Here is a 144,179-nt window from a genome sequence, read left to right on the forward strand (position 1 = left end):
GTCTGTCTGTCTCTATTGGCTTCCCTACGCCTGGTCCGGACATAAGCACCATTCTTATTGCCGCCAATGCTGATGCCTGGGCCCAACACTCAAACCATTCTCTATTATTAGCTATTCCTTTGAAGTAGATATGTACTATGTACTGCCTTCAGTGACATATCAAGTGTGGCCGGCCAACGTGAAAGGTTTTGAATTATTTATGATATGCTAATCACAATTTTTTTTACGTTAGCCATACATATTCGTACCCAGGTTATCCCACTGCACACCACATGATTATACATTTATAGTTTTCTTAAAATTTCACCACTGTCCATTGGCTGTCATAATTAACTACTTTTAAATATTAGATATTCGGGTGATGTAAATCCAATAAGATTTTAAAAGATTGTTAATTTGGACCTGCATCGTGTAATAAATTATATTAAAAGTAAATTCGTTGGGAAAGTGGAAAGAAAATAGATAGGAAGGTGGAACATTATTGACCATTCGAAAAGAAGGAATCTTCCATTTTTTGTTGCAGATGCTGTTTCATCTCTCAAACACGCACAATATATATATATATATATATATATATATATATATATATATATATATATATATATGTGTGTGTGTGTGTGTGTGTATGTATGCATGCATATATTCATTTATTTTATATTGTTTGTTTTATTAATTGTCTTTATTATTATGTGCTTCATTCTCGTTAATTATTAATGTCAATTTATCGATATTTACAATTTACCAGTTTGTTTATTAATTAACTATACCTATGCATTTATTTAATTAGTTTATTATTATTTGTATATTTTTATTTAATGATTATAACTTTTTCGCATCCGACCTAGTTATGGACCCAAAGGTCTCCTGTCGGCATGCTCTGCCTTTATAATATATATTCGGCGACATTGTAAACTTTCATTTCATTTCATGTTTTTTCCTGACATTATATTTGTATATATATGTATATATATATATATATATATATATATGTATATATGTATATATATATATTATATATATGTGTAAATACGAGTATATATATGTATATATATATGTGTGTGTGTGTGTGTGTTTATATATATACATATATATATATATATTTATATATATATATATACATATATATATATATATATATATATACATATACATATACGCATATATATATACATATATATATACGCATATATATACATATATATATACGCATATATATATATACAGACGCTCCTCTACTTACGTTCATTCGTTTTACGTTTTTTCGATTTTACGTTTGAACTGACTAAAAAAAAAATGTAAAAAAAAAAAAATAGTGAATTTTTTAGTTTAGCGCGCTCTCCGTAGTTCAAACGATACTTGCGCATGACACTGCGTCCATTGTTTACATTGCACAAACGACAAACTGAACATGCCTTGCCTCCTCCTCCTCCACCATCTCAATTTATGTTGCTTGAATTTAATTTATTTGAAATTAATGTTATTATTTTACAATGTTATGTGTATAATTAATTATTTAGGGGTGTTTTATAAGATACGGTAATAGAATTTACGGATGTATAGTACAGTAACAACTTACGTTCATTTTCAACTTACGTTCGGCCGTTCGGAACGTAACTAAAACGTAAGTTGAGGAGCGTCTTTATATATATATACGTTCGGCCGTTCGGAACGTAACTAAAACGTAAGTTGAGGAGCGTCTTTATATATATATATATATATATATATATATCAAGGACTACTAAAAGCATCAAATGAAGTAATCGTATCATTCTGAAGAAAATACCTTAGTTGCTTGTCTTCGGCCTTCGCCAGGCAAGGTACAGGTCTTGAAGATGGCAGACATGAACCAGGCACATTGAAGACACTGGGAGGGATCGCAGGTCGCGTAGAACCACATGGCAATTTGATAGAAGGAGTGTTAGGACTCAAGTGTTTCTCACAAATGAAAAATCTGTCCGAATCAACAACAAAGTTCTTACGTGGTGACAGCACATCAGTCCACTTCTGTCCTTCATAACGATCTTTTGGCATTCAAAACACTCGGCACCTATTATCCATGTTATAATTACCGTTGCAGTTCACAACACCACACTTATTCAGCATTTTGAATACACAAAACCAGCAAGAACTTATGTAAACAAATACAATCCACTTCTAAATGCAACCACGCGGGAAAGACGGAGTAACACAACCTTTACACCTCCATTGCCAGCAGCACACTTGACCAGTTTTGCCACTCTGGAAAATGAAAAAAACCTAGACAGCTTGCCAAAAACTACTGCATTGAACAAAGAATTAAGTTACACAACATACACATGAAAAAATTTTGAAGTTGGAAAACTGTGTACATCAAACTAATTACCACTGCCTGTAATGGTGCAATAATCCAAACTTTCACAACCAATCACTAGTTAGTCAAGTAGACAACTATGAACTAAACTCGTCACTTATTGTATGCAGGCAAGACTGTTGTTGCATTGCTCTTTACGATTATGCACTTAAAAATATGCACAAACTAATAATTCGGATAACAAACCTCAACCGTCCTGCAACCAGCTATATACTAATGTAACCAAGCAATCGCGCAAACATACTATAAGCAAATAACAAGTGCGCCAATTTGACAATTTCTATGAAGTTCGTATGATATACATTCAATTCATAGTAACTTTACGTGAGAATGTGTTATAGCTATTTTTCAAAATCTCTCAATGACAAATCATGCTTTCATGGAATAATTCGAGAAGTATTAGACAGAAATGAAGCAGAAAAATATTGCGAAAACAGATACAAACTTCGACGCGAGCGCGACAGCCTGCTATATTTTGTACTTTGTAGGATGGTTGCGTGATTAGGCAGGGTTGCCAATTTAGCACTTTTGGTGCCAGATCTGGCATTATTTTTATGTGTTTGGCTCAAACTTTTTCAATCTAGCATTTGGCTCCGTAATACAAAATTAAACGTTTTTATTAGGATCTTCAAAATATACTAGATTCTTGATATCCATGGCGAAAAACCACTAGACTACTAGATTGAGGCAAAAAATAATAGATCTAGTGGGAAAACACTAGGAGTGGCAACCCTGCACTGGACTGGCCTTCGTTAGCGGACCCAGGAATCTGGGTGTGCACGTCCTGTGTAATAGTAGTCCTTGATATATATATATATATATATATATATATATATATATATATATATGTATATAATATGTGTATAAATTATATAAAATATATATATAAATATATATATAAATATATAAATATATATATAAATATATATATATATATATAAATATAAATATATATATATATAAAAATATATATATATAAATATATATATATAAAAATATATATATATAAAAATATATATATATATATATATATATATATATATATATATATATATATATATATATATCTTCTCTCCTTGGGTATATCTTCCCCTCCCTCTTCATCCAATATCGTAGTAGGGTTTGTCAAGGTAACTTCACCTCAAGGATGTTGTTCAAGTTCCATTGGTCCACTGACTTGGAGGTGCAGATAAAGCAGGACCTGTTGAGTTGAAATATTGAAAATAAACTTTATGCATGTATTAAGAATGAAGTCTATGACAGTTTACAAATTGTATGCTTAACATGTATACTTGATAGTTCTTGGTATCATCGGAAAATATTTTTTTTTTTTTTTTTTTTAACTTTTGTAACCTTTTGACAGGTTGGTTCAGTGATGGCTGGCTCACTCATGTACTCGTACAGTGATTACCAGAGATACCCATCTCTCATCACTGACCATTTCAAGCAACGTCTGAGCACAGGCCGGCCCTCTTTGGAGTCTTACAGACCCACAATGTCACAGATACGCGCTCTCGAAGAGGACACCAAGAGCCAGGCCCAAACTTCTTTGTGGTTTGAACACAGAATTGGGCGCATTACAGCGAGCAGAGTCTATGATGTCGTGAACTGGACACCAGATATACTTGGAAAAATCATGAGGAAAGAAGAAAATATTGATTTCTTGCCATCTATCCAATGGGGTCTGGTTAACGAGACAAAGGCCCGGGAAATCTATAAATCCCAACAACGTCTGAAACACACTTTTTTCCAGTGCAATGATAGTGGGCTACTGATTGACTTTGAAAAGCCCTTTCTTGGTGCAAGCAGTGATGGTGAGGTGCACTGTTATTGTTGTGGGAAAGGTTTGGTTGAGATTAAGTGCCCCTACAAGCACAGATTCTCGTCCATACAAGAAGCCATATTAGATCCTGGTTTCAGCCTTGATTACAAGCTGTCCTTAAGAAAGAGTCACCGCTATTATGCTCAAGTCCAGCTGCAGATGCACGTACACAAAGTCACATACTGTGACTTTTTTGTGTACACTACACGTAACACTCACTGCTGTCGGGTGCAATATGATAAGACCTTCTGTCAACAACTTGTCCAGAAGTCTGAGTACTTCTTTAGACATGAAGTCCTTCCTGCAATTCAGAACAAAACATGATTCTATTAGAGGCTGCACATGAGAGGGTTCGAGATCTGATTCAAAGCTGGTGTTGTTCCAAATTTTGAATTGTTAATTTGATTATTGATTTATAGTACAGGTACATTTTTTTTGTAATATATAATCCATATATTGAGTTTTGTATTTTGCTAGTAATAAGGTTTTGTCCAATACCAGTAAAATAAACTGTTGTCATAATTTAGAATTAGTCATTGACATATATATATGAATATATACAGTAGTGGGATTCAGCCGGTTCTTACCTATTCGCTAGAACTGGCTCACGCAAATTTGTCAGTTCGGCGAACCGGCTAACTGGCGAACCGACTAGTTGCTCAGCTGGTCAGTGGTCTTCTGCATCTCATCCGATAAGTACCGGGACGGTATGTTTCGTAACTTTCGTTAGTGATTTATTGCATAGTTTATTTACACATGTGGTTACCAGTTTTTTCATGTATATAGTGCTTGGTTTCTCTGTATATTTGTGTTATTAAACTACATTTTATTATAATTATGGACATACACATACACGCACTCTCATACACACTCCTTAGGCCTACCCACACAAACATGTTTGTTTATAAATAACACAAATGCATTGCACACATGCACACACATACTCATGTACATGTACACATATGCACACGTGTAAGCACATACATAGCCTACACATGCACACACTACCCCCACACAAACATGCGTCCGTAAAAAAATAATTAAACCTGCACTAGGTTGCCCAAATCGAATTTTTTTTTTATCACGAGACTAACTATAGGTTGGCACCCAGGTCTATACCCCATTTTTTTTTCCACCTGACAATTTTTCAGGTTTTTCGTATGTAAATATTTGAATATTTTTTACGTTTGGCAGCCAGAGACGCATTTTAAATATAATATTGTTAGTTTTCCATATTTCTAGTTAGAATATTTAATTGATAACAATAATATAAAGAAAATGTGGCTAAGAAGTGGTTGCAAATTAGTGTCAGAACCGGCTGACGAAAAATTTGAATCCCACTACTGAATATATACACACTGTATCAGATGTTTTTTCATCCAAGGTTTTGGAATGTGACGAAATAAATAAGAGTTCTTCTTGTATATCACACTTGTCTCCATATAAGAAAGTCCTAATCGAATTTGAGTTTACCATCAACATGACTCAATCAAAAATAAATAGAAATAATTACTGGGACACAATATATTCTATTATTTTCTTAAAATGTTATATATATATATACATATATATATATATATATATATATATATATACACATATATATATATATATATATATATATATATATATACACATATATATATATACATATATATATATATATACATATATATATATATATATATTCATATATATCAGATCAATTGCCTCCCAGCATCTACTGTCCAATTTTTCAATCTCGCCATGGGCTTTAGAAAACGGGCCACCGCTACTAACTAGTATGTTGATTAAAAATTATGTAGAGCTGGTTGGAGTGAGTAGAATTATATACTTGTATTTAATATAACATGCAACAGTTCCTTGCTCGTATGGAAAGTTGCTGATAATTATGCCATCAATTGAGAACCAATGAAAGACTAGAACATGTTTTCTGCTAAAATGGTGCACTTTCCAGTATACAAAGCCTTCTCCGAGGTTGTTAATGTAGGAACCAGTGACTTTTGAATGTACAATATATTTTCTTTTCTCTTTTTTTTTCGATTATTAACCTGTCATCATCTTAAGTGGAAGCTGGAGGGACACTTTGTACCAGGCAGATTTTCTACATAAACTTTGAGGTGTCCCAACAGACTGGAGCCACACACACAATGAGTAAAATTTACACGATTAAAGGAATTATACTACTTCTGTAACTACACCTTGCTATCTAATTGATGTTCCCATACAAATGTTCTTTACCACTGGCAGTTTGTGAGAAGAAAGGTGTCGGCACTAAACTAAAGAAGGAGGGAGGGAATGGCTCCAAAGTGAATTTTGGATTTGAGGGAAGTTTCAACATTGTGAAGGCGAAATTAAAAACATTTGGGTTTTTGTAAGTGCACAGGGACCTGGTAATGAGAGAAGTCGAGGCTCGAGTAAACTGAATAATTATTTATGGGAAGAATATGATTTGGTGTAGAGATTAACCAATAGATGACATGAGGAAGGTTTGGGATGCAAGGTAACAACCATATTGAGAAGTTTAGAAAAGTTAGTAAACTGAATAAAACCAGAACCAAGAAGTTGTTCATGGAAAAGGGGTAGTGGATGAAAGTGCATTAACTGAATTTTTGTGTCCAGGGAAATAATAGGAAGAATTCTAGGTGTTTTCATTCTTCTCCTCATTCTTCTCCTCATCCTTCATTTTCTCCTCATTCTTTCAAGGATAGGGAAAAGTGTGAGAAGAAGATAGGTGCCGGAAATGCAAAAAAGTGTATAAGATGAAAATGGAGAAGCTAAGAGAAGTGAAGGGGTGGTAGACTGGAGGTTGAGTGTGTGACTGACGAGGAGGATGGAAAGGAACAAAGAAGTTTAAAATACTGGGTCGAATTGAAGGCAATGGTAAAAGAGAGGAAGTGACTGAATATGGATTGGTTGCAAAGTTGAAAGTGATGGCAAGTTGTGCTCTGATTGTTTTCTTGGGTATTTTACATATGCCAATGTATGGTCTTGTTCTCTTTTGAAAGGATTATGACTTCACTGTAGCTATTTTTGCTAGATCACGACTTCGGGTTCAAGACCCTTCTTCAATAGATTAGATTTTTCTTTCTCTATGATTAGAGTAAAAATGTTTCTGGTGAATGGTGTGACTGTTTCATTTCAAAGAGATGGACGCCACAATCGATGTCTGGAGAGCACTCGCCCACTGTAGCACCTGAAAGCAAGAACACAACAAAACAGCACTCCACCCAGGTGCTAATAAACAATGGTTCCATTGAGAAGGACAACAGCCAAACCAAGAAGATATTGAGCGGTTCTTACAGCGGTAATAATAATAATAATAAGCAAAATAAGGAGAAAATTAACATTATAAATTTACATTTTCATCAGCCTACAGAGAGCACATGGTGAAACGAATTATCAAGAGAAACATTAAGCGAGTCAACACAGAGAAAATACATTTGTGATTTATTATAAAATGAAAACAAGCCACCTCCCACTAAAGAACAGCCCCCACCAAGAGGGAAACTTAGAAATCACATGTCATCAATAGATCCAAATGTACTAAAAAAAAAAACTGTGACACACTCCCTTCTACCTATATTGGCATAACGACAATGAGGTTGTCCCGTTGCCTTTCACCTTACACCAGGAGCCCCCCCCCCTCAAAAAAAAAATAATAATAATAAAAAATAAAATAAATTATATAAATATCATCATCCATCGTCGAAGAACATCAAGATTTTAGAAATATGTACAGGAGACGCCTTTCAATCTTAGATATATTATATATAAGAAAGTGAAGCCCAAAACAAACATGCAAACTGAAGACATCAAAGCCATCCCAAGCATGAGACAAAACGCTATTAACCGAGGTCGGAGGCGCTCCGGTGACCTCCCCAGTGAAGATCAAAGAAGCACAAACTCAACCATATAAAATGAAATACCGTCACACCATTCCCCAGAAACATCCATACCCCAACCTTAGACAAAGGTGTTGCTAAGCTGATGAAGGGGGTCTTCTACCCGAAATCGCGATCTAGCAAAAATTGATAGCTACAGTGAAATCATATGAACCTCCTTTCAAAAGAGAATAAGACCATACTAAGGAATATGGGAAATACCCCAAAGAAAATAAAAGGAGTACAACTAGCCATCACTTCTAACGCAGGGGTAACCACCAGGGAAAGATAGGCTAACAAAGTTGAGCACTTACGTATATTTACATATTTAGTAGTAATAGAAAGAAATTACTTATTTGCACAAGCACTAAAATGTAAATGTACGAAAGCGCTTTCCTGCATTAATCTAGCCTGCCTTATTGAACACGTTTCTAGTGATCTATTGCATATAATATATAGGTAAGTATATAATGTATGTGTGTGTATGTATATGATTATATGAATGTATATATACTAATGTATACTTATATGTGCAAATAAAACGCTGGAGAAAGTAAACCGTAGATGATAATATATATAGTATATCACACATTCAGAGAAATAGTACAGAAAATAGAAAATATAGCGGCTCTTTATACACACTTCAACAAGAGAAAGAAAAGACGTGGGAAGTTGTGATCAAAAAGGTCCACGACTTCACCCTAGCCTACTGTCCCGTTTTCTCGGACAGTCAATCTGGGGGGAAATGTCTCGTGACTAAACCTGTTAACAAATTGTCACGTTATAAATATCCGTAGCTCAAGTACATGTTTTTATCATGTGTACCGGTGATTAAGCATGCTTCAATTACATTTCTAAAAAAAAAAAAAAATTGTGTCAATATCTTGAAACCCTCTCGGTCAATGAGATGGTCGTGATTTGTTTTGTGCAGGAAAAGACCATTGCTTGACTATAAACGCTGTATTTGTGTAGAGAGATCATAGCTTAAACAGCACAGCCAATGGTCTTTTTCTAGCACAAATCCAATTACGACTACTCTTGTTGAAGTGTATCCAAAGTGCTATTCTGTTTTATAATTCCTTACTATTTGTCTGAAGATGTAATACACGGAAAAATGACATCTTTTTATTTTCTCGGGTGGGTTATCTTGCATTTACAGGTATATCCCATGGTGAAATACGTTTTCTGCATGTGTGTGACGTGTATATATATATATATATATATATATGTATATGTACAACACTGAATGGGTCCCAGTGACTAGAGATACATTTTTATCAACCACAGTGCACTTTAATTCTATGCCATCAGGCGCATGCGGAAATTGAAATGTACGCCCGAGGACTCGAACCTCATGCGGCGAGAACAACATTACCAGTGCCAAGTGACAAATAGACCAATACACCATCAAGAGAGATATAAGTTGAGCGTAATTTTTCTTATATATCTGTATACACGAAAGTTTGCGTTCAACCCACCTCCACTATGATAGTACATTGGTAAGTATACGAACGCGGGAAAGTATTTGTACAACACTGAATGGGTCCCAGTGAATAGTGATACATTTTTATCAACCACAATGCACTTTAATTCTAAGCCATCAGGCGCATGCAGAAATTGAAATCTGGTACGCCCGAGGACTCGAATCTCATGCGGCGAGAAAAACATTACCATTGCCGAGTGACTTGACCAATACACCATCAAAAGAGTTGAGCGCAATTTTTCTTTTATATCTGTATACTCGAGTTACATACACGAAAGTTTGCGTTCAACCCATCTCCACTATGATAGTACATTAGTAAGTATACGAACGCGGGAAAGTATTTGTACAGTGAATAGAGATACATTTTTATCAACCACAATGCACTTTAATTCTAATCCATCAGGCGCATGCAGAAATATATACATTAGAATTAAAGTGCACTGTGGTTGATAAAAATGCATATATATATGTATATATGTATATATATACATACATATGTGTGTGTGTTCTTAAAAGTTACTCTATAGCTTTGAAGTTCTGAATACGACAGTTTTTATGACTTGCCCCTGCTGTACCCCCTCCCCCTTCAGAAAGTGAAACTAGGTACAATATTAACTAATTAATAACCAAAATATGCATTTGCATTCAACAATTTTACAGATGATATTCAAGTAATACAGGGAGAAAAAGTAGAACATTACACTTATTCAAGTTACAAACAAGAAATGTTGTCCATTTTTTCATAATATGGTATATTATCCATAGAAGAAATCCTAGACAAATGCAAAAAGGCAACACAAAATATATGAACATTTTACAAAGTGACATGGTCCGCATACAAGCCCAGGATGTCAAAAGTTTGTGTCAATCCCTCGACTATGCCGTCCTGGGCGACTGCTGCCGAGATTTAGCAGTGGTCTTCATCACTTTCTGCCAAAATTACCAGAGCTGGGGAGCAGTCCGTTAACACGTCAATCGTTAATTAACGAAATTGAAAATTTCACTAACGGATTAACTTTTAAGTTAACTTTGAAAATAATTAACGGACTAAACTTTCGTTAAATTCCTGGACAATGGAAGAAGGTGGTGGATGAGGTGGTGTGGGTAACACGTACCTTAAGTGATTGATGAAGGGAGGGGGAAGATAGCTGCAGTTGGGGAACCGAAGTCCAGGAGATTTGTATCACATCTCGGGACCACTCGCCTTCCCTCCAAGGCAAGCGTGAGAGTAGATCAAAGCGGGGGGGGGGGGGGGGGGGGGGGGGGTTGGGTACGATGGGACAACTCATTAAGTGAACCGTCCTAGGCTAATGAAACCCAGAACTCCTATTGTGAGTTTTAATGAATTAAATAATTAAACACTAGAAATATGCTACTTGACATTAAATAAGGGTTTTAACAGTTGGCTTTCACACATACATCCTATCTATTCCCTGCGCGCGTTTCCTAGCTAATGAACTTATGTTAAAGTATCTGTACTTAATATGTGTCTTGCTTGTGGAGACGTCTTCAATTAGCGCGGTCTCCTGCTGAGCTCCGACCGGCGCTGCTCCGCTTTTGGTGGGGGCGGGGGGTGACGGCCTGGGCGGGCGCTGAGATGGGCTTGCAAGTGATACACTTCACCGACGTAGTCTTGGTCAATCGTACTGCACTTTTAGAGTTCTTGCGGGAGGGGTTTGTACCCTAATAAACGACACTCGATCGTCACTCTAGGTTGAAAATCCCCAACAGTCACATGAGGGAGGGACACGATTGGACTTCCGAGAATGAGCGGTCCGACCTCCCTTGTTGAACTCGATGTCTAGACTGACCTCTGTCCCGCGGCATGTGAGGTCAAAATGCCCGCTAGCCGGCTTCCGACGTTGCCAATAGTTCTACGTCTCCGTCCCTAGTTGTGAAGGGTGCTACGAACACTGTTCATGTGGAAGATGACACCGCTCCAATTGTTCCTTGAGGTAGACACTATTCACGAGCGTGTTAGATACTATCCTAATTATTCTAATTGCCTAGCTTAAAACAAATATGTGGCACGCGCAGGGGGGGAGAGGGTGTGTTTGCACTAAGCGGGAGCTGGACAAGGCCGCTTTGTTACTTTGGCCGATGAAAATCCGTTGGCCTAAGTCGTGTGAGAACACTTGCATCTAAAGGGGGGGGGGTTATCTAAATAATTAGAAGTCTCTCACTTCGTTAAGGCACTTTAATTGATTGCTAAAATGGCACAACAGTTGATGAGGATAAGGAGAATGAGAAAGGACAGGATGTAGCTACTGGAAGTCTTAAGGACTCTGGTAATTCCCCCGAGTATAGGGAATGAAGGGCCGAAACGGTGAGAAATCAGACGAGAGAAAATGGGAAGTGGAGACAGCGAGCTGGGTGTCACGATTTCAAAAATTGTGACACAGGTCTTTATAAGAATATTCAATATAATTAATTAAGTCATTGTAACGCGTTTCGACAAAAATACGTATTATTCTGTAGTGAAAAACATAATCTAAGCTTCGATGGATAAGTCACGGGAAATTAATAAACGAGAAGCATAAGACACGTTTCCTTTTTGCTGACAAGCTTACCAGCAATATAAATTGTGGGTCTGACGGTAGCTCTACTATGCTTATTTTACTGCTAAGGAATCCAGAGAGCAAACACGAAGATGGCCCCAACACTATCAAAACTCTCATATGAAGAAAGATTGTCAAAACTAGAATTACCAACTCTGGAACAAAGGAAAGAGATGACTCTGATCATCTACATAATTATGAGATATAGAAGTCCTTGACAGAGAAGGCTTACTAAATTGGGATAAGAGAAACACAAGAGGACATGGAAGGAAGCTCAAAAAAGGGCAGTTATAGAAGAGACCTGAAAAAGAACAGCTTTCCCCACAGAGGTGGATGTATTGAACATACTAGACGAAGCAATAGTGTGTGCAAAAACAATACACAAATTTAAGAGCAAATTAGATATGGCAAGATAGAGACGGGACACTACGAGCGTAGCTCCCCTCCCCGTAAGATACAACTAGGTAAGTGTATGCCCCCTTTCCTCGTCAAAAAAAAAAGAAGAAAGAAAAAAAAAAAAGGAGTCCTTCGCAGTCTCTAGCTTTGTGGTCCATCACTGCATTGACTTTGTAGCTTTGTGATCCATCACTGCATTAACTTGGTTTTCTACGTTTTTTTTTTTTTCTAGTGACACCGAGTTTGTACCCCACTCATGTTTTTTCCCACCCGACAGAGAGAAATTCCATATCTTATTTATGTTGATACTCAGTTGACACATATTTAAGTTCAAAACAAAGAAATGCAATTAGTCCAATTACACCCGTTCAATGTTCACTATTAGGAAACAACAATTCCAACCTGTATTCATTGTAGGCCTTTATACACAAATAATTCAAACCAGAAAATAAAGGTTTACCGTCAATATGGTTTTTATTCTATATTTTTTTTATTTCAGTAATATATCAATTTCAGTCATTTTTGCATGTTACCAAGCTTTGTAAACATGTCTACTTCTTTCTCACGGAAGAGAAGAGGTTGATTTTCAACTGCAAGGTGTGCCTACCCAAGTCTTTTCTAATGGGGCATATTTCAAGTTAGAACAGTGTAACAGCACAAGATGAGAACCCACACCACCAAGTTCGTACAGTTCGAGGAGAGGGTGAAGGCAAGTTCTTTTCGCGGGAAAGCTAGGCTTACGCTTCCTTAGATTCGAGTAGTTGCCTTTCGTCGAGATAATATTTACCGCCATCTCCCAAGAGAGCACGCTAGCATCATTGGGGAGTATTTTAGCGTCACGGTTACGGCCAGTGGTGTGACTGATTAGTGATACCTTCCGTTATGACTTCTTAAATTGACGGAGTAACTATTAACGAAGTTAACTTTTTGGTTAACGAATTAACGAAGTTAATTTTATAGTTAACGGTGCCCACCTCTGAAAATGACCACATCATCTGCAGAGAGTGCGTTGATGTTATCGCTACCCATTTGTGCCCCTCCATTAATCTCCGAGATATTTATGATGGTTTTCTCCAAAACTAGGTTCATGTAAGAGGCTGGTAGACAGGTGGGTAGAAAGGGGAGGTAGATGACGAGTGTTATATTTTTATTGTTTATGTATTTACATAATACCCGAAGGCGGGAAGGCGGAGTTGGACAGCCTCGCTCCCCGCCTAAACATTCATAAACATCTGCCGGGGATCATTAGATTCATGCTAAATTTACCTTAATGTAGTCATATTGGTATAGAAGAATTTAGCAAGGTAGGAAAGGTACCTGTAAAATATCGTGTCCAGCAGCTGAAACTAAACCATGTTTACAATGTCGTTCATAATTCTGCTCCCTCATATGAGCTGTAATTTTACGTTATCTGTTGAGAACCGAACCCGGAACAGTCTAGGGTCTTTTATTGTATCTCATGCAGGTCCCTTCACCAAAAACAGCTTTCACTTCACAGGTGCTCAACTATGAAACTCACTACCTGTGTCCATTAAGAAGTCAAATAGCAAGGTTACCTTCAAGAAAAAAGTCGAGGGTTACTATATGTCTCAGCTATGGACAGAGACAGCCTTGATTTTATGTACTACTAGCTTAGTGGGGATACCTGACTCCATGAGTAATACCATCCAAATCTGCGTTCACTCATAACTGTTCTGACCCCCCCCCCTTTTTTTTTTCCTTTAGAAGTTTAGTTTAGCATAACAATGTTTGACATTACAAATTGGTTTCCACCTTTGTTTTGCTAGTCATAGTATGGTATATGTCTCAGGTAGGGTCCGAGAACAGTTATGATCTGACCATAAAGCCTGGTGAATCAGGGCACCAGGCAACATGGTAATTGGACTTTTTCCTCGTTCTCCTTGTTGTTTTACTCATACGAGTACTGGTCCCCTGTACCCTACTTCTGGTGCTCCAGGTTATAATGTACTACTTCCTAGTGCTCATACTAATTGCCCACTTCGTTCTGAGACACAGGTAAAATTTTAAAATTAATAGGTGACCCTAGCTGCAATGTAGCATTCACTATAACAACATGTTGATACAGCTGTAGAATAATGTAGTATATCAATAATGGTACTACCCTGATTTGGTACTCACTCATACTGTTTTATTACCATTTAACATTATTTTGTTGTTCCTTTGCTTAATGCAATGTTCCTTATTGTGATGGTGCTCAATTTTTTGTCTCAATATGTGTTACAAACATTTTAGTAATATTAGCAAAACTATAACAATGTTTATGTGTCATATGTGTACTGACTGGTATTACTCGTGATTGTCTCTGGTCCCCTTAACCCCCTACGTATGTTGTCTGTATAACTTAGTGTAGAATAACAATCTAATGAGGACAATGGAAATAAGCGTACATGTTTTTTTGTGTTATCCTTGGCAAATTGCAATTATTATTTCTAACTATGTGTTCTTGTCATTAACTGCACTTCATGTATATTGATTCTTTGCCACATAGATTTATTATTATTATTGTTATTATTATTATTATTATTATTATTATTATTATTGTATTATTATTATTATTATTATTATTGTTGTTGTTGTTGTAATAGCATTTCTGATTGGAGAAAAGGTGGAGGTGAACATTCTATTGGTTCACGAGTGTAAAACCACGCCCTTAGGGGAGGATCTTGAATATAGAAGTAAAGATCATTGGACTAAAGAAATCATGACGTCATTGCAGAATTGACCTAGTAACCAAATTCAGGATTCTTAACGGGAGTCCTTTGGTGTAACTTGAAGAACCAAGTGTATTAATATTCGGGAAGAAAAGAAAGAAAAATTGAGCTCCGTTTAATCCCCCTCTCTTAGAGAAATACTAACTGAAACTTCCTACAGGTGAAAATAGTGACTAATTATATGTAACAAAAACAGTGGTGAAAAGAAACTAGAAAGTGAAAGACGTATTATAAGAAAGTAAATGCACAAAAGAAAGACGGAAATAGAGACAATATCACAGTGGTGAAAGAGGACCAGAGAAGGGAACAGTGGTGACAGAGGTAATGGTGGCTGCAGCTAGGGACGAAACGGATGAAACGTAACGCTACTAACGAAGAGGCTGGTGATTAAAATTAGTGCAAAATACTACATCTGCAGGACTTAGTGCAAGATACGGCTACGAGTGTACGGGTACACCAATCTACAGGATTATGCAGTGCACACAACCACTCCGTGCGCGCAACCACAACCATACATTGCATGCTGACTACAAAAGAACGGCTACAAGCAGCAGTAAACGAGGGGACTACAACGACGACGAGCTAGTGAACGAGGGAGCTACAACGACAACGAACTAGTGAACGAGGGGACTACTAGAAAGGCGAGGTTGACGTACGTGTGAGGACGACTACAAAGGAGGCAGTCGATTCAAATCAACTTTTGAAATTTAAAGGTATGACTATATATAATTTTGATGAAATAACTGCAGAAAAGTTGTATAAAGATCTCAAACAATATGATTGCAGCGCAAAAACCTGTGTATAATATAGATAATTACATCTCAAATAGGATTCATACGTTTCAAGCTATACATCAAAGAATCATGGAACACGTGAAAGAGTATACACATGAGATGAAAAAGCAACAACACAAAACTGCACCAAAAATAAAATTACAAATAGGAGATTTGGTCATGGTCAAATTACATACAACCCACTGAGGAATTCAGGTGGAAAAAATGCAAGATCGTAACACTTAGAAACTAGGGAAGTGTCAATTAGACACTTAGACAATTTAGAAAAGACTAGGATAGAATTTGATGGAAAAGATACACAATGTATTAGTGTAGTAAATGAATCCTTAAGTCCAGAGGAATATCAGGAGTATGTTTATAGCATCATTTGCAATCTATGTATAAATCTTGATAATGTTTTACAGATAGACCTGGATTTATAATAATTGTTGGTATGTACGGTGCATGCCTGAGATGGGAGACTGGAACTACTTGGGACTTTTTGTGTATCGACAGATGTGCTACCTGGAGCCTTTGTCAGTCATGAAGGCTTGGAACCTTGCCAATGTATAAGAACAATTAAAATACTTGACTAATTACCCCACCGGACTCCACCGGACCCCATCGGACCGCACCGGACTCCATCGGACCGCACCGGACCTTTATCCAAGCTTATACCTACCCCACCGGAGGTTGAGATTGATCGTAGGTTAGCATGGAATGTGTATTTTGACAGTTTGCACATGACTTGTATTTGTAACACCACTTGACGTTGCATGCCGAGAGGTTCGAGAGAGTTTGTATGGGACCGCACCGGAGGCTTATTTTATTGTACTTCTACCTGAATAAAATGTACATCAATATTTTATACGGAACAATAAACATTTATCTGATTCTGATAGTACCAATACCAATTATTCGTATACGGGCGAATAATAATAGCATCTCCATGATAATAGTGAGGTTGAGATTTCAAACTTATCACGTATCCGTATCCTTATACGGATATTTAACATTAGAATTCAGTGTACTTGTTCACGTGACCTTGTACATTATACGTAGTATTCGTTTTCGTTTACGTAGTGAAATCTCAACCTCTCTAATCATTGTTCTTGGACAACCGTATACTGACGGTGGAATAAAAATAAAAATATGCACTGTTCGACCGTATACGGGCGAATAATCACTTCGTTTTATTTTTATTTGAATTTATTCGGTAAATCATCCTCCATCGCACTTTCATCGCTGAACGTCACTTAACCATTGATTTAATTTGGCCGGTCAGTTAACAGTGACTTTTATCTCAGTTAATATTCAATAAACGGTGCTACATTGCCACTTTCACTGACTTTTACCTCAGAACGTCACTTGCTTGAACTTCATTCAGTCAATTGGTCAATTAACAGCCTGTGACATTGCCCCTTTTACCCCAGAACGTCCTCACTTGAATTTTATTCAGTTAACTGGTCAATTAACAGGCCCTTAATTGAACTTTATTCAGGTAATTTGTCAAAGGCGACCTTCATCTCAAATCGTCACATATTTGAACTTTATTCAGTATTTTGGCATCAGAGCTTGAGCTGTCACTTTACTTTTGCTGTCAAGTATCCAAGCTGAAGTGTCTCAGTCCATGTATATAAAGGCCCGGAAACTGTCTTCTCTCATTCTCACTCTCGATTTCTTCGAAGAAAGACCGATTTTCAGCTTCTCCGATATAAACGACCACTGCTTGGATTGGAATAAGGTTTGATTTGACAGATTTCATTTCCCGAATTTTCCATATTGCTTCTTGGTTTGATTTTGCATGTATAATTTGGTTGCTTTACGTCATACTTTTGCGCCATCCGATTTGCCTTTATCTTTCTTAGTTTCGTTCTTGGTTCATTTGAACTTACCTTGGTGCACTTTACTGAGTTGACTGGACTTTCCGTAAGCCGCTTTTTATTTGAACATTTTGTTTTCGCATAATTGAGTTGTTTTCTGTCAGAAAGTTGAACCATGTCTCGTCGAGGAAGGAAAGTCCAGTACCCGTGTTCCAAATGTAGTTTGACGTGTAACAAGAGACCCTGTATTGCCTGTGACGTTTGTAAATCCTGGACTCACGCCGATTGTGTGCCCATGACGCAGACACTTCTCAAAGAATGGGACAAGACTGATCTCCTTTTTATCTGCCCCACGTGCATCTTTGATGATGGAGATATCGATCTGGATGTTGTGTTGAAATTGCTGCGGACCGGCTACGACCACGCGACGGAATCTGCTCGTTTACTTTTGAAGACGTACGGTGTGGAATTGCCTCGACCGACTTCAGACATAACGATTGGCACCAAAACAGACCAGGTATCTGTCAGAATCCTGGACTTGTTCCATCCAATTGTGCTGCAAGATTATGTACCCAAGGCAGTTGGAGGGGACGGAAATTGTTTGTATCGGACTGTTTCCTTGGCATTGTACGGATGTGAGACCTACCACATTTTGCTACGTTTATTAACAGCACTAGAGATAATGGAGAACCGGGCGACGTATGACAGACAGCATGAGGACTTCAAAGACTTCATTCACGATGACCGGATCTTGACAGGGACGTACGAGGACATATTGGCTGCCGTACGGGAGACAGGATGCTATTCAGAGATGACGCACATTTACGCTTTGAGTTCAGTGATAGGTCATCCCAAGGTCTAAATATACAGGTCAGACCGTTAGAATTCTTCTGCGCAGCTTCTGACGTCATTTGGCTGAGTCCATTTTCTCTTTGTGATACACTGAAGAAAACTGTGAAACGCCAAGGAAGACAGGAACTATAATATTTTATATATTATATATATATATATATATTACATATCATATATATTATATATTCATATATATAGACAGGAACTATAATATTTTGTATATATTTATATATATATTTTATATAATATTTGTCAGAATATAACTAATTGCGTGAAGCGGTGCGAGCGAAGGTAACGTCATTTTCCAACGACGGACTAGCTTCAACTGACAGCTATAGGACCCGCTAACCCCACTTTGAACAGCCAGGTGACGTTCACGGGCCCGCTGCGCCAACTCCCTCGAAATTCGGTCGGAAGTGGTTAGACCTTATATTCTTAGATCTTGGGTCATCCTATAAGGTCTTACTACCCTCCCGTAACCGCGAATGAGTTTCTCGCCGAACCCTTTTCAAGAAAATGCTGCGGAAGAGGAGTTTCAAAGACGAAAGAACCCCGCGTGGTTTTGATGTGGTCACAGTTGCTCACGCCCACCTCGGTCAGGCAGTTTTCTCCAAACCACTTCGTTCCACTTTTCAAACGTTCGCCACCAAGCCCTGTGCCAGAAGTAGTTACTATAGACGACAGCAACTTACCTCATGACGTTAGTGATTCTGGCGGAAAGTCCGAGGACAAAATTGGGGAACCACCCATTTGTTCAAGGCGTAACGCATTCAAAAAACAAGGTTCCATGCATAATACTGTATACCGATGATCAAGTTGAGGACCTGAAGCGCTTCTGTTGTACTGGAGGAAGTGTCCTTGGGGTAGACAGAACTTTTAATTTGGGAGAGGTGTTTGTCACAACTACAACATTTAAGAATCGCGCAGTCATCAGAACAGATACAAAAGACCACCCTATATTTTTTGGACCAATGTTTTTACACGGGACGTCCAGTCTCAAGGACTATCACGAATTCTTTTCTCGGATTCGATGTGAACTAATCAATGTGGACTTGCACAATCTGACCGTTGGAAGTGATGACGAAAAAGCTCTTCGAAATGCCCTGAAATGCGCCTTCCCCGAAGCAAAGATCATTTATTGCACGCGGCACTTGAAAGAGAATCTTTCACATTACACTCAGGACAAAGTTGGCATGGACAAGACAGACAGACAGGATGTTATCAACAAAATATTTGGAGAAAAGGGACTCTTATTCGACGATGTCATCGAGTTTGAGGTGAATGCAGACGCCCTTGTGGATGAAATAAAGGAAAAATCAAGCATACTGGCAAACTACCTTAGCCGACAACTCCTCCCACTTTTAGAAGACCATCGGAAGAACGTCGCCAAAAGCCATTGTGCCGACCTAAAATGGACCAACAACATTCTGAGTCAGGGAACCACATCTTGAAAAATGCAGTAAACTGGAAGGCACAACCGGCAGACAGACTCATAGACACTCGGTATGACATAATCACTGCAATGTACACAGACGTGAAACGGGCACTTGTTGGACGCGGTAATTACAGACTGTCTGAACATTACCAATCTCATGCCATCCCTTACGCCAAATGGGAAGCGATGACCGAGGAACAGAAGGACAGTGCAACCAGGAAATTTCTAAGAGCAAGGATCCCACAGAAGGACGCCCCGGTCACATCGACGAATGGTCTGCTCCAAGTGCCATACACCAAGTGCTGGGAAGAAGCCAGGACAACGGAAGAGGAAAGTCAATGCCAAGACATTCACACCCAAAAGTAAACGTGTTCGCCTCGAACTTTAAGGTGATTCGATCGTGACTTTATTGAACTGATGGACGGAATACATAGAATACGAATCTGGTTGAATATTACATTTTACGATTTTATCCTTTTGTGTTCTAATCTGCTTTTAATGTGATTAACTCCGTGGAGTGGTCAAACTTGCTGATGTGCTGTAATCATCTTAAGAAATAAATATCTTCAAACCCTGTGATTAATGTGAATAAATGGAGTGGTCAAACTTCCTTTTAATTGTTCTTTGTTCTTCCTTTCTTCTACTTCAATGAGTCTGATACCTTGCCGTGGTGAAGTAGCTTGTGTACCTCGTTGACCCAGAGATCTATGCCCGAATTGGAGTTTTATATTAACTCCGGTAGGATCACCCATGTCAGACAGATCATGGAGGTATATAATACCTCCATGGACAGATCATGGAGGTATTATTAAGACCTCCATGGACAGATCAAAGGGTAGAGGTCAGACGAAACTCGGACTCGAATTGACTCATGTTCTCGATCGTTGGGGTTTTAGGCCTACGGTACCTCGAGTGATAGAAACTCGATCCGGTGGGGTAGGTATGAGTCAAACTGTCAAAATACACATTCCATTTGACCAACGATCAATCGCCACCTCCGGTGGGGTAGGTTTTAGCTTGTGTAAAGGTCCGGTGCGGTCCGATGGAGTCCGGTGGGGTAATTAGTCAAACCGCATTTTCTTCTGTGAAGCACTGAAAATTCTATTGTAGCTTCACTGTCTCCTAGACTAAAAGTGAGAGTGTGAAACAAATGTGAAATTATGTAGAGACACTACTATTACTAACATCTTTAATGCTGTGTATATAACTGTTGTAACATACCTCACAGATACACAACTCACCATCTTTGAAAATGTGAAAACATCTTCCATTGAGATCTAACACAAACAACTATTCTAATAATGTCTTATTTTGATTGTTGCTATTCTTGATCAAATTTCACAATCAGAAGGAGGAAGACATTAAATACGGTTTGACAGTTTTTCCTGATTTTATTATAGGTAATTTTTTACATCTTCAGACCTTTGTAGTAGTGAGTGTTGCAAATCAACTTATTACATCCAATTTATATGTTTTTGTTTTGTTTTGTTTTGTTTTTTAAGTCAGTGTGCATTCTGGAGGAGTTGCATATTTCTTTGTTATGTGTGGCATATGTTTTGTTGACAGCAATTATTGAAGGATGGTAATTTTGACCTTGTTTAGCCAGTTTATGCAGAAATAGTTTTAATAGCTCCTTGTATAGGTTTTTCAAGTGTGTATTTCCAACGAGCCCTGTAAGAGCGTAGCAGAAAATGGTTGGTCAGGATGACCAAGTGGTAGCTGCCGAGCCCTGTAGGAGGCTGGTAGACAAGTGGGTAGAAAGAGGAGGTAGATGATGAGTGTTATATTTTTATAGTTTATGTATTTACATAATACCTGAAGGCAAAAAAGCAAAACAATTGCACAACCTTGCTCCCCGCCTAAATGTTTACAAACAGCCCCTAAGGACCTGATTTAATTGCTGTATAATATTAATTTTTATGCTGATGTAACATTATGTAAACTAAGTCAGTGGTGCAATGGTTTCAAGGTTGCTTGAGTAAGCAGTATTGCATACAAGTTTGTAATAGCCTTTCTGATTGGAGAAAGGGTGGAGGAGAACATTCAATTGGTTCACGAGTGTAAAATCACGCCCTTAGAAGTAAAGATCATTGGACCAAAGAAATCATGATGTCATTGCAGAATTGACCTAGTAACCAAATTGAGGATTCTTGATGGGAGACCCTTGACGTAACTTGAAGAACCAAGTGTATTGATATTCGAGAAGAAAAGAAAGAAAAATTGAGCCCCGTTTAATTCCCCTCTCTTAGACAGAGTAATACTAACTGAAACTTCCTACAGGTGAAAATAGTGACTAATCATACGTAACAACGACAGGGGTGAAAAGAAACTAGAAAGTGAAAGACGTATTATAAGAAAGTAAATGCACAAAAAGACGGCACATAGAGACAACAACACAGAGTGGTGAAAGGGGACCAGAGAAGTGAACAGTGGTAACAGTTCAAGAGTATCAGTGATAATACAATATACATTCTTGTCACAGTCCACTTTCTATGCTAAAATATCCTGTTTTTCGTTTACCTACTCTCACAGCACACTTGATGTTAAAGTAGCATGTTTTGATGAGTGAGATGGGTTTATTGGGTATGTTAATTTCTCCCAATATATTCCACAATACTAGTCTATGTATGCTGCCATATGCTTGTCTATGGTCAATAAACAGAAGGTACAGATCTTTACTATACTCCCAGTAGTTTTCCATCAGACTTCTAAGTGTGAAGATATGGTCTGTTGTTGCTCTACCAGTCCTAAGCCCTACTTGTTGTTTCCCAAGAATATTGTCTACGATTGTTTGGAATCTAACTAGCAGTATATTGGTATACACTTTGTATAGGATACACAAGAGGCTAATACCTCTATAGTTGGCGCAGTCATACTTTGAGCCTAGCTTATGAATAGCTACTACATCTGCTTTCTCCCAAAGAAGTGGGATCTGTTCATTCCGCCATACGTCTAGAATTAAATTATATATTTCACTTGCAAGGGCATCTCCATCAGATGTAATGGGCTCTGCGGGTGTATCATCACATCCTGTAGATTTGTTATTCTTCAACTGATTAATTGGTTTCTTTACTTCGGCCAGAGTTGGTGGGGGAGACTTCTTGCTCAGCTTCCACTCCCTGTTGTCCTAATTCTACAATCGGTTTTACTGGTTCTGGTCTATTAAGCAGCTCTTGAAAGCAAGTTTCCCATTGCTCAAGAATCTCCTTTTAATAGTTCATTATAGCTGTCTCGTATCATGTTTGGTCTAACCTGGTATCCTTTCTTTACTTTCATGATTTTCAAGTGGTATGTTCTAAAATTCCCTTCCCGAGCACTTATTTCTATTTCATCGAATAAATTATTGAGTGCTTGACGTTTCTTCCTTGAGAAAGTTTGTTTTGCTAATCTTCTCTTTTTTTTCTCAGCCTTTGAGACAGATTACACAATGTAACACATGTTTTGTTTATTTGTATTTTTTCATGTTTATATATGTATTTCGTGTCACTGAATCCAAATATCACATTAGTTTTGACGTAACATCGATATTTATTTATTCTTGATTTTATATTGTTATATACGCAACCTTTCTCTACAGTAGTTAATTGATTCAATCTACTTTAGCATTCTAAGGATAATTATACAACATCTAGTATTTTTTTTCATAATATGAAGTGTATTTAAGAGCTACAATATTAGTAAGAACAAAATAAACAACACAACTTTGCACTGCAAGTGTTTTGATGACTCTTCTCATGATTAGAAGTGCTTTGACGATCGAGATTTTCTAGAATGCATGCTTTCGTCTTTTCTGACTAGTGACCATATGTAATCTCCCATCATAGCAGTATTCCATCGTCCTTGATATCTTCTTTCCATAGTTGAGATATCCTGATGAAATCTCTCGCCATGCTCCTCACTGACAGCCCCCAAGTTTTCGGGGAAGAAATCTAGGTGAGAATGCAAGAAATGTATCTTCAAGGACATACGACAACCAAGTTTCCTGAAGTTCTCAATAAGCTTTGCCACTATTTGTTTATAATTAGGGTCCTTGTGATTTTCTAGGAATCCACGAACTACATCACGAAATGAACACCAAGCTTCTCTTTCAACTTTCGTCATCGCTCTTTCCAGTTTCTCCGACTTCAACATTTTGTTTACCTGGGGTCCAACAAATATACCACCCTTGAGCTTAGCCTCAGATAGCTTGGGAAACATGAGACAAATTTCTTGGAAAGTTTCGCCTCCAAAATCCAAAGCCTTCACAAACTGTTTAATTAACCCTAGCTTGATATGAAGTGGGGGTAATAAAACTTTTTTCGAATCTACTAGAGGCTGTCTGAGAACATTTAACATTCCTGGCTGCAGTTCAGCTCTTGGGGGCCAATGAACTTTATTATAATGATCATCATCAGCCCTGCTGTTCCATAAACAAAGAAAACAGGAATACTTTGTGTATCCCCCTTGTAAGCCAAGCAAAAAGGCTAGCATCTTGAAATCACCACAAACATCCCATTTGAATTCAGCATAATTGATTTTTTCAAGAAGCTGTTTGACATTATGATAGTTTTCTTTCTTCTGTACTGAGTGTGCAAGAGGCAAAGATGGGTTTTTATTTCCATTGTGGAGCAATACTGCTTTGAGACTTCGTGTTGAGCTATCTATGAACAGTCGCCATTCTGCAGGATCATGTTCGAGTCCAAGGGCTGTAAACAAACCAGTAACATCCTTACAATAACACATATCATCACTAAAGTCATAGTAAATTTTAAATTCTTCATGTCGTTTCCGGTACACAGATGTCCTGCAGTCTTCTCCCAGTAGATTCCATTCTTTCATCCTTGATGTAAGAAGCTCAGCTCCTGACTTAGTAAGACCTAAGTCTCTGATTAAGTCATCTAGCTCACTCTGACTTGGAAAGTGAGGCTCCGAAGTCGTTCTTGGTGCGAAATCTTCGTCTCCCATTTCATGGCTGCTGCTACCTGCTGACCCTTCAGATGAAATTTCCATTGCATCTTCCATCTGGAAAGAAAGAAATAACTAAATATAGCAACTTCAACAAAGACGAATAGCATTAGTATTCCATATATCTTTAGGAAAGTGAATGTATATTAAGTACTTAATATTGAAGTTAATTAAAAGTAAAGAGAGTATGATAAAAATAAACTTGCATTTTCTGATGGTTGTGGTACTGGTAAGCTATCATCATGTGGGACAGTTGCTCTAGATGATGGTATGTCTGGATACTGCAGAGCTTGTCTTCCTTTCACTTTCCTGTACTTCGTCACATCAATCATACAAAAGTAGCAGTCGTCGTGATGGTTCTTCGGCTCTCTCCATATTCTAGGAATGGCAAAAGGCATTGCCCTTCCTGTACCTCTCAGCCATCCTTCTAGAGTAGATCGGCAGCTTCCACATATCACATGAGGTGCCCATGGCTTGTCCTGGTCACCCATGGGCATTCCGAAATAGAGTCTGTACGCTATCCACACTTTAGCACCTCTCACGATCTTATGTAGTACTTGTTTTTTCCCAATATAATAACCACACACATAGCAAAATGTATCAGGAGAATTTCCACATCCTTTAGTAGCCATCTTAACAGGTAAATTGTTCAGTCATTGATCTGAAAGAGAAAATTAGATAAACATTTAGTAGCAGACCACATAACAATTCCAAAATATACATGGTAACATTGAAATTATATGTATTTCTATAACGGTCGATGATACAGAAAAAATAATTGCATATTTGAAATCAGCAGGAAAAATGGATTAATAAACTCTGAAAACAATACAATAAACAAAACTTTTGAAAAAAAAATGTTACGTTGTGTTATATTATCATCCTCTTTACATATCACCCACCTTTCCCATGCTTCTTTACTATCTTTTGCCGGCTCTTTACATTCTTCATCATACTAGTGGTCATTTCTGTTCTAAAGATTCCAAAAAAATTTCTGCTCCTTTCAAGGTAGACTCGATGGTATTGTGCAGCCTTACATTGGACTTTCTTCATCTTCAAGCAGTGGTGGATGGGGGGGGGGGGGCTTAAAAAAATATCTTCTTTCATTACCTCATTGCAGAGGTCGAAAAACCTGCACTGTGCACACCGGTACGGGGCAGAAAGCAGTAATATAGTGGCATTTTTTTCCCCAGCATTTAATAAGACACTCCAATGAGAATAATTAGAGGTATATTCAACATAATGTTGAGGGTGAATATTTAAAAATGTAAGATTATATATTACTTTTGCCCAATATTTCGAAACTAGATCAAGTGGGAAGATATACTTCAATTTTTATTCAAAAGCATCATATTGGTGCTACAGAGTACACCTGCTTAAAAGCATCATCTATATTTACAAAATTCAGGGTAACCCCCACCCCAAAGCATCATCTATATTTACTAAATTCAGGTTAGCCACCCCAATTTTTTATCTTGGATCCACCACTGCCTTCAAGTAGGCTTAGGACATCAAATCAATTTTGTAATTCTAGCTGATATGCTTCCCTAATTTCAAGTGTCTTTAATATTCATGTGCCTTAACTCAGCATACCCACATCTATATAATTATCTGTTCCACATTCTGATCCTTTTTAAGTCTCATAATCTTCGAGAGCCCTTATGTGTTCCCTTTTAATCAGTATGTGATATATTTGGTTGGTAGGGAATATCTTGCGACACTGCTTCTGACCCAGGGCGGTGGGCAGGGTGCAGGGATGACCCGTCATCCAGGAGGTGCTCAGATGAGAGGGGGGTGGGGGGGTGGAGTGTGTTTGGTGATGAAATGGGTGGGAATGTTTTTATGCCTTTCCCTTTTTGGCTACCTCCCTTGGAAGGGGGAAAAAGCCTTGGTATATGTATGTATGTAGGGAATATCCAGGTATGTTTGTGAATATCTTTATGGTGGCATACCCTTCCCCTTATTAAGATACCATTGCATGTGGCAGATGAAGCAAGTGTTAAACCATTATTATTACATTCTTCATGTAGGCTTTCTTCTGCAGGGCCAAAGCTCACCTCCCTGCCAATCTTGACAGTTAAGTCCGAGACTAGAATAATCACATTATGTTTTAAGCATCCATTGTGTCTTGTAGTTCACCATAGAAAAAATATTTGCCTCCGTCATCAGTATCTTCACATGGGGTATAAACTGTTACGAGTGATACATTAAATTATCTTGATCTCAATCGTAAGTTTAGCTATCCTTTCATCGACCGTTGAAAATGACTCTAGGGTACAGTAACATGCACAGACATTGCAAGGGGCAGGAAATTTGGCACTTAACTCTTTTGTATTATTCGTATTTGGCAACTATCCAGTAGGGTGCAACACCATTTTCCACATTATAATTTCTGAATGGTAAGAAAATGGAAAAAGCCTGTGAGAAATAATTTTCATCCATTTTTAGATATGTTTGTGAAGGGCACTTCTGGGGCACAGGGCAAAAGGGCAAGTGCTCGGGCACCCCTGTGGTAAGTGCCAAACACACTGTACTTTCTGGTAGGAGTTTATTGCGTAGGTCTCCACACAAATATGGCAGGAAGTGATCTGTCACCAGCGAATGCTTGGGCCCACCCTTGGCATCATGACGCGCCCGTGCCCTACTTCTTGATACATTGTTGCCAGGCGGAAAAAAGATTAGGCAAAACAATACATACAAACATCTCTAGGTATATACATAAGAATATACAGAAACAAGATAACAATTACATATAATGAGGAATATGCATGCAAAATGGTTAAGGGGAACATATACTAAATACCTTAATGCTATGGCACGTAAAATTGGCATGGACGCATACGCATGTAGCGTACGCCTAATGACGTATATATAGTCGGTTATATAATTGTGTATAGGGCACTTATATAATGTAATGACTACATAGGCTTACTTAAACAATACATTTACAATAAATATATGTTGATATTAAGTACTCATGTATAATAAAGAAGTGTTACATATACAATAAAGGAGATACATATACAATAAATATATACAGTAATTAAGTAAGGAAGGGCTTGCCACAGTACTTCCCCTTTGAGAGAGGATCGTCAGTGAAGAAAGTCTTTAGTAGTAGTAAAAATCAGATTTATCGTGAAACCTAACGGTCCTGCCTGCACGAGTGGTGTATGGAAGAGCAGAAGTATGAGGGTGGGAGGGAGGGGAAGAGGTGATAGGGTGGCCAAGGTCATTGGCATCAGCTGTGGGTGGTATGGGACTCGGTGGGATGACACTGGAAGTGTCCGAAGTGGACGAAGTAGGAACAGGAGTAATGGAAGGTGTTGAGGGTATGCCTGGGGTTACATGGAGACGGGTCTTAGGGCGAGGAGAAGCAGGGAGGAAAGCTGGTTTCAAACGATCAATGGAAACTGAGGTTTCGCCTTGAGGTAAGTTAAGGATAAAGTACTTAGGTTCACGTCGAATGACATCATAAGGACCAAAATACGGAGCCTCCAAACTCTTACGAATTCTGTCGACTCGTATCCAAACTTTAGAGCAAGAGTGAAGGTCGTGAGGGAGATAGGGTTGAGGTGGTGTATGACAGTCACCGGATGTGAGGTCTTGGAAATTGATAGACTGCATTTCCTTGATAAGACGAAGGATGGTTGTGTCTTCCGAGGAGGGGGGGTGTTCCTGAATAATGGCAACAGAAGGGCATAACATATGAGCGCCAGTAACGGCGGTAAATTGGGAAAATTTAGTGACGTGAGGTGTCATGCGATAGCCAAGAAGGACGATAGGTAAGGAGTAAAACCAGCTATCTTCCCTAGCGTGAAGAGCTGATTTCAGAGAACTGTGGAAACGTTCAATCCTGCCGTTAGCTTGGGGGTGATAACTAGTACGCATATGGTAGAAACCAATGATAGATGAAAACTTAGAGAAAAGTTCACTCTCGAACTGGGAACCTCTATCCGTGATGACATGAAGTGGAACACCGAAATGGCATATCCAACCATTCACAAAAGAGATTGCTACAGAAGTGTCAGTATTGCCAATGAAGGGAATTGCTTCAGTCCAACGTATAGCTCGGTCAATGCAAGTCAACAAGTATTTGTAGGGGAGAGGATAAGAATAGTTAGGGAGAGTAACAGGGGACAACGGTCCTACAATATCGATGTGTACTGATTGGAAGCGGTCAGTAGTAGATATAGGGGAAACAGTAGAGGAAGTGTGGCGGGTACTCTTAGACTGCTGACACCTAAGGTATTGTCTTACAAATGTCTTTACATATCTGTCAATGTATGGCCAGAAGTAACGTTGTTTTACCAACTTAGAGGTGGACTGAACACCAGGATGAGAAAGGTTATGCAAAGAAGAGACTACGTCATTACGTAAGGGTAATGGAACAAAAGGTCGAGGAGTCTTAGTAGAGGTATCACACCAGAGTGTCAAATCAGAGGGTAAAGTGAATTTAGAGAGTCTAGGCTTGAAAGTTTCCAGTTCGTCATCTGTTGTCTGACTTTGAGCGATGCCACTTAAGTCAAAAGCGTCGAGTGTAACAGCGCACGACGTGCGAGATAAGCAATCAGCGACGACATTGTTGTCGCCGCGGATATACTCGACTGTGGAAACGTATTCAGAAAGAACAGAGAGTTGTTGTTGTCTGTCAGTTTTAGCAAGAGATTTAGAGTAAAAGGCAGCTACGAGGGGTTTGTGGTCAAGAAATAGGGTAACTGTATGTCCATCAATGAGAGTCCTGAAATGCAAAACTGCGAGGTAAGCAGCTAATAACTCGCGGTCGTAGGTGGAATAGGTACGTTGTGTGTCAGAGAGTTTCTTCGAGTAAAAACCTAGGGGCGTTGGCTCGCCGTCTATAACTTGATAGAGAGCGGCGCCAACGGCTAGGCTTGAACTGTCAGTCACGAGTTGGTAGTTCGTCGGTATTAGGGAAGGGTAAGCTAAGGTTGGAAAGTCCAGTAAGGCTTGCTTCAAATTATTGAAGGAGTACTTTGCTGCGTCAGTCCAAGTGAGACACTGAAGAAGGATGTTGATTAAGAAGCTCAGTAAGGGAATAGGCTACGGTTGCAAAATTAGGAATCATGGGTCGAAAAGAATTGGTCATACCCATGAAACGGCGCAAAGCCTGTGAAGTCTAAGGTAAAGGGAAATCGGAAATGGCCGTGGTACGGTCTCTAGGTGGCTTAACCCTTGTGAGCTAATCTCGTAACCGAGAAAAGTAAGGTTTGACTTGAAGAATTGACATTTGTCGAGAGAAAGTCGCATGTTGTGCTGAGCCAAAATGGAAAGAACAGTTTGAACATCTGAAATATGTTCTTCAAGGGTCTCACTAGCAATCAGTACATCATCAAGGTACGTAAACGTGTTGTTTACGTTAGCTAAGAGAGTATCTATAAAGCGCTCAAATGTGGCTCCGGCCTTTTTCAATCCAAAGGGCTTGCACAAGAATTCAAATAAACCAAAAGGCGTGCATATCGCAGTCTTAGGAATGTCTTGTTCAGCTACAGGAATCTGCAGATATGCACGTTGTAAGTCTAATTGAATATAACCTTATTCTTAAGTGACATGGTGAGAGAGCGCAAGTGTATGGGATATTTGTCATTTACAGTTGCATTGTTTAGACCTCGGTAATCTCCGCAAGGTCTCCAGGAATGTGGTTCTTTCTTGGGAACCAAATGAATTGGGGACGCCCAAGGTGAGTTGGAGCGTCGTATGATCCCTGCATTAAGCAAAAATTGAAACTAATCCTTTGCCGCCTTGAGCTTCTCACCTGTCAATGGCCTTAATTTACAGGATATAGGGGAAGAATCACCTGTATCTATATGGTGGAGGATCAGATAGTTGTCGGGGCGCGGTAAGTACGGGGAATTTTGAAAGAAGAGCAATGGCTCTTGAATCGATATCCCCATATTGTACCGCGTGTGAAGAGATAGGGAGAGGAGAAGCCTTAAGGGGAATGGTGCGTGCAGTGGAGGGATCAGAGAGGAGGCGATTTCTACAATCAACTACTAGTGAGTTATGGATTAAAAAATCAGTACCGAGAATTGGGCGGACGACATCAGCCACGACGAAGGACCATGGAAAAGAACGTCTGATACGTTGAATCCCAAGTTCCACGTCGACTTCGCCGTACGTACGAATACGGGTACCGGAAACAGTAGCAAGTTGTACTACCGTGGAACGGAGCAGTGGGGTTAAACTTGAGTCGTTGGGAATGAGAGAGACTTGATAACCGGTATCTAAAAGGGATTCATAGTTCTTGCAACCTATAGTGGTACTAATAACGAGAGGCAGTCCTGCGGTTGCAAGGGATACTTCTACAGACTGCCCATCGAGTTTCCCGACATGTTAAGCTGAGGACCTGGGGATGAAGGACGTGAATTGGGGCGCGAGCTAGGCAACACGTTAGCACTAGTGGAAGACATTATACACCACTGTTTGCAAGTTCTAGCAAAGTTGCCGTAGAAGAGGTGGTAATGGCACACGTTGCCTTTGACCATCGAAAAAAGGAGTTAATCCGAGTGGAAAGGTAGTGGATGTTGAAACACGTTTAGTGGGGTTACCACTACGAAACACTGGCACACTATCATTCCGCGGAGCCCTTGGCTCAGGCTTGTTCACTGAGGCCGCACTTATCCCTTTGTTTCCGTGGACATGGGCCATGAGAGTATCGGCGACGCGGGCCAATTCATCAAGGGAACCGGCGTGTGTCACAAATAGTGGTCGGATGTCTCTTGGCACTGCACGTAAAAACTTCAGACGGATGAAGTCATCGTCGACACCGAGTTGCTTCCCTATAGTGCGAAGTTCTCGTAGGAAGGTCGTTGGCTTGTTATACATGGTGTTATTCTGGTGGACCAAGGCATCGAAGAGTTCCGGCGGAGACCTGGTAAGGACGTCGATCAGCGCCTTCTTCAAGCGGTCGTAGTCACCGGAAGTAACGACATCGTCGTCGAGCTGGTTGAGCACTGGGATGGTTAAGTTTGCTAGTGCATGGTTGAACTTCGTTTGGGGGACGGTTATGTTGGCTAGTGCAAATTACGCCTCTAGCAACGAAAACCATCTTGCCGGCGATGCTTCGTCGAATGGTGGAGGTCGAACAGCGACGACGGCCGAAGTCGTGGAATGCGTAGAGGAAGAAGTGCTTCCTGCTGCTGCTGCTGTCGTTGAAGTAGCTGCAGTGGTTGTAGGCGGAGAAGGGGGATTCATGTTGTTGACGGATGTTTCCCCAGTATACGTGTTGTGTGTCGTATACGTGTTGCGTGTAGATCAGGGCTGTTAACAATGCCGCACACTCCGATTATTTCTAGTGCACTTTGAAGTTCGTAAATGCGTAGTTACATGCGCGTGGCGAGTCACAGTTTATGAATACACATAAGCACTTAACCACGTAATCTGTATGGCCCTAATCACTTAGGTACGGAGCACTGGGTATTAGGGTCATTGGGCACTGTCACTCCAGGAGGTCACCACTGTGGTAAGTGCCAAACACGCTGTACTTTCTGGTAGGAGTTTATTGGGTAGGTCTGCACACAAATATGGCAGGAAGTGATCTGTCACCAGCGAATGCTTGGGCCCAGCCTTGGCATCATGACGCGCCCGTGCCCTACTTCTTGATACATTGTTGCCAGGCGGGAAAAATATTAGGCAAAACAATACATACAAACATCTCTAGGTATATACATAAGTATATACAGAAACAAGAGAACAATTACATACAATGAGGAATATGCATGCAAAATGGTTAAGGGAAACATATACTAAATACCTTAATGCTATGACACATAAAATTGGCATGGACGCATACGCATGTAGCGTACGCCTAATGACGTATATATAGTCGGTTATATAATTGTGTATAGGGCACTTATTTAATGTAATGACTACATAGGCTTACTTAAACAATACATTTACAATAAATGTATGTTGATATTAAGTACTCATGTATAATAAAGAAGTGCTACATATACAATAAAGGAGATACATATACAATAAATATATACAGTAATTAAGTAAGGAAGGGCTTGCCACACCCCCAGCACCCCCCCCCCCCACCTCTGCACGGCCCTGCTAGGGTATTATAGATTCTATTGCGGATATAAGATGCTACTCCCTGTCGATGTTGTCTATTTTCTCTCCCACTGTATAAAATAATAATTCACATATTCTCTGTTCTCCTTGGCTGAGCCATTGAATTTCTTGAACAACTGTCACATAAATTTTATATTGTGTTAGTTTCTCTGATACTGTCATTGCTGAACCTGTTCTGTGTAGACTTCACCTTCCACGTAGCAATCTGAAGAGGACATTTATAATTCAATTGTCTAATATATTCTGACCTGTCATCGTTCCTCTCATTCCGAGGTTCAATTATGGTTTCAGTGACAAGAAAAGATTTAAGGTATATGGATTCCCTACGAGTATAGTACACAGGATGAGTAAACTTAGTCTAAAAGCAGTTCGTAGATTCTTATCCATCACTTCCTTTTGCTCTCTTTAACTCTCTTTATTAAATGTATAGTGACAATTAAATATAGAGAATTAAAAACTCATGCATAAACAATAATATGCATGGCTTAATCCTGCTTGTACGTATGTATGGTGGCAAGTGCATGTGATTTTTTTTTTTTTTTTTTTTTTTTTTTTTTTTTTTTAGGAATGGATGTGGTTGTGAATGAAATCTGAAATCAGTGTAATTAGCTCAATCGCACTGGTTGTGTGCGAGAATGTAAAGCGACACTGATCTACCTCACCTGTGATACCCACCGTTGTGTAAAGGGGTTGGAAAGCCATGAATGTATCTTTGCACTTACTGGGGATCGAGCTAGGACCTTCCTCGTTCTGAGGCAGGAATATTACCCACTGCTCTACGCAGGCAGAAAAAATATATAAATTTATAAAATCTAACGTCTCTACCTTAAGCATTCTCTTAGGAAATATCTACAATGGGAATAAAGCATCCTTACATCACTATCATTTCCAAGGTATCTGGCTATTGTGGTTGTTATAATGAACACGAACAACAGCATCATATTGAGGGATTTATGTATCCATTTGAAATATCACATTTTCATTAAATTTCCTTTAATATTAAAAAAATCCTTTAAATGGTCCTTGTGGCACCGATTTTTTTGAAAGTGGAAGCACAGATTATTTTGTCAGAGAAGAATGAGTTTCATTTCATCGATGCCTTTAATATCCCATTTTCCTTACCCACGAGTGGAAGTTCCCCTATTGCACCTCTATACTCTTCAAACAAAGTCCCAAGAGCACAACTCTAACCCCGCATACTATAACCAGATTAGGAAATCATTCCCTTTTCTGATCTTCAATGCACTTTTTTGTTACCGACATCTTTACAAGGTAGTTTGATATTTTCAAGAGCTTTCTTTATAGTTATTACTAACGACTGCCCCAACAGTGTCCCAGAATAGATATGGCCATTTAGTGACTCATTTTGTAATTCATCACCAAAACAACTTTTTAAACATGAAGCGTTTCTATACTTGTCGACTTTTGCTCTCGTCTATTTCGGCATCTCTGCAACTGACAAAAAAAATTGCACCGTTTAAATGTAGTGTGGAGATTCCTTGCAAATTTTACAGGTTTTGCCCATGCAAATAAGCCAGATCATGAAAATGATTACCTTATGTCACCTAACATAAGACATAACTGGACTACGAGAGACCGTCTAAAGTTACGTAAAATGGTCCGGAAGGGTACATGCTTACACAGGGACCATATGAGACGATACTTACGGCGTCATCCTCATTCTTCCAATTGGTAAAAAGTGAGTGAGCGTGGGGATAGGAGAGGTAAAAGAAGGGCTCGGTAAAGTATAAGTAGTTTTTTTTTTGTTACAAAACTATTTCGTGGTTTAGTGTTAGAGGAAAGTTACTGAAAATGAACGGATCCTGATACAAGTTGTTATATTAAACAGAGAAGAAACCAGCGTTAGCAAAACCAGAAAATTGTAGTGATAATTGTGAAAAAAAATATCATAATAATTATATGAACACAAGCTGCTGGACTGGCAAGATATTTTATTTTTGTTGCTAAACAATCGAAGGCACTCAGGTATTGACAGTTGCTAGGACCCTCATATTAAACCGTACCAGTGTAAGCTTGTCACACGGAACAGTAACTGACAATGGGAATATTCTTCTCAACCAAGTTTACGTGAAAAAATTGACCAGGTTTATTTGTGGACGTGCTACCCTTTGTAAACAGAGGTTGGTTTGTTATTCAAACAACAGACTACCTTGAGGCAGTGTTTTGTGCTATCGTGCCTCACGAATTATTTTAAATGTGAAATGCATGAATTTTTCTGACCTAGGAATTAATGAAATTGATGGTGTGATGCTGCATAGTAACTGCCTGTAGTTAGCATGCCCAATAATAAGTCTTTGTGGTGTTAAATTCAATAGTTTACATTGGCAGTATTGATGTGTTTAACAGGGGTTTTATTCCAGTATCATGCAAACACATTGTCACTCTAATTTTTGCATTTGAAAGATTATTTTGTCAATTTTTTCTATAGAATGGTGGTTCTATTCCAGTGTAATGCAAACACATTTTTTTTACTTTATTTTTTTCATTTCAAAGATAATTTTTTCTATAGAGCGGGTAAGTTAGATTAAGAGCTATTGAGCAACACAAGTTTCATGTTCAATATCCATGTTTTTGTGGTTTTGGACTTAGACTGAAATGGTTAGGTTAGGTTGTATTGGGTTTGGAGGTATTAATTGGACAACATTGTGCTGCCAGTGAGCAGTAATATCATATGTGTGGATTGTCTAAAAGAAAGTTTCAAATTAAATATCTGTGTTTGTGTGATTCTGAAATTTTATGTTATCAGGAATGGGTGGCATGTAAATTATTTAGGCAAATGTTGAACTGCTATATCTGTTCAGTAATGCTGTAATTTCTGACATTCGGGGGAATTTATCAAATTAGATATGATAAGCATACAAATAATTTTAAGTTGATGATATTCGCACTCGACTAACATATTCTTGGTTCAGTTTCAGTAACACACAAATGCATTTTTCACTTCATTTTTCATTTGATAGGCCTATTTTTTGTATAGAATGGTTTGGTAAGGGACTATTGGACAACGTAAGTTTCATGTTAATTATCTGTGTTTAGATGTTTCTGGAATTTTAGCATATTCTTTGTTTCTTTCGTGATAAGTGTAAGGTTACTGTAGTCTTAGTGGTAAATTAAGGTGTGGGTATTACTGCTGACAAAGACATATTTGTCATAGTTGAGGTCTTTACTCTTTAGTGGGGTTGGTTAGGATATAATGGGTATTTCCAAATATTGGCTTTGATTTATAAAATACTACATACTTGTAGTGATATTGATTGAACATATATTGCTAGGAAAGCAACAGTAGGATTGTGGTAATTCTGTCATTTGGTATGTTTGGATTTGTAATTTCATCCTTTAGTATCGCAAATTCATCCTCTTGTTTATCAAATGTGGACATTGTAGTAGATGGACATGCTAGGGTGAAATTTGTTAATACTTACGAAGTGGTCCAATGTGGTGTTGACTTTCACCAAATCTTTGTAAGAATGAATTGACATGGTTGCCTGTTGCTTGGTGATAGGTACTGCCCCTTATTGCTGTGGCTAGAGATAAGCAGGGTAGAGGAGCTTTGCTATGGCCAGAGATAAATGGGGCGCAGTTGTTCCTTCCCAGCTGTATATACCAAATTATAGTACCTGTATACAGGAAAGGAGCAATGGTCATTGGGTCGTATCTCCTATTCTCCAATTTATATCATACTTAGTCACAAATTGTGGCAGTGAATTTCTGCCTTTGCTGATCAGGATCTCACCAGCTAGAGTAGCATGGGCTTTAGAGGTTGTTTCTGCAGCAAGGAGAATTTGTGGGTCTTTTTAGATGGTTGTTGTGCCATTGGTTGTGATAAGTGTGATGGATAATACCATCCCCAGGCAGTGCCTTGGCCATCCAGCCAAGGTGATTGATATTATTATATAAATTTAGGGTGGATGGAATCATGTATGTATCATTGTATGGTTACACTGTAGAATTAGCCAACCCAGCCCTGTGTGGATTGTCAAGCCAAAGCTGGTAATAACATTGATTATATGGCTGTCAAGTTGTATTATGAAATAATAATGACTGTCCCACTGCTATTGCTTTGTCAGACAAGATTTATGGGTTGCTATAGAGGTATGCCAATCACACATCAAGTTTAGATTGTCCTCCATAAGGATTATGCTGTCAGACAGATGATCAGAAAGGAGAACAGGGAGATACAGAACGATGAAAGAATTGCATAATTTTAATTTGAAAACAGTTCAAAAGAACTACCCTGGACTGTGCTTCCACAGCATGGTTCCCAGAACTAAGCAAAATGTAGATACTCTTCACAAAACAAAAACATTTAGAGTAATAGCAGGTTGCACCAACATCATCCCAATAGAACACCTGCATACACAAACAAGTCCTCCCTATAGGAGACCATATGAATATAAATACACAGACCTATGCAAGAACACTCAACTTCACACATCCATCTCATCATATTACACTAACCTTACCAGCTGAACATTGAAAAAAAAAGTCCCAGCAGCATAGTATTTAAACATACACAACCCACCACTAGTATGACATGGTACATCCACACAAAAACAAATTCACACCCAGATAACCAAACAAGCTCTTCATATCAGACCATGAAATTCAAAACTCCACAAACCCCCAGACATCAGCCCCACAGGGAAATCTCTCTCAAGAGAGGTGAGAACTACTCTGGCATACTTGCATTCAGGCCATTCAGCATGAAAACAGCATCAACACAGAATAGGCCTGTCCATAGTTAATTACCAATATTGTACATTCACTGTATCTCTAGAAATTGAATATGAACAATTTTTGCTTAAGAGTATGAACCGAAGACCAAAAGTTCTTTATGTAAAGTGATTAGAATGGAAATGGGGCTTCTGATATCAATTGAGGGAACCACAGTAAATGATCTTATGGCCATGGCTAATATTTTTTTGCGACAGTGTTTGCCATTGTTTTCACATTGTGTGTTTTAGTTAACCCATATCCTTATTAAGTATTTGATGGTATTGTGGACAGTCTTGAAATTATTAAGCAATCTGTAATTATAACTGTACCCCAATTAGACTGGCTTTCACCCATGGTTTCAGATGGGGTTCAACCTTATCTTATGAAAGCTTGTATAGATCAGCTGTTTTACATGTTAATACTTATATTCTGGGCTTCATACTTAAGTGCTCTACCAGCTGAAAGATGCTCCAGGTTGTGCCAGTTTTTAAGGACTCCTGGGTAGACCTACTCAAATATAGACCTGTATCATTAACATCAGTTTGTTGTGGTATTGGGGGCCATTGGATAGAGCTTTGCCTATAACTTTCATTTACCTAGTTGTACCTAGTTGTAATATACGGGAGGGGAGCTATGCTCGTGGTGACCCGTCTTTGTATCTCTCCGCATCAAGTTTTATCTTAAAATCTTGTATAGTGTTAGCACATACTGTTTTGTTGTCTAATTTGTTCCATGTATTTATCGCTCTGTGTGGGAAACTGTTCCTTTTCAAGTTTTTTCTATAACTATCCTTTTTCAAGTTTTTTCCGTGTCTTGTTTTACCGTTGTCCCACATTAATAGGTCGTTCCTGTCTAAAACTTCCATTCCTTTCATTATTCTGTAGATAGTTAGCAAATCTCCTCTTTCTCTTCTTTGTTCCAGAGTTGGTAGGTTCAATTTGGATAGTCTTTGCTCATATGTTAGTTCGGCGAGTGTCGGTGCTAGTTTGTGTAGTGTCAATGAGGAAGGTTGTGGTTTCTGAATGTCTATTGGGGTGAAATTAGTGCATCCAATTAGTATTTTTACTATTTTGTTTTTTATTTATTTATTGGACATGTAGAGTATTGGTATGGTTTGGACATGTGGAAAGAATGATTGGAGAAAGATTAGCAAAAGAGATGGGGAAGGCAGAGGGGTAAATCCATATGAAACCTACCAATTTTTTTGCAAATTTGAACCTCACCGTCACCGATTTTTATGAAATTCGGTATGCATGTAGAACTCGGTGAGACAAATTGATTGAGACTAGTCTCACGTTTCTATCTTTTATAGAACCAGAATTATGGTTTCCGACAATTTTGAGAAAAATCGAAATTTTGAAGGTACGGCCTAATTTCAGACATGCATAACTTTGTTAGTTTTTGTCGTAGAACATTCGTTCATATGTCATTGTAAAGCTAATGAGTAGCTCTGCAACTTTTATTCTATTCATATTTTACCTATGAGGTCAAATAAAAAAGTTCCATTTGACCTTGACCTTTGACCTTGAATAACAAAAAACACGCCATCTTCGATTTTTTTCATTTTTTGTACAAATATTCACCATCATCTTAATAACCTTCATGCCAAATTTCATAGTGGGACATTCATGGGATCAGAAGTTACAGGCACTTAAATAACTATAGGTATAAGAAAATTTTGGTATTTTTTGATCTGTATTATTTCAAAAAATTCATATCTCGGTTATTTTTCATCACAAAACGTTCACTAATATACCATTTTAAAGCTGATGATTAGCTCTACATCTTTCATTCTATGCATTTTCTACCTAAAAGGTCAAATAAAAAAGTTGTCTAACCTTACAAAAACTTTTTTTTGTGGGGTACAAAACTTCACTACTTACCTTATTGTATTCAATATCCAGGTATACAAACTGCTTGTGTATAGGATTTGTATATCTAAATTTTTTATCTAATATTAAATAAATAAAATATAATATTTATAAATAAAATATCTAATATTTTGTATATCTAAATTTTTTTTATATCCTTTTTACAGATAAAATATTTACCCACCAACAGAAATAAGTTTAAAAATGCTTGGAAGAAGTTTTAAATTCAAGAAAGTGTGTTGTAATCCTATCAACCTTCATGATGATGATCCTAATAAGAAAGGAAATCGGCAAATGTCAGAAGACTTTGTGGCAAAGAACATTGCATTTAACCTTACAGAAGGTTATTATATTTGTGACAAATGCAGGAAAGAAATTATGAAAAGAAGTCGAGAATTACAAACTACTGAAATAGAAAATGAACCAGCAACAGTCCCTGAAACAACAGATAATGAATCATCATCTTCTTCAGATAAAAGGTCGGAAGATGATGTTTTTGTTGACAAAGATACTGACCTGAAAGCACTTAATGAGTCTCTATCAATCATTGGAGAGTCACCAGTAAAAAAACAAAGACTTGAAAAAGGAATTTACTATAAGGAAGAAAAAGCCAAGAAAATCCAAGATAATATTTGCAGTAACTTACAAATTGGTTCAGCACCATCAACATCAAAAGACCATACAACAGCATCTGCCTCTCACGTTACAAATGCAGATGAAGAAATTGTTATTCAGCTAAAAGAAAAATTTAATACAACAGAAAAACGTTCAGAAAAACTCCAGATTTTGACTGTTCTTCCAAAAAGCTGGAGCAGATCAAAAATCCAGGAAGAGTTCAAGGTGACCCAATATATGGCTAGACAAGCAAAAAACTTAGTAAAAGAAAAAGGTTTCATGGCTCTCCCAAACAAAAGATTACCAACTTTCTCAAAAGAAACTGAAAACATTATCTTACATTTCTACAAATCTGAGGAAATAAGTAGGATTATGCCAGGAAAGAAAGATTATAAATCTGTCAGGAAAGGAGGATTTAAGGTACAAGAACAGAAACATCTAATTCTTTGTAACCTCAGGGAAGCATACAAATTATTGAAAACAAAACATCCTTCCTTAAAGGTAGGGTTTTCAAAATTTGCAGAACTTAGGCCAAAGGAATGCATATTGGCAGGCGGAGCTGGAACACATAGTGTATGTGTATGCACCATCCACCAGAATATTAAGCTGATGATAGTAGGATCCGGGCTTTCTTGTTGTACAGAAGGTGAAGAGATTCATTTGAGTGATTACACTAGTTGCTTAGCTGCTACTACTTGCAATGAAAAGTCAATTGACTGTTTTTTTCATCAGTGTTCTGATTGCAACTCTCTCTCGAATAATTTTGCTGAATATTTAGAGACAATTTTTGAAAAACACATGATTGATGACATTTCATATAAAAGGTGGATTTCTACAGATCGAACATTAGAAACCATCAGTAAATCTGTAAATGAGTTTATTGAAGAATTTTGTTCTAATCTTAAATTATTGAAACGGCATGATTATATTGCAAAGCATCAATCGCAATTTTGCGCTGAGAAAAAGAGAACATTAGGTGATGGAGAAATGTTGATTTTGGCAGATTTTGCTGAAAATTACTCATTCATTTTACAAGATGCAGCTCAGGGGTTTCATTGGAATAATGCACAAGCTACATTACACCCCTTTGTATGCTATTATAAAGATGAGGAAGAGCTTAAACATCTAAATGCTGTAATTATTTCTGATTGTTTACACCACGACACCATTGCAGTACATTTATTTGCTTTGCTTTGCTTTGCTTTGCTTTGCCACCATGGACCATAGCAGACATGCTCAGTCATGAGTATGATACTTTAATAGTATGATAAGTTTTAAATAGTCAGGTATTTAGTGTAAAATTAATTAGGTAGAATTACAATTTACAAACAATAAAACACAAAATGACGGCATTTTAAATTTTTCAAGGTCAGTGGTCGTTCACAACTTTTTTATTTGACCTTGAAGGTAAAAAGTGCATAGAATAAACGTTGTAGAGCTAATCATCAGCTTTAAAATGGTATGTTAGTGAACATTTTATGATTAAAAATAACCGAGATTTGAATTTCTAAAAATAATACATATAAAAAAATACCAAAATTTTCTTATACCTATAGTTATTTAAGTGCCTGTAACTTCTGATCCCCTGTATGTCCCACTATCAAATTTGGCATGAAGGTTATTAAGATGATGGTGAATATTTGTACAAAAAATGAAAAAAATCGAAGATGGCGTGTTTTTTGTTATTCAAGGTCAAAGGTCAAGGTCAAATGGTACTTTTTTATTTGACCTCATAGGTAAAAAATGAATAGAATAAAAGTTGCAGAGCTACTCATTAGCTTTACAATGACATATGAACGAATGTTCTAAGACAAAAACTAACAAAGTTATGCATGTCTGAAATTAGGCCGTACCTTCAAAATTTCGATTTTTCTCAAAATTGTCGGAAACCATAATTCTGGTTCTATAAAAGATAGAAACGTGAGACTAGTCTCAATCAATTTGTCTCACCGAGTTCTACTTGCACACCAAATTTCATCAAAATCTGTGACAATGAGTTATAAGTCATTGGTAGGTTTCATATGGAATGACCCAGAGGTAGATGAAGTAAATTTAGGAGAAGACTGAGGATGAAATAGATGGAAGTGGTGAAAGGGTCTCTGAGCAAGAAGGGAATGTCTGTTGAGCAAGACAGGGAGAAGTCAGTAGATAGGGGTGAATGGAGAATGGTTGTGTATGTATGATACTTTGATGCCTGAAGGGATTCTGTCTGTCTTCTTTTTTCTATGTTGAACAAGGAAGGGAGGGGGCAGAGGATGGAGGGTGGGTGGTTGTGTGTGGATGATATTTTGATGTAGCCTAAAGGAATTTCACCCCATATTCACTGTTTACTGCATGAGGGGACTGGGGCACTGGGGATAAGACAGGAATGAACCTTTATCTATGAGGAGCTAAGACGATGGGGGAAACAATGGGTAGTGTATGGGAGAGGAATGGGTGAAAGTGGATGCATGCTGTGACACCCTTATAAGGTGCCCTTGGTATATAAAACAGATTTATTTATTTATATATTTATTTTCTTGATTGTAAGGAACCATGCTGTGTTTTTTCTCTTTCTTTTCCGATTGTATATTGTGACTGGCGCTTTACTAGAAATGTGCATGCTACTGATCTTGTTGTATTATCTTAATATTTGATATTGCTAAGAATAATGGTTCATTGGTAAATAATTGCCTTAGTTTCTTGTTAGTTTTCAATGTTAAGTCCTTGATGTGTGGACAGAAAGTTTTATGTGGTTTAGGCTGGTAATGCAGCTTGTAACAGTTAAAAACACGCGCTATGCAACAGTCCGTGCACTAATCATCCTGGCCATCACTCGCTGCTCAATTAGCCATAATCCTCCCCATGGTGTGTTATTCTCATGTTTTTGCTAGCCTATTTCTAATATTATGGCTTCATAAGTATAGGTAAGAGCTGGAAGCTTGTGACATTGTTAATATCTGATAAACTTGAAATATTTATTCAATAGAACTATTTCCCTAATTAGAATAGATAAGTTCAGTCATGTTTTATATTGTAAACATCGCCTTATTTCAATAGAAGCTTATAAGTACAGTGGAACGTGCTGAAACACTCCAAACTACCTCTATCAGCTTTGTGTCATTTCTTTTATCTTCATTCATATGCCATGTTACAAAATACACACTGATTGCCATGTTGGTATCAACCATAAATCACTGTATTCCTAGGAAGAACTATTAAACATGTATATGTTGTAAAAGTTTTATTATAAAAGTAACTAATAGGAAGACATGATTTATCTCTCTCTCTCTCTCTCTCTCTCTGTATACATATATATATATATACCATGTACACACACACACACACACGGTACTACCTCTCATTAACGGACTAAAAGGATGGTAACGGTGTCCGTTGATGTGAATAATCCGTTGATTTGGAGTGGTTTTTGGGTGGCATAGTGATTGCACGCACTAAACAACAGCACCAAAAACACTGCAAACACAGCGAAAATACCGCAAACACAGCTAATTAACGTCCATTAATGAGAGGTCTCACTGTATATATATATTGCGTCATGGATACCACAGCTGACCCCAAGCATCTCATCATCCTGAGTATTGGTACTCAAACTACATTTTCTGTTAACAAGTTAATTAAAAAGACAACAAGATATATGAAAGCAGACAACAAGAGATATGAAAGCAAACAACATAAGCTTTAACTTTCATTGTTATATTGTAATTAGAAAATTAAATTGGAGAAATTTTGTAGCAATATTATGAATTGAGACGTAACACAAATGCCACATGAACTGCCCAAAGATAGAAAAAAAGCTGTTTTAACAGATTGCGAATAAATTGTACTCTTCAGCAATAGATATTAATTATCTGAAGCAGGATCATCCACATTTGCATTGCAGTCCCTTGAAATTGGCTTTTTTTTTTTTTTGTTAAGTCCATTTTATATTCTCTCATGTAATGATAGATTCTCAGTGTTTTCTACACCTTTCATGATTTCTGAAGATAGCCATCATGTCACCTCTCTCCTCTTTTGGTGTGGCCAATCTCAGTTTATCTAGTATATATATATATATATATATATATTATATATATATATATATATATATATATATATATATATATATATATATATATATATATATGCATGCTATGGGTTTTAACTCTCTTGTGCAATGGTGAAGACTGGTTATCATCTTCATCACTTCTTGTCCTCTTGATGTGCCATAAGATTTCCTCCATCAGTTCATCCAGCTTTGATTCCTGTGCGTTCTTCAGTTCTAATTGAAATTTCTTAAGCTTATCCTTCATTGCATTCAGCTCCTGTAACTCATAGGACAACTCATTCTCTTCATAGTCAGTGTCTTCACCAGAATAATCCAGCAAAATCATTGCAATGGCTTTTCTTTCACTAATATTGAAGATTGACTCGGAAATGAGATGATTTTTTGGGTCTTCATTTTCATTTGTTCCCAAATGAGATTATCCTTGTTCTGGTTCTTCTTCATTTTCATGTGTTCCCAAAATACCTACTGTACATCAGTGATTGACTGGTGGGAGCCATCTTACTTGAAGAAATTCCCGAGAAAACTGTAAAAAATATGAAATTCATCAACACAGCTTTGCCGTGAGGGCAAGGACTGCAGCGCTGCTCATACTTTGTGCCCGGGTCTTTGCCCTTGAATTCTATGTGCTACTAAAATATTATACATCAGTGAGTGACTGGTGGGAGCCATCTTCCCTGAGAAATCCCAGAGAAAACTGGAATATCCATAATTAATGTATTAATTTGAGTATAAGCCTGTACACTTTTACTTGAAACTCCTAACCTATTTTATGTTATGGTTTTGTTTTTCTTTTCTCTTCCAGCCAGTAATTTCACTGAAGATTGAAGATGTCAGATGATAGTGCTGAAGGTAAGTTCAAAACAAAGATCAATCAATCTTAATGTTGCCTTAGATAACAATATTATAATTATGTATAAGATGTATCAGTAGATTTTTGCTTATAACTAATGTAATGTTCAATTTTGAAACTTTGGAAATTACTAGCAATGAAAGGGGAACATTTCGTGCTATCTAGGGGATGTCTGTTGAGCAGGGGATGGGTGTAAGTGGAAAATTGTTCTGTTTGGATATTCTGATACAGCCTGAAGGGGTTTCTTCCTGTTTACTCGATTTTCTCCTAGAGAGGACAAGGAAGGTGGGTTACCATGTGGTGGATGTGCATTGCTTCTGATCGATACAATGGGTAGGACATAGGGATAATCCTTTATCCACAAAGAGCCAAGATGAGAGGAAAATGATAGGTGGTGTCAAGAGCAGTCAAGAGTTTTTACAAGAGTAGTAGAGCCTGTGATAGAATTAGAAATGCAGAGAGAATAAATGGTTTGAGGTAAAGATGGGACTTCGCAGTGATGTGTCATATTGTCATGGCAGTTCAATTTATACATGGATGGGATGGTGCAAAAAGTAAACACAAAAGTAATGTGCTGGTAATTGGAGATGGTTAAAGAGAATAGAGAAAAGTGGGAGATGAGGCAGTTGTTGTTTGCTAACAACAATACGCTTGTGGCAGGATCAGAGGAGGTATTAAAGTTAGTGATGGAGTTTGGGAAGGTACCTGAAAGGAGGTTAAAGATAAATGTGGGCAAAAGTAAGGTGTATATGTACAAGGGAAGGGAATGGCAGCAAATTAAAAGTGAGTATTATGGGAGAGAGACTGGAGGAAGTGGATGGCATTAGATACTTGGGGGGGGAATGTGGCAGGAAAGGGAGGAGTGGAGGTGGAGGTAGAATATAGGTTGAGAGGAGTATGAATGTGTTTGAGATTAGGTGCCTGAGAAGTATGGTAGGGGTTACTAGGTTGGATAGAGTGAGAAACGAGGAGGAGAGCAGGAGTGGAAAGGGAGTTGAGAAATAGGGTTGATGAAAGAGTATTGGGATAGTTTGGACACATGGAAATAATGAGTGAAGAAAGATTAGTGAAAGAGGTGTGGAAGGAGTGAACATAAGGAGGAGGCCAAGGATTAGATGGATGGATGGGGTAAAAGGGGCATTGGGAAAGAGGGGAATATCTGTTGAGAAAGGATGAGAGAAGATGGAAGATAGGTGGAGAGTGGAGAATGGTTGTGTATGGATGATGCTGTGATGCATGGAAGGGAGTAGGTGAGGGATGAGGATGTGAGGGATTATGTGTGAGTGATATTTTGACACAGCCCAAAGGAATTTCGCCCAGTCTTCTTTTGTTGTGTTTCGTTTAAGACTCAACATAGGTATGGTGAGCAATAAGAATCTTAAGTTCCTTGTCACAGTTTATTGGTCACTGCATATGTACACACCCTTCAACACTCACAACTCTAAAACAGTTGCGTGTCACTTGCTTCCCTTACTGGGCAAATCCTTTTTTGGTTACCATTTGCTCAATTAGTTTCATTTATTCCCTTTCACACAGAAAACAATGGACACTCAAAATAATAAGCTAATAAACATAATTTATAAGGATAATCTATTTCACATTCATATCACTTTCACATTACAATAATTGAAATGATAATTAAATATGTAAACAGGAATGATAATTTATGACTCCTTCCTGGAACTTCAAGAACAATTTAGACATGCACATGAACACACACACTTCCAATTATGCATCACTTTTTCAATTCCTACATGGATACAAAATGCTATTACTATATATACAGTACTTTTTGTGCATGAGGGGATGGAGGGAGGGGTCATCGATTAAATGAAGTGATCCTGCTATGGATGTGCTGTGTTTTGTGACACTTTCTGACCTAGGGCAGTAAATGAGATGCAGGGATGACCCATCATCCAGGAGGAGCCAAGAAAAGAGAGAGGGAGAGGTGGTGAATGGGAGTGGAGTATGTGGGTATAAAATGGGTGGAAGTGAAAGTATGCCTTTGCTTTATGCTACCTCCCTTGTAAGGGGAAAAGTCCAGTGGTATACATATGTATAAATGTCCTGCTGTACACTACATGTTTTTGCTGTCATGGGTTGACTTTGAGCCCCCCACCACACCATTTTGTAACATTGTAACACAGCAGTGCTGGGGGAACTGGCAACACAATTGTTTTCACTTTTTGGATTTTTTTTTGGCATTTTTAACTTTTTTTCCATGACATTCACAAAGTATGTAAAACCAGTAAGATGGTATATGCAATCATAATGTTTATGGGTACAGCCTATATCTTTCATAATACAAATGAGAGGGAAGGAATACTCAAAATTTACCACCTTAACCTGTGAACTCACATCTCCTTGATCTCATGCTGACATTGGTCACAGGTGCAAGATATTTTTAACTGTGAATACTTTTTTCGTGCTATACCTTAATTTTTTATGATTTTTTAATATTTTGGAGACCTTTTTGGCATTACCCATGTGTGTATGTGTGTATACATACAGTATGCATACACACACAGCCATTAGATGAATGTTCACTACAGATCCCCTCAACTACAAAATCAATTTTGACAACAGCTTTTTCCTTGAACAAAAAGTTTATCACGAATAATGAAATGTCATGGACCAATTGCCAGGTAAACTGGAAATAAAGAGGATACTGTAAACCAGAAACCACACGGACCAACTTGCAAACACTACTGTTGCTTCATAAAATCAAAAGATGTATAGGCTGAAGTCATAGACATGGTTGCCATGTAGGTAAAGCAGTTCGTAAACACTACTTTTAATTCATAAAATCATGAGACACCAAGGTGGAAGTCTTTGTTGTTATACCATGTGACTGTGTTTTGCCAACACTCAGGATGGTGGGGGACTGAAAGGTGTGTCCACATGGCAAAAGAGAAAATGGTGACAGGCTACCAGTATTCCTACGAGCTTTTTATAATTTTTTTTACAACCTTTGTTTATTCTTTCTATTAATGCATAGTAATCTATGGTTGATAATAATATGATATAAAGAAAGTTGATCCTACTTCAGGTGAACATTTCATAACACGGCATATGAATAAAAACAAGTCAAATGATGCATAGGTGAAAGAAAAAGCTAAGACGACTTCAACTTTTTGGTAAAGAATGCTTTTCAGTGCTATATTCCAACACTTATTATTAGTATAAAGAACATAGGTAATGTACAATACTTATGAAAGTGATTGTAATGCATGATTGTAGGGTTGGCCCATGACATTTCGAGAATATTTTCGTAGGTGCAGGTAGCATTTCTTTGGGGGGTAGCAGGCACAGCAGTGACCACTCCTAAATTGTGCATCCAGTCTCTACATTTTCTGCGATTATCTTGTGTAGCACTATTAACATAGGCTCCACATAAAGTATTTTTACAATGCCCAGGAGACCTGCAAATTCCCCAACTCTTGTAGTCTCGGCACATGCACTCTCTCTCTCTCTCTCTCTCTCTCTCTCTCTCTCTCTCTCTCTCTCTCTCTCTCTCTCTCTCTCTCTCCACCCCCCCCCCCTTGGAACCAATTATAGACCTGCTATTGGTGGTTGTGCAGGAAAGAAGTCAAAGGAACTTTACTGTCACCCATTATGATAACCCTTACCTCTTATTTGGAGGTGCAGTAATGCCACTGTGATTGTAATACTTTTATTTCATTGATACAGAGAAAACAGTCATGTCTAGCAAACGTAGTCGTGGGCGTCCCAAGAAAAATTCACATGATAATGATATTGAAGAACCTGTAGAAAAGAAAACCAGGCCAAAGAGGAAAGAAGCTGAAGACTCATCAGACGAGGAATTTTACGCTTCCGCAGTAAATAGTGAATCCAAGAAGAAAAGAAAGGGAAGAAAGAAGGGTGATACTCTCAGTTCAGGTATGTGGTTTATTTTTAACTGGTACAGGGATGTAAGGTATTTCAATATTAGTGTGGGTTATGTTCCATAAAAGTTGTCTTCAAATCAAATCAAGTTCTCTATGAATTTATAGAAATATGGGTGTTTTTTCCCAGGCATGGCTTGGTTGTCGTAGGCAGTCAATCATAATAGTAGGGTTTATCTCGTTGAAAGGCAATTGAATTGTTTTTCTCAGTTTTCTTATTGTTTGATACCTTTGTAATGTCTTTGTTTAATTATTGTAGTTGTTCATTTACTTCGTAGTTCCTTTGAATGTGTCCTTTGCTTGCTATCTGGATGGTTGCTGTTATCTACATCTCTGGCTTGGAATTGGTCTGTGTTAAAGGTTCATCAGTTTTTCTCTATATCCTCAGTGTATGTTTGCCAAATTGCATTTTTGTAGTTTATATATATAAGGCTGGTTGAAGCAAACTGATGGAGAGAGTTGCTTTTATTTAGCAATGAATGTAGGCGCCAATGTTATGATAAAGCTCGCTTTTAGGGCGAGAAAAGGGGGAGAGGACAAGACTGTGAGTTTCAAGTCGTGTCCCAACTTGGTCTGCTTGCAGTGGAGGGGGGGAGGAGGTGAGAAACCAAGGAGCAACAAGCCAGGCTCCCAAGATCAGGTCATGACCCATGCACCTAATTGGTGCGAAGTCAAGTGTGATGCATGGGAAATTGGAGACAAAGCATTCTTACACTGCTGACTCGTGAAGACAGAGGGTATGTGTTCCTCAATGAATCCAGTATTCATCACATGGCTCATGTGGCTGGCTGAGGTGCAGGTTAGTTATTGCTGGACAATGCTGGTACTGCATGTGTGTTCCTCATGGAGGCTTTGTCTTACGTGTGGGCCTCAAAGAAGCTTTGGTTCGAGTTGTATGGTCAGGTGGCACATGAGTTGTACAGTTAGCCCCACAAGTAATTTCCTTGGGGAGGGGGGGTCAAAGGTCACAGGACAGCCAGAGAAGAGGTGAGGGGTGAGGACTACTTCCTAACAATTTATTATTTTATTTATTTTTTATTATTATTATTTAATTTTATTTTATTTATTTTTTCATATAGGTTGTATTGAATCATGTTGAGATTATCTGAAGGGTGATCATCTATATTTTCTCGTGTGTGTTTGTAAAGATGAAGAGCACCTTATGTCGAGATGATACTTGTAGGTTATATTGAGGAGGTTGCCAAGTGGGTTGGTTGCTAGAATTTAATATATTTAATTTGGGGAGTTACTCAAGTATTTTGTCTTTAGATTTACTGTTTGTGTGCTAAGCCAGAAGGGATTTCTCCCTGTCTTCTTCATTTCTGCATGAGGGGCGGAGAGTGGAGGGTCGTCAATTTAATGAAGTGGCCTTGCTGTGTCTTGCAACACTGCTTCTGACCCAGGACAGTGGGTGAGATACAAGGATGACCCATCATCCAGGAGGAACCAAGATAAGAGGGACGGAGGGGGTGGATGGGAGTGGAGTATGCGGGGATGGAATGGGTGTTTTGGCTACCTCCTGTGTAAGGGGGAAAAGGCTAGAATATGTGATGTGCATTTAGATTACATGCCTGCATGTGGTTTATTAGTGAGTCAAGTTGTTTTCTGATATGTGGTTGGTATGTAGATATTTGTAGTGCAAGTTGTTTTCTTTGTGTTTGTCTTGTTTTATTGGAAAAGGGTATGGTATTATGCACAAGTGTAATGAATCCACCATTGTGTTATCTTTTCTTCCCGTTTTGTAATCGATGAATGTGAGCAATACAACTTATAATGTTTTGTTTCTTGGATTAGTGCTATGTGTATGTTATGTTAATGTATGAATTGAAGCAGTTATCTGTAATACTGAGTATTTATTTCTGGTATGTCAAAGGTACATTTTTCTTGTGACAATTACAGGCCCCATTCTTTGGATACTAGTTGTGTTGAGTGTAGGTGGAACCATGAGTGGTATGTTGGATTTGATGGATGTGTACTAGTAGTTGGAGTATTTGATGGATATATACTAGTAGGTTTTGTTCAGAGACAGCAGCTTGCACCTTGAGAGTGCACCTATAGGTATCTTGTTTCATCATTAGCAGTCCTTTAGTGAGAATATGTTGTTTAAGAGGTAAAAGAGATATAAGGAAGAAGTTAAAAGTGATTATCATTCTTTGAGTTGAAGATATTTTGCAATCCTTACTCTGGTCTGTAATGGTATCACTAACTAAAGTCCATAAGATATTGACTGCTTTGAATTTGTGCAGTCAATTGATTGATTTTTGAAGGTGGAGGTTGGGGAGATGACTCTTGCCAATGTTCATCTTCCAGAACCACCATTAATGGGTACCTATTATTGGTCCCAAATGCAAAACTGAAAAGGGTTTAAATGGACTTGCAAAATACTAGTTTGGGGATTGGCAAATGGAAGGAAAGTTGTGGTATTTAAGGTTATATGTAGCTGATAAAGCAAGATGCAGGTGTAAGGCCATTTTAATTAATCCATCTGTCTTTTTGCCTAGGTTCTTGGGTCGCTAAGAAACCCTTGGGAAGACCTCGAGGTTCCAGTATGGGTCCTGGTAGATTGTTCAAAGCCGCAGATATGATTTGTGAGTTGGGTGCTGCATTCTACAGACTTGGTTGGGTCTATGGTACAGGAGGTGGAATCAGTATTAGGGAAGGGTGAGTATAGTATATGTCATTATATTGGTATTAGCTATCAGCAACCAATTTGTAGAACTTAGGCTGCTGACATACAAAATAATCATAAGCACACAGAAGACACATTGTGATGTTTAGCATAGTCTTGCACTCAACCACTCTTAAGGCTGAGGGTCAGTGGAATGATTGATTGTATGGAAAGAGAAAGGGATGCAGTTGACTTAAAAGTTGCAGTAAGCATGGAGGTATTGAGTTATTTGCAGCCTGCCCCATAACACTGGACAGCCTTCTCATTGTTATGGGGTGGGAGGGATTCTGAGGCTGAGGATGTTTCCTTTGTGTCACATCAGTATGAACCACCTTCACCTAGACAGGTTACAGATTTGTCAGGGTACTGGGGAAGGGATGGAGGAAGGGGAAAAAGAATTACATAGATACATATAACAAAGGGTTTTTCCCCCTTACGTGGGGGGTAGCCAAAAAGAAAATGGCATAGAAATCACTCCCACCCATTTCATTTCCTATATATTCCACTTCCCTCCACCCTCCTCCCTCCCCCCTATCTTGGCACCTTCTGGATGACAGGTCATCCCTGCATCCTGTCCACTGCCCTGGGTCAGAAGCAGTGTCGCAAGACACAGCACATCCACAGCCACAGCAAGGCCGCATCATAAATTCGGTGACCCCCCTCTCCATCCCCTCATGGAGGAAAGAAGACGGGGAGACATCCCTTCGGGCTGCGTCAAATTCTTGTCATACAGTACATACTTCCTCACCCCCCATCCCCCACCCACTCCCCCTCATGCATCACAGCCTCATCTATACACAACCCTTCTCCATTCACCCCTATCTTCTGTCCTCTCCTGTCCTTCCTCTGCAGACATTCCTCTCTTTTGTAAAGCCCCTTTCACCCCATCCATCCATCTCATCCTAGGACGCCCCCTCATATTCACTCCTTCCACCTCCGCCTTCCACACTTCTTTTACTAATCTTTCTTCACTCATTGTTTCCATGTGTCCAAACCATCCTAATACTCTTTCATCAACCCTATTTCCCATCTCCTTTTCCACCCCTGTTCTCTTCACCTCCTCATTTCTCACTCTAGCCTAGTAACCCCCATCATACTTCTCATACATTTCATCTCAAACATATTCAAACTCCTTCTCTTTTCCTCTCTCATGTTCCATGTTTCTGCCCCATACATTGCTGTTGGCACAATCACTCCTTCATATAACCTTCTCTTAGCATCCATTCCCAGATGTCTATTTCTCATTACACTTTTTAATCCACCAAGGCATTTGCTCACTTCTCTCAATTTACATTCTACCTCCACCCCACTCATCCCTTTCCTGTCACATTTGCACCCAAGTATCTGAAACTATCCATTTCCCCCAGTTTCTCACCCTTAATGCTCACTTCCAGCCTACTGTCACTCTCTCCCCTTGTACATCTCATCACCTTACTTTTGCCCACATTTATCTTCAGCTTCCTTCTATCACACACCTCAAACTCTGTCACTAACTTCCTCAATCCCTCCTCTGATCCTGCTACAATCGCAGTGTTGTCAGCAAACAACAGCTGGCTCACCTCCCACTTTTCTCCATTTTCTTTAATCATCTCCAACCCCTGACCCACTACCCTTGCATTCACCTCTCGCACCACCCCATCCATGTAAAGATTGAACAGCCAGGGTGACATAACACACCCCTGACGAAGTCCCACCTTTACCTCAAACCATTCACTCTCTCCATTTCTAATCCTAACACAAGCTCTACTACTCTCATAAAAACTCTTGACTGCTCTTAACAGCTTTCTTCCTATCCCATATATCTGCAGTACTGCCCACAGTGCCTTTCTGTCTACCCTGTCGTAAGCCTTTTCCAGATCCATAAAAGCCCAAAAAGCATCCTTACCTTTTCCTATAGCTTTCTTACATATCTGTCTTACCACAAAAATCTGATCTACACATCCCTATCTGTCCTAAAACCACACTGTTCCACACCAATTACTCCCTCTGTTCCTCTCCTAATCCTCTCAATCAAGACCCTCCTATAAGCCTTCCCAACTACACTCAACAAGCTGATCCCTCTGTAACTACTACACTCACACTTGTCCCCCTTTCCTTTGTAAAGCGGAACTATACAGGCACTCCTCCAGTCTTCTGGCACTCTACCCTCTCTTAAAGAAAACTTTAAATAACCTCACCAGGCAGTCCACCATAACTGTACCTCCTTTCTTCAGAGATTCTGCATGGTATCCTTCCAAACCAGGTGCCTTACCTGCTCTCGTCATCTTAACAGCTGCTTTCACTTCATCCTTCCCTATTTCTCCTCCATTTTCCTCACTCATCACTCTCATTTTCTTAGTGCTTCCCACTACAACTACCTTTCCCTCCCTATCCTCCTTCACATTTAGCAACTCCCTAAAATACTCTGCCCACCTTCCTCTCACTGCCTTCTCTTCCATTATCATCTCTCCATCTGCACCTTTTACCTTTTCTTCTCTACTTGATTCGCCTCCTCTTCCTCTTTTAACTTATTCCAAAACATCTTTTTATTACTTTCAAAATTTTCTGTCATACTCTTACCCCATTTCACATCTGCTCTCCTCTTTGCTTCCTTTATCTTATGCTTAAATTCCTTTCTCTTTACTTTGTACCTCGCATACGATTCCCTTCTCCTAAATTGTAGCCCAAAAAAGAATTAACATACATATACCAAGGCTTTTTTCCCCTTACAAGGGAGGTAGCCAAAAAGGAAAAGGCATAAAATCATTCCCACCCATTCCATCCCTGAATACACTCCACATCCCTCCACCCTCCCTCTTATCTTAGCACCTCCTGGATGACGGGTCATCCCTGCACCTTGTCCACTGCCCTGGGTCAGAAGCAGTGTCGCAAGACACAGCACACCCACAGCAAGGCCGCTTCATTAAATCAGCAACCCCCCTTCTCCGTCCCCCCATGCATAAAAGGAGAAGACGGGGAGAAATCCCATCGGGCTGCGTCAAATTTTGCTCATACATACTACCTCACCCCCCATCCCCCTGCCCATTCCACCTCATGCATCACATCATCATCCATATACAACCATTCTCCATTCACCCCTGTCTTCTGTCCTCTCCCGTCCTTCCTCAACAGACATTCCCCTCTTCCCCAAAGCCCCCTTCACCCCATCCATCCATCTCATCCTAGGACGTCCCCTCATGTTCACTCCCTCCACATCTGCCTTGCATACCTTTTTTACTAGTCTTTCTTCACTCATTCTTTCCATGTGTCCAAACCATCCTAATACTCTTTCATCAATCCTATCTCCCAACTCCCTTTCCACCCCTGTTCTCCTCCTCACCTCCTCATTTCTCACTCTAGCCTAGTAACCCCCACCATACTTCTCAGACACCTCATCTCAAACACATTCAAACACCTCTCTTCCTCTCTTATGTTCCATGTTTCTGCCCCATACTGTGCATCCTCTTAGCATCCATTCCCAAATGTCTATTCCTCATTACACTTTTTAATCCACCAAGGCATTTACTTGCTTCTCTCAATTTACATTCTACCTCCACCTTCACTCCACCTTTTCCTGCCACATTTGCACCCTAGTATCTAAAACTATCCACTTCCTCCAGTCACTCTCCCTTAATGCTCACTTCCAGTCTACTGCCACTTTCACCCCTTGTACATCACATCACCTTACTTTTACCCACATTTATCTTCAGCTTTCTTCTATCACACACTCTCCCAAACTCTGTCACCAACTTCCTCAATCCCTCCTCCGATCCTGCCACAAGCGCAGTGTCGTCCGCAAACAACAGCTGGCTCACCTCCCACTTTTCTCCATTTTCTTTAACCATCTCCAATCCCAGACCCACTACCCTTGCATTTACCTCTCGCACTACCCCATCCATGTATAAGTTGAACAGCCAGGGCAACATGACGCATCCTTGACGAAGTCGCACCTTTACCTTGAACCACTCACTCTCCATTTCTAATCCTGACACAAGCTCTACTACCCTCATAAAAACTCTTGACAGCTCCTAGAAGCTTTCCTCCTATCCCGTAAATCTGCAAAACCTCCCACAGTGCCTTTCTATCTACCCTGTCCTAAGCCTTTTCCATATCCATAAAAGCCCAAAAAGCATCCTTCCCCTTTCCTATAGCTTTCTCACATATCTGTCTTACCACAAAAATCTGATCTACACAACCTCTACCCGTCCTAAATCCACACTGTTCTTCACCAATTACTCCCTCTGTTCCTCTCCTAATCCTCTCAATCAAGATCCTCCCATAAGCCTTCCCAACTACACTTAACAAGCTAATCCCTCTGAAACTACTACATTCACACTTGTCCCCTTTTCCCTTGCAAAGTGGAACTATACAGGCACTCCTCCAGTCCTCCAGCACTCTACCCTCTCTCCAGTAAACATTAAATAACCTCACCAGCCAGTCCACCATAACTGTACCTCCTTTATTAGACATTCTGCATGGCATCCATCCAGACCAGGTGCCTTACCTGCTTTTATCATCTTAACAACTGCCTTCACTTCATCCTCCCTTATTTCTCCTCCATTTTCCTCACTCATCATGGTCATTTTCTTAGCATTTCCCACTGCAGCTATCTTTCCCTCCCTATCCTCCTTCACATTTAGCAACTCCCTAAAATATTCTGCCCATCTTGCCCTTACTGTCTTGTCTTCCATTATCATCTCTCCATCTGCACCTTTTACCTTTTCTTCTCTACTTGATTCGCCTCCTCTTCCTCTCTTAATTTCTTTCCAAAATATCTTTTTATTACTTTCAAAATTTTCTGTCATACTCCTACCCCATTTCACATCTGCTCTCCTCTTTGCCTCCTTTACCTTTTGTTTTATTTCTCTTTTCTTTTCTTTGTACCTCTCATATGACTCCCTTGTCCTATTTTGTAACCAATCTGTGAAAGCTCCTTCTTCTTTTCTACAACCTTCTTTGTTTCCTCATCCCACCATTCACTACCCTTTCTTCTATTTCCTCCTGTCCTTCTTGTTCCACACATCATCTTTGCACTCTTTGTGACTCCCTCCTTGAACCATCCCCATTCCTCCTTCACTCCCTCCCACTCCTCCTTCAGCTTCTTCTTGTACTCCTCCTCTTTTTCCTTTTCATTTAAAGAGTTCACTCTAAGCACCTCCCTACCTTTTGTCCTCTTCCTCTTTCTCCATCTATCCTCCACTCTCAACTTACCTTCCACCAAAAAATTACCTGATATTCCCCCACCCTCTCCCCTTAGCACATGTACATCCTTAACTCTTCCTATCATAATCCTATTTACCACTACATAATCCATTAACGCTCTATCTACCACCCTTCCATCCACCACCCTCTCCCATGTGTACTTATGTTCTGAAACACTGTATTTGCTATCATCAACTCTCTTTCTAGACACATTTCCACCATCAACTCTCCACTAAGATTCTTTCCTGGAACTCCACATTTCCCAACCACTCCATCAATTGGATCATTTCCTACCCAAGCATTAAGGTCTCTCAGTACTATTACATGACATTTCTCCCTAAATCCATTATGCACTCATTTAAATCTATCCAAAAAGCCTCCCTTTGTTCTACACTCTTCTCACTGCCAGGCCCATATGCACTTACAAAAACCCACTTCCCCTTTCCCAGTTTCACCTGTAAGGAAAACAAAGGAAAATTACAAATGCTACAAAAAATTAAACCACAGGTTAAACTGGGGCAATCCCAAGAAACAGTCTTCACATGCATAAAGGAGCTGTTGTAGTACAAAAATATCATAATTCCTTTGGATAGAGATTTTTAAACTTGTAAAATAGATGAATTGGTCAGAAAGAAACAAGGTATGATTTCATGTGTTTTCAGAAGAAAGAAGTGAGAGGGATGATTTGTGATAGAAATAAATGTTGATGTCCTACTCCCATGCCAAGCAATCTTGCTTTGTGGGTTATCATGAACAAGTTAGGAGGGTGGGAACAGACACTGCAGGAAGAGATGGTAGAGTTAACAAATATCCATTTTATACATCACAACAGTGGCTTAATTTGTTTTGGTGAAGTATGTATGGTACATCAGTGCCTTGTTATATCCTCAGTATATCACCATGATCTTGGATCACATGCTGGACTCTATGATTAACTGCAGTTATTACCCCAGATGAGATCTCATAACCTGTATTGTCTGATCTATGGGTAATGTTACCACTCCTTTGCTCAAGAAACATAATAGCTGCTTATAGTATGAGTGAGAGCTGGATGTGCAAGCTCTAGACCTCAAGTGTGGAAGACCAAAGTGCTAACCACTGCACCAGCAGTGAATTCACATGGTGACAAATCAGTTTCTATCAAGTTCCTATTTTATACATAAAAATTTCATGGAACATGCATATACCAAGGGCTTTTATCCCCCCATACAAAGGAGATTTTAACCACTTCCATACGGTGACGCCTACGTAGGCGTCATGAGGAGCAAGTGGGTACGCGATGATGCCGACGTCGGCGTCTTGATTATATTTATTGTAGTTGTACCTGCGTGACCCTCATTCTCTCTAAACTGGCTTCATCATATTTTCTATGGTTATCAAAATTCACGGGTGAAAGAGAACGAGCGATTGAGCAGTGACTTTATTTTTTATAATGCGATTATTATGACGCAACATCGCATGTCAGGCAGCTAATGCTGCCAGACGTGCGATGTGCCCCGGAGTGAAGAGGTTAAGGGAGTGTCGAATCGCTTTATACTCTTTCATCAACCCTATCCCCCAACTATCTTTTCACCCCTGCTTTCTTCCTCACTCTGTCCAGCCTAGTGAAACCTAAAATTCTTCTCAAACATTTCACCTCAATCACGTTTAAACTCTTCCTCTCATATGTTCCATGTTTCTGCCCCCATACAGTGCTGTTAGCACAATTACCCCTTCATGCAATCTCCTTGTAGCATCCATTCCCAAATGTTTATTTCTCATTAAACTTTTTAATCCCCAAGGTATTTACTTCTCTCAATCTACATTCTACTTCCACCTCCACTCCTCTCTTGCCCGACACATTTGTCCCCAAGTATCTAAAACTATCCACTTCCTCCAGTCTCTCTCCCTTAATACTCATTTCCAATTTGCTGCCATCTTCTCCCCTTGTGTATCTCATCACCTTACTTTTACCCACATTTATCTTCAACCTAGAACATGCACTACGGGCACATTTTTCTTGTTAAATTTATCCATTTTTGTTGAAGTTGCACTGTGTCACGTCTTCACATCGCGATGTGACATAGATGTTCATTATGCTTACCTATGTTAACATGTGACCCTTAGTGATTTTATGCTTAAGTGTATTTTAGTGTGCAATCCGCGGGGAGCCCTACAGTGCAACTCCAATTATGGAGTGGCGCCAAGATGATGGCACCTCCCCCCCCTTCTTCTCCTGGCCCTCTCTCGCCCATAGCCCTATGGGTGGGCGTGGACGAACAATGGACCTCTTGTGTGCGGCTACGCTTCACGGTGATGGATGCCCGCGAAAGGCGTTGGACCTGTATCGAGGCGGGGCCGCTAGTACAATGGGTCCTTGTACTCCGAGACCGTTGACCTAGAACACGCGCGAAACCCCGCGCGGACAAGCGGCGGAGGACTACAGAAGGGACGCCGTCTTCCAGCCGAGGTTAAGGGGGTAACATTAATCAAGAAGAAGATGGCGTCCCTTCTGTAGTCCTCCGCCGCTTGTCCGCGCGGGGTTTCGCGCGCGTTCTAGGTCAACGGTCTCGGAGTACAAGGACCCATTGTACTAGCGGCCCCGCCTCGATACAGGTCCAACGCCTTTCGCGGGCATCCATCACCGTGAAGCGTAGCCGCACACAAGAGGTCCATTGTTCGTCCACGCCCACCCATAGGGCTATGGGCGAGAGAGGGCCAGGAGAAGAAGGGGGGGGGAGGTGCCGTCATCTTGGCGCCACTCCATAATTGGAGTTGCACTGTAGGGCTCCCCGCGGATTGCACACTAAAATACACTTAAGCATAAAATCACTAAGGGTCACATGTTAACATAGGTAAGCATAATGAACATCTATGTCACATCGCGATGTGAAGACGTGACACACTGTAACAAGTTTTCACAAGGCATCCCTCTCATACATGGAAAGAACATTATATTGTAATAGAAGTGGTTATGAAAATGGTCTGAGATCAGTATAATTAGCTCAGACATATGGACTAGGTGCTAGTTTTGATATGTAATATTGGTCTGATACACCTCTTATGTTTACCATTGCAGAAAATTGTTGGGAAGATGTGAAAGTGCCAAGCCCATACAAAAGAGGAATGGTCAAACCTAGGCCATCCACAATAGTCTGGCTGTTACCCAGTGCTCCATCCAAATGCATATCATAAACATAAATTATCAATCATATATTGTAATTTCAGGGAACGTATATATGTTGCCCCATCAGGTGTGCAGAAGGAGCGCCTACACACAGAGGATATATATGTTCTGGACAAAGATGGCAACGAATTGTTTGGACCAGCAGACACCACACTTGTCAAGTCTCAGTGTACACCTTTGTTTATGATAGCTTATAAAGGTAAGAGTGGTTTTGGAGCCATATGAAATGTTGGGTTTATTTCAGTGATGTGCTATAAAGATGTTAAGGTCCATATCAAGCAGCATTATTCACCTTAAGGAAAGACCCCTAATTGAAGATTATCATGACTGAGCCCTTTTATTGTAGTCTAATACTTTCAAGTATTGAGTGGTTGTGATTTTATCTGAATATGATTTTGAAGATAGGTTTTTATTAGGGCTGTTCAAGAAATCACCATCTTTCTTGAATCCTCCTCCATATATATTCTTGTAGTATCCATCAGAGATTATTGTTATTAAAAATCTTTGGTTTCAGAACGAAATGCAGGTGCTGTCATTCACTCGCATTCGAAAGCTGCTGTCATGGCAACCATAGTATTCCCAGGGCAAGAGTTCCGAATCACACACCAAGAAATGATTAAGGTTAGAAAGGAGTAACCCATAGATACAAGTACACCACATCCATTACCCTTGGTTTAAAACTGTGTGGGATTATTGATTTTGCCAGACTTACAGTGGTCATGTAATAATACAGTAGTATACCTGACCTGCTAATAATTAATGTACCTGTATCTCTAAAGCATTATGGATTGATGTACATATCAGTGACCATTTTTCCTGTAAAGGAAGGATAAATCAAAGGGGTGCCTTGACTATAGGAGAAAAATAAAGGAAAGGGAGTCCCCACACTGCCCCGTTTACTTGCCTTTTACAAAATGCATGTGAATTTGGTGGCAGCATTCTTTTCTCTGTGACAGGAGGGTGAGAAAAGAGATGATGTACAATGATTCAATGATGGTTCACAGTACTCTTCTTATATAATGTGAAATTACAGCTGTTTTACTCATTCTCTCACCCAGAATGACCACAGAAAACACCATCTAATATGTTTACAGAATCTGGGGGTAACTTCTGTACAACTACAAAAATATATATATAATCAAGATGCCAACAATGGTGTCCTTGTGTACTCACTTGCACCTCATGATGCCTACGTAGGCATTATTGTACTAAAGTGGTCAAGGGAGTTGCTAAATGTGAAGGAGAATAGGGAGGGAAAGGTAGTTGCAGTGGGAAATGCTAAGAAAATGACCATGATTAATGAGGAAAATTGAGGAGAAATAAGGAAAGATGAGGTGAAAGCAGTTATTAAGATGATGAGAGCAGTTAAGGCACCTGGGTTGAACAGGTGTCATGTGGAGTGTCTTAAAAAGGGAGGTACATTGATGGTGGACTGGCTAGTGAGGTTTTAATGTTTGTCTAAAAGAGGGTAGAGTGCTGGAGGAGTATATAGTTACACTTTATAAGGGGAAAGGGGACAAGTGTTAGTGTAGTAGTTTCAAAGGGATCAGTTTGTTGAGTGTAGTTGGGAAAGCTTATGGTAGGGTATTGATGGAGAGGATTAGGAGAAGAACAGTGTGGGTTTAGAACAGGTAGGGGTCGCATGGATCAGATTTTTGTGGTAAGGCATATATGTTGTTATGGAATAGTCAAGGATGTATTTTGGCCTTTATGGATTTGGAAAAGGCTTATGATAGGGTAGACAGGAAGGCACCGTGGTAGATATTGCAGATGTATGGGATAGGAGGGAAGCTCTGTAGAGCAGTCAAGAGTTTTTACAAGAGTAGTAGAGCCTGTGTTAGAATTAGAAATGGAGTGAGTGAGATGTATGAGAAAAGCAAGTAAATGCCTTGGGGGATTAAAAAGTGTAATGAGAATTAGACATTTGGGAATGGATGCTAAGAGGAGAGTATGAAGGAGTGATTGTGCCAACAGCACTATATGGGGCAGAAACATGAAACATAAGAGAGAAGGAGTCTGAATGTGTTTGAGATGAGGTGCCTCAGGAGTATGATGGGGGCTACAAGGTTGGATAGAATGAGAAACAAGGAGGTGAGGAGGAGAATAGGGGTGGAAAGGGAGTTGGGAGACAGGGTTGATGAAAGAGTATTGGGATGGTTTGGACACATGGAAAGAATGTGTGAAAAAAGATTAGTAAAAGAGGTGTGGAAGGCAGAGGTGAAAGGAGTGAACATGGGAGGAGCAACCAAGGATGAGATGGATGGATGGGGTAAAAGGGGCATTGCAAAAGAGAGGAATGTCTGTTGAGGAAGGATGGGAGAAGATGGAAGATAGTTAGGGGTGAATAGAGAATGGTTGTGTATGGATGATGCTGTGAAGCATGGAAAGGGAGTGGTGGGGGGTGAGGAAGTATGTGTGAATAATAAATTGATGCCCAAAGATGATTTCTCCCCCATCTTCTCTCTGCATGAGAGGATGGAGAGGGAGATTGCCCATTAAATGAGGTGGCCTTGGTGTTGATGTGCTGTGCTTGCTGCACTGCTTCTGACCCAGGGTGGAGGGCAAGATGCAGGGATGACCTCTCATCCAGGAGGAGCCAAGATAAGAGGGTGGGAGGGGGGTGAATGGGAGTGAAGTATGTTGGGGATGGAATGGACGGGAGTGGATTTTTTCCTTGTCTTTTGGCTACCTTCTTGTAAGGGGGGAAAAAGCCTTTGGTATATGTATGCATGTACAGGGTGCATATGGTAATTGTTTCCTTTTTTAGGATCACACAAAAAAGTCACAATTTAGTTGAAAATGTATTTATTCCAAAAAAGAAAATGGACAGTGTATCAGCACACTTCTGGTGTCCTGTTACTCAATGAATCTGCCCTTGGCATCAATGATGTCTTCAACACACCCTCGAAACCTGCCACAGGCCTTCTTACGATCTTGGAGAGATTGGCAAAGACAACCTTGATCCAACTGATTAGATCATCTCTACTTTTGCATAGGGTGCAATTAGTATCTCATTCAACTGTGGCCCATACAAAATAGTCCATAGGGTTGAGGTCAGATGAGTTAAGGGGCCACACCATCAGGGCCAACAAAGTAAAAGAAATTGTTGGAGAGTCATTTCTGAGATTTTCTAGAGGTGTGATATGGTGCAGAGTCCTGTTGCCACATGTAGGATCTACTAGCAGCTACTTCCTCAATCCATGGCTCTCCATTGACATAAGGTGTTACTGGGACAGTCTCGTATACTGATTGGTTGCATTTGTTTTGAGTGGTGTGGTTACCCATGTCTTTCCACACTGTGTCCCTGAAACAACAAAATGATTACTGTACACACCCTGTATGTATAGAAGTATGTATATATATCTTGAAGTAGGAGTAGACCAACATCAACTATTGGGACCTGCTGTAAAAGTATGTATTGCTGTAATGTCTTAGACCAGCAGTGTGATGGGGGTATTACTTCATCTAGGAGGTGTTATGACGGGAGAGCAATAAATGAATTTGGATGGGTTGGGATTGGTATATACTGTGACCCTTTGGAAGGGGAAAAGGGTTTTTTGTTTTGTTTGATATGGGTGGAGTGAAGGTGGGGATAGAATGTAGATTGAGAGAAGCGAGTAAATGCCTTGGTGGATTAAAGAGTGTAATGAGGAATAGACATTTGGGAATGGATGCTAAGAGGAGACTGTATGAAGGAGTGATTGTGCCAACAGCACTGTATGGGGCAGAAACATGGAACATAAGAGAAGAGAGAAGGAGTTTGAATGTTTGAGATGAGGTGTCTGAGAAGTATGATGGGGGTTACTAGGCTAGATAGAGTGAGAAATGAGGAGGTGAGGAGGAGAACTGGGGTGGAAAGGGAGTTGGGAGATAGGGTTGATGAAAGAGTATTAGAATGGGTTGGACACATGGAAAGAATGAGTGAAGAAAGACTAGTAAAAGAGGTATGGAAGGCAGATGTTGAGGGAGTGAACATGAGGGGACATCTTAGGATGAGGTGGATGGATGGGGTGAAGGGGGCTTTGGGGAAGAGGGGAATGTCTGTTGAGGAAGGTTTGACTTTTGTAAATGCAATTGATGGTTTTAGAATTGTATAATGTGGGCATGTTCGTTTAGCGAGATTAAGAATGTCGCCACAACGTACCTGTGTGTGCCATAAAAAGTAACGAAAATGGATGAGAGTCAGGAGACTGGGATCCTCCATTCTTGATTTTTCTCACAAAAAAAAAGAAATAGATTGTATGTCTACACTTGATATAAAATGGTTTGAGAACTTAGAATCCTGAAGTCGACAAATTGTATAATTGATGTATTTACATTTTCAGGGTATCAGACATCCAACAGAGAATCGAGCCATGAAATATGATGAGGAACTTATTGTACCCATCATTGAGAATACACCACAAGAAGCAGATTTGGCAAGCAGTCTGTCACAAGTAAGAACCCTTCATTTATCTGTATACCAAAGGTTTCTTTCCCGTTTGTTTACCATCTGTCTTGGTTTCATGTGGATGAAAGGTCACACCTGCCCACAGCCTGACCCCAGAGTAATGCAGCAAGACTCGGTGCATCCATAGCAGGGCCACTTCAACCCAGTGATCCTCCCTCCTCCCAGGATGTTGGATAAGGAGTTTAGTGTGTTGCTTCTTGTTGTAAAAGTTAGAAGTGGAGGCAGTTCGTATCCTGTTGGCAGCAAGGGAGTTTGTAGCAAGGGCGGACTACATTAATTTTCTTGCTTCCAAAAGTCTTGGTCCCATCTGAAATAGTACCTATCTCTACACCTTTTATTGCCTGAGCACAGGCAATCAGGAATGCCACTTTTAATGGAGAACTCCTTCACGAACCAATCATACAATAGCAAACCAGTGTATAATCACAAGACACAACTATTAAGCCTTGAGATGACTCCAGACCCCCAATGGATTGCTGAGTATGGTCCCATACCTCCATCACTTGACTGTCAAAATAATCTTCACCATTCCTGTTAGTTGCCAGTATAACTTCCAATTATGTCAGTAGCTTGAATTTACTATATATGAATATTGATAGCTAGGAGTAGAACATTAAATAAAATCATAAGCATTGGTAGCTTTATCATACTTTACATACAACAATGGCTTATTCCCTCTTACAAGGGAGGTAGCCAAAGGCAAAGGCATAAATCCACTCCCACCCATTTCATCTCCACATACTCCACTCCCATTCACCATCCCTCCCTCTCTTTTCTTAGCTCCTCCTGGATAATGGGTCATTTCTCTGCATCTCACCCACTGCCCTGGGTCAGAGGCAATGCAACAAGACACGGTGCATCCGTAGCAAGGCCACTTCATTTATCCACTCATTCAGAAGAAGAAAAGATGGGGAGAAATCCCTTCTGGCTGCATCGAAATTTCATTCACTCATACTCCCTAACCCCCCATCCCACACCCACTCTCATGCATTACAACATCATCCATACACAACCATTCTCCACTCACCCCAATCTTCTGTCTTCTCTCCTCTTTCCCAGTGCCCATTTTACCCCATCCATCCATCTCATCCTTGGTTGCCCTCTCATGTTCACTCCCTCCACCTCTGCCTTCCACACCTCTTTTACTAATCTTCCATCACTCGTTCTTTCCATGTGTCCAAACCATTCTAATACTCATTAATCAACTCTATATCCCAGTTCCCTTTCTACCCCCACTCTCCTCGCCTCCTCATTCCTCACTCTTTCTAGCCTAGTAACCCCTACCATACTTCTGTGGCATTTCATCTCAAACACATGTAAACTCTTCCTCTCTTATGTTCCATGTTTCTGCCCCATACAATGCTGTTGGCACAATCACCCCTTCATACATATGAGACAAGAGAAAAACAAGAGGACATGAAAAGAAAAACGAGCAGAAGGGGAATGTCTGGTGAACAAAGGAGAAGGTAGGAGATAGGGGTGAATGGAGAATGGCTGTTGTTGCAGTCTAGGTAAATATGACTACAACAACAAACTCTACTTGTCACTGAGGGGGGGTTGAATAAAAGCGTGATGTATAAAAGTACCTAATTATTAAGTGATAATTAATTAATACAAGAATACTACATCACAACTAACAACCTAGCTAAAGCCTATTCCTTAGAATTAACTTAAGACTAAAGTGTACAATACTTAGGATACGGGTGAGACATGACCAATCGGGTCAAGTGTAGAAAGAGAAGTGCCGGGTACCCACGCCAAGCCAACCTGGCACTGGTGTCAAAGGTGAACAGAGTGCCAGACGTCGCCATACGGCGACATAAGACATATACATAGGACACTCTGTAATCACTAGGACTATAACAAGACACACATGGATTAATATAATATCCCTGAAGAGTATTCAGCAAACATAAATGGAACTAGCTACTTTCCTAACTAACTAAAATAATGCATAGACAATGACAATGTTCACCTCCGCGCATGCGCTGAGTGTAGGCCTTAGGCGTGCCCACGCCGCGTCCCTATGCCAGCTGATGGTCGAGGCGGGAACGCCAGGTTAAGGCTTTGTGCACAACCCAAGCTCACAACATCTCCCCCCAAAAAGAATGCGAGTCTCCCGAACGGGAGGCGAACATGAACAATACACATAAAATGGGCACATGGGCAACATAAGCAATCCACAAAAATAAACATACACAGTAAATGCACAGTATACATGGCACATGACACAAGGTGAATATAAACAAAATACATGAGAAATAAACACAAACAGTTCACTTATAGGGCTGGAGCTCGTGAGAGTGAGTCTGCTAAAAGGTTTAATTTTCCGGGTATGTGCCTTATTGTTAGATTAAACGGTTGAATAGCCAACGCCCACCTCAGCAGGCGCTGGTTTTTATGTCTCATCCGCTCTACGAACGTAAGCGGATTATGGTCTGTCAACACCTGTATCGGATGTAGAGTGCTCCCAAGATACACGCGAAAGTGTTCGAGGGCCATTAACAAGGATAACGCCTCCTTTTCCACGGTGGCATAGTTCCTCTGGTGTTTGTTGAATTTCTTGGAGTAGTAGGCGACGGGTTGTACTGCTCCTTCCTCGCCTTCCTGTAGCAACACGGCCCCTCCTGCGACGTCGCTGGCATCGGTGTGAAAAATGAAGGGCGCTTGCAAGTCAGGTGCGCGCAATACGGGCGCTCCAGACATCAGGGTCTTGAGGCTCTCGAAGGCTTGTTGGCACTCGGGGGTCCACTTGAAAACCTTCTTGCCTCCCAGGAGGTCGGTCATCGGGGCTACAACGGTTGAGAAGTTTGGGCAGAACCGTCTATAATAACCCGCCAGGCCGAGGAGACGCATGACAGCCTTCTTGTCCGTTGGCACAGGATACTGTTGGATGGCTGCGATCTTGGCGGCGACAGGCCGGACCTCGTTCCGCCCTACCACATGTCCGAGGAAGGTGATTTGAGCATGGCCGAACTCACTCTTGGCGAGGTTCACCGTCAGGCTGTTGGCCGCCAGCACAGCGAATAGGGTCTTCAACCAGTCCAGGTGCTCCTCCCAGGTATCTCCGAAGACAACAATGTCGTCAAGGTAGCAGCGGACGCCCTTCAACCCGGTCGTGATGAAGTTCATCAGGCGTTGGAAAGTGGAAGGGGCGTTCCTAAGGCCGAAGGGGAGGACCGTGAACTGATACAGTCCCTCCGGCGTGACGAAAGCGGAGATGGCTCTCGAGCGCTCTGTTAGTCGAACCTGGTAGTAGCCTTGTAGCAGGTCCAACTTTGTCACCCACCGCGCTGCACCCACATCGTCGATGATGTCATCAATCCTCGGCAGGGGATACCCATCAGCTTTCGTCACGGCGTTGACGTGGCGATAGTCGACGCACAGACGCATCGAGCTGTCGGGTTTGGGCACCAGGACCACTGGGGAGGCCCAAGGGCTGTGGCTGGGTTCCACGATACCTAGCTCCTGGAGACGCTGCACCTCAGCCCTAAGGTACTCCCTCTTGAAGGCGTTCAGGCGGTAGGGGCGTTGGCGGATTGGAAGAGCCCCCTCGGTATCCACGTCGTGTTCCAGCAAGGATTTGATGTCCTCCACTTGAGCACCAGAGAGATGTTCCAGTTTATCACTCAGGTTTCGCACGATAGTCGAGTTATCCAGTTTAGGCCCTGTCGCACTGTGTGTTACCGAGAAGCACTCATCACTCGCATCACTCTCTTCCGGCACTACCATACACACGGGCTCCGCCTTATTGCACTCAGCCTCATCACGATCGTGGAAAGGCTTAAGGAGGTTCACATGCACTAGGCGCCTTTTCTTTCGCCTATCTGGGGTGTGTATCACGTAGTTGGCCTGCCCTTGACGCTCTAAGACTACATATGGTCCACTATACTTAGACTGTAAAGGGAGATTATTCAAGGGCAAAAGAGCTAAAACTTGGTCCCCTACATCAAAATATCTGTCTTCAGCTCTATGAGACCTATCAAACTGTTGTTTCATCTTTGTCTGCGCACAATCTAAATTTGAATGAGCAAGACTTAAAGCAAGTTGTAACTTCTCCCTAAACTTAGGTACATAGGAGGCCAACGGGGTCTCTGCCTCGTTAGAGATCCAGCTCTCCTTCAGTACCTTAAGAGGTCCCCGTACTTCATGACCGTATATTAATTGGAAGGGGGAATAACCTAGCGATTCTTGCACGCTGTCGCGTATTGCAAACAAAAGAAGATCTACTCCCTCGTCCCAATCCCGCCCAGTCTCGATGCAGAAAGTCCGTAGGACTCGTTTGAGAGTTTGATGAAATCTCTCAACTACTCCCTGTGACTGGGGGTGATAGGCCGAGGACCTTGACTGCCTGACACCCAGGCTTTCCATCACCTGATTGAACAAGCGGGAGGTAAAGTTGGATCCCTTGTTCGACTTCACCACTGTTGGAAGGCGAACTTGGTTAAAGATATGAATCAGGGCTAGTTATACATTCTTCGCCGTGATGCGGCGCAAGTGAATGGCTTAAGGATATCTTGTCGAACAATCTACAATCGTGAACAAGAACTGAAAACTACGGGTATGGGCTGTAGTGGGTACGGTTTAACCGTGGGATTAGGTTTCCCAGCTACCTGACAGGGACGGCATGTACGGCAATATGTACTGACGTCTCTCTTTAGCTTGGGCCAGTAAAAATGAGACAAAATTTTGGCGTAGGTCTTTCTGACTCCTAAATGCCCGCCTACGCCATCATGGGCGATACTAAGAATATCCTGGCGTAGGGGGCGGGGAACTACAATCTGATGGTGAACTGTCCATGGGTGGTTGGCAGGTGAGACGGGTGAACGAAATTTCCGCAGCAATACACCTGAGCTGGTGTAGTAGCAGCTGGCCTCTCGTTCAGCTTCTGACTCACTAACCGCCCTACTAAGGAAGCTGGCTAGTTCAGGATCCTCTGCCTGGAGCTGTATGAGCTTACTCCTAGTGACTGGCGAAGAGCTAAAACTAGCCAGGGCCATGACACTATCATCATCAGACCTACTCTTAGTTTTCTCTGCCGGTGAGGGATCTTCAAAAAAACTCTCCTAAACCAATCTCAGGGAGGTCTACTTGACTGGAGTCTACTTCCGACTCCTCACAAGGCAAGGAAGGATCTACATCATCAAGTCTTCCACTGACAAGCTCACTACTTTCGGCACCTTCCCTTTGGCTCATGCTGCGAGTGACTGCACACGCAGGAAATAGCCCAGGAATTTCCTGTTGTAACTGGCTGGTATTGTTCTCAACAGAGGGACGTGATGAAACCACGGCATTAGGTAACATCACTCCTCCAGCGAGGTCATTCCCTATCAAGAGAGCTACGCCTTTTACAGGTAACCTATCCACTACTCCTAAAGTGACATAACCGGATGTGATAGGGGAACGCAAATATAACATGCACAGTGGGAAACGTGATCCCCCGGTTAAACCGTTCACTAATACCCAATTTCCGGTATAACACGTCTCTATGGAGGGGACAGCATCCTTAGCCACTAGAGATAAGGCAGAGCCTGTGTCTCTCAAAATCTTAAGGGGAATGGGTTCACTGAACTGTGTGAGAGCTACGGAACCAGATGAGCAATATGGTTCGAATGGAGATGATGTGGGAGAAGAATTAGCGGTGGCAACAGGTCGGTTATTAGTAGGAGAAAGGAGATCCAACTGAACTTCCGTCTGTTCTGCCACATTGATCGAGAGAGAGGGGGTTCCTACAAGAGAGGGCTTCTTATTTATAAGTTTATAACAGTCACTAACCTCGTGACCTGACCGCTTGCAATATTTACAGAAAGTCTTCCTCTCACTATTAACGCTGGGTCCCCCTGTCTCACGGGCAACGGGCTTACCTGAGGTAGATGATGGGAATCCTGTAGTCATCCGAGGTCCTGCTGCCTGTGGTGTTGACATGGGAAGAAGGGGACTGGCCTGCGGTTGTGAGGGTGGGGGTCTGCAATGTATCTTAGGATTAGTGAGGCAAAAGTGATCTGCCACTGGGCCTGCCTCAGCTAGTGTGCGGATACCTCTCTGGTCGAGGTGGGCTCGTAGGTCTGGGTGAATGTTGGTGCGGATGTCTTCGAGCAGAATTAACTCAATTATTTCTGAGGGAGTTTTGGCATTCTCGCTCTCTATCCATTTGTGTATGAGTGTGTGTTTGCGCCGAAAGAATTCGATGTATGTTTCTTGGCTTTCTCTTTTCCGTTTCCTAAACTGTTGTCCATAGGCTTCAGGAACAAGTTGATAGCTCGTAAGCACGGTGGTCTTAACCAGCTCATAGTCTTTAACCTGCTCGTCAGAGAGAGCGGAGAAGACATCTAAAGCTTTACCGGTAAATGACCGATAGACGAGCTGAGTCCACTTATCGTACGGCCACTCGTTCATTTTAGCCGTTCTTTCAAAGCAGGCAAAAAACCTGTCTGGTTCATCTTCATCAAACTTAGGAACACTACCTAGGAAGTGGTTTATGTTAAATGTGGGAGTGTTATTTGTTTGAGCCTGCCCCGGTCCCTGTTTTATAGTCTCCAATTGTAACTCGAGTTTTTTAATTTCGAGCTTCAATTCTAAAAGGCCTTGGGTCTCCCCGGCTCCCTGAAATGGGGGGTCGCTCTCCCGCTCGTCATAATATTCATTTTCCACGAGGTGGTCATGTATCCTCTGTCTCAACGAATGTACTGACAAGCTGGAGTATCCCTCCAATCCGAGGCGCCAAGCAACAGCCGTAAGCTTAGTCTTTTTAAATTTTTGTAGGGCTGTGAATGTAGGGGCTGTTAAGAATTGTTCAACGTCTGCCATTTTTCACCCGGCAACCTTAAGCACAATTTAAACACAATAGGCTAACCTAGCTACAGTGACAAGTCGTTATGTGAGTTCAAATGAGAAAGAATAACCAACTAGTGCTTACCGCGAGATATCTCCAATCGCACACAACACAGCACGTAAACACGTAATAAAGCACTTGCGATGGAGTTCTAAATACGTATAGCACAGGAATATTTTGGTTCAATCCCGGACGGGCCCCCACTTATTGCAGTCTAGGTAAATATGACTACAACAACAAACTCTACTTGTCACTGAGGGGGGGTTGAATAAAAGCGTAATGTATAAAAGTACCTAATTATTAAGAGATAATTAATTAATACAAGAGTACTACATCACAACTAACATACATACATATACCAAGGCTTTTTCCCCCTTCCAAGGGAGGTAGCCAAAAAGGGAAAGGCACAAAAACACTCCCACCCATTTCATCCCTAAATACACTCCACACCCCTCCCACCCTTCCTCTCATCTAAGCACCTCCTGGATGACGGGTCATCCCTGCACCCTGCCCACCGCCCTGGGTCAGAAGCAGTGTCGCAAGACACAGTACATCCACAGCGAGGCCGCTTCATTTAATCGGCGACCCCCCCTCTCCGTCCCCCTTTGCATATAAGGCGAGGACAGGGAGAAATCCCTTCGGGCTGCGTCAAAATTTACTCACACATACTACCCCACCCCCCACTTCCCCGCCCATTTCTCCTCATGCAGTCACATCATCCATATACAACCATTCTCCACTCACCTCTGTCTTCCGTCCTCTCCCTTCCTTCCTCAACAGACATTCCCCTCTTCCCCAAAGCCCCCTTCACCCCATCCATCCACCTCATCCTAGGACATCCCCTCATGTTCACTCCCTCCACATCTGCCTTCCATACCTCTTTTACTAGTCTTTCTTCACTCATTCTTTCCATGTGTCCAAACCATCCTAATATTCTTTCATCAACCCTATCTCCCAAATCCTTTTTCACCCCTGTTCTCCTCCTCACCTCCTCATTTCTCACTCTATCTAGCCTAGTAACCCCCACCATACTTCTCAGACACCTCATCTCAAACACATTCAAACTCCTTCTCTCTTCTTCTCTTATGTTCTACGTTTCTGCCCCATACAGTGCTGTTGGCACAATCACTCCTTCATACAGTCTCCTCTTCGCATCCATTCCCAAATGTCTATTCCTCATTACACTCTTTAAACCACCAAGGCATTTACTCGCTTCTCTCAATCTACATTCTACCTCCACCTTCACTCCACCTTTTCCTGCTACACTTGCACCCAAGTATCTAAAACTATCCACTTCCTCCAGTCGCTCTCCCTTAATGTTCACTTCCAGTCTACTGCCACTTTCACCCCTTGTACATCTCATCACCTTACTTTTACCCACATTTATCTTTAGCTTTCTTCTATCACATACTCTCCCAAACTCTGCCACCAGCTTCCTCAATCCCTCCTCTGACCCTGCCACAAGCGCAGTGTCGTCCGCAAACAACAGCTGGCTCACCTCCCACTTTTCTCCATTTTCTTTAACCATCTCCAATCCCTGACAACTAACAACCTAGCTAAAGCCTATTCCTTAGAATTAACTTAAGACTAAAGTGTACAATACTTAGGATACGGGTGAGACATGACCAATCGGGTCAAGTGTAGAAAGAGAAGTCCGGGTACCCACGCCAAGCCAACCTGGCACTGGTGTCAAAGGTGAACAGAGTGCCAGACGTCGCCATACGGCGACATAAGACATATACATAGGACACTCTGTAATCACTAGCACTATAACAAGACACACATGGATTAATATAATACCCCTGAAGAGTATTCAGCAAACATAAATGGAACTAGCTACTTTCCTAACTAACTAAAATAATGCATAGACAATGACAATGTTCACCTCCGCGCATGCGCTGAGTGTAGGCCTTAGGCGTGCCCACGCCGCGTCCCTATGCCCAGCTGATGGCCGAGGCGGGAACACCAGGTCAAGGCTTTGTGCACAACCCAAGCTCACAACACTGTGCATAGATAATACTTTGGTGCAAAGAAGGGTGGGAGTAGGGAGTGGTTATATGTGAATGATATTTTGATGTATCCTGAAGGGATTTCTCTCCATCTCTTTTTCTGCATGAGGGGACAGAGAGGGGGTCACTGATTAAGTATTTACCCAGTTGTATTTTACGGGACAGGAGCTATGCTCGTTGTGACCAGTTTTCGTATCTCTTCATGTCTAGTTTATTCTTGAAATCGTGTATAGTTCTAGCATTCACTGTTTCACTGTTCAATTTGTTCCAGACATCAATCACTCTGTGTGGGAAACTATTCTTTTTCAGGTCTCTTCCGTAACTGTCTTTCTTTAGTTTCTTTTTGTGTCCTTGTTTCTCTCTTGTCCCATTTTAATAGGTCATCTCTAACGAGAACTTCCATCCCTTTCATAATTCTGAAAATGGTCAACAAATTGCTTCTTTGCCTTATCTACTCCAATGTTGACAACTGTAATTTAGGATTTGTGGGAAAACCCAGTTTCGGCTGTGGCATTCCTTGGGGAGACGGGACTGCTCGGACAGTCTAGGGAATGACAGCAACTGTAATTTCTCCAATCTTTGTTCATATGTCAAATTTGATAGTGGGTGCCATTTTTGTCGCTGCTCTTTGGATTCTTTCTAATTTTCTTGTATTTTTCTTTGTGCTAGGTGCCCACATTGATATAGCATATTCTAATTTCGGTCTTATCAATGTAATAATTATTCTCTTAACCATCTCCTCATCCATGCAGTCGAAGGCCACTTTCATTGATCTAAGTTGTAGGTCTCTCCAAATAACTTGTTTACATGTTTGTCAGGTGTCAAGTCACTTGAGATGATTACTCCTGTGTGTGTTGGTCGAGGGCTAATAATACACACTGTAGGTTCTTAAGTACATTCAGCCTTAAACACTAACACAGTTACAAGAAGATACAATATAATAACAGAGTCAAAGCTAGCGCCCATGCGTGACTCCGCGTCCCCTCTAGTCTCTCACTCAAGCACTGTTGCTAAGCACCTATGCATGCCTACCCCGGGCATGCGAGTTGCCACATGTCGCCAGACGGGGATATCAATAACCCACACCTCCCTTCCCCCTTTCGCGCCCGCAGACTTTAGTCACGGGCGGACAATCTGCGCTGGAGTCTCTTGGAGCGACGCAAATCAGCAGGTGGGTCCTCGCTATGGGCCTCGTGTGGATGGGAAGGGGTGCAGGTGACAGGTCGCAAGAAGTGGCGGTTACGCTGCAACACGCGGCCACTTGTGGTGCGTATTTCATAGGTCCTGGCTTTGCCAACGCGCATGACAATGCCGACCTTGTCCCAGCGGTGGGTCTTCGGGTCCTGGAGCCGAACATGCTGGCCGATATACAGCCTGGAGAGTTCACGTGCATGGCTGTCATACCGAGCTGCAGCATCCTTGGCCTGGGTTGCTGCGCGGCGGTCGCATTCCTCCGCTTTGGTTTGCCACTCCGTGGAGAAAGCATCTGGGTGGGCCGGAACGCAGGAGCGAAGGGGGTGGCCATACAACACCTGAGCTGGGGAGCGACCAGTGAAGTTGGGAGTGTTCCGAAGTTCCAGGAGGCCTCGGTCGAATTCCTCGCAATCTATGTTGCCTGAAGGGGCCACCTTGAGGATGAGGTGCTTGATGGCCTTCACGGCGGCCTCGGCATGGCCATTGGATTGCGGGTAGTGAGGTGATGTGACAATGTGTCGCACACCCCATCGTGCTGCAAAGCTCCTGAACTCCTGGCTTGTGAACTGGGGGCCTCCGTCTGTTCGCAAGCGGAGGGGGACACCAACCTCCCGGAAGTAGTTGCAGAACATGCGGATGGTGTTGGACGACGTCGTATCGCCTTTGCAAGGGACGACCACAGGCCAGCCGGAGAGTCTGTCAGCGATGACAAGGAATGACTTGCCTGCAACGGAGAAGAAGTCCGCTGAGACCGACTCAAAGGGCCTTGTTGGGTGGTCGTCGCTGAGTATGGGTTCCTTCTGCTGGCTAGGTTGGAGATACTGGCAGGGTTCACACGACTGGACCGTGTTTGCAATGTCCGAATTGATGCCTGGCCAGAAGACAGTTTGACCTGCCCGACGTTTTGTCGCCTCCACGCCCCTGTGGCTATCATGAAGACGGGCCAGGATGCGGCGGCGAAGGGCGTTAGGAACCACAATTCTCATGCCGTAGAGGACGAGGTCACCATCGGCATGGAGGTTATCCCGAATTTTCCAGTATGGGAGCAAGGGCCTAGGAAGGGCATAGCGGTCCGAGGGGAATCCGGACGTCACACAGCGATGCAATTGGACGTAGTCTGGGTCGGTCCTAGCTGAGTCACGTAACTCCTCCAGAGTCCTATCTTCATCTCCGTGGGACTCTGTCACAGCTCTCACCGTGGCTATCGTATGTAGAGATGCAATGGAGTCGGTGCAGAGTGTGTGGTCTTCCGGCGCTGGGTAGCTCACTGGGGCACGGGATAGGGCGTCCGGGATGCGAAGATCCTTTCCGGCACGCCATACTGCTGTGAAGATGTATGGGGACACCTTCTCCTTCAGGCGCTGGAGACGTGGGTTCTCCACTGCGTCCAAAGTGTAGCTGTTCAGGATGGGAACCAGGGGGCGATGGTCGGTCATCAACATAAAATTCTGAAGTCCCATCAAGTAATATTTGCATTTGAACATCGCCCAGACGGCGGCGAGTAATTCTAACTCGATGGTGGCATATCTAGTCTCCGCCTCCGTCAAGAAACGGGAACCGCATTGGATTAGGCGTAGGCGTCCGCTGCCGTGGTCCTGTAGTAATGCAAAACCAATGCCGTTAAGCCGAGATGCATCCGTCTGGAGGATAGTTGGCAGGGTTGGATCGAATGAGGCGAGAATTGGGGGGTCGATGAGGGCGGCTTTCACCCGTCGGAATGCCTCGTCATGATCCGGTGTCCAGAGAAATTGTCTCTTAGGGCTCATCAGGGGCCGGAGAGGTTGGGCAGCTGCGGATATCTCCGGGGTGAATTCAGCCAACTGGTTAACGAGACCCATAAAGGACCTAAGGTCTGTTAAATTTGCAGGAGTTGGAAAGTCCCTGATAGCAATCACTTTGTCTTGGTCAGCAGCGATACCTGCCACTGACAATGTGAATCCGCAGAAATCCACCTTAGGCGCGGCGACCTTAAATTTTTCCTTATTAATGGTGATGCCAAATTCACGACATCTGGTGAGGACTTGGTGGATGCGGGTAAGGTGAGTGGTGTAGTCGGCATCGTAAAGGAGGATGTCGTCCACCACTTTGACGCAATTCTTGACACCTTGCAGTGCAATGTCACCTCGTAGGCAATAGGCATCGCCTGTTGCTGCAAATCCCATTGGTCCTCTGCAATATTGGAATCTACCATGTGGAGTTATAAAGGTGGTAAGGTGTCTATCCTCTTCGGCGAGTTCGATCTGCCAGTAGCCGCAGAGAGCGTCCATGGTCGTGAAGTAACGAGCTGAGGTCGGTACGCTACGTACAGCATCAAAGGGTGTGGGCGACGGATGGGGTGGGCGAGCCACCTGTGCGTTAAGTTTGGACAGATCCGTCGTGATCCTCACACCTCCATTTGGTTTAGCTACGGCGACAAGTGGGTGGCACCATTCTGAAGGTTCGTCGCCAGCCGGTCGAATAATCCCTTGAGAGACCATGGACTCGAGCTCGTCCTTGACGTGGTCTCTGAAAGCCAGGGGAATTTGCCGGGGTGTATGGATTGCAAAAGGCACAGCATTATCCTTCAGGTGGATTCGCATTGGTGATCCCACCATGGGCTTAAGTGGTGTGGACTGAAGAGCTGCTTTAGCCACCAGAACGTCCTTAAACTCCTTTAAGAAGTACTCCTTCACGTCTGAGGGTGGTGTGGAGGCAGAGAATGGGAGTTCCACACACTTCTTAACGTGCTTCACCTCCAATATTGGCTTAGGGAATTCCTTGGGAATTATGGCCAATGCCTTGCAGTGGCTGAAGGAGAGGAGTGGGGTCTGGATGTCCTTGTGTACTCGGATCTGAGCAGAGCACGACCGCTTACCTAAAGTAAGGGTAGCCGTGAGCGTGCCAAGGGCAGGAGTCATTTCAGATCCGTCGGCTGTGAGTGTGGTGGTCTGCGGGGAAGCGTGTAGTATCCTTGTTGAAATGGAAAGGTTTCTCAAGTGCTGTGGTCCTATCACAGTGATATCCGCACCGGTGTCTGGGATCATCTGCAAGTATGACGATTTACCACCGTGTGTGATAAGGACGCTGACGTGTTGAGGCACCGCAGGGCTGGGGCTAGGAGACATCACTCGACGGCAGGACGGCTGTGGGGTTGGCGGGTGTTCCGAAACATGTCCACCGCCAGAGACTGAAACACCTCGCTTGTGTTTCTGACGAGTCTCCTGCTTGCAATAAGTGTCGAAGTGACCGATACGGGAACAGAGGCGGCACTGGGTCTTGCTAGCGGGACATTTGATCGTGGAAGGAAAGTGTCCCTGCCGACCACAGTTGCGGCAGGTAGCCTGAGCCGCAGGGCATGCTCCTGGCTCATGGTGCCTAGCACAGCACTGGCATGGGTCCGTTGCCTTCGATGTCGGTTGCTTAGGGGTTTGCCTGAGGAAACTTTTCTGCTTCTTCCTTCTTTGGTGGTGGGTCAATGCTCTTACTTGTGCAGGTTGGGCACGAATATCAGACGTAGCACACCTGGCTGCTTCATAGGAGCGGCATGTATTGACCATGTCCTACAGGGAACACTTGTCGTCCAGGGATATGAGTCGCTGAGTCAACTCGTCATCCCGACCGCCCATAATAATCACCGACTTCAACTGAATCTCTTCGCAAATTGGCCATTTACCAGGGCATATGTCGATCTCCTCGGCACTGCGACGGAACCTTACGTAGAAATCTGCAAATGTTTCGCCTTCCATCTGCCTGCACCTAAGCAATCCCCTCCTGCGTATTGCCTCGTTCCGCAAGCCCTTGATGTGTACTTCCAGAGCAGCGACCACCTAATCGACGGTCTTGTCTGTAGAGGGAGGTATTTGTAGGGTATGCTCTAGGACACGTTGTGTTTCAAGGGTGAGACACATGCGTAATTGTATGAGCTGCTTCTCATGGGGTAAACTATACAGGTCGACCATGGTAGCGTAATCTTGCCAACGTCGCTTCCATTCGCGGAACAATTGGTAGGTGGCATCTGGTTTAAGTGGAGGTGGCGTCTGAGCAGTGGCCTTTTGAGTGGGTGGAGGAAGCGGGGGCTGGCGATGACGGATGTCATCGGAGGCCGCAAGGTGCTCTGGGGGAGAGTGAGCGGGTTGCCGTTCCGGGTTTATCAATTTGAGCAGGGCGTCAAATCTAGCATGGTCTTCTCGTCGTCTGCGTTCATCTTCTGCTAACCTCGTCTCTTCAATCCATTTCACGAGGGAAAGCATGTCTGTCGGTGTGGTCGGTGGGAAGGATGCGGCCTGTTGCTCATCGGAAAGATCTGGCTGCATCTCTTCCTCCTCTTGCTCGAGTGCTCCTGAACGAGTATTAGGCATTTCGCTAGAATAAAGCTAATAGTGTGGGCCCGTAATGCGCGGATGAGTACGTAAGCTGGCGGGTACCTGGGGCCCAGTAGGCCTGCGGGCGTGTAAGCGAGGGGAAGTATCGCGCACACGTCCTGCCAATGTTCAAATACAAGCGTCTCTCCGACCAAGAGGCAGCAAGATTTTTACAAATACCACTCACAATGCACTGCGACACTATACGGGGAGACACTATAAACCACACGTGTAAGTACTAGACACTATACGAGAAGGCTCCAAGCATATACGCAGAATGCATGAAGTAGATGAGCGCAATATGGCGGCGGAGCACTGCCAGTCACTAACGAACACGTGCATACGATGCCGTCGTTTGAAACACTTATGTTCTACGTACGAGCGTGTAACTCTGTCACTGGGACTGCACACGTTCGTGAGCCCTTGTCGCACACAATTACGATATGTGGGTCACGGTACACCAAAATAATGCAGGACACGGTACACCAGAATAATGCATGTATAGGCTGAGTTCATTGCGTTGCACTGCCCTGTATGCACTAACAATGTTATATATCTCACTGCGCCATGTGTGTGTTGGTCGAGGGCTAATAATACACACTGTAGGTTCTTAAGTACATTCAGCCTTAAACACTAACACAGTTACAAGAAGATACAATATAATAACAGAGTCAAAGCTAGCGCCCATGCGTGACTCCGCGTCCCCTCTAGTCTCTCACTCAAGCACTGTTGCTAAGCACCTATGCATGCCTACCCCGGGCATGCGAGTTGCCACATGTCGCCAGACGGGGATATCAATAACCCACAACTCCTAGGTCCCTCTCTGAGTTTACTTTTTTGACTACTTTGTTTCCAATCGTATATTTTCCCGAAACTCTGTTTTTGCCTCTTCCAAATTCCATTATGCATTTCTTGATGTTGAAGTTCATATCATATTTCCGGCTCCATTCCCATACTTTATCCAGGTCATCTTGTAGCAATCTGCAATCTTCTTTTTTCACTCTCTTGAGTAATTTGGCATCATCAGCAAAAAAGTTCATGTAACAATTTACTCCTTCATCCATATCATTTATCTGTATGGCAAACATTAAAGGAGCCAAAACAGAGCCTTGTGAAGTGGCCTTGCTGTGGATGTACTGTATCTGGCTTAATTGCTTCTGACCCAGGGTAGTGGGTGGGCAGGAATGACCCATCATCCATGAGGAGCTAAAATGAGAGGGAAGAAAGGGTGATGGATGGGAGTGGGTAATTGCCTTTGAGTTAGGTACCTCTCTGGTAAGGGGGAAAAAGCCTTTGGTATATAGATAGGCAGATAGTCTACAAGATAATATTCTTCCTTTTTATACTAACATATATATATATACACTCGTACCTCGATTTAACGGACCTCACTTTAACGGATTTCGGATGCAACGGACAAAATCTGTAGCTTCCGGATCATCCGGAGCGACCGGACGCAGTCTGATGTTTCCGCAGTTGACCTATGATCGCTTTGTTTACAACTGTGCCGGAACACATGGAGCTGTTTGGTCCGTGTTTTTCGACCTTTTTGGCCCTGTTTTGTGTTGTTTGTGAAATAATTCAACAGTTTTTTTAACCATGGCACCTGTACATCCTGTAGAAAAGAGGGAAAGAGTCAATTTATCAGTATCACAGAAGCTTGAGTTGATTAAACAGTTGGAAAGTGGAGTGTCGGTGAAGCAGGTGTGTGATGAATATCCACTTCACTCCAGGCCAAAATCTTGCAGGCAGGGTTAGCTGCCAGACGTACGATGTTGCGTCATAATATTCGCATCATAAAAAATAGTCACCGCTTATATCGATCGTTCTCTCTTTCACCCGTGAATTTTGATAACCATAGAAAATGTGATGAAGACAGTTTAGATAGTATGTCATTATGCAGGGGCAACTACAATAAATATAATCAAGACGCCGATATGGCAGCCTCGTGTATCCACTTGCTCCTCATGCCGCCTACGTAGGCGGCACCGTATGGAAGAGGATATGGAGTAAAGAAACAAACTGTGTCTGATATTCGTAAACAAAAGGAACAACTTACCCAATATTCGCTGAAGTATTCGGTTGATGAAAATTGTGGACTTGGTCTTGGGGTGAAAATTTTGGGCCGGATTCCAGGTATTTACACTAACAGATTGGATAGTGTGCTTAAGTAAAAGTACCGTACTGTATTCATTCCTCATTTTTTCATAACATAATCGTTGAAATACAGTAGTATGGGAAACTTTGGACAATCGGGTCTATCGGACCGGTGTTCCCCCCTTTTAGTCCGTTAAATCGAGGCATAGATGTTGTAACACAAGAATAAAATAAAACTTAAACAACTGTAATAAAGTGTACTGGGGACAAACTGGACATGATCTACCTACTAGGATCAAAGAACATAAAAATTCATTAAAATACGACCAAGAAAACTCCGCTGTATTCCTCCATTCTAGTCTTTTAGATCACAGAATAGATTGGAAGAATGCAGCTACAGTATACATATCACATTATAGTTTCAAAAGAAAAATTATTGAGTCCTCATTAATAAAACAGTTTCCAAATTATAATACTTCTAAAGGTCAATGGTCACCTGATGCCATTACTAGTATGGCAATTAATAAATTCATCTCCACAGGACGAAACATCCGACCTCACTCAGGGCAAGTGACGTGAGGCTTACCGAGTTCCCCACTGTAACTTCCTCCTCTGTCTATGTGCCCTATAATTGTAACTGCTGAAGAGGACCACAGTTAGTGGTCAAAATATAGGGTTGACTCGGTATCTCAGCTTATCTTTCTCCGAGAGTGGGTTTAAGTTTTATATATATATATACACACACACACACACAATATATAGATGCACCAAAAGTCCTAGTGTTTTTTTTAATAGTTTTGGATGTGTGGGTGTGGCGTGGATTGAGAGGGGCGGGTGGGTGCCTTGGTGGATTGAAGAGTGTAATGAGGAATAGACATTTAGGAGTGGATGCTGGGGGGAGGCTGTGTGAGGGAGTGGTTGTGCCAGCGGCACTGTGTGGGGCGGAAGCATGGAGCGTGGGAGAGGAGGAGAGAGGGAGTTTGAATGTGTTTGAGATGAGGTATCTAAGAAGTATGATTGGGGTTACTAGGCTGGATAGAGTGAGAAATGAGGAGGTGAGGAGGAGAACTGGGGTGGAAAGGGAGTTGGGAGATAGGGTTGATGAAAGAGTATTAGGATGGTTTGGATACATGGAAAGAATGAGCGAAGAAAGACTAGGATGAGATGGCTATAATAGATGGGGTGAAAGGGGCTTTGGGGAAGAGGGGAATGTCTGTTGAGGAAGGAGGGGAGAGGACAGAAGACGGGTGAATGGAGAATGGTTGTATATGGATGATGATGTGATGCATGAGGTGGATGGGTGGGGATGTAGTATGTGTGAGCAAAATTTGACGCAGCCTGAAGGGATTTCTTCCTGTCTTCTCCTTTTCTACATGGGGAGGGATAGAGAGGGGGGGTCGCCAGTTTAATGAGGCGGCCTTGCTGTGGATGTGCTGTGTCTTGCAACACTGCCTCTAACGCAGGGCAGTGGACAGGGTGCAGGGGGGATGACCCGTCATCCAGGAAGTGCTAAGATAAGAGGGAGGGTGGAGGGGAGTGGAGTGTATTTAGGGATGGAATGGGTGGGAATGATTTTATGCCTTTTTCTTTTTGGCTACCTCCCTTGTAAGGGGGAAAAAGCCTTGGTATATGTATGTATTATTATTATTATTATTATTATTATTTTTTTTTTTTTTTTTTCAGGCCATAGAACTTTACCCTGACACAAATGCTGTTCTGGTGCGACGGCATGGTATCTATGTTTGGGGTGACACGTGGCAACAGGCTAAGACTATGTGAGTAAAATTTAAGTATTATGTTTGATATAACTCTTTTTCTGACACATGTACAAGTTAGTTTCTTGAGCTGAGATGAAAGCTTAAAAAAAATTCAAACCTGGCACAAAGCAGAAATTTATCAGCTTAGTAGGGTAATTGACACTTCAACAAATTAACTAATCTTGGTACCATTTTGCAAGCAAAGTTAGGATAAATTGAAACAAGGATAAGATCAGGGAATTGTTGGATGTTTGGGAAGGCTAGTTATCTGGTTAACAAAAGGATGCAGTGAAATTAAAAAGAAATCATCAAGGAGAGTTAATGAATAACTGAAGTTGGAAGGAGTAATGAAAGTTGTTAGATTGAGTTCATTAGACTAGATGTGTTATAATTGTTGGCTGGCATGATGACATTGTTACTTCATAGAAGGTATGTCAAGAACATGAGATACAAAAGACCTGGGAAATTACCTCTGTGATCATGAGAAAGGACTCGGATGCAACTAATCAGATTTACGACATGTTGAGGTTTTGTCATTATGAGAGGAATGAGGGAAGCTAGGAATAGAAAGCAAGTGGCAAGGTAGCTTTCTAGTGTAACACCCAGTTAAGTAGGACCAGGGAGAACAGAGTGCCTAAATGGGTAGAGGAGGTGATGGTTAAAAGGAGATGACCCACCCCCACCTCCAAAGGTTGGACTTAGTCCTGACTATGGAACAGTTGATGTTTGTCATTTCAGTATGTGAAAGCAGTGGAAAAATAGTGATAGGGTGTTCATAACATCATTGATGGTTTAGTGGATTGATCATTCCTGCATCTCACCCATTGCCCTGGGTCAGAAACAGGACAGCAAAACACAGCAAGGCCACTTCATGTAATCATTTTTGTATTTAACAATTTATTCATTTGTATTTAATACAATATAATTTCATTTGTATTAAATAATAATGCTAGTCAAGTGACATAGATGTGATGCCAGGATTCCGTAGCCAGTTACTCTAAATATCATTTATCCTCTTTGTCTTTCATCCATGAGGTGCCAAGGTAAGAGGGAGGGAAGAGGGTAGAGGGGAGTGGAGTATGTAGGAGGTGGAATGGGTAGGAGTGGTTTTCTATGCCTTTGATTTTTGGCTATCTCCCGTGTAAGGGTGAAAAAAGCCTTTGGTATGTGTATGTATGTCTTTGTCTCTGCAATTTAATGGTTGACCATTTCCCTCTCATCTTTCCACCCCCAGGGCAGAGTCCTATGACTATCTAATGGATTTGGCTGTCCAAATGTATAAAGCAGGAATGGACCCTTCAGCACCAGATGGGAAAACAACACCTGTCAATGGCAAGTGAGCCTTGATGGAAAGACCAGCTAGAGTACAAATGTGCTTCAGGTAGACGAGCACAAATTGAGATCATTAATGCAAAGCTATTGGAAGTATTTCTTGTGGAGGATATGTTAACCATGTAGCAAATGGTCATGTTCCCCAATTCCTAATTTTATAGGGGTAAACCAATTGATTGAGCTTTAGGATATATTCTTTATGCTAGTGTGATTTCCAGTTTGTACTATTGTAATGTCAGGTAATTTGATAAAGTGTACTTTGTGGGTATTTGAACGAGACAGAATTATTTCCTGTTTAGATTTTTTATGTAGTGAAGTTCTTTGATGTTCAGATTCTGTCTGAAATAAGAATTATTTCTAGGTAAGAATTGTTATGTGAATTTCTTTGGTATTGATGTTCAGATTCTGTCTGAAAGAAGTATGTAAGAACTACAACAATTTACGTTGATTAAACTATATTCAGAGAAGGACTCTGGGATAGATGATTACTTACTGGGTCATTTTGACGTGCATACCGATGATGAGGCTTGCAAACGCGCATGGACACACACTCACTCACACTTGCTTGAATTTGAGGCTAGGTATGATAAATTGGAGAGTGGAAGACAGGACCCCATGAGCATTGTACCATTCCTGTGTACTATAATTAGGTAAATACAATTTGGAAAGCACACACACACACATACATTCATTCTTTCCATGCCCCCAACCCATCAACCATCCCTGTATGTTTTTATCTGCCCTTATCAGCTACCTTTCCACCTCGACTCTCCACACCTCTTCATTTCTTACTCTATCCTTGTAATGCCCACCATACTTCTCAAATGTGTTTAGATTTCTCCTCGCTGCCTCCCTTAAATTCCAAGTCCACCCCCATACACTGTAAGACGTACAATCATACATACATACAGTACATATACCAAGGGCTTTTTCCCTCTTACAACAGAGGTAGTCTAAGTTAAAGGCATAAATTCACTCCCACCCATTTCATCCCCTCATACTCCACTCCCATTCACCATCCTTCTCTCCCTCTTTTCTTGGTTCCTCCTGGATGACAGCTTATCCTTGCATCTCACCCACTGCCCAGGGTCAGAAGCAATGCAGCAAGATGCAGCACATCCACAGCAAGGCTGCTTCATTTATTTGGTGCCCTCCTCCCCTTCTGTCCCCTTGTGTAGAAAAAGAGAAGCCGGAAAAATCCCTTCAGGGTGCATCAAAATATCATTCACACACCATAATTTGAAGCTAAGTATGATAAATTGCAGAGTAGGTGGGGCATCACAAATGTTGCCCCAAACCCATACACTACAACTATACAACTAGATAAATACACACATAAACAAACAGAGGTACTGCTAAATTATAGACCTGTGTTCTTGACCTGTACAATAGCCAAAATGTGTCGGTAAATTGTGAAAGATGGACGAGATACTTGGAGGTGAGAGGAATCTTTGTTGACAATCAATTTTGACTTAGAAAAGAAATTCTTGCAATACTACCCTACTTAAGTTATTAGAGTGGTTGATATAGTGCATGAAAGTGAGTTGGATGGATTATGTAAAATTAAATTACAAAAAGGCTTGAAGTTAGATGCCACACTAAAGATTAATATGGAAGTTAGAAAATGAAGAAGGCCTGAAAGAGTACACTGGAATGGGTATAAAACTACTTAGATAATTATAATAGGTATAGTAGTGACAAAATTTCAGACTAGAGAGAAGTGACTGGTAGGCTACCCCAGAGCTTGATTCTGTCACCTGTAATATTCCTTCTTTATATCATTGATATGATGAATGGAAGAGGTAGCTATGCAGACTTTACTGGCAATTCCAAAATCATGAAAGGTGAAAAACAAAGGATTGTAAACTGCTACAAGAAGACATAGATCATGTTGAAAAAGGCAGGAGTGGAAAATGAACTTCACTACTAAGGAGTATGGGGAGGAGTTTGAATGTGTTTGGGATGGGGTGCCTGAAAGGTGTGGGGGTTGCTGGGCTGGATGGGGTGAAGAGGAGAGTGGGGTTGATGAAGGAGTGTTGGGATGGTTTGAACACGTGGAGGGGGTTTGGTGGAGGGTGTGAACATGGGTGCAAATGGGGGTGAGATGGATGGATGGGGGTAGGTGGGGGCTGGTTGTGTGTGGATGATGCTGTGATGTGTGGAAGGGAGTGGGTGTTATATTTTGACACAGCCCAAGGGGATTTCTTCCCATCTTCTCTTTTTCTGCACGAGAGGACAGAGATGGGATGTTGCTGATTGAATGAAGCAGCCTTGCTGTGTCTTACTACATTGCTTCTGACCCAGGGCAGTGGGTGAGGTGCTGGGATGACCTGTCATCCAGAAGCAGCCAAGAAAAGAGGGAGGGAGTGTAGTATGTGGAGATTAAATGGGTGGTGGTGGATTTATGCCTTTGACTTTGATTACTAAGGGGGAAAAAGACATTGGTATATGTATGAATGAATTAATAGCAAAGTTAAAGTCCAAAAAGTATTTTTTAGATTTTAATGAAGGGTGATCAGCCACTAGTCATGTAAATAAAGGAGACAAACTTGCTGAAGAATATAGAAGTGGTATTTCATTACATGGGGGAACATAATGGGAAAACAAAATAAAATTTTGATGCATCCCAGATTGGAATGCACAGCATGTGGATACCACACCTCAATAAAGATACAAGAAAAATAGAAGATACAAAAGGCAGCAACTGAGACCTATACAGAAAGGCTGAGAATTCTAATACTTATTGCATTGGAAAAGTGAAGAGATGTAATAATAATATTTGGATAAAAAAAAAGGTGCAGAATAATTGGACAGGACCTGCCGGTATCAGGTGAAAGATCAACAAAACTAAAATGTTGAAAAAGCAAGATTGCTGGTGGAGACACAGATGGGACCTTGTGAGCACAGCTCCAACCCAGTATACTACAGCAAGGTAAAAATACGCACACACATACAAAGAGACCTGAAAAAGAACATCTTCCCCACAGAGTGGTGGGTGTATGGAACAAACTGGACAAAATGATAGTGTGTGCAAAAACCATACACGAATTTAAGAACAATTTAGATACTGCAAGATAGAGATGGGACACCATGAGCGTAGTTTTTTATTAAGCTCTAACAAGTGAAATGTACCAATAAAGGCTCTGTCCTCATATGGGGTTTCTTTTGGTAGACTTGTTGGCAATAATACTGTCTAACGACAGCCAAAACAACTGTGCAAGTCACATGTAGCAGTGATGATAACACTTGTAGCCTAGTTTTATTGACTGGAAACTTACAGCCCTACAGTAGTCGATAACAGTCCTCGGGTCTTCCTATATATGTCCCTGGGGAGCAATATTGGACTGTTGCTTGTGTTGTATTACTTTGTGTCACAGGATGGTAAGAGGGGAACAATTGCTTGTGAAGGAAAGATAGAAGTTAGCAAAGACTCTGGGCACAGTCCAGAGACTAATAATCAGATACTCAGGGCTGCACTTCCAGAAGATTGTTGATGGATTTTGAAAATGAGCAGCAGGAAGATTTATTTTGATGCCCATCTCGCAGGACCATTACATACTGTTTAAGTGCTTTTCGAAAAGTAGAGAATTGAATTTCTTCTTCCTTCTCTCCAGACTCCTATTTTGTTGTTCAGTAACGAATTCCAATGGTAAGGTGTGTTATAAAGCATGATATTCAGTGGCATTGTCTTGTTCATTTGATGAGATCACTTGTCATTGTATGGAAATTAAATTATAGTGTGTTTGTGCTTATGAATGAACTTGTAATTTAGGTACAAGAGTTCAATTTCCATTGCTAAACAATGAATTATGTATTTCACCAAGGTATTTTTACAAACCCAAGAGCAGGTACTCCTAGGTTAGAAGTAAATCCATAACCATATTCTTAGCAGTTCCTTCTGATCACAACTTGCACATGTAAAGTAATAGTTAATATTTCACATAATGCTTTTGATTATTGTGTTGGAAGAACATTTCATAAGTTCATTTCTTAAGCAGCTAAAATATTTTTGTTTTTGTGGGGTACCTCACAAGTGTTCTTCCTATATGTGTTAGTGGCAGTTGTCACCAGTGCAATAAAGTTCAAGTAGACTGTTAAGGGATCACCGTCTGATTGGGGTTTTCTTGATAGTTTAGAGGAACTAGAAGCAGGTGAATGAAACTTGACTGTAGATTAAGTAATCCTTTTATAGCCAGGACCAGTACAAAAATGGATTGTAAAGGAAATTTGTGGATAACATAGGTACATTGCATTGTGGAATTGAGCAGTGTTGGTAGAATGTGTGGAGGTTGAGTATCAGTGTCGTAATAAATTAAGATCCATAGTGGTTCTCATCTCTCATTCTTATTTTGGACTTTATTTATCCTTGGTTGAGAAAAGTAGTATCAAACCAACATGGATGGGTACAAAACTTCAGGGAAAGGAAAGAACATTCCAAAGATTTGAATAACATCCAACAAGTATGACAGGCATGCAGAGGTTCCCAGCGAGGAATAAGTGGTTTTCCTGAAGCTGAATCCGATCATGTGGTAGTATGGTGGCCTCAAGTTGGCTCATTTCACACGTACTGACTTTTCACCATCCACGACATAATGTGTTCTCAAATAACCATGGGTGTCTATGGATACTTTCACATATGTCACAATCATGTGTGAAAGTGTCCATAGACACCCATGGCTGTTTGAGAGCACAAAGGTGTGTTGTGGATCATGCACAGTGTGAAGTTATACATGCAAGACAAGCCATAGACTCCCATTTGATTGTTGATGATGGGAGTAAGGATTGGTTGGTTGGCTATTATGAACTGTGGCTTACCAGCACTTCTATCCTCTTAAGACAATCTTCCAGATGACAGAGGAATGGCAGTCACACGAAGAATGTGGACACTGGATGCACAGTCTGTCTTGTCTCCTACCACTCCCCAAAGTCAAAAATTGTCACCTGTGGAAAACCAAAAAAATTCAAGGAACTCCAATCCCATCCAAACTGATGACTGTGATAGTGAGCCCACCCAAGATTATAGAAATCATCATAGCATCTTGGTCAGATGTGGACTCAGTCTTTCATTCATTTTGCCAGCATCAGCATAAAGTGCATTGCAAATGGGGTCAAAATAAAGCCTGGGAATCATATCTGCAATGTAGTAAAAAACAGCTTTTGGCCTTGGGAGCCATTTCCACTCAAGTATTTGGCAGGCTCAGAAGCTGCCAGAAACAAACACCAGAAAGGCGAAAAATTAAATACTGGTCCCACACATGCCAAACTGGGTACAAGGTAAGTGATGAAGTCAAAGAGACGGAACTGTAATTACACTGTAGTAATATATTGTCTGGCCATGGCAGCCATTTCCATTCAAGCGGCTGCTGGCCTCCGAAACTGTCAGAAGTTACCACAGCTAAAAGGTGAAAAACTCAAATACTGGTCCAGTCCACATTGTATTCGGCAATGGGGAAGTTGGCCCAAGAAAATGACTGGGAACCATATCTACAACATAAAAAATTGCTTTTGGCCCCACTCTGGGCTGGTAAACCCAGATAATCAAAACTCAGGCACATCCATGGCCCTCTTCAATGCAGTGTAATGACATTAATGCACTTAAAAATAGGACATTCTTCCTTGTAACTATTGACAGCTCCCCCACCCCCCATATTTGTTCTTGTGGTGATCTTCCTATATGACACATCTTACTCAAATGCCCTTCTTACTACTATTTGGAAATCAATTATGTTTCACATCTTTCAAATAGTATACCATGAATACATTGCCTGCTCTACATTTTTAATTTATTTACAATTATTTTTCTTTTTTCTTTTAGGAATGTCCCCTGTGGGGCTACAAGAAGGATGCCTAGTCCCAATCCCCGTCCCTTTCTTCTTGTCTCTTACGATCCAAGTGGAATTACTTGGTGGCAGTATTCTTTTCCCCATACTGGGAGACCTTAATGCTAGGGTAGGAAATGATCCAATTGATGGAGTGGTTGGGAAATGTGGAATTCCAGGAAAAAAGCATAGTGGAGAGTTGATGGTGGAAATGTGTCTAGAGAGTTGATGATAGTAAATACAGTGTTTTGGAAGAAAGTCAAGCATAAGTACACATGGGAAAGTGTGGTGGAGGGAAGGGTGGTACATAGAGCATTAATGGACTATGTAGTAGTAAATAGGATTATGATAGGAAGAGTTAAGGATGTACATGTGCTAAGGGGAGAGGGTGGGAGAATATCAGATAATTTTTTGGTGGAAGGTAAGTTGAGAGTGGAGGAGGAAAGGGACAAAAGGTAGGGAGGTGCTTAGAGTGAACTCTTTAAAGGAAAAGGAGGAGGAGTACAAGAAGCTGAAGGAGGAGTGAAGGATAGAGTAGAGCTAGGTGTGGAGGAGGAATGGGGATGGTTCAAGGAGGGAGTCACAAAGTGTGCAAAGATGGTGTGTGGAACAAGAAGGACAGGAGGAAATAGAAGGAAGGGTAGTGAATGGTGGGATGAGGAAACAAAGAAGGTTGTAGAAGAGAAGATGCGAGCTTTCACAGATTGGTTACAAAATAGGACGAGGGAGTCATATGAGAGGTACAAAGAAAAGAAAAGAGAAGTAAAGCAAAAGGTAAAGGAGGCAAAGAGGAGAGCAGATGTGAAATGGGGTAAGAGTATGACAGAAAATTTTGAAAGTAATAAAAAGATGTTTTGGAAAGAAATTAAGAGAGGAAGAGGAGGCAAATCAAGTAGAGAAGAAAAGGTAAAAGGTGCAGATGGAGAGATGATAGTGGAAGAGAAGGCAGTAAGGGGAAGATGGGCAGAATATTTTAGGGAGTTGCTAAATGTGAAGGAGGATAGGGAGGGAAAGATAGCTGCAGTGGGAAATGCTAAGAAAATGACCATGATGAGTGAGGAAAATGGAGGAGAAATAAGGAAGGATGAAGTGAAGGCAGTTGTTAAGATGATGAAAGCAGGTAAGGCACCTGGTCTGGATGGATGCCATGCAGAATGTCTAAAAGAAGGAGGTACAGTGATGGTGGACTGGCTGGTGAGGTTATTTAATGTTTGCTGGAGAGAGGGTAGAGTGCCGGAGGACTGGAGGAGTGCCTGTATAGTTCCACTTTACAAGAGAAAAGGGACAAGTGTGAATGTAGTAGTTTCAGAGGGATTAGCTTGTTAAGTGTAGTTGGGAAGGCTTATGGGAGAATCTTGATTGAGAGGATTAGGAGAGGAACAGAGGGAGTAATTGGTGAGGAACAGTGTGGATTTAGGACGGGTAGAGGTTGTGTAGATCAGATTTGTGTGGTAAGACAGGTATGTAAGAAAGCTATAGGAAAGGGGAAGGATGTTTTTTGCACCTTTATGGACCTGGAAAAGGCTTACGACAGGGTAGACAGGAGGGCAATGTGGGAGGTTTTGCGGATATACGGGATAGGAGGAAAGCTTCTAGGAGCTGTCAAGAGTTTTTATGATAGTAGAGCTTGTGTCAGGATTGGAAATGGAGAGAGTGAGTGGTTCGAGGTAAAGGTGGGACTTCGTCAAGGATGCGTTATATCGCCCTGGCTGTTCAACTTATACATGGATGGGGTGGTGCGAGAGGTAAATGCAAGGGTAGTGGGTCAGGGATTGGAGATGGTTAAAGAAAATGGAGAAAAGTGGGAGGTGAGCCAGCTGTTGTTTGCGGACGACACTGCACTTGTAGCAGGATCGGAGGAGGAATTGAGGAAGTTGAAGACAGAGTTTGGGAGAGTGTGTGATAGAAGAAAGCTGAAGATAAATGTGGGTGAAAGGTGATGAGATGTACAAAGGGTGAAAGTGGCAGTAGACTGGAAGTGAGCATTAATGGAGAGCGACTGGAGGAAGTGGATAGTTTTAGATACTTGGGTGCAAATGTGGCAGGAGAAGGTGGAGGTAGAATGTAGATTGAGAGAAGCGAGTAAATGCCTTGGTGGGTAAAAGTAAGGTGATGAGATGTACAAGGGGTGAAAGTGGCAGTAATATGGAAGTGAGCAACTGGAGGAAGTGGACAGTTTTAGATACTTGGGTGCAAATGTGGCAGGAAAAGGTGGAGTGGAGGTGGAGGTAGAAGGTAGATTGAGAGAAGCGAGTAAATGCCTTGGATTAAAAAGTGTAATGAGGAATAGACATTTGGGAATGGATGCTAAGAGGAGACTGTATGAAGGAGTGATTGTGCCAACAGCACTGTATGGAGCAGAAAAATGGAACATAAGAGAGGAAGATAGGAGTTTGAATGTGTTCGAGATGAAATGTCTGAGAAGTATAAGGGTTAATAGGCTAGATAGAGAAATGAGGAGGTGAGGAGGAGAATGGATGGAAAGGGAGTTTGGAGATTGGGTTGACTAAAGAGTATTAGGATGGTTAGGACACATGGAAAGAATGAGTGAAGAAAGATTAGTAAAAGGTATAGAAGGCAGAGGTGGAAGGAGTGAATATGAGGGGACGTCCTAGGATGAGATGGATGGATGGGGGGCTTTGGGGTAGAGGGGAATGTCTGTTGAGGAAGGACGGGAGAGGACAGAAGACAGGGGTGAATGGAGAATGGTTGTATATGGAAGATGTTGTGATGCATGAGGTGGAATGGACGGGGGGGATGGGGGGTGAGGTAGTGTGTGTGAGCAGCCCGAAGGGATTTCTCCCCGTCTTCTCCTTTATATGGGGGGACGGAGAGGGGGGGGGTCGCTGATTTAATGAAGCGGCCTTGCTGTGGATGTGCTGTGTCTTGCGACACTGCTTCTGACCCAGGGCAGTGGACAAGGTGCAGGGATGACCCATCATCTAGGAGGTGCTAAGATGGGAGGGAGGGTGGAGGGGTGTGGAGTGTTTTCAGGGATGGAATGGGTGGGAATGATTTTATGCCTTTTCCTTTTTGGCTACCTCCCTAGTAAGGGGGAAAAAGCCTTGGTATATGTATGTATGTATTTATGGATTAAAAAGTATAATGAGGAATAGACATTTGGGAATGGATGCAAAGACGAGACTATATGAAGGAGTGATTGTGCCAACAGCACTGTATGGGGCAGAAACATGGAACATAAGAGAGGAAGAGAGAAGGAGTTTGAGATGAGGTGTCTGAGAAGTATGATGGGGGTTACTTGGCTGGATAGAGTGAGAAATGAGGAGGTGAGGAGGAGAACAGGGGTGGAAAGGGAGTTGTTGTTGTTGTCGTTCCCTAGACTGTCCGAGCAGTCCCGTCTCCCCAAGGAATGCCACAGCCGAAACTGGGTTTCCCACAAACCCTTTATAGAGTGTATGTTGTGTTGTTTGCATGCATGATTGTGTATAATGCAGTCTTCCATTATGTGTTGTATGGTATGGGGTGAAGTGTTACATCCTGGGCAGCTGTTCACAATGTGGTCATCCAGCCTCTTCTGGTAGCTTAGAAGTGCTGGGTGGTGGCTGCACCGCAGTCTGGCCAGGTGGACTCTGTCCTTTCGTGGGAGAGAGGATTCAGAAGGGTGGATATCAGGGGGTCTGGCATGCAGCAGTGTGTTGTCTTTCAGTGTGTTAATGGAGCGGTGAGTGATATGATTATATGTTTCCGGAGGCTGGTATTTGGTGGTTGTGGAGGAAGAGAAGAGAGTATCTGTGTGATACAGGTCTTTGGGTGTTGTTTTAATGTTTCTTGGTGTGTGTGGGTGTTCTGCTATGTAGTGTAGCGGGTGTGATGTGTTTGTGGTGGCTGCGGCAAGTGCTTGTGTGCCTCTCATGTTGAGGTGGTCCTTGACTTTGAGGACTTTTGTTTCATGGTATAAATGGTCTATAGGTGTTGTATTTGTGCAGCCTGTAATTGTTTTTAGGGCTTTGTTTTGTATGATTTGAAGGGTGTTGTGGTGTGTCTCACTGAGATTAGGAGCCCATGCAGGACTCGCATAATTCATCACTAAGCGTATGCATTGTTTGTATATTGTTGTATTAGTTTCTTTGTTTTGTCCAAATGTTGTTCCAGCGATTGACTTAAGTGCGTTAAGTGTAGGTGTGCATTTGTTTTTTATGTTTGTGATGTGTTCTTTGAAAGACATGGATGTATCGTATGTTACACCAAGAATTTTCGGTGTGTTTGTGTGTGGTATTAGAGTGTTGTTGATGTAGAGATGAGGTATGTATTTGTGTTCTTTTGTCCAGTTGGTGAGAAGTGTTGCTGTAGATTTGGTTGGAGCTATTTTGAGTCTGTAATGAACCATGTGTTGAGTGTATCAAGTTATGGCTGGATTATTTCTGCAGCTTTGTCTGTGTTACAATGTGTGCATGTAATTGTTATGTCGTCTGCGTAGGAAGAGATTTTTATTTCTGAGGTGTCTGGTGTGGGTAAGTCATGCATGTATAGATTAAAGAGCATGGGGGATAGAACAGAGCCCTGTGGTACTCCATTCTTAATGTTTCTGATGTGCGATGATTGGCCATTATATGACACATAAGCATTCCTACCTGCCAGATAATTAGCCAGCCATCTTTTGGTATTATTGTGCATGTCTGTGTTATATATTTTATTTGTTAGGTTGTGGCGGGGGATAGCATCAAAAGCTTTACTAATGTCTAATGTTATAAGAAGTGTTCTGTGGTGGGGCCTATCTGAATTGATGCCATCTAAAATTCTTTGTGTGAGGTTTATCAGAAGAGTGTTTGTGGAGTGTAGTGGCCTAAAACCGTGTTGTGAGTCAACAAGGGGAATATGTGGTGTGACAAGTTTAAGTATTAGGCGTTCAATGACTTTAGAGGGGGTGCAGAGAAGTGTGATTGGATGGTGCGATGTTAGGATTGTTGGGTCTTTGTCCGGTTTTGGAATGGTGATTATTTTACCATGCTTCCAGATGTCGGCTATAGTGTGTGAATAGCTGTAGTTTGCAATGTTTGTGAGTGTGTGTATACCTTGTGGTCCAATGTGTTTTAGGTGGATGTTACTTATGTTATCAGGGCCACAGGCAGATGAGTGTTTGAGATTATATATTATGTGTTTTGTCTGACTGTCTATGAAGGGTGTATAGTCTGAGTCTGTGGGAAAGTCTTTCTTACGTCGAATAGTGTGTCGGTTGTCAGGGTGAGAAGTGAGATGGCTTGTCTGTGCAAAATGATTTATGAGTGTGTTTGCTTGTTGTCTGTTGTTGTGATTATTGCTGCGTGAGAGTGTGTTGTGTTACTGTTGGATAGTGTAATGCTGTTGAGTGTTTTGTACAATTTGCTGGTGTTTCTTTTATGATCAAGTGAATTGATCAAGTTTTGCCAATTTTGTGTTTTTTGTTCGTGTATTTTATTGGCAATCACAGTGTTTAGTGTTTGTATTTGGTCTGCTATGTTTTGAGGGATAGGTGTGGGGGTATTGTGTTTAAGTGTGTCTCGTTGTCTGATGAGGCCTTGGATTTCTGGTGTGAAGTTGGGGTTGTGTGATTTTCTGTTGCCTCTAGAGATGAATCTCTTGTCTGCATTTTGTATGATTGTATTAAAAGTGTGCACAGGATTGTTTATGTTTGTGATTGGTGTACTGTTAAGTGTTTCAAAATGTTGTTCTGTCTCTTCAGTAAAAGCTTCCCAGTTAGCTCTCTTGTAATTGGTGTATGTGTGTCTGTGGCCAACTGGGGTGCATCTTGTTTTGGTGGTGATGATGATTGGAAGGTGGTCAGAACCAAGGGTTCCGACCACTCTCCATGATGTTGTTGGGGTTAGGTAGGGGAGCAGAAGGTGATATCAGGAGAGGAGGGAGTGTATAGGGCTTGGTGTGGGATATGTGTATGATTATGTGTGTTGTTCATGATAGTCAATGAGTCAAACTGAGTCTGTATATCAAGCCCTCTGTCTGTGTCAGGGTTGTCGACATACCAGGCAGACGACTTGGCGTTGAAGTCACCACCCATGATCAGGTTGGGGATTGAGGCCTGAAGGTGTTTGGAACTGTGGGGGATGATTGGGGGGGAATGTACATGTTAACTATTGTCAGTGTTGATTTGTTGCCTGTGCGGATTCGAATGGATTGGATTTCGGTAGTGTTATCTGTGGTAGGGAGGAGAATTTTGGTTGTGGCACTTGTGTCCACAAAACAGATGGAGTGATGGATCAGGGTGATGGGTCCACCGCCATTGCCGTCGGTCCGGTCTTGTCTGATGGTGGTGTAATTATGAAATGATGGTGTTTTGTGTGAGTGTCTTAGTTTTGTTTCTTGTATAATTGCAATGTGTCATTTAAGGAAGTGTTCGAGTTCATGTTTTTTCGTTTTAACCACTTCCATACGGTGCCGCCTACGTAGGCGGCATGAGGAGCAAGTAGGTACTCGCTGATGCCGAAGTCGCCATCTTGATTATATTTATTGTAGTTGTACCTACGTAATTTTCATTCTCTCTAAACTGGCTTCATCAGTTTTCTATGGTTATCAAAATACACGGGTGAAAGAGAACGGACAATTTAGCACTGACTTTATTTTTTATAATGCAATTATTATTGAGGAAGTTGGTGGCAGAGTTTGGGAGAGTATGTGATAGAAGAAAGCTAAAGATAAATGTGGGTAAAAGTAAGGTGATGAGATGTACAAGGGGTGAAAGTGGCAGTAGACTGGAAGTGAGCATTAAGGGAGAGCGACTGGAGGAAGTGGATAGTTTTAGATACTTGGGTGCAAATGTGGCAGGGAAAGGTGGAGTGAAAGTGGAGGTAGAATGTAGATTGAGAGAAGCGAGTAAATGCCTTGGTGGATTAAAGAGTGTAATGAGGAATAGACATTTGGGAATGGATGCTAAGAGGTGTATGAAGGAGTGATTGTGCCAACAGCACTGTATGGGGCAGAAACATGGAACATAAGAGAAGAAGAGAGAAGGAGTTTGAATGTGTTTGAGATGAGGTGTCTGAGAAATATGATGGGGGTTACTAGGCTAGATAGAGTGAGAAATGAGGAGATGAGGAGGAGAACAGGGGTGGAAAAGGAGCTGGGAGATAGGGTTGATGAAAGAATATTAGGATGGTTTGGACACATGGAAAGAATGAGTGAAGAAAGACTAGTAAAAGAGGTGTGGAAGGCAGATGTGGAGGGAGTGAACATGAGGGGACGTCCTAGGATGAGGTGGATGGATGGGGTGAAGGGGGCTTTGGGGAAGAGGGGAATGTCTGTTGAGGAAGGACGGGAGAGGACAGAAGACATGGGTGAATGGAGAATGGTTGTATATGGATGATGTTGTGATAGCATGAGGTGGAATGGGCGGGTGGATGGGGGGTGAGGTAGTATGTGTGAGCAAAATTTGACGCAGCCCGAAGGGATTTCTCCCCGCCCTCTCATTTTATGCAATGGGGGGACGGAGAGGGGGGGTCGCCGATTTAATGAAGCGGCCTTGCTGTGGATGTGCTGTGTCTTGCGACACTGCTTCTGACCCAGGGCAGTGGACAAGGTGCAGGGATGACCCGTCATTCAGGAGGTGCTAAGATAAGAGGGAGGGTGGAGGGGTGTGGAGTGTATTCAGGGATGGAATGGGTGGGAATGATTTTATGCCTTTTTCTTTTTGGCTACCCCCCCTTGTAAGGGGGAAAAAGCCTTGGTATATGTATGTATGTATTATTTCGAGACATCGCACGTCGGGCAGCTAATGCTGCCAGACGTGCGATGTGCCCCGGAGGGAAGAGGTTAATACCGTCAATGTTGTGTTGTAATATGTTGATGTTGTGTGTTCTGTATGTGTTGTATGTTGCCATTTGGGGTTGAGGTTGGGGTGTTAATGGGGAAGGTATAGGATCTGGGTTAGAGGGGGGGAAAGGAGAGATTGGGGACAAAGGAAGGGGAGTACTGATTGGGGATAAGGGCAAAGGGAAATTGGGAGTGGGTAAGGGTGCTGGCTGTGGTTGGGGAGTTGGGAGTGGGGAAAGGGGGTTGGGAGATAGGGTTGATGAAAGAGTATTAGGATGGTTTGGACACATGGAAAGAATGATTGAAGAAAGACTAGTAAAAGAGGTATGGAAGGCAGGTGTGGAGGGAGTGAATATGAAGGGACGTCCTAGGATGAGGTGGATGGATGGGGTGAAGGGTGCTTTGGGGAAGTGGAATGTGGGGTGAGGTAGTATGTGTGAACAAAATTAGATGCAGCCCGAAGGGATTTCTTCCCGTCTTCTCCTTTTATGCATGGGGGGACAGAGGGGGGGTCACCGATTTAATGAAGCGGTCTTGCTGTGGATGTGCTGTGTCTTGCGACACTGCTTCTGACCAGGGCAGTGGACAAGGTGCAGGGATGACCCATCATCCAGAAGGTGCTAAGATGAGAGGGAGGGTGGAAGGGTGTGGAGTGTATTCAGGGATGGAATGGGTGGGAATGATTTTATGCCTTTTCCTTTTTGGCTACCTCCCTTGTAAGTGGGAAAAAGTCTTGGTATATGTATGTACAATTATTTGATTTATATACATACCAATGGCTTTTCCCCCTTACAAGGGAGGTAGCCAAAGTCAAAGGGTTGAATACACTACCCAGTTCATCCCCACATACTCCACTCCTATTCACCAACCCTCCCTCTCTCTTATCTTGGCTCCTCCTGGATGATGAGTCATCCCTGAATCTCGCCCACCGACTGCCCTGAGTCTGAAACAATTTAGCAAGACACAGCACATCCATAGCATTGCCGCTTCATTTAATCGGTGACCACCCCTCTCCATCCCCTCATGCAGAAACAGAGAAGATGGGAAGAAATCCCCTCAGGCTGCATCAAAATATCATTCACACATGCTCCCTCACCCCCATCCCCCACCTACTCCCTTCCATGCCTCACAGCATCATCCATACACAACCAAAATCCACTCACCCCTATCTTGTGTCTCCTCCCTTCCTTCCTCAACAGACATTCCCCTCTTTCTCAATGTCCCCTTTACCCCATCCATCCATCTCATCCTTGGCCACCCCCTCATGTTCACTCCTTCCACACCTTTTACTAATCTTTCTTTGCTCATTCTTTCCATGTGTCCAAACCACGATACTCTTTCATCAAGCCTATCTCCCAACTCCCTTTCCACCCCCGCTCTCCTCCTCACATCATTTCTCATTCTATCCAGCCTAGTAACCCCTATCATACTTCTCAGGCATTTCATCTCGAACACATTTAAACTCTTTCTCTCTTATGTTCCATATTTCTGCCCCATACAGTACTGTTGGCACAATCACTCCATACAATCTCCTCTTAGCATCCATTTCTAAATGTCTATTTCTCATTACATTTTTTAATCCTCTAAGGTATTACTTGCTTCTCTCAATCTACATTCTACCTTCACTCCTTCCTTTCCCGTTACATTTGCACCTAAGTATCTAAAGCAATCCACTTCCTCCAGTCTCTCTCCTTTAATACACTTCCAATTTGTTGCCATCCTCTCCCCTTGTACATCTTATCACCTTACTTTTACCCACATTTATCTTGAACTTGCTTCTTTCACACACCATCCCAAACTCCATCACTAACTTTCTTAATCCCTCCTCTGATCCTGCTACAAGTGCAGTGTCGTCAGCAAAAAACAACTGCAAGTTGAAGAAAAATGTGCATAAAAGCAAGGTAACGAGATGTACAAGGGGAGAGATGGCAGCAAATTGGAAATTATTATTAACAACTTCAGTACAATGATGTGCCTAGGTAGGCATCATAAGGCACGAGTGGGTACACAAGGATGCCGGCGTTGGCGTCTTGATTATAATATATATTTTTTTTAGTTATCCCCGGATTCTGTGAACTAGTTTGATCACATTTTCTGCATTTATTATTACTCAATAAAAGAGAACGAGTAATACAGCATTGACTTTATATTTAATAATGCGAGTAGTGTGATGCATCGTTCATATGGCAGCCAATGCTGTGTGCGAGAATTTGACTTGTACTGAAGTGGTTAATGGAGAGAGACTGGAGGAAGTGGATAGCTTTAGATACTTGGGTACGAATGTAGCAGGAAAGGGAGGAGTGGAGCAAGTAAATGCCTTGAGGGATTAAAAAGTATAATGAGAAATAGATATTTGGGAATGAATGCTAAGAGGAGATTGTATGAATGGGTGATTGTGCCAACTGCACTATACGAGGCAGAAACAGGAACATTAGAGAGGAAGAGTGAAAGCATTTAAATGTAGGAGGAGAGCAGGGGTGGAAAAGGAGTTGGGAGATAAGGTTGATGAAAGATTGTTGGGATGGTTTGGATACATGGAAAGAATGAGTGAAGAAATATTAGTAAAAGAGGTGTGAAATGCAGAGGTGGAGGGAATGAACATGAGGGGGTGACCAAGGATGAGATGGATGGATGGGTTAAAAAGGGCATTGGGAAAGGGGGGAATGTCTGTTGAGGAAGGAAGAAGACAGAAGATAGGGGTGAATGGTTGTGTATGGATGATGTGATGCATGGGAGTGGGTTGGTGGTGGAGGGTTAGGGAGTTAGAATGATATTTTGATGCAGCCTGGAGGGATTTCTCCCCATCTTTTCTTTCTACATAAGGGGACAGAGAGGGGAGGGGGGTCTCTGATTAAATGAAGCAGCACTTCTGTGGATGTGCTGTGTCTTGCTACATTGCTTCTTATCCAGGGCAGTGGGCAGGATGTAGGGATGACCCGTCATAAGGAGGAGCCAAGAAAAGAGGGAGGGAGGGGTGGAATGGGAGTGGAGTACATGGGGATGAAATTGGCTATCTACCTTGTAAGATGGAAAAGGTCCTTGCTATATGTATTTTTTTATTATTCATTTACATATTTATTTTATATATATATTTTTTTACTTGCCATACCCAACACCTGCATCTTTGTACAGATTATTACACAGGACATAAAAGACCTGAAAAAGAATAGCTTCCCACACAGAGTATATTTGGAATAAACTGGACAAAAAAATTGTGTGTGCAAACACCATAAAAGAATTTAAGAACAAACTTGATCTAGTGAGATACAAAAACGGGTCACCACAAGCATAGCTCCTCTTCCCATAAAATACAACTAGATAAATTGAATAACATTGCTTAGTGACAGATACACAGATCCTGAAGAGCTGTTTTAGAGCTAGAAAGATCCATCCTTGTCAAAGCTTGTAGTCTGTCTTCTGAAATTTTGTTATGACTGATTCCATCCCTACTTTAGTGCAATTCAGGGCTTCCATTTCATCCATTTTGATTCCACTCTGGAAACTAATAGAAATGCTGATTACATATCGATATCATTATGATAAATAGGACTGTAATTCTTATTCCAAAGTCAAAAGCAATCCACTCCCTCCCATTTCATCCCCACATACTCCATTCCCATTCACCATCACACCCTCTTTTCTTGGCTACTCTTGGATGATGGGTCATCCCTACATCTTGCCCACTACCCTGCAGCAAGACACAGCACATCCACAGCAAGGCCACTTCATTAAATTAATGACCACCTTCTCTGTTCCCTCATGAAGAAAAAAAAGAGAAGGGGAGAAATCCCCTCGGGCTGCATCAAAATATCATTTATACATACTCCTTCACCACCCCACCATCCCTCACCTGCTCCTTTCCATACATCACAGCATTATCCATACATAACCATTCTCCACTCACCCCTATCTTTTGTTTTCTCCCTTCCTCAAGAGACATTCCCCTCTTTCCCAGTGCCCCTTTTACCCCACCCATCCATCTCATTCTTGGTTGCCCCCTTACGTTCACTCCTTCCATGTCTGCCTTCCACACCTCTTCTGCTAATCTTTCTTCACTCATTCTTTCCATGAGTCCAAACCATCCCAATAATTTTTCATCAACCCTATCTCCCAATTTTTCCATCCCCACTCTCCTCCTCACCTCATTTCTCATTCTATCCAACCTTAGTAACTCCTATCATACATCTTAGGCATTTCATCTCAAACACATTTAAACTCCTCTCTTATGTTCTATGTTCCTACCCCATACAGTGCTGTCAGCATAATCACTCCTTCATACAATCTCCTCTTAGTATCCATTCCCAAACGTCTATTTCTCATTACACTTTTTAATACCCCATGGCATTTACTTGCTTCTTTCAACATACAGTCTACCTCCACCTCCACTCCCTTCCCCACTACATTCGCACCAAAGTATCTAAAGCTATCCACTTCCTCCAGTCTCTCTCCCTTAATACAGTTCCAATTTGCTGCCATCCTCTCCCCTTGTACATCTCATTACCTTATTTACCCACATTTATCTTTAACTTTCTTCTTGCGCACACCTTCCCAAACTCCTTCACTAACTTCCTTAATCTCTCCTCTGATCCTGCCACAAGCGTAGTGCCATCAGCAAACAACAACTGGCTTATCTCCCACTTTTCTCCATTTTCTTTAATCATCTCCAATCCCAGACCTATTACTCTTGCACCACCCCACCCATGTATAAATTGAACAGCCTTGGCAACATGACACATCCCAAGTGAAGTCCCACCTTCAGCTCAAACCACTCATTCTCTCCATTTCTAAATCTAACACAGGCTCTACTACTTTTGTAAAAACTCTAGACTGCTTCTAACAGTTTTCTTCCTATCCCATATATCTGCAATACCTCCCATAGTGCCTTCTTGTCTACCCTGTCTTAAGCCCTTTTCAAATCCATAAAGGCCAAAAAAACATCCTTACCTTTTCCTAAAACTTTCTCATGTCTGCCTTACCACAAAAATCTGATCCATGCAACCCCACCTGTCCTAAACCCACACTGTTCTTCACCAATCCCTCTGTTCCTCTCCTAATCCTCTCAATCAAAACCCTCCCATAAGCCTTCCCAACTACACTCAACAAACTGATCCCTCTGAAACTACTACACTCACACTTGTCTGTAAAGTGGAACTATACAGGCACTCCTCCAGTCCTCTGGCACTCTACCCTCTTTTAGACAGAGTTTGGGAAAATGTGCAAAAGAAGGAAGTTGAAGATGAATGTGGGTAAAACTAAGGTGATGAGATGTACAAGGGGAGAAAGTGGCAGCAGACTGGAAGCAAGTATTAGGGGAGAAAGACTAGATGAAGTGGATAGTTTTAGATACTTGATTGCAAACGTGGTGGGAAAGGGAGGAGTGGATATGGAGGTAGAATATAGACTGAGAGAAGCCAGTAAATGCCTTGGAGGATTAAAAAGTGTACTGAGAAATAGACATTTGGGAATGGATTCTATGAGGAGATTGTATGAAGGAGTGATTGTGCCAACAGCACTGTAAGGGGCAGAAACACAGAACATAAGAGAGGAATTTGAATGTGTTTGAGATGAGGTGCCTGAGAAGTATGATAAGTGTTACTAGGCTGGATAGAGTGAGAAACGAGGAGGTAAGGAGAACAGAGGTGGAAAGGGAGTTGGGAGATAGGGTTGATGAAAAATTATTGGGATGATTTGGACAAATGGAAAGAATGAGTGAAGAAAGATTAGTAGAAGAGGTGAGGTAGATGGAGTGAACATGAGGGGATGACCAAGGATGAGATGGATGAATGGGGTAAAAGGGTCATTGGGAAAGAGGTGAATGTTTGTTGACAAAGGACAGGAGAAGACAGAAAATAGGGATGAATGAAGAATGGTTGTGTATGGATGATGCTGTGATGCATGAAAGGAAGTGGGTGGGAGAGGAGGGTGAAAGGGTGTACGTGTGATTAATAATTTGATGCAGCCAGAAGGGATTTCTCCCAGTCTTCTCTTTTTGGCATGAAAGGACAGAGAGGGAGTAGCCGATTTAATGAAGCGGCCTTGCTGTGGATGTGTTGTGTCTTACGACACTGTTTCTGATCCAGGGCAGTGGGTGAGATGCAAGGATGACCTATCATCCAGGAGGAGCCAAGATAAGAGGGAAAAAGCCTTTGGTATATGAATGTATGTACCTTTCTTCTTCTTTGTTTTCTTCCTTGCCCTCAAGAGCAGCCACCGTTTCATAAAGAGGATGGTTAAGAGTCTCTGGAAGAAGGGCAATGCTCAGTCCAGCCACCACTGACAGAATCCCGAAGATGATTGAAGGCAGCCACGGGTAGATCCCACCCTGTTGAGGAAGACAAAGGTGAGAACCAATCACTTGTTGCATTGAAGCACTTAACCCTAAGGTATTCGGTAATGTAACTAGCTAACCCATAGCCATAACTAGCTAACTGGCCCATAGCCGTAACTAGCTGACTGGCCCATAGCCGTAACTAGCTGACTGGCCCATAGTGGTAACAAGCTAACCCATAGGGATAATTAGCTAACCCATAGTGGTAAGTAGCTAACTAACCCATAGCTGTAACTAGCTATGTGTTAACTAGTTATGGCTTTGGGTTAGATCTGTACAGCTATGGGTTAGTTAGCTAGTTATGGCTATGGGTTAGATATTCATGGTTATGGGTTAGTTAGCTAGTTACCACTATGGGCCAGATGGTAGTTACCATTATAGGCCAGTTAGCTAGTTACTGCTGTGGATTAGTTAGTTACGGCTATGGGTTAGCTAGTTATGGCTATGGGTTAGTTGTCTTGTTATTGTTATGGCTTAGCTAGTTATGGCTATGGATTAGCTAGTTACCACCATGGGTTAGTTTCCGCCATGTGTTATCTAATTTCCACCATGGGGTAGCTAGTTACTGCTAAGGGTTAGCTAGTTACCATTATGGTTTAGTTAGCAAGTTACTGATATGAGTTAGTTAGCCAGTTACAGATATGGGTTAGCTAGTTACTGCTAGGGGTTAGTTAGCTAGTTACCACTATGGGTTAGCTTGTTACCTCTATGGGTTAGTTAGCTATTTACAGCAATGGGTTAGCTACCACTATGGCTTAGCTAGTCACTGTAATGGGTTAGCTAGTCATTGCTATGGGTTAGCTAGTTACAGCAATAGACCAGTAATCTAGTTACCACTATGGGCCAGTTAGCTAGTTACAGCTAAACCACAGCTGTAACTAGCCCATAGCCATAACTAGCTAATTGGCCCATAGCTGTAAATAGCTAACTGGCCCATAGCAGTAACTAGCTAACCCATAGACATAACTAGCTATGTGTTAGCTAAATATGGCCATGGGTTAGTTAGCTAGTTATGGCTGTGGGTTAGCTAAATATGGCCATGGGTTAGTTAGCTAGTTACCGCTATGGGTTAGCTAGTTACAGCAATGGGCCAGTTGCCACTACGGGCCAGTTAGCTAGTTACTGCTAAGGATTAGTTATGGCTATGGGTTAGCTAGTTATGGCTATGGGTCAGTTAGCTAGTTATGGCTATGGGTTAGTTAACTAGTTATGGCTATAGGTTACCTAGTCAAGGGTATGGGTTAATTAGCTAGTTACCACTATGGGTTAGCTAATTCTGGCTATGGACCAGTTAGCTAGTTACAGCTATGGGTTAGGTAATTATAACTATGGGTTAGTTAGCTAGCTATGACTATGGGTTAGCTAAAGCTATGGATTAGTTAGCTAGTTACGGATAATTGTTAGCTAGTTCTGGCTATGGACAGGTTAGCTAATTAAAGCTATGAGTTAGCTAGTTAAGGCCACGGGTTAGGTAGTTACGGCTATAGGCTAGTTAGCTTATTACAGTATGGGTTAGCTAATTACCACTATGGGTTAGGTAGTGTGCTGACGTGCCACTGGTCAAAACCAGACTAGCCATCACACAACTCAAGCTAGGCCTATATACTCGCCGTAGTTAGCAAGACATCTCAGCCAGCTCCAGCCAGCAGCCAATCAGAAACTTGGGAAAGCTCTCCGAGGACCTTCGCTGAGCCGCCAGGCACAACATCTCCAAGCTTCCAGTGGTCCTTTGCACTCGGCCCACGACTTTTGAAGGCCCTCACCCTGGACCAGTTCCTTCCTGTGGCCCTTTGCTCTCAGCCCATGACACTTAAAAAGGCCCTCACTCCGACATTCCCTCTACGAACCCTTGTCCGTGACCTCCGAGCCTAATATTCATTCAATCTTGTGTGCCTTAGTGTTATTGTGAATTTCATTTCCCTGGCTTGTCCGAATCCTAACCACAACAAAGTGGTGACCCTAAGTGAGGACAACCAGGAAGATGGCAGGCTCACAGGTTAAACTTCCCAGTTTCTCCCATGACTTGGAGAGCTGGCTAGTTCACACCCAGGCATGCCCAGCCCAGCTCCGCCGCCCCGCCCTGCAGACCTGGTCTGCCCAGCACTAGACTGCTAAACACGTAAGCATGACCGGCACTTGATGGTGGACGCCATAGTTGCTGCACCACAGCCACTGTCGCCAGTGCAAACCACACCTGCTGCCACTATAGCCACAGCCACCGCCGCTGCCACCACTACAGCCGCAGCCACCACTGCTGCAGCTGCAGCCACCACCGCTGCCGCCATTGTGGCCAATTCTGCCACATCCCTCGCGTCTCGCCCTACCCTCTGCGGTGCTAACTCCCAAAGAAGGGGGGGAGTATTGTGGTGACGCACCACTGGTCAAAACCAGACTGGCCCTCACACAACTCCAGCTAGGCCTATATACTTGCCATAGTTAGCAAGACGTCTCGGTCAGCTCCAGCCAGCAGCCAATCAGAAACCTGGGAAAGCTCTCTGGGGACCTTTGCTGATCCACCAGCCTCCTTTAAAAGGACGGCGTCTTGTATGTAGACATACATACATGGTATATGTATGTATGTCTTGCCGAGACAACCAGTTCTTTCCTGGGCACAGCAGCTCCAAGCAGCAGTTCTCTCTGGCAAGTTCCCTCAGGACCAGTTCCCTCCTGTGCCCCTTTGCTCTCAGCCCACGACACTTAAAGAAGCCCTCACTCTGGAGCTTCCCTCTACGAGCCCTCATCCGTGACCTCCGAGTCTAGTATTCATTAAACCTTGTGTGCCTTAACATTATTTTGAGTTTCATTTCCCTGGCTTGTCTGAACGTAACCGCAACAGTAGTTATGGCTATCGGCTAGTTAGCCAGTTACTGCTATGGACCAGTTAGCTGGTTATCGGAATGGGTTGGCTAGTTAACACTGAGTTAGCTAGTTACTGTTATGGGTGAGTTACTGCTATAGGTTAACTAGTTACCACTATGGGTTAATTAGCTTGTTATTGCTATATGTTAGCTAAGTACCATTATGGGTTAATTAGCTAGTCACAGGTATGGGTTAGGTAGTTACATCAATGGACCAGTTTGCTAGTTACCGGTGTGGGCAAGTTAGCTAGATACCGCTATATGCCAGTTAGCTAGTTACCAATATGGGCAAGTTAGATAGTTACTTCTATGGGCCAATCAGCTAGTTACCGCTATGGGCCAGTTAGCTAGTTACTGCTATGGCTTAGTTAGCTAGTTAAGGCTGTGTTAGCTAGTAACGGTTACGGGTAATTTAGCTGCTTATGGCTATGGGTTAAGTATTTACGGCTATGAGTTATTTAGCTAGTTACCTCTATGGGACAGTCAACTAGTTACTGCTATGGGCCAGCAAGCTAGTTTCTATGGGCCAGTTAGCTAGTTATGGCTATGGATAAGCTAGTTACGGGTATGGGTAAGCTAGTTATGGCTTTGGGGTTAGCTAGTTACGGCTATGGGTCAGTTAGCTAGTTGCGGCTATGGGCCAGTTAGATAGTGATGGCTATGGGCCAGTTAGCTAGTTATGGCTATGGGTAAGCTAGTTACAGCTAAGGGTTAGCTAGTTACAGCTATAGGTTAGTTATAGCTATGGATTAGCTAATTGCAGCTATGGGTTAGCTGGTTATGGGTTAGCTAGTTATGGCTATGAGATAGCTAGTTATGGCTATGGGTTAGTTAACTAGTCACCGATATGGGTTAGCTAGTTATGGTTCTGGGTTAGCTAGTTACCTCTGCGTGTTAGCTAGTTACGGCTATGGGTTAGCAACTTACCGTTATGGGTTAGCTAATTATGGCTATAGGTTAGTTAGCTAGTTACAGCTAGTAACGGCTATGGGCCAGTTAGCTAGTTATGGCTAGTTAATGCTATGGACTAGTTAACTAGTTGCCACTATGGGATAGCTAGTTACGGCAATGGGTTAGCTGGTTACAGCTATGGGTTAGCTAGTTATGGCTGAGTTAATTAGCTAGTTACAGTTATGGGTTAGCAAGTTATGACTATGGGTTAGCTAGTTACAGCTTTGGATTAGTTAGCTAGTTATGGGTATGGGTTAGAGTCACGGCTATGGATTAGTTAGCTGGTTATGGCTATGCATTAATTAGCTAGTTAAAGCTATGGGTTAGATAGTTATGGCTATGGATTAGCTAGGGTTAGTTTACTAGTTACCTCTATGGGTTAGTTGGTTATCACTATGGGTTAGCTAGATATTGCTATGGGCCAATTAGCTAGGTATGGCTATGAGTTTGCTAGTTACAGCTATTAGCTAGTTACAGATATGAGTTAGCTAGTTATGGATATGGGTTAGATAGTTACCACTATGGCCCAATTGACCATTACAGTTATGGGCCATTAAGCAAGTTCTATGTGCCAGTTGGCTAGTTACCGCAAACTGACCCATAGCAGTAACTAGCTAATTGACCCATAGCTGTAACTAGCTAACTGGAATATCTAGTTAACTGACTCATAGCGGTAACTAACTCACAGGTCCATAGCAATAACTAGCAAACTGAACCATAGTAGTAACTAGCTAACTGGCCCATAGTTGTAACTAGCTCCCTGGTATATACCCGTATCTAGCTACCTTACTTATAGCTCTAATTAGCTAACTGATAGCAGTGACTAGCTAACAACCAATATTAGAGAACTAACCCATAGCGGTAACTATGTCACTAACCCACAATGGTAACTAACCATACCGGTAATTAGCTAACACATAGCGGTAACTAACCTATACCGGTAATTATCTAATCCATAGCGGTAACTAGCTAACTAACCCATATGTAACTAGCTAACTAAACCATAGCCATAAATAGCTAACACATAGCCATAACAAATTAAACCATAACCATAACTAGCTAAATAACCATAGCCATAACTAGCAAACTCATAGCCGTAACTAGCTAACCCATATCTGTAACTAGCTATAACCCAAAACTGCAACTAGGTAGCTAACCTATACCCGTAACTAGCTAACCAAAAGCCATAACTAGGTAACTACTCCATAGTTAACTAGCTATCTAAACCATAGCTATAACTAGCTAATTAAACCATAGCCATAACTAGCTAACTAAACCATAGCTGAAACAAGTTAATTAACCCTTAGCCATAACTAGCTAACTAAACCATATCCATAACCTAACCCATACCTATAACTAGGTAACAAGTAGCCATAACCAGCTAACTAGCCCACAGCTGGAACTAGTTAACTGGCCTATAGCCATAACTAACTATCTGACCCATACTCATAACTAGCTAACTGGCCTATAGTGGTCACAAATTTATATGCTCATAACAGTAACTAGCTCACTGGCCCATAGCGTTTACTAGATAACTGGCCATAGCAGTATCTAGCTAAATGGCCTATAGCTGTAACTAGCTAACCCATAGCTGTAACTAGCTAAATATCCTATAGCTGTAACTAGCTAACCCACATCAGTAACTAGCTATCCCATAATTGTAACTGGCTAACCCATAGCTGTAACTAGCTATCCCATAGCTGTAACTAGCTATCTAACCCATAGCCATAACTAGCTAACTATCCCATAGCCGTAACAAGCTAACACATAGCCATAGCAAGTTAACCCATAGCTGTAGCTAGCTAACCCATAGCCGTAACTAGCTAACCCATAGCCGTAACTAGCTGACCCATAGCCAAAACTAGCTAACCAATATCCGTAACCTATAGCGATTATTAGCTTACAAACTCATATTATTAACTAGCTCAGTTATAACTATCTAATCCATAGCTGTAACTAGCTAGCCATAGCCGTAACTAGCTAGCCATAGCCGTAACTAGCAAACCCATAGCCATAAGTTGCTAACACATAGCTGTTACTAGCTAACCTATAGCCATAACTAGCTAGCCCATAGCCATAACTAGCTAAGCCATAGCCATAACTAACTGGCCCATAGCAGTAACCAGCTAACTGGCCCATAGCCATAACTAGCTAACTGGCCCATAGCAGTAACTAGCTCAGTGGCCCATAGTGGCAAATATTCAATACCAGTAACTAGCTAACCCATATCCGAAACCTATAGCAGTAATTAAACTCATATCAGTAACTAGCTCAATTATAACTATCTAATCCATAGCTGTAACTGGCTAGCTGTAGCCGTAACTAGCTAACCCATAGCCTTAAGTCGCTAACCCATAGCTGTAACTAGCTAACCCATAGCCATAACTAACTGGCCCATAGCAGTAACCAGCTAACTGGCCCATAACCAGCTAACTGGCCCATATCCATAACTAACTGGCCCATAGCAGTAACTAGCTAAGTGGCCCATAGCAGTAAATATCCCATACCAGTAACTAGCTATCACATAGCTGTAACTAGCTAACTGGCACATAGCCGTAACTAGCTAACTACCCCATAATGGTAACTAGCTAACTGCCCCATAGCAGTGACTAACTGGCCCATAGCAGTAACTAGCTAACTCATAACAGTAACTAGGTACCTATCCCATAGCAGTCACTAGCTAATAATTAACCTGTAGCTGTAACTAACCCATACCCGTAACTAGCTAACCCATAGCCATAATTACCCAATATGGTAACTATAAATGTAATAATGGTAACGATGATGGAAATAGCAACAATAGCAATGACACTACTAATGATAACAAGGTAATGTTAATAGCAATGATAATAAGGTAATTGTGATAATAGTAGTAACAATAGTGGTTATATAAGTAATAAAATTGGAAAAATCTTAACAATAATAATTATAATAATAGTAATGATAAGGTAAGGGTAATGGTAATTGTAACAATGATAGCAATAATAACAAATTAACAATGACAATAGTTATGGTAATTGTAATTATAACAGTAATAGTAAAAGTAATGGAAATTATAGTAATAGTATTAATAGTAATGTTGTAGTGACGTGATGCATCCTACGACCCGTCACACACTGATCAAAGAAATCTTCGGAACTAGCCTTTCCAAGTTCCTGTAGTTGGCAAGCGTGGTTCGCAAGGGTGTCCCTGCCAGCCAGTGGTCAGCCAATCAGGAACTTGGAAGGCTCCTCACGTTCCCGCCAGCCTCCCTTAAAAGGTCGGCGTTTCGCCAAGATGGGCAGAACAGTACCGGCCAGCACACACAACATCTCCTCGTCCAATCTTCTAGCCGTCCCATCGAGCCTCGCCGTCATCATCTGCTACCGCCTCGCTGACGTTAGTCCACGTCCAGCTACAACCATAAGCTCCACTAAGCTGTGGCTTTAGTCCGAGCTTCACCTATATTTATCATGCGACACTTCTAGTGTCGCACCTTGTGGCTAATTACCAAAAGAGATTAGATATTTTGTGTTGATTTTCATTTGTCCTGCCGTTGTTCCGAACTAAAACTACTACAAAGTGGTGACCCCGGTGAAGGACAACCAGGATTATGGAAAACACACAAATGAAACTTCCCAGTTTCTCCCGTGACTTGGAGAGCTGGCTAGTTCACACAGAGGCCTATTTAGCCACTCAAGGTAACGTGCCGGACCTCCAAGCCTTCGGCGCGTACATCGCCGCTCTACCAACGGACGTCATCGCCCTTGTCCGTAACGTCGTCTCCTCTCCTCCGCAAGAAGGCAAGTGTTCCGCCCTCAAGACTGCCTTACGGAAGCTTTACACCAAGCCCGACGACCAGCTCTACCGAGATATCCAGCATAGTGAACTCGGCGACATCACCCCGTCACAATTATACACCCGTATGGCCGCCCTCAACACCCGGGCAAAGGTGTCATTGCCCAAGGAACTCCTCCGCTCCATTCACCTCTCCAAGATGCCGGACGCCCTCCACTTACACCTGGAAGCTCTAGCCGGCGATAAGGACGACGAACAATACTGCGAAATAGCAGATAGATTGTTCCAACGTCATATCTCGGTACAAGTCCGGTCAGCCAGCAGCTTCCACCCCAGTGACAAACCAGTGCAAAGTGTTCAGTGTAGTGACGACCCAGGTGTTAGTGACAATAGTGCTGTGAGTGAAAACATTCCCGTGCCATATAGTGCCAGTGACCAAAGTGTGCAGCAGCTACGACAGGAAGTGGCCGACATGAAGACTTTGCTCAACCAGTTTTTAGCCGAGAAGGGAAGCCATCAACCGCCACGTAGCCCCGCTCCACGACAGGATACTACCTCCTGCTGGTACCATACCCGCTTCGGAGCCAAGGCGCTCAGATGCACGCAACCATGCAGCTGGTCGCAGGGAAACGCCAAACGCGGGGGTCGGTAACCACCCCTACCCCCGCTAACCATACCCACACCCTCCTCTCAGTGCATGATCGCCATTCTGGTCTATCCTTCCTGGTAGACACAGGTTCAGCCGTCAGCATCATACCCCCGACGGAAGAACCCAACCACGGTACACGTTGGCCATCCTACGACCTGCTTGCAGCCAACGGTACGCCCATCGCAACGTACGGCAGCCACCACAGCGTCCTGGAACTCCACGATGTCAAGTTCCCTTGGACATTCGTCATAGCAGCGGTACAGCAACCCATCCTTGGCTACGACTTCCTCCAGCACTACAATATGGTAGTTAGCGCCAAGGACAACTGCTTGTACCACGGCACAACAAGCATACCAGGAACCACCACTAACGCAACTTCCCACCAGATATCGTCACTCCAGCCCGATGGCGATTATGCACGCATCCTGCAGGAGTTTCCCCAGCTAACATCGCCAGACAAGACCAACACCACCACCACCCCTCACAACATCATGCACCACATCCAGACATCTGGACCGCCAGTATACAGCAAGCCTCGACGACTTTCCCCAGAAAAGTTGGCCGCTGCCAAACAGGAGTTCCAAGAACTCCTAGACCAGGACATCATCCAACCATCGGAGAGTGCTTGGGCATCACCACTCCACATGGTTCCCAAGCCACCCCCACCGCCCAACCAATGGCGGGCTTGCGGTGACTACCGTCAACTTAACGGCATCGCGAAGCCCGACCGCTACCCCATCCCTCACGCTCAGGACTTCCACTTCAAGCTTCACGGGAAACAGGTCTTCTCTAAGATCGACCTGGTCAGGGCGTTTCATCAAATCCCTGTAGCGCCGGAAGACGTCCAGAAGATAGCCATAGCCACTCCGTTCGGCCTCTTCGAATGGAAGATGATGGCCTTTGGCCTCCGGAATGCCGCCCAGACGTTCCAGAGGTTCATAGACCATGCCCTGAGAGACTCGACTTCATCACCGTTTACATCGACGACATCCTCGTAGCCTCCGATACTCACGACCAGCACCGCCAAAACCTCCGCCTCCTCTAAGATTATGGCCTCCGGGTACACCCGTCCAAGTGTCTCCTCGGAGTTTCATCTCTCGACTTCCTCGGACACCGTATATCAACGGCAGGCCTGTATCCTCTCCCTCAAAAAATCGACACCATAAAAGACTTCCCACAGCCAACATCCATCACAATGCTCCGACGATTCCTAGGAATCGTCAATTATTACCATAGATTCGTCCCCGACGCAGCTGCAAAACTCGCTCCCTTGAACGACCTCACTAAGAACCATTCCAAGCGGTCGGTCAAACCTGTGAAGTGGTCTTCCGAAGCGACCCAAGCATTCGGGCAAGTCAAGGCGGCAATCGCTGAGGCCGCCCGCTTGTCCTACCCGGTAGCTCACGCCCCCACATTCCTTACCACCGATGCCTCCTCCTCAGCAATTGGCGCCGTCCTCCAACAGAAGATCAACGGCCAGCTCCTGCCTATCGCCTTTTTCTCAAAACGTCTGGACCCTTCTCAAATTCGCTACAGCGCCTTTGACAGGGAACTGCTAGCCATAGTCTCGGCCGTCAAGCACTTCCTTTACTTCCTTGAAGGCCGGCCTTTCGTCATCCTTACAGACCACAAGCCACTCGCCCATGCCCTAGACAGGGTCTCCGACCATCACTCCCCAAGAGTCTCCCGGCAGCTGTCATTCCTCTCCCAATTTGATACTCGAATTGAGTATATCAAGGGAGAGGATAACCAGGTGGCCGACGCCTTGTCTAGAATCACCTCCAGCATCCTCCCTGACCACAACATAGACTACTCACGCATCGCCGCATCTCAGAATAACGACAGTGAACTCCGCCTCCTACGTATGCACGACACCTCATCCTTACAGCTAAGAAAGCTTCCTAACAACCCCGTACCATTGTGGTGTGACGTCTCCACAGGCAAACCCCGCCCGTACATCCCCGCCTGCCACCGTAAGGACGTCTTCTCCTCCTTCCATGACCACAGTCATCCGGGCATCCGCGCGACACAACGCCTCATCACGGATCGAGTCGTCTGGCCAGGCATCAACAAGGATGTCAGACAATGGACCCGGACCTGCCTCCCCTGCCAGACGGCCAAGGTTACGCGCCACGTCCACGCACCACTCCAGCGTTTTCCTACACCCACGGCACGTTTCCAGTCAGTCCATGTGGACATTGTGGGCCCCCTTCCGCCTTCTCGCGGCATGCGTTACCTCCTTACGTGTATCGACAGGTACACCAGGTGGCCAGAAGCGATCCCCTTCCAGGATATATCCGCCGAGACGACTGCCCGTGCTTTCCTCTCCGGTTGGGTATCCAGATTCGGCGCACCTCACATCATTGTCACCGATAGGGGCCCTAAGTTCGAATCTGACCTATGGTCCAGCCTCCTCAGGTTCCTTGCCACCAAACGCAACCGGACTACCGCTTACCACCCCCAAGCCAATGGACTCGTGGAACGGTTCCACCGCCAACTGAAGGAGTCGCTTAAGGCACAACCCTCATGCGACTGGGTCGACGCCCTTCCCCTGGTGCTTCTCACGATCCGCGTCACACCAAAGGTCGACAACGACATTTCCCCATCTCAGCTACTTTACGCTGAGAACCTTCGCCTCCCTGGGGAAATTGCCACGCCTGCCGTCGGCGATCCTGACCGTCACGCTCTCCTCCAACTTATCAAGGAGACATTCGCCAACACCCGTCCAACCCCCCCTCGCCCACCACAACCTCAACCGGAGCACCTTCCCCCGGCCCTGTCTACAAGTGACTACGTCTTCCTCAGGCGAGACTCCAAACGAACTCCTCTTCAACGCCCATACGATGGCCCCTTCCGAGTCCTCACCAGATCAACAAAACACTTCGTGATCAACCGAGATGCCAAACCGGATCGCGTCTCCATCGACAGGCTCAAGCCGGCCCACCTCCCCACCACTCCCCCTACCAAACCTCCAGGGCCACTACAATACATCTTACAACATGGTCCTAACCCCATCCTCACCACCGAACCAAGTCATTCCCCACCCCCCCGAAAAACTCTCCCCTCCAAACCAATACTCCCCTCCTGCCCCTAACTCCCCACCACCACAGCAGCCCCCCCCCCAAACTCACACAGATCACGCGTACGCGACGGCGAACCCTTATCCTTCTCCTATCCCACAACCACACCCTTCTACAACTGTTCCCGGCACCCCCCAAGATCCTCCCCACCCCACGCCCCCGCTCGACCATGCAATGCAACAATTCTCACCCAACCTTATGTCTCCACAGCTCCATACTCAACCGACCTCCCATCACCAGGCCTCCGACCTCGACAACACCACCCTGCACTCGAGCCCCCCTCCATCAAGGCCCTCCTCGCCAGACATGCCCCATGACGGCATGACCACTCGTTCGGGGCGATTGATCCGAAGGCCAGACCGGTTCAAGTACGTCGCGCGCGTCGCTCCCTATCCTCCTCGACGCCCGCTTTCGAAGAGCGGGGGGGAGTGGTGTAGTGACGTGATGCATCCTACGACCCGTCACACACTGATCAAAGAAATCTTCGGAACTAGCCTTTCCAAGTTCCTGTAGTTGGCAAGCGTAGTTCGCAAGGGTGTCCCTGCCAGCCAGCGGTCAGCCAATCAGGAACTTGGAAGGCTCCTCACGTTCCCGCCAGCCTCTCTTAAAAGGTCGGCGTTTCGCCGAGATAGGCAGAACAGTACCGGCCAGCACACACAACAACATCTCCTCGTCCAATCTTCTAGCCGTCCCATCGAGCCTCGCCGTCATCATATGCTACCACCTCGCTGACGTTAGGCTCCACGTCCAGCTACAACCATAAGCTCCACTAAGCTGTGGCTAGTCCGAGCTTCACCTATATTTCTCATGTGAAACTTCTAGTGTCGCACCTTGTGGCTAATTACCAAAAGAAAGAGATTAGATATTTTGTGTTGATTTTCATTTGTCCTGCCGTTGTTCCGAACTAAAACTACTACAATGTCAATAGTGATAATGGTAATAGAAATAATAATGGTAATATCAATGATTATAAGTAATGATAATGGTATTAGAAATAATAGGAATGGCAATGGTTATAGTGATAATGGTAATATTAAATCAATTGATAGGAATAATAAGGGTAACAGTAATAGGAATCATAAAGATACATACATACATATACCAAGGCTTTTTCCCCCTTACAAGGGAAGTAGCCAAAAAAGGAAAAGGCATAAAATCATTTCCACCCATTCCATCCCTGAATACACTCCACACCCCTCCACCCTCCCTCTCATCTTAGCACCTCCTGGATGATGGGTCATCCCTGCACCTTGTCCACTACCCTGGGTCAGAAGCAGTGTCGCAAGACACAGCACATCCACAGCAAGGCCGCTTCATTAAATCGGTGACCCCCCCTCTCTGTCCCCCCATTGCATAAGAGGAGAAGACGGGGAGAAATTCCTTCGGGCTGTGTCAAATTTTGCTCACACATACTACCTCACCCCCCATCCCCTGCCCATTCCACCTCATGCAATCAAAACATCATCCATATACAACCATTCTCCATTCACCCCTGTCTTCTGTCCTCTCCCGTCCTTCCTCAACAGACATTCCCCTCTTCCCCAAAGCGCCCTTCACCCCATCCACCCACCTCATCCTAGGATGTCCCCTCATGTTCACTCCCTCCACATCTGCCTTCCATACCTCTTTTACTAGTCTTTCTTCACTCATTCTTTCCATGTGTCCAAACCATCGTAATACTCTTTCATCAACCCTATCTCCCTACTCCCTTTCCACCCTGTTCTCCTCACCTCCTCATTTCTCACTCTTATCTAGTTTAGTAACCCCCATCATACTTCTCAGACACCTCATCTCAAACACATTCAAACTCCTTCTCTCTTCTTCTCTTATGTTCCATGTTTCTGCCCCATACAGTGCTGTTGGCACAATCACTCCTTCATATAGTCTCCTCTTAGCATCCATTCCCATATGTCTATTCCTCGTTACATTCTTTAATCCACCAAGGCATTTACTCGCTTCTCTCAATCTACATTCTACCTCCACCTTCACTCCACCTTTTCCTGCCACATTTGCACCCAAGTATCTAAAACTATCCACTTCCTCCAGTCGCTCTCCCTTAATGCTCACTTCCAGTCTACTGCCACTTTCACCCCTTGTACATCTCATCATCTTACTTTTACCCACATTTATCTTCAGCTTTCTTCTATCACATACTCTCCCACCAACTTCCTCAATCCCTCCTCCGATCCTGCCACAAGCGCAGTGTCATCCGCAAACAACAGCTGGCTTACCTCCCATTTTTCTCCATTTTCTTTAACCATCTCCAATCCCTGACCCACTACCCTTGCATTTACCTCTCGCACTACCCCATCCATGTATAAGTTGAACAGCCAGGGCGCCATAACGCATCCTTGATGAAGTCCCACCTTTACCTCGAACCACTCACTCTCTCCATTCCTAATCCTGACACAAGCTCTACTAATCTCATAAAAAATCTTGACAGCTCCCAGCTTTCCTCCTATCCCGTATATCTGCATAACCTCCCACAGTGCCTTTCTGTCTACCCTATCATAAGCCTTTTCCAGATCCATAAAAGCCCAAAAAACATCCTTCCCCTTTCCTATAGCTTTCTCACATATCTGTCTTACCACAAAGATCTGATCTACACAACCTCTACCCGTCATAAATCCACACTGTTCCTCACCAATTACTCCTTCTGTTCCTCTCCTAATCCTCTCAATCAAGATCCTCCCATAAGCCTTCCCAACTACACTTAACAAGCTAATCCCTCTGAAACTACTACATAAACTACTTACAAACTACTCATAACTCTTACAAACTCACAAACTACTGTACTTACAAACTACTCATAAAGATAACAGGAATAATAGGAATGATAATGGTAATAATGACAATGGTAATAATCATTACAGCAATAATAGTAATAATGATAATAACAATGATGATAATAACAATATTATAACAATAACAACAATGATGATAATAATAATAACAGATGTAATAAATTTTTATAATAATTATAATAACTTAGACGCCACTCCTCCTTCCTGTGCCCCTCTAGCCATAAATACTTGCCTTACATAGAACTGTCCCTCCGTTATGCTATCCCCCTACTCATTAATGTCCTGTACCATTTCTCTGAATATCCATTTTCTCATTTTGCTGAACACTATGATGGGGGAAAAGAATACTGCCACCAAGTCTTTCTACTTCAGTCATATGAGGTGACAAAAATGGGACAGGGATAGAACTAGCCCCAAAAGGGATATTCCTAAAATAAGTAAAGGCATAGGGTCTGGGAGTTTTCCAAACTACCCTAAGGTTTGGGTCTTTTAATGTGGATGGATGTGGTACAGATGAGTGTAAAAGGGAAGAGATAGGCAGTATGTTTTTGAGAAGAAAGATGGATGTGTTGGCACTGAGTGAAACTAAGTTGAAAGGGATGGGCAAGTTTGAGTTTGGGAGTGTAGTTGGGAGGATCTCAGGAGTGAAGAGAGGATGAGGGAAAGATGGGATGGCTATACTAGTAAGTGAAGAGATAGGAAAGTGTGTAGTGGAGTGGAAGGAAGTTTCTTCAAGGTTAATGTGGATGAAGGTGAAACAGGGAAGTGAGATATGGGTTTTTGTATGTGGATATGGGTCTGGTAGTGAGAAGAGTGTAGAAGAAATGGAGGCTTTTTGGATAGATTTAAATGAGTGTATAGAAGGATTGGGGAGTAATGTCAATGTAGTAGTATTGGGAGACCTTAATGCTAGGGTAGGAAATGAACCAAACGACAGGGTGCTTGGTAAGTGTGGAGTTCCAGGAAAAAATCATAGTGGATTGTTGATGGAGATGTGTCTAGAAAAAGAGTTAATCACAGGAAATACAGTGTTTAGGAAGAAAGTCAATCATAAGTACATACGGGAGAGGGTGGTGGATGGAAGGGTGGAAGGACTTTAATGGACTTTATAGTGGTAACCCAGAGTATAGTAGGAAGAGTTAAGGATGTACATGTTCTAAGGGAAGAGAGTGGGGAAATATCAGATCATTTTTTTTGGTGGAAAGTAAGTTGAGAATGGAGGAGAGATGGAGAAAGAGGAAAAAGACAGAAGGTAGAGAGGTGCTTAAAGTGAACTGCTTAAATGAGAAAGAAAAGGAGAAGGAGTACAAGAAACTGAGAGAAGAGTGGGAGGGAGTGAGGGACAGAGTAGAACTAGGAGTAGAGAAGGAATGGGGATGGTTCAAGGAGTCACAAGGTGTGCAAAGATGGTGTGTGGAACATGAAGGATGGGAGGAAATAGAAGGAAGGGTAGTGAGTGGTGGGATGAATAAATCATTTAATAGACAAATGATTAAATGAATTGGTCACCAAACTCCTCACCACCACATCAATGATGAAGGGAGTCAACATCATTCCAAACTTGGACACCAGAAGGGAAGTCCCAAAGCCTCTGGCCCGAACTTGCGTGGGAAGAAGTTCCATGGCATAGAGGAAGATGACCTGCAGCACACAACTGATGCAGAACTTCCCAGTCATAGCCAGAATGACCACAGCCAACATGTAATCTGAAATAAGACAGTAGACTATGCATGTCGTCAATGTCCCCTTGATTACACTACTGGTAGATTAAGTTCATGTTGCCTGGGTTTAATTTACATACATATACCAAAGAACCTTCCCCCTTACAAAGGAGGTAGCCAAAAAGAAAAAGGCATAAACCATTCCCACCCATTCCATCCACAAATACACTCCACTCCCCTCCACCCTCCCTCCTATCTTGGCACCTCCTGGATGACAGGTCATCCCTGCATCTTGTCCACTGCCCTGGGTCAGAGGCAGTGTCGCAAGACACAGCACATCCACATTAAATCGGCGACCCCCCATCTCCATCCCCTCATGCAGAAAAGGAGAAGACAGGTAGAAATACCTTCGGGCTGCGTCAAATTTTCTCATACATACTACTTCACCCCATCCCCCCACCCATTCCACCTCATGCATCACACCATCATCCATATACAACCATTCTCCATTCACCCCTGTCTTCTGTCCTCTCCCGTCCTTCCTCAACAGACATTCCCCTCTTCCCCAAAGCCCCTTTCACCCCATCCATCCATCTTATCCTAGGTTGCCCCCTCATGTTCATTCCCTCCACACCTGCCTTCCATACCTCTTTTACTAGTCTTTCTTCACTCATTCTTTCCATGTGTCCAAACCATCCCAATACTCTTTTATCCACCCTATCTCCCAACTCCCTTACCACCCCTGTTCTCCTCCTCACCTCCTCATTTCTCGCTCTATCCAGCCTAGTAACCCCTATCATACTTCTCAGACACCTCATCTCAAACACATTCAAAGTCCAGCCTCCCACACCTGCACACCCATACACATCACAGTAGTTCACTACATATTTTGAATTTAAATTAATAACATAATAATAAAAGTCACATACTCAGGAAACATTAGTCTCATTCACCACCAAATGTGAAGTGATAATTTCTTGTACATATGTTTGTTCGTGTTCCTTTTTTATCTAACCATCTTGGCCACAGCTACCACTTACTACTTACATTTATTTATATTTATTCGAAAACAAGGAGCACGACACCATGTTTCTGCCCCATACAGTGCTGTTGGCAGAATCAATCCTTCATACAGTCTCCTCTTAGCATCCATTCCCAAATGTCTATTCCTCATTACACTTTTTAATCCAGCAAAGAATTTACTCGCTTCTCTCAATCTATATTCTACCTCCATCTCCACTCCACCCTTTCCTGCCACATTTGCACCCAAGTATCTAAAACTATCCACTTCCTCCAGTCGCTCTCACTTAATGCTCACTTCCACCCCTTGTACATCTCATCACCTTACTTTTACCCACATTTATCTTCAGCTTTCTTCTTTCACACACTCTCCCAAACATTTTCACCAACTTCCTCAGTCCCTCCTCTGATCCTGCTCACCTCCCACTTTTCTCCTTTTTCTTTAAACATCTCCAATCCCTGACTCACCACCCTTCACCTCTCGCACCACCCCATCCATGTACAAGTTGAACAGCCAGGGCGACATAACACATCCCTGACGAAGTCCCACCTTTACCTCGAACCATTCACTCTCTCCATTTCTAATCCTGACACATGCTCTACTACTCTTGTAAAAACTCTTGACAGCTTTTAGAAGCTTTCCTCCTACCCCGTATATCTGCAAAACCTCCCACAGTGCCTTCCTGTCTACCCTGTCATAAGCCTTTTCCAGATTCATAAAAGCCCAAGAAACATCCTTACTTTTTCCTATAGCTTTCTCACATATCTGTCTTACCCCAAAAATCTGATCTATGCAACCTCTACCTGTCCTAAATCCACACTGCTCCTCGCCAATCACTGTCTGTTTAATTCAAAACCAATAAAAATAAGTAGCTACAGAGATATATATTTTTAGTGTGTCATGATATGAAATATGTCATATTTCATATGGAGAAATATAATCAAAATATAGCCCAGTAGTGGACTTGATGGCTTGTTTCATTTCTTGAGGAGATAGCCTGTTCCTCAACTTTGCATTAATGCACTTATAAAAGAAGAGCAAATCAGTAACACTGGAAAGGACAACATAAGGACAAAATAAGTTGATATGGAAAGGTTACCTTGAGGTAGAACAGGTATACAGAAAAGTGTGATGGCGGTCACCGTGTAGGAAAAAACGATGGGTCGTTTCCTTCCAAAGCGGGCTATGATGGGCACAGCAATGATGTAGGCAGGTACCTACCAAAGAGAATCTTACTACTACTACTACTACTACTATTACTATTACTACTACTACTAAAAGAAATCTGCAAACACACACACACACATCGGTCGAGGTGACAACAAAGTTCGGACTCCAGAGTTATCCAAGAATTTCAAGGATTACAACGACAAGGAAGTACCTGTGTTGTATTTATAGGGAAAGCTCATGGTGTAGTGGGAAGGTGATGAAAAAGGAGAAGGGGAGGGATTACTGAGGGAAATGGAAGGAAATGAGGAAGGGGAGGACTTGGTTCAGGCAGGCAGACACCATGTAAGCAACAAAAGAGGTCCAGAAAATTTCAGTGATGAAAAAGGGATTAGCAAAAATGTAAAGATTAGAAATATAGATAAGAGCAGCACAATGGAAAGTGAAAATAATAATTTCCAAGGATTCAATGAAGGGGGGAAGCCAAACCCCCCCCCCCCCCCCCCCCCCTTAACAAGCCTAGAAGAAAAACTTGAGAAAATTGTCAAACATTGGGAGGATAGGTTCGGTGAACTCACGAAGATCATGCAGAGTTGAAAAATTGGAGGAATTAGAGAAGGTAAACCAAAAACTAACTAAAAAATTGAAGTATTAAAAAGACAGTTAAAAGAAGTAAAGGATGAGAATGAGGAATTAAAGAAGAATAACAAAGAGAATAAAGAGTCCATAGCAAAAGATGCACAGGGTTGGAAAAAAATCCAAGAGAACAGCAAAATTGCATTTAATGACATAGTAAAACAACAGATGAAAGAACAAACTGAAGACACAGTCATTAAAGTGATGAGACAGAAGGAGAATATTGTAAGAGACTTAGCAGATAAAAAGAAATGTATAATTATATTAGGAATGGAAGAGAAGTATAATCTAAATAGAACCACAAGAATCAAAAAGGAAAAAGAAAAAGTAAGCAGTTTACTAGAATTAGTTCAGGAAGATGAATCTGAAATCGGGAAACAAATTGAAGAAATGTATAGGCTCAGGAAATATAATACATATAAGACCAGACCAATTAAGATTAAATTCAGGTCACAAATGACAGCAGAGCATATCTTAGCAAAAACAGGGAAACTAGCAAACAGTGAACAATACAAAAAGGTATGGATAAAAAGAGAAATGAATAAAGAGGAAAGAGAGGAGGAAAAATTGAAAAGACAAGAAGTTAAGGAAAAAAAACGAGAACAGAACAGAGTCAGAAAAAGATAAATTCTATTGGAGAGTAGTGAATATGAAAGTGAGGAAATGGGACATACCAGAGAAAAACAAAAGGGAAACAGAAAATACAATGGAAGCAGCAGAAAATTAAGAGTGTCTTACACAAATATAGATGGATTAATAACAGGATTGAATGAACTGAATGATTACCTGAAGGAAAAAGAACCGGACATAATGGGAATTGTAGAGACAAAATTAAAAGGTCCACTACCACCCAACAGTGTAGGACATGATGCATATAATTACTGGATTAGAAACAGAGACACAAAACAAGGGGGTGGAGCTATGTTCCTGACTAAGGATATAAACGTGAGGAGTGTCACATATAGAAAGAATATAGTAGAGATGATTATGATCGAAGTGGAAGATAGAGATAAGAAGAGCAGGAAGTTTGTAATAAATTATGTGCCTCCAAAAACAGCCTCGTGGGAAGAGAGTGAACATAAAAGTATGTTAGAAGACACAAGGATAACATTAAATAAGATAATGGAAGATGGAGGAAGAATAGTTATGATGGGCGACTTTAATTGCAAAGAAGTCTGCTGGGAAGAGATGACAGTAAAGGGTGGAGACGACTCATGGGGAAATGTTCTACTCGAGATGATTATTGACCATACAATGACACAATGGATTCAAGAGAACACTAGGTATAGAAATGAAGAAGAACCATCGAGACTAGACCTAATAATCACATCAGAACCTGAAATAGTGGAAAAGATTGAATATAAGACACCAATAAGTAAAAGTGACCACATATTGATTGAACTGGAACTAAATGAGGAAAAATTCATGAAAAGAAATGAACAATATAGAAAAGGAAGAATGATGTATGAAAAAACAAATTTTGATAAAATAAGAGAATTCTTTCAAAAAGAAAACTGGGAAAGAATATACAAAGAGGAAACAACAGTGGAAGAGAAATGGAATATTTTGACCAAAAATATATATAAAAAAAGGAGTGGAAAAGTATGTCCCAAGACAAAAGCAAGAAAAAGAATATGTAAAGTGCTGGTACAACAAAAGTTGTAGGAAGTTAAAAGACAAAAGAGATAAAGCTTGGACCAAATTGAAGAAAGACAAAAGACCTGAAAAATGGAAAATATATACTTGTTATAGAAATGAATATGTACAAGTGTGCAGAGAAGAAAAGAGTAAATACAAAAAAGATGTTATAGAAAAATGTAAAGATCAACCAAAACTATTTTACAGATTTGTGAACAACAAACTGAAAAGCAAACATGAATTAGAGAATGTATGACAAGGAGTTGAATACACAGAGGAAATAGAAATGGCAGAAATTATGAACAAGCATTATAAATCGGTGTTTACGAGGGAGAACATACAACCTGGAGAGATCAAATGGGAAGAGAAAGTCCCCCCTATGAAAGAAATAGAAGTAACAAAGAATGAAATAATGAAACACTTGAGTAATCTTGATGTCAGAAAATCACATGGACCAGATGAAATAGCAAACTGGATTTTGAAAGAATGCAGGAATGAACTGGCACACAAAATACATAGCATAATAAACAGTTCCTTGAAAGAAGGAAAAGTTCCAAAAGATTGGAAAAAAGCAAATATAGTACCTATATATAAAGGGGGAAATAAAGAAGACCCTACCAACTATAGACCAGTCTCTCTAACAAGTACAATAGCAAAAATTTGTGAAAGAATTATCAAAAGTAGATGGGTAAAAGTAAGGTGATGAGATGTACAAGGGGTGAAAGTGCCAGTAGACTGGAAGTGAGCATTAAGGAAGAGCGACTGGAGGAAGTGGATAGTTTTAGATACTTGGGTGCAAATGTGCCAGGAAAAAGGTGGAGTGAAGGTGGAGGTAGAATGTAGATTGAGAGAAGCGAGTAAATGCCTGGGTGGATTAAAGAGTGTAATGAGGAATAGACATTAGGGAATGGATGCGAAGAGGAGACTGTATGAAGGAGTGATTGTGCCAACAGCACTGTATGGGGCAGAAACATGGAACATAAGAGAAGAAGAGAGAAGGAGTTTGAATGTGTTTGAGATGAGGTGTCTGAGAAGTATGGTGGGGGTTACTAGGCTAGATAGAGTGAGAAATGAGGAGGTGAGGAGGAGAACAGGGGTGGAAAAGGAGCTGGGAGATAGGGTTGATGAAAGAATACACAGAGTGATTAATGTCTGGAACAAACTAAACAGGGAAACAATGAGTGCAAAAACTATACAAGATTTTAAGAACAAACTAGATGCAGAGAGATACAAAAGTGGGTCACTACATGCATAGCTTGTGCCCCATAAAATACAACTAAGTAAATACACATTAGGAGGAATACAAGGAAAATTATTGGAATGGATGAAAGATTTCTTAAACAGAAGAAAAATGAGGGTGGAACTTAGAGAAAAGAACTCAAATTGGGTAGATATGATAAATGGAGTTCCCCAAGGCTCTGTATTGGCTCCAATAACATTGGCCTGCGTTAAAAATTTTTTTTCCAAAGGTCTAAGGTTTTTCAAGTGATTTATAAGTTTTTTGGTGTGCTGAATCCAAAAATGCCGTCTTTCCTTGGATCAGGTCTAGTTTTTGAGATATGAGAAGTGCGACTTTTGGGCCTTGTATAGTACTAAGTACACTCACTATCCGAGTTACGACCGGTGCGACTTACGTCCACCCGTACTTACGACCACATTCAGCAGATGCCTACATGCACATATTATGAGTTTACTGGTTTACTGTACGTTTGCACGTGGCGTCCAGCATCCCGTACGACAGTTACGGCAGCACAGCACAGCATCTCACCATGGTTGCGCTGTCTGCCATAATTATGGTATTTCTACCATAATTTAGTGTGTGTCTACCATCTACCATACGATGTCTACCATATACCATAATTTTACTGGAATTGATGTTATACCGTATTTCGATTCCCAGTTCCCACCGATAATCAGGGCAGGTGGGAATGGTCAGAAAGGGCAGTTTTGCCAGATCGGTGATACACGCTTCCCCGAAAGCCAAGACAGAGAGTCGGTTTACAGTAGTCCTACATTCATACTTTTCATTCTGGTTCGAGTTCTCTATTGGTCGAAAGTCGAAAGCTGTAGTGTATGAACATGGATACAAATAGCTTTAACCCAAGTCTATGATATTCCTGGAGTTCTGAAGTATAATATCTTATATTCAATAAGACAATATATCTCACTGTACTATTCCATGCATAAAATATTTATTTGATGAAATAACGTTATGCTATGATTATCATTCTTTTCTTACGAAGAGAGACCGAACGTTTTCGCATGGGAGGCGACGATTGAGCCCAGTGCATAGAAGCGAATCTTGTACTTGTTTTCATGTACATTTGAGGGAATTATTTTAAATGTTATTAAGCCTTTATTACTTCAACCTCTTTTTATTAATTATGCCTCGACCAGCGGATACCAACGGATCCCCCATGGTGCCTCGCCAGACCTACTGCCTGATCTTTCCCTCGACCGTACGCACGAAGAAAGTGTAGATGACGTGCAACCAAAAAGTGGATTTTAATTTTTTTGTTTTTTACATGCATATTTTCTATTTTTTATATTTTGTATCTTTGTGTTAATTTGTATTTTCGGTCTCTAATAAGAATCCTGTGTAATATATTTTCTTTCTTTACCCTATCCTATTAATTTATTATTATTAATTTATTATTTAGTATAACAATCAAAGAGTATTGGATATTTTGCATACACTGAGAATGTTCTACTATGAGGCCACAAACGAAACATTTGAGCTGGATTTACGCTCTGCATCATATGTCCTTGAGTATACACCTCGAATGTATACGGTCCAAGTTACGACCGTTTCGACTTACGACCGGTTGGTCGGAACCGATCTAGGTCGTAACTCGGATAGTGAGTGTATAAGGAAAACAAGGCTGCAGGTATAGCCTATTCTTATTTTTTTTTTTTGCATAAAAATTATACTGTAGCACCCCGAAACTGATACTGAAACCTAATGATGTTTTTGTTTACTTTCAGGAAACTGAAACTGAAACTGCATTGACTACATTGACAAACTGCATTGACAACACTGAAACTGAAAATGGTTTAGAAAAGTGTGATCTCCAATCAATGTGACTGATTTTATAAGAATCTGTGCTTTTTACAAGAATCTGTGCTTCTTGTGTTTCTATTTTGGACACGTATCTTAGATTGACAGAAAATGGAATGCAAATGCACAAATCATCCTGATAGGTTCTGCTACATATGTGGTAATGTGATTCTTCCTCGTCGACTAGCAAATATAACTGATTTTGTGAAGAAGGCATATCATGCTTACTTTGGAGTTAAGCTTGGGGACCAGGACAAGCCATTTGCACCCCATGTTAGCTGCAAAACATGTGTCGAGAACTTGCGTGATTGGAGAAATAAAAAAAGGAAGAGTATGCCATTCGCTGTTCCAATGGTTTGGAGAGAGGATAAAGATCATGTGTCAGACTGCTATTTCTGCATGACTAATCTTAAAGGAGTCAACCGCAAGAACAAGCATTGTATTCAGTATCCTAATGTTCCGTCTGCCATACGACCAGTCCCTCATGGTCCAGGCCTGCCCGTTCCCGAGCCAGATGTTGCAATGGAATCTAGCTCTGAATTGGAATCTGATAACGCACTAGACAGGGCAGAGGGTGGAGAATACATGCCAGAAGAGAATGACCGGCCAGTGCCTCTAACACAAGCAGATCTCAATGACCTGACACGGGATCTAAACCTATCAAAGGAATCAGCACAGCTTCTGGGTTCTCGTCTTCGTGAGAAAAATTTGCTAGCACCTGAGACAACATTCTTTTGGTACCGAGAGCGTGAAAGAGAATTTAGACAGTTCTTCACAACCCAGAAGGACTCATCATTAGTTTACTGCAACAACATTGCTGGTTTGATTCAATCAATGGGGCTGGACTATGTTGCTACTGAATGGAGACTGTTCATCGACTCTTCCAGCAGAAGTCTCAAGGCAGTCCTCCTTCACAACGGAAATAAATACTCTTCAATTCCAATCGGTCATTTGGTGCAAAGGAAAGAAACTCATGACAACATGGATCAGCTACTGTCTGCTCTGAACTACAATGACCATGGTTGGTTGATCTGTGGAGATCTTAAGGTAGTTGGATTGGTTTTGGGACTACAGGGTGGGTACACAAAGTATCCATGCTTTTTGTGTTTGTGGGATAGTCGGGCTGATGATCAACATTTTGTCAAACAAAAATGGCCACCACGACAACATTTGGAACCTGGTTCACACAATGTTCAGGCTTGTTCTCTTGTTGAACCAAACAAGGTCTTACTCCCACCTTTACATATCAAACTGGGACTGATGAAGAACTTTGTGAAGGCAATGGACAAGGACGGCATGGGATTTACTTTTCTTCAGCAGAAGTTTCCTCGGATCAGTCTGGAAAAGCTTAAGGCCTCAGATAAGGGAACTTATGAAGGACTCAATGTTTGACGATGCACTGAATGCAGCTGAGCTGTCAGTTGGTGGTCGCTTAAGTCAGTGATAAGAAACTTTCTAGGAAATAACCGAAGTGCAGAATACGAGAAAGAAGTCGATGAGCTCTTGAACAGCTATCAAAAATTAGGGGCTCGCATGTCAGTCAAAATGCACTTTCTACGGTCCCACTTAGACTATTTCCCTCAGAACTGTGGTGACTTCAGTGAGGAACAGGGAGAACGTTTCCACCAGAATATTCGTGTCATGGAAGAACGCTACCAAGGCCGGTGGGATGTGAACTTTCTTGCGGACTACTGTTGGTGTTTGAAACGAGACGTGGTGGCTGCCCAACACAGGAGAAAGTCACTGAAAAGGCCCTTCATCCATGATTAGATTTTCTGTAATATATCCTCTTTATCTTCTGAACTATGCAAGAAAAAATTATTTCTTTTGACAAGATTTTTTTTTTTAAATTAAAAGGAATAAATAGCACTAAATGGCATTTTTAATTATTTTACCGCCTCGTATCTCAAAAACGTGACCTGATTGAACAAAATGAGTGTGATTTTTAGATTCTGCATAGCAAATTACCCTAGAATCAGTTATCGGATGCTTTACCTTTGAAACTTCGCAGGCCAGTGTAATGTTTGCTATTTATATAAATAACATGGATGAAGGTGTGGAATGTTATATGAACTTATTTGCAGATGATGCGAAACTATTGAAGAGAGTAAGTACAGAGGAAGATTGCAAATCTTTTCAAGAAGACCTGGACAAAGTCTGGAAATGGAGTAAAAAGAATGAAGTGAATTTCAACATTAAGAAATGTAGTATAATGGAATTGGAAAAAACAAAAAATAGAATCTTGGGTCAATATAAAATTGGTACAAAGGAAATTATAAAAATAAACTCAGAAAGGGACATAGGAGTAATTATCTTAAACGACATGGCACCAGACAAAGAGTCAACAAAATAGTTGGAGGAACTTGTAACTTAATAAGATCAATGAAAGTGGCCTTTGACTACATGGATGAGGAAATGGTAAAGAAGATACTAGTTACACTGGTAAGACCAAAATTGAAATACACAGCATCTCTATGGACACCTAGTACCAAAAAAAATATAAAGAAACTGGAAAGAATTCAAAGAGCAGTGACAAAGATGGCACCAACACTTTGCAATTTGACATTTACAAAGATTAGATAAACTAAACTTGTCAACCAAAGAAAAAAGAAGAGAAAGAGGTGATCTGATTACCATCTACAGAATTATGAAAGGGATGGAAATTCTTGATAGGGATGACCTACTAAAATGGGACAGAAGGAATACAAGAGGACACAAAAAGAAACTAAGACAGTTACAGAAGAGATCTGAAAAAAAAACGGCTTTCTACACGGAGTAATAGATGTATGGAACAATCTGAAAGAGGAAACAGTGAGTGCTAAAACTATACATGATTTTAAGAAAAAATACAACTAGGTGAATACAACTAGATAAAAACACACACAGAATACCTAGGCTGTGATATATAGGAAAGGGAGTGCTTGTGGATACCTGGAATGGTTAATTTACAATGTAAATAGTGTGTAATTCAAGTAAAACGGAAGAAAATGATGACAGGCCAGAGAAACCCCAAGATGCTAAAGGATAGAAATAAAGCAGTACTCATGGGAGATTTTAATTGCAAAGAAATATGTTGGGAAGAGATGGCAGAGAAAGGTGGAGAAGATCAATGGGGAAATTTACCTACTTGCATTATACGGGAAGGGAGCTATGCTCGTAGTGACCCGTCTTTGAACCTCTCAGCATCCATTTTGTTATTAAATTCTTGTATGGTTTTTTGCACACACTGTTGCCACATCCAATTTGTTCCAGACATTCACCACTTTGTATGGAAAACTTCTTTTTTTTTCTGGTCTCTTCTATAACTACCCTTTTTGAGTTTATTTTCATATCCTCTTGATTTTCTTTTTATCCCACTTTAATAAGTCTTCTCCGTCGAGGACTTCCATGCCTTTCATGATTCAGTAAATGGCCATAGAACATACAATAACACCATGGGTAAAAGAAATACTAGATTTAGAAATAATGTAGAACTGTCAAGACTAGATTTATTATATACGTCAGAACTTGAAATAGACAAAATTGAATACAAGACTCCAATTGCGAAGAGTGACCATGTACTACTCGAGTTAGAACTAAAGGAGGAAATATAAAGAGAAGTGAGAAACACAGAAAGCGAAGACTGATGTTTAGTAAACTGGACTTTCAGAAACCTAGGGATTTTTTTCGTAAAGCGAACTGGGAAAAACTCTACAAGGAAGAAACACAATTAGAAGAAAATTTGATGATTTAACGAAAATCTACAAAGAAGGAGTGGATAAGTATGTTCCTAAGCATACATACATATACCAAGGCTTTTTCCCCCATTTCAAGGGAGGTAGCCAAAAAGGGAAAGGCATAAAAACACTCCCACACATTTCATCCCTAAATACACTCCACACCCCTCCCACCCTCCCTCCCTCTCATCTGAGCACCTCCTGGATGACGGGTCATCCCTGCACTCTGCCCACCACCCTTGGTCAGAAGCAGTGTTGCAAGACACAGTACATCCACAGCAAGGCCGCTTCATTTAATCGGCGACCCCCCCTCTCCGTCCCCCTTTGCATATAAGGCGAGGACGGGGAGAAATCCCTTCGGGCTGCGTCAAAATTTACTCACACATACTACCCCACCCCCCCGCCCATTCCTCCTCATGCAGTCACAACGTCATCCATATACAACCATTCTCCACTCACCTCTGTCTTCCGTCCTCTCCCTTCCTTCCTCAACAGACATTCCCCTCTTCCCCAAAGCCCCCTTCACCCCATCCATCCACCTCATCCTAGGACGTCCCCTCATGTTCACTCCCTCCACATCTGCCTTCCATACCTCTTTTACTAGTCTTTCTTCACTCATTCTTTCCATGTGTCCAAACCATCCTAATATTCTTTCATCAACCCTATCTCCCAAATCCTTTTTCACCCCTGTTCTCCTCACCTCCTCATTTCTCACTCTATCCAGCCTAGTAACCACCACCATACTTCTCAGACACCTCATCTCAAACACATTCAAACTCCTTCTCTCTTCTTCTCTTATGTTCCACGTTTCTGCCCCATACAGTGCTGTTGGCACAATCATTCCTTCATACAGTCTCCTCTTCGCATCCATTCCCAAATGTCTATTCCTCATTACACTCTTTAAACCACCAAGGCATTTACTCGCTTCTCTCAATCCACATTCCACCTCCACCTTCACTCCACCTTTTCCTGCTACACTTGCACCCAAGTATCTAAACCTATCCACTTCATCCAGTCACTCTCCCCCAATGCTCACCTCCAATCTACTGCCACTTTCACCCCTTGTACATCTCATCACCTTACTTTTACCCACATTTATCTCTAGCTTTCTTCTATCACATACTCTCCCAAACTCTGCCACCAGCTTCCTCAATCCCTCCTCTGACCCTGCCACAAGCGCAGTGTCGTCCGCAAACAACAGCTGGCTCACCTCCCACTTTTCTCCATTTTCTTTAACCATCTCCAATCCCTGACCCACTACCCTAGCATTTACCTCTCGCACCACCCCATCCATGTATAAGTTGAACAGCCAGGGCGACATAACGCATCCTTGACGAAGTCCCACCTTTACTTCAAACCACTCACTCTCTCCATTTCTAATCCTGACACATGCTCTACTACTCTCATAAAAACTCTTGACAGTTCCCAAAAGCTTTCCTCCTATCCCATAAATCTGCATAACCTCCCGCAGTGCCTTTCTGTCGACCCTATCATAAGCCTTTTCCAGATCCATAAAAGCCCAAAAAACATCCTTCTCCTTTCCTATAGCTTTCTCACATATCTGTCTTACCACAAAGATCTGATCTACACAACCTCTACCTGTCCTAAATCCACACTGTTCCTCACCAATTACTCCTTCTGTTCCTCTCCTAATCCTCTCAATTAAGATCCTCCCATAAGCCTTCCCTACTACACTTAACAGGCTAATCCCTCCTAATGTTCCTAAGCAAAAACAGGAAAATGTGTATATTAAGTGCTTGTTTAACAGAAGGTGCAGTAAAACAAAAGACAGAAGAGATAAAACTTGGAAAAGATGAAGAAAAGACAAAAGACATAGAAAGTGGGAAATATGTATCAAAGGAATATTTAAAAATATAAGGGGAAGAAAAAAGAAACTATGAAAAAGACATAATAGAAAAATTATAGGATCAGCCAAAACTATTCTATATGTAAATGGTAAACTAAAAAACAGGAAATAGTGAAACTACGCCAAGGGAATATGGAATACACAGAAGATACAGAAATTGCTGATGTCATGGGCAAACACTTCAAGTTAGTTTTCACTAGAGAAAAAATGCAACATTGGTGTCTCGAAATCTCTGGACAGTGGAAACAGGAGGGGGTGGTTGAGGGGCACAAGAATTCTCTTACATAGGGAAATTGTCGAAGGGGGATAGCCGCAGTGGGAGCCAAATTCCAGGAAATTTGGGACGCCAGCCGGGACCGTGCACGTTCCCTTCAATTTGTGAGCATAATCAAGGAGGGGATTAAACTCAAGTAAATCACCACCCTAGGCTAATTAATCAGAACATACTACACTAATTTTATTATGATTCAAATTATTTCCACAAACATTAGCATGCAACTAATGTTCAGCAAGAAATTCATGATAATTCAATTTCAATTAACTGGGCAAGATAAACTTATGCATTAGGTTATCCTACCTGACTAACCCTGCACGCTCTAGTTCCTAGCTAATGAAACAAAATACCTTGAGTTATTTCTTTGGCCTCTCCGATAATAGTGCAAACTAGTAATATCTTCAAATGAGTGGATGTCCTCGTTTGAACAAGATGCTGGTGATATCTAGGGATCCATGCGTTATGCAGAAGGCGGTGGGAACCATGCCTGTCTTTTGTCGTTGGCACTGCTTGTGGTGGGGGAGGGGAATTGCATCTGATGGTTTCCTTTCCCCTATTTTCTGCTGCATGCACTCACAAAAGTTTTAGATTCGAATAATCATTGGAGGGGGTTTGGCTATGAACTCCGATTGAACTGGTAGATTCTGATTTCAGTGCACGTCGCGAAGCACCTTGTGAGTGCATCACAGTGGTTATGTCACGGAACACATTCCCACTTTATTAAGTTTCTGGGGCAATAATGAGTCACTAACACATGATTGGCGATGGCCAAACGGGGCACTATTAATGAAGTAAGGTCCTCGGAAGACACCCTATGGGAGAGCATGACATGTCTACTCCTTCTGTGAGGACATGATGCCTACTCCTCCATCCTCGAAAGCATGATGCCAACTGCCCGCTTGGCTCGTCAGCAGGAGGTCGAGTGCACTGCTTACGGTGATCTTTTATTCTGATCACTAAATTTCGAGAGGAATGCACCAAAACATCTGGGCAGGAGTTGAAGTATTTCTTATAGTCTTTTGAGGTAGTTATTAGTTATGAAAGAGGGATATATGATCCTAACTAACTTAATTAAATCTAGCCTAGACAAGAAGTGGCAAGTGTGCAGGGGGTGGGGGGAGGGAAATAAGTGAAAGACTTAACTCCAATGGTAATACATACATACATACATATACCAAGGCTTTTTCCCCCTTACAAGGGAGGTAGCCAAAAAGGAAAAGGCCTAAAATCATTCCCACCCATTCCATCCCTGAAAACACTCCGCACCCCTCCACCCTCCCTCCCATCTTAGCACCTCCTAGATGACGGGTCATCCCTGCACCTTGTCCACTGCCCTGGGTCAGAAGCAGTGTCGCAAGACACAGCACATCCACAGCAAGGCCGCTTCATTAAATCGGCGACCCCCCCCTCTCCGTCCCCCCATATAAAGGAGAAGACGGGGAGAAATCCCTTCGGGCTGCGTCAAAATTTTGCTCACACACACCTCACCCTCCATCATCATCTTCCATATACAACCATTCTCCATTCACCCCTGTCTTCTGTCCTCTCCCGTCCTTCCTCAACAGACATTCCCCTCTTCCCCAAAGCCCCCTTCACCCCAACCATCCATCACATCCTAGGACGTCCCCTCATGTTAACTCCCTCCACATCTGCCTTCCATACCTCCTTTACTAGTCTTTCTTCACTCATTCTTTCCATGTGTCCAAACCATCCTAATACTCTTTCATCAACCCTATCTCCCAACTCCCTTTCCACCCCTGTTCTCCTCCTCATCTCCTCATTTCTCACTCTATCTAGCCTAGTAACCCCCATCATACTTCTCAGACACCTCATCTCAAACACATTCAAGCTCCTTCTCTCTTCCTCTCTTATGTTCCATGTTTCTGCTCCATACAGTGCTGTTGGCACAATCACTCCTTCATACAGTCTCCTCTTAGCATCCATTCCCAAATTTCTATTCCTCATTACACTTTTTAATCCACCAAGGCATTTACTCGCTTCTCTCAATCTACAATCTACCTCCACCTTTACTCCACCTTTTCCTGCCACATTTGCACCCAAGTATCTAAAACTATCCACTTCCTCCAGTTGCTCTCCCTTAATGCTCACTTCCAGATTACTGCCACTTTCACCCCTTGTACATCTCATCACCTTACTTTTACCCACATTTATCTTCAGCTTTCTTCTATCACACACTCTCCCAAACTCTGTCACCAACTTTCTCAATCCCTCCAGTTGTAATATATAGGTAAAATGTACCAATCCTAATCATAAGGTACAAGGTGATGAACCAGTAAAACTGAGAAGTTGAGATATTTCAATCTTAACTTTATAACATCTGTGATGCCTTCGATCTTGAGCACATGAAGAGACATCTTGGGAGAAGGGGTGAGGAAATTCCTGAGCAAATAGGAGATACTTAAACTCAATAAGGCACTGTAACTAACTGCTAAATTTCCACAACAGTTGCTGGAAATAAGGGGGAGGGAAAATATCAAGAAGTAGTTACTAGAGGCCTTAAGACTTCCAGCGGTTCCATAGAGCAAAGGAAAGTAATGGCTGAAATGGCTGAAAAGAGACGAAAGAAAATGGGAAGCATGCAGTGTCAGCGATTCCACAGAGCGAAGGAAAATGGTAACCGAAAGGGCTGAAAGGAGACGAAAGAAGATGGGAAGTAATAGGAAGTGTGTCACAACGCAAAATTGTGACAACATTGGGATGAAGGGAGAGAAGTGAAATCCTCCCCAATGAGGGAAATAACAGTAACATGGAAAGAAATAATGGATCAAATAATGAACCTTGATGTCAGGAAATCGCCCAGCCTGGATGGAATAGCAAATTGGATATTAAAAGAATGTAAAGAAGAACTAGCAGACAAAATATATGAGGTGTCCAGTGGTAAAGGGACGACATAGCCAATTCAACAATTTTGAGTTAGCCCTAGAAAATTATTGAGAAATCCATTTTCTATGATTTCCACATACTGGCCAAGAAATATCTTGTCAAGATGACACAAGAAAACTTTTTTTTACTTTGGTGCACAACAGGCGCATGTAACAAAAGCCAGGGTGCAAGGGTCTTGCTTCAAAGATGCCAAGATGTTTGTTGTCAACTCTGACAACAAGGCAGGGTTCAAAATCAAGAATGGTTATGGGACTTGTGAGCCCACCTTTGTGAAGCTGCAAAAGGGGAAGCAGAGCGAGTATGATGCTCAAAAGTTTTTCCTACCTGGTGTACCTCTTCAGCAACTGTATAAGAAGCCAATCAAGCTGACTAAAGAGAAGTTTAAAGATGTGATGGATCTAAGTCACTATGTTCACCCATCATTTAAGGATTTCTACGATGACCTTTGTCGGGGACAAGAGTCCTTGTTGGAAGATGACGTCACCACCACCGGGGAGCAAGAGGACAACCCGGATGACGACATCATCGATTATGATTAACCCCCCGCCCCAATGTTTCCACTGGCGCTTACTCTGCACAAATGAGGATGTAAGTGTTTGTAGTAATTATCTGACAATAATCTATGAACCATTTGCATTGGGAACCGAGGGAAAAATACTGTAAATGTGTGGTATGTTAAAATTGCCAATCTATAAAAACTCATAGAATTTTTGTTTTTAGGTTTACAATGAAATGGTTCATAGTGTATTTATGGTGAACAAAGGAGCTTTTAAGATTGTAAAAAAATTGGGTTTTCCTATTTTCATAACTGTTTTGCATACTGGGGTATGCAAATTTTGGTGTGTTATGATTTTCTTTTCCAACACAACATTGTTTTTTCGTTTTTTCGTTTTTCGTATATGGCTAGGCAAGACAAGTAAAATACATATAAACATGGATGTAATAAGTCAAGAGAAATGTCCAGTATCGATAGTTCAACTTTGAACGCGTTTTACTCAAAATCAGGTATTGGCGATGTCGCCCCTTTACCTCCGGACGCCTCATATAACATAATAAGTTGCTCACACAAAGAAGGAAAAATACTAGAAGACTGGAAAAATGCCAATATCATACCAATTTATAAAGGAGGAAATAAGGAAGACTTAACTAATTATAGGCCAGTTTCCCTTATAAGCACAGTAGCTAAGATTTATGAGGAGAACAATATCCTAAATCCAACACAATTTGGTTTTAGACAGGGATGATCATGTACAACAAATTTGATCTGTTTTTACTCAAGACTACGAGACATAATACAAGAAAGGGATGTATGGGCTGATTGTACATTCCTAGATCTACAAAAAACTATTAACCTCTTCACTCCGGGGCACATCGCACATCTGGTAGTATTAGCTGCCCAACGTGCAATGTTGCTTAATAATAATCGAATTATGAAAAATAAAGTCTGTGCCAATTTGTTCGTCCTCTTTCCCCCGTGAATTTTGATAACAATAGAAAATATGATGAAGCCAGTGTAGAGATAATGGCGGTTACGTAGATACGACTACAATAAATATAATCAAGACGCCGATGTCGGCATCATCGCGTACCCACTTGCTCCTCATGACGCCTATGTAGGCATCACCGTATGGAAGTGGTTAAGAAAACTGGAAACCATAGGAGGGATAAAAGGTAAACTACGGAAATGGATGGAGGACTTTTTGCATGGAAGAAAAATTTAAGTAGTGCTCAGAGATAAGAGTTCTACTAGGGAAAAGGTAATTAGTGGAGTTCCACAAGGATCAGTATTGGCCCCAATAATGTTTGCTATGTGAACGACATGGATGAGGTGTGGAATGTTAGATGAGCTTCTTTGAAGATGATGCAAAATTATTAAAGAAAGTGAGTACTGGAATGGATTGTGACTCACCATAGATCTGAACAGGGTCTGGGAATGGAGTCAGAAGTGGGAAGTGGACTTCAACATTAAGAAATGTAGCATAATGGAATTTGGAAAAAGTATAAAAAGGATATCAGGACAATATAAGATTGGTGAAAAGGAAGTAATGAAAGTGGGATCTGAAAAAGACCTGGGGGTGATCATCACAAAAGATATGTCCCCTGACAAACATATAAACAAAATTGTTGGCAAAACCGACAATTTGCTAAGATTGATAAAAGTGGCTTTTACTTACTTGAATGAAGAAATGGTAAAGAAAATACTAGTCACATTGATAAGGCCTAAATTGGAGCATACAGCAACACTATGGTCACCCAGTACTAAAAAGAATATAAGGAAAATTGAAAGAGTCCAGAGAGCAACTATGAAGATGGCCCCAGCACTATCAAAAATGTCATATGAAGAAAGATTGTCAAAACTAGAACTACCGACTCCAGAACAAAGAAGAGAAAGAGGTGACTTGTTGACCATCTACAGAATCATGAGAGGCATGGAAGTCCTTGATAGAGATGACTTACTAAATTGGGATAAGAGAAACACAAGAGGACATGGAAAGAAACTCAAAAAGGACAGTTATAGAAGAGACCTGAAAAAAACAGCTTTCCCCACAGAGTGGTGGATGTATGGAACATACTAGATGAAACAATAGTGTGTGCAAAAACAATACAAGAATTTAAGAGCAAATTAGATATGGCAAGATACAGAGACAGGACACCACAAGTGTAGCTCCCCTTCCCATATGATACAACTAGGTAAATATGACTAAGAAATACACACATATATACACATTATACAGGTAGTCGTCGACTTACGATTGGGTTAGGTTCTGACTGACCAGTCGTAAATAGATTCGGTCGCAAGTCGGTCTTTGTTATGAATGTATGGGTATAAATGTTAGGATTATCCATCATACCCCAGAGAAGAACCACTCGCTATAATTTGAGGCATTCATATTCCAGCCTTGACTTCTGTTTGGGCGTATTAAGCAGTCATCCTTTAATCAATACGCTGTGGTTCATGGCTGCTTACTCTCAGCCAATCGACGCACACAACGCGAGCTCAGACGGGACGAGCTAGCTGCATACCCAAAAGTAGCGACCATGAGTTACGGGTCAGAGCAACAACACCAACTGCCAACCAGTATGCAGGATGCGAGCTGGCTTGGCCGTCTCGAGCCGTCTTGATGGTATGTAAGGCCTGACGGAACCCGTTAAAAGCACTGATCGCCTCGGAACCCAATGAACATCATCACTTCCAGTAGCCGTGTCTCTTGCCACCCACAAAGCCGCAGTCATCACCTTGGAGCCTCTCCCAGCTGTTTGGTTCATGAGCACTGAGCTCAACATTCGTCTTTCTTTTTGTACCCGGAGCCAGAGGTCACTCCCCACTCAGCACCAAACACTTGGCGAATTGCTACAGTCAAACCGTGGTTTCATGGGCCGCGCCACTGTCTTCTGGTGTTTACCCTTTGGACATCCACCTACCTGGCATCTATCAATCCTGACAAAGACTGATTTGGTGCACCACGTGAGTGCAGGGTCGTAATCAGTGGCGGGAAACGTTTATTTTTGTGAGTGGTACTATGCCATGCCAATGAAACTTGTTCATTTTTTAAGTGCATGATAATAACTCGGACAAACTGGTCATTGAGCAATCATGGTGACATAACACAACCCTAGTGCAGCCCCACCTTCATTTCAAACTATCCTCAAATTTCCTTCCCTACCATAACACAAGATCTATTACTTAAGTTAAACCTTCTGACCACCCTGAATAGCCTCCCCTCTTTTCCATACATCTATATACATAAACTGGAGGTGATAAAGAGGAAAACTATGATGATTCCTTGTATGAAAATTTGATCTTTTGAAGAAAGACTGAACAAAATGAATCTGACCACACTGGAAGAGAGACGTGTGTGGGAAATTTGATCATGATGTACATAGGAGTAAGGAGTTTCATAAAAAATCTTATCAAGGGATGACAGAAAGACATGGTTACAAAATAAAGAAGACAACATGTAACTGAGACAAATAAAGTTTTCAGTGTATGTGTATGGAGCCTTGGAATGGCTTATGATAAAAGTATGTAACACAAAACTAGATATACTATACTTTTCTACCATTTGGCGAGCGAGAATGATGCCTGCCACCCAGACGGTCGTAAGGTCAATCAGTAAGTCGCATAGGTCGTAAGTCGACAACTCCTGTATGTACATATCCACGTATGCATCTACATACATCAAGATGAAGCTTTCCCCTAAACAAATGTTAAGATTATAAGAAGAATTCTGTTTGACAGTGTTTAGTTTGATCTTGTTCCTTTAATGATTAGTCAATAGTGGAATGAATTCATCCAATTTGAAACACTGCAAAACTGCCCTTTGTTTGGAAACTTAAAACTCATAAGTATGGGAATAGAAGGCCTGGGCAAGATTGTGACAGAAATTTCCAGTGGAAATGTCAGGAGTACTACACATTTTGATGGAATCTATGTGGGAAGGAAATGGAAACAGGAGGAGTATCTGGTAGTGGATGGTCTCTTTTAAGAAGGAGATGCACAGTCACTAAGCTCAGAAGAGAGGTGACCTTACCATACCTCCATCAGTCCAGTGAAGATCATATAGAGGAACGTATTGACGTCAAAGATCATGCCATAGATGGAGAGACCACGGTAGATGACATAGGAGCAGACATAGTTCAAGTAGAGGACGAGGATGATCTTCCGTAATTTTGGAGTCCTGGGAAAGAAGGTTCAAGTGAGTACTCAAGTATGCAGTGAGGCATGGTTCCAGAACTTCTAACAGAGGAAGTACTTAAGTTAATACTCCAGTAAGGTACAAAAGTGAGGTGTGGTTCCAAAATTTCTGATAGAGGAAATGGTTTGGGTTGATACTTAAGTATAGTACAAAGGTAAATGATCTTGAGACGTTTTAGAATCCTGACATAGGAAGTAGCTCACTTTTGATGTCAGGTACAGTATACTGTTACTTGCAGTTTCAGAATTCTGACAGAGGGAGTAGCTAAAATCATCACTCAAGTAATGTTAATTTTTTCATAAGAATGTGTATCCTTATGTTACAGCACTTACAGAATTAATTAGACAACTGAGACTATTGTGTGTCTCATGGCTCATGCCACAAACTGCACAGTAGTTACATACATATACCAAAGGCTTTTTCCCCCTTACACAGGAGGTAGCAAAAAAAAAAAAAAAAAAAAAAAAAAAAAAAAAAAAAGGCATAGAAACCACTCCTACCCATTCCATTTCCTATATATTCCACTCCCCTCCACCCTCCTCCCTCCCTCTCATCTTGGCACCTCCTGGATGACAGGTCATCCAGTTGATTTTCAGAATTCTGGCACTTTATAGCCACTTTGATTAATTGTTGACATTTTTGTTCCGATGGAGGTCATTGTTATATACAGATTGTAATCCCACTCATTATATTTCATTAATATTTTTGTACAAATACATTTGCAACAAGTTGTTCATATCAACACTGATTTGCAACAAATCATGCACATTACCAACAGCTTCTCTACAGATAGGATGCCACACAGCTGATGGAAGTAGCTTGATGATGGCCAGCCATATAATGTGGTGCTGAGCCCACAAAAAGCATAAAAAATAAATATTAATAATTAGAATTGATAAGCAAAATACACACATATACCAAGGGCTTTTTCACCCTTACAAGAGAGGTAGCCAAATTCAAAGGCATAAATCCACTCCCACACATTTCATTCCCACATACTCCACTTCCATTCACCATCCCTCATTTCTTGGCTCCTCCTGGATGACAGGTCATCCCTGCATCTTGCCCACTGCCCTGGGTTAGAAGCAATGTAACAAGACAGCACATCCACAGCAAGGCTGCTTCATTTAAATTGGCAAACCCCCTCTCTGTCCCCTCATGCAGAAAAAGAGAAGATGGGGGAGAAATCCCTTCAGGCTGCATCAAAATACCATTCACACATATTTCCCTCACCCCTCATCCCCCACCCACTCCCTTCCATGCATCACAGTATCATCCATACACAACCATTCTCCACTCATTCCTATCTTGTCTTCTTCCTTCCTCAACAGACATTCCCCTCTTTCCCAATGCCCCTTTCACCCCATCCATCCATCTCATCCTTGTTCGCCCACTCATGTTCACTCCCTCCACTTCTGCCTTCTACACCTTTTTTACTAATCTTTCTTCACTCATTCTTTCCATGTGTCCAAACCATCCCAATACTCTTTCATCAACCCTATCTCCCAACTCCTTTTCCATCCCCACTCTCCTCCTCACCTCCTCATTTCTCACTCTATCCAGCCTAGTGTTTCATCTCAAACACATTTAAATTCTTTCTCTCTTATGTTCCATGTTTCTGCCCCATACAGTGCTGTCAGCATAATCACTCATTTCATACAATCTCCTCTTGGCATCCATTCCCAATGTCTATTTCTCATTACACTTTTCAATACCCTAAGACATTTACTTGCTTCCCTTTGTCTACATTCTACCTCCACTCCTCCCTTTCCCACCACATTCACCCCCAAGTACCTAAAGCTATCCACTTCCTCCAGTCTCTCTCCCTTAACACTCACTTCTAATTTGCTGCCATCCTCTCCCCTTATATATCTCATCACCTTACTTTTACCCACATTTATCTTCAACTTCCTTCTGTTGCACACCTTCCCAAGCTCTGTCACTACTTCCTTAATCCCTCCTCTGATCCTGTTACAAGTGCAGTGTCATCAGCAAACAACAACTGGCTTACCTCCCATTTTTCTCCTTTTTCTTTAACAATCTCCAATCCCCAGCCCATTATCCTTGCATTTACCTCTTGTACCACCCCATCCATGTATAAATTGAACAGCCATGGCAACATGACACATCCCTGGTGAAATCACACCTTTACCTCAAACCACTTGCTTTAACCATTTCTAATTCTAACACAGGCTCTACTACTCTTGTAAAAACTCTTGACTGCTCTTAACAGCTTTCCTCCTATCCCATATATCTGCAATACCTCCCACAGTGCCTTCCTGTCTACTGTGTCATAAGCCTTTTCGAAATCCATAAAGGCCCAGAAATCATCCTTAACTTTTAGTAAAGCTTTTTCACATATCTGCCTGTCATGATGTTCCACGATGTATCACGATATGACACAAAGTTATGCAAGTGTAACACAGTAGCTTATGTAAACTGTGTTAGGTAATATTAGTTCACGTATCCCTGTGAGAGTTATATAACATAACTGCCCTTACTAGCTATCTTGTGGTGCCAATACATAAATTGATGTTGAATTCAACCACTACTAGGCTATTTCAAGTTGGATAATGAGATATAGGACTATAATATTAGGTAACTTATGACAAATAATCAGTTACAGGAAAATTTCTGTGGAGTATGGTGGAGTACACAATTGGATTGTTTTGCAGTGAAGGGCCAAGGGCCATTACAACAATGATGGCATAGGAAAGTAGTGCCATCACATGTTGCACTTAGTTCTTAGCAAGATTCAGATAGATAGCAAACAATAAATTGTAAACCTTCTTCACTCAAAAATAAAGATTGTATGAAGCCAGGTAAATAGGAATATAGACTCAGACTCTAGATACAGCAAAATGGCACCTGCCATTGGCACTTGTATGTGGCACACATATAATAAGAGGGTTGCATGCTGTGGCGCAGCGAATTACTATGCTGCGCATAGGGGAAACGTAGCGGGTGCCCTCTTACATAACGTAAACAAACGCGTGAGGGGAAAGGATTTACTGAGTACTTGGTGCTACGTTTATTTGACGATAGGAAAGGCTTTCTCCTTTACAAGAGGCATTTTCCTCTTCACATTAAAGGTGTTGCCATTGAAACTTTGGGAACAGAAGAAATTTTTAGAGGAGGAGGAGGAGATGAAAAACTGTAAAAAATACAGAGTGGCGCTCGTTACTAACAGCTTTATAAAGAATTACAAAGAATCTGAACATGAAATACGAGCAGCTTAAGACTAAATTCGTTATGACATACAGATAATGCAATATAACAGATCTTCTAAAACTAAATTCGGCTCAAAAAACTTACTGA

General features: G+C 41.8%; 3 protein-coding genes across 8 annotated transcripts in view; 2 read left to right on the top strand and 1 right to left on the bottom strand.

Annotated features, from left to right (window-relative positions):
- The window catches only part of LOC143032143 (uncharacterized), a 7,053-nt gene extending 1,271 nt beyond the window's left edge, over window positions 1-5,782 (top strand). The window contains exon 2 of one of the 2 annotated variants that reach the window (XM_076196607.1): window positions 3,714-5,782. In XM_076196607.1, coding sequence (XP_076052722.1) covers window positions 3,726-4,496 — 771 coding nt within the window. In that variant the 5' untranslated portion in view covers window positions 3,714-3,725 and the 3' untranslated portion in view covers window positions 4,497-5,782. The remainder of the gene's footprint in view (window positions 1-3,713) is intronic. The other variant, XM_076196605.1, reaches the window with a different exon arrangement.
- Window positions 5,783-34,780: 28,998 nt separating this feature from the next.
- Window positions 34,781-88,542, top strand: LOC143032439 (putative methylthioribulose-1-phosphate dehydratase). Of its 5 annotated transcripts, none has more exons than XM_076197220.1 (9): window positions 34,781-34,842; window positions 45,217-45,263; window positions 48,955-49,164; window positions 51,671-51,830; window positions 60,226-60,383; window positions 60,699-60,805; window positions 64,510-64,620; window positions 82,790-82,881; window positions 84,098-88,542. In XM_076197220.1, exons 2-9 carry the CDS (start codon window positions 45,242-45,244, stop codon window positions 84,201-84,203), a joined length of 966 nt encoding a protein of 321 aa, XP_076053335.1. In that variant the 5' UTR covers window positions 34,781-34,842; window positions 45,217-45,241; the 3' UTR covers window positions 84,204-88,542. The 5 variants fall into 5 exon arrangements, with proteins under 5 accessions (XP_076053335.1, XP_076053334.1, XP_076053339.1 ...); XM_076197219.1 differs by having other exon boundaries at window positions 34,820-34,883; XM_076197223.1 differs by lacking the exon at window positions 34,781-34,842 and adding an exon at window positions 34,846-34,867.
- A 12,276-nt stretch (window positions 88,543-100,818) lies between these two features.
- LOC143032440 (organic anion transporter 3-like) lies at window positions 100,819-140,864 on the bottom strand. The gene is made up of 5 exons (XM_076197225.1): window positions 140,702-140,864; window positions 122,004-122,121; window positions 119,744-119,928; window positions 103,943-104,097; window positions 100,819-101,277 (listed from the first exon to the last, which is right to left on the bottom strand). The coding sequence occupies exons 1-5, from the start codon at window positions 140,753-140,755 to the stop codon at window positions 101,172-101,174; spliced, it is 618 nt and encodes a 205-aa protein (XP_076053340.1). The 5' UTR covers window positions 140,756-140,864; the 3' UTR covers window positions 100,819-101,171.
- Between the last annotated feature and the right edge of the window lie 3,315 nt (window positions 140,865-144,179).

The sequence above is a fragment of the Oratosquilla oratoria genome, chromosome 13, assembly GCF_046742065.1.
Source record: "Oratosquilla oratoria isolate Oo_2021 chromosome 13, ASM4674206v1, whole genome shotgun sequence".
Classification (NCBI taxonomy): Eukaryota; Metazoa; Arthropoda; class Malacostraca; order Stomatopoda; family Squillidae; genus Oratosquilla; species Oratosquilla oratoria.

What these genes read in the sequence shown, in the direction of transcription:
- LOC143032439 (XM_076197220.1), top strand. Translation starts at nt 45,242, where the DNA reads ATGTCAGATGATAGTGCTGAAG. An exon ending in GTCAGATGATAGTGCTGAAG is followed by an intron (nt 45,264 to 48,954) that starts GTAAGTTCAAAA and finishes TCATTGATACAG; the next exon opens with AGAAAACAGTCATGTCTAGC. An exon ending in TGGCAAGCAGTCTGTCACAA is followed by an intron (nt 64,621 to 82,789) that starts GTAAGAACCCTT and finishes TTTTTTTTTCAG; the next exon opens with GCCATAGAACTTTACCCTGA.
- LOC143032440 (XM_076197225.1), bottom strand. Translation starts at nt 140,755, where the DNA reads ATGATCTTTGACGTCAATACGTTCCTCTATATGATCTTCACTGGACTG. An exon ending in CCTTCATCATTGATGTGGTG is followed by an intron (nt 104,098 to 119,743) that starts GTGAGGAGTTTG and finishes CTTCCTCAACAG; the next exon opens with GGTGGGATCTACCCGTGGCT. An exon ending in GAAAACAAAGAAGAAGAAAG is followed by an intron (nt 101,278 to 103,942) that starts GTACATACATTC and finishes CATTTCTATTAG; the next exon opens with TTTCCAGAGTGGAATCAAAA.